The following is a 141230-nucleotide window of genomic DNA, read 5'->3' on the forward strand; positions in this document are numbered from 1 at the left end:
GCCAGTTCCTACCTCCATCTGCTTCTCCTTTATCATGGTGACCTGCTCTTTCTTCCCACCTCCTGTTTGCATCAGGCCATCCTCACCCCAAGAGAAAGGCCTCTGGCTAAACCTTCCTATTCCCCCTTAATTTTTTGCTTTTGGCATTTCCTATAAAGTCCATGGGAGACGGTCTTTGGTTTGGAAGGGTTAGCAGTCTCCCACTAAGGGCTTATCCCAGGCCAACAGCTGTTGGAGCTACTTAGAAGTGCATCCAGTCAGTGGCATCTGGCCACATGGGACATGCCAGTTACTGTCACAGCACCCACCACAGACACCCTGACTGGCCCTAAATCAACATTGGACCAGTTGGATCCCATGTCCCAAAGCCACAGGAAGAGCTTCTCCGCACTATGCAGTTGAATTTTGTGCTGCGGACATGATCAGCCAAAACATGGGCTGAGGCCAGTCAAACTCATTTCATCCAGGGCACAGCTAGCAAGCAGAAGTGCTGGACCCAGGCAGGATTTGAAGAGGACTGAGGTCCTCTGGCCGAGCCATCAGGCAGGGCTGACAGCCAGTTGAGCTTTGCGTGGGGACACTTCAGGTGAACCAAAGTCCCTCCTGGGTTCCAGAGTCTCAGGAAAGGAAAGCTGCTCAGCAGAGATTTGCTCTCTGATGGATTTTGGCTGTGTCACACTGAGCCCAGCTGTGCTCAAGCGAGGGAGCCCTGGCCAGGCACAGCACATAGGACACTGCTGCCAAAACACTACCTTTGCCCAGAGCCCTGCCTGTTCAGCCAGGGCACTCCCTCACCCCAAGGGTGGCTGGGCAGTTTCTGGGTACCTAGAGGAGAAGAAGATGCAGTGGCAGCAATTTATCCCAGGGCCAGTTGTGCCCCCAGCTGTGTTCTATTACAGCAAGACTGATGGTATTTGCACTCATTAAAGCCCCAGGTCCTGGAGCCCCAAGCATTTGAAAAACTAAGATGTTAAGTATGGTGAAAAAAAGCTTGAGAATTTATCTAGTAGAAGATAAAACACCAAAAACTGAAAGGTGAGGGAAACAAGCCCTTTATTTATTCTTAAATTAATTTTTTTAAGAATACTGTTTTTAATTATTAATTATATTGAAACAAAATTTCAATGCTGTGGTGTTTAGCACAGTTTAATGGTTTTGGTGGTCTAATTCAAATAGTGGAGGTGGCGTGCTCCCCCTCCCAGGCTGAGCTGAACTCAGTGTAGAGAGCAGCTGCAGAGGCTGCTGCCGCCTCAGGGGAGCTGAGGGTCTGCCAAGGGGCTCAGTCCCACTGGGACAACACTGCTGAGATGCAGGAGATGCCACCATCCTGCATTTGGCATCTATTTCTGATGGTAGAAAGGGGAAGAATTTTCAGTTGTGTCTTGTAAGTCTCCAACTGTCTCAGGATTCTTGAGCTGGAGTTTTCACATTTCTCAGGTCCGGCAGCAACAGCATTTTGAAATCATGCAACACTTCAGACATTTCTTGACCAATTGAAAAGGAATGACACCATTGGGTTCTCTGGGGTGAGCTGTATTTGTTGCTCCATGACAAATTAAGTAAGAAGATTACAAAAAGTAGGAAAAAAATAATAGTAGGTGGATCTAAAATAAACAGATGCAAGTAATTGTTTTTATTAACTGTTGCAAGAGGCACCCAGGCTGTTCTCCAAGCTCACAGAAGCACCAGCAGCTTTGGAAACATCAGCCTCCTTTGCCAACATCTAATTCCAATTAAATGCAATACTTACTTTCCTGGAAACAAGCCTGTTTTTCAAACCAAAGAAGCTGGAGGCAAAGTCTGAAACAAAACTGTCCCAAACATATTTCAAAGTATTTCATTACAATTCTCAAAAGCTGTTAAAAAGAAGCACTATATAAAGAATTGAGATGCAAAATTGTTTATTATGTTCCTCAAGTTTTGTTATTGTTACTGAAAAAAGCTCTGTACATTAACTAAATGGATGCAGAGAGAAGTAAAAAACATTTTGTGGCCAGAACAGGTACCTCACCCCACTTGACCCACTGGCCAATACGGATCTCTGCTGACCTTTGCACTGAGTACTGTGATGTGTGTTTGACTATTTGTTCATTTCCCAGAATGGCAGGCAGGGCTTGAGGAGAGCAGCAGATAGAGAACCTGCCATCATCTGCAGTAATTACTTCCAGTTTATTAAAAAGAAAAAAACCAAACAAACCACCCCAAAACAAAACAAAAACCCCGCCAAATTTGAATATAATATTTCGAAGTTTAATTTCCAGAGTACAGAGAAAATCTTAACTATCCTAAAATAACTTGTACAAGTTATCACAAAAGTCAGAGAAAAAGTGAAAAATAAGGCCTTTAACACTCCTGCTTCCTTTCACCCCAGTACCAATGCAACAGATGGATTTAAAAAAAGAGGTTAAGAAGTGGGGGTAATAATTCCAAGTCTGGCTCACAGATATCTCAAAAGTTTATTTGTGTCAATGCAAAGTGTCCAAAGAATAGATTTGTTAAAACAAAATGGGCATTAAAAAGATCAAGAAAGAATTTGACATTTCTTCTGTTAAAAGATATATAAAAGGTATGAGATCAAAATAAAAGGAAATTAATCTTATGTAGGCAACATACAGAACTCAAACCTGGAAGGGCTGAAATAGTCTCAGGAATGTCCAGCTTCCAGTGCATTAAGGGAATTTCAATTGTTTTGACCATAGCTTTGCTTTTTGGACCGACTAAATGCATCTTTAATAGTGCCTAAAGTCTGTCAAAACATCCACCAGCACCCCAAGAAGGAGTATGTGCTGCTCACAGTCCTGTACTGGACAAGCCCTGTGCTATTCTGCTTCTTCAGTCAAATGGCTCTAGAAACAAAGCCAAATAAAGGCTGGGGAAATGCTTTCATGAGATCAACTAGCATGCAATGGAAATAAACATGGAATTTTTAGCATTTTGGCTCTGAAAAGGCAAGAAAGGTGCTGGTGTGCCCAGAAGCCTCTTTGTTTATTTTTGTGTTTATCTGTACCAGTCTGAGACTGTGCCATTAAAGACAGTATTGACACACCAACAGATGCCAACAGTGGTGCCACCTCTTTGCTGTAAGATTGATTTTGTAACCTAGCACTGTTCCCCCACGCTGTTCTGCGCAAGGGTGACGCATGCAGAGCAGCCTCCTGTGAGGTCTGCTTGTGCTTTACCAGTGCTGGGAGGGTCCTCACATTTGTAGGTTCTCTGTAAGGTTCATGCAAGGACAGCTCAGTGGATCCTTGTCCACTGCAGTGAACTGTGGGGATGGGACACATCCATCAGACATCAGAGGAAGTGACTTGACCTGAGGAACCCAAGAAAAATCTACTTGGGAGCTGCTTAAACAGGCCCACTGTTGCACTGGAGACATACATTTTCTTTCCTTTTCAGGCCCTCAATGCCCCCTTCAGTATTATTATTATTGTGAATACATGTAAACAAAACTACATTTTGAACTGTAAGAATGAAGAATTTAAAAGACTGCTCAGTGACATGCTTCAAACTTCTTTAGCTGAAACTCTTTGCAAGCTCTGCAAGAGCCCTAAATAACTCTAGCTAACTTACAAGTGGATCTCCTTCACCCAAATCAGTTTGTTTGGCTCTAGTGCAGAAAGACCGACTGGTTTGGAGCCCCTTTTGTGAGGCTGACAGGAAGAGCTTTAGCTGAGGAATTTGTCCAGCCCTGTGATTTTTTCATCTCTGATTTGCTGTGCAGTCTAATGACTGTGCAGCTCTGGGTTAGCCTGTAATTTGTCCCTCTGACAAGCCAGCCTGCCGTGTCAAAGCCGGCAGATGGTGCTCCCAGCCTGGCCTGCAGCTGGGCTGCGGCTCAGCACTCCTGTGGAAGACAATCCCTGGATTTCAGGGGTGCAGGGAAATGCTGCTCTTCTAGACATGGCCATGTCCAGCACAGACAACAGGCTGTGCACAAGATCCAAGCATAAAAATTCTCCTTTTCTCCTTCTTGTTTCTCCAGACCAAGTATCTTGAGGCCTCAGAGTAGGTAAAGTCCAAAGATGAGTCAGACTGGTTGTGCCATGGCAGTGGTGTGGAGCTGCTGGTGGCTGTGCCCACAGCTGGAGGTGACAGCAGTGCCACAGTGCAGCTGCCACCTGTGTGCTGCAGCACACCTCCCACAGCCAGCCACTGTGGTGGCCAATGAGACCCCTACCAACACCTGGCCTTAGCTCAGGGATGTGCAGATACTTCCCAACTCTCAGCAGGAAGGTGGCGGTAAGGCTGTCAGCAGTATGCACAGATATGTGTCCGCACTTTCTCACTGATGTGCCCCTTAACAGGTCCTGGGACAAACCCAGGATCAGGGACCAGCAAATCTGGCTCAGCTCTTTGCCCTACAACAGCAATGGAAACTGCACTGGGGTAAGTCCAGTGAGATCCTTCCTCTTTGTCTACAGCTATCATGACTAACCTTCTGCATTTATCCGGAATGAGTCAGACCTGTAAAATCATGAGACCAGCTTGAAAATAATACACAGTGCAAGCTATTTGTGTCCAAGTCTTTAATGTACTCTTGGGGCTTGTTTCCTCTGGAAATGGCAGAGCTGGGAACATGCTGTTCTCTCGTAAAAAAGGCAAGCTGGGCTCCAGGCAATCGGACTTTCCAATGAACACCTAATGTCAAAAGGCTTGCCAGATTATGGGGGTAGTGACACTGAGCAGGCATATAGGGCCTCTCTGTGTTGAGCCAAACTTGCTGAGTGTGGGTCCAGGCTATTTGCCTGAGAGATCTCACACATTCGGTGTTTGTACATTAAAATACTGGATCCTTTTTGCTCTGTCCTTGGCCAAGGACTCCTCTTGACCTTGCGTGTAATACTTGTTGCTACTCCTCACGTTGGGAGTGGCTGCATTTTAGTGGTGAGCATCAGATCAGCCCATGGGGTGCGGTGGCTCCCAGCAAGCTGTAAGGAAAGCTGAATCATTTCCCCATAAAACCCAGGGTGCAGGATCTGGCTCCAGCTCCAGCATTCCCCAGTGTCATCTGCATTGACTAGGACTATTTCTTTTGTCAGAATAGTCAGCCAGTCCCAATAAATGGTGATGATGATGATGATGATGAGCTTGGAGGCTGAGTCAGGCAGCCAAGATGAAGAAACTGCTCCAAGATGGTCAGGATAAACTGGCATCACAAAATCTATCACCAATCCTTTGCAAATGTCATTGCTGACAGAGCCACTATCAGGCTTTCTGTCACAATCTTAAACACGAAGCACTTTTAATGATGGTTGTTGGAAAAATGTTACAGACAGACTGTTGTTGGACAGCCCTGACCCCTTTTATAAGTGTCCCAAGAAAGAGGCATAAACAAAAAACCAACATTTGTTTGCCTGTTTGGAACAAGCCCCTTGGCTTTCATGCTGCCAGCCTGGACAAGGTTTCACCACTGCTGTGGGCCACCACAAAGAGGTGCTTTATTGAAGCACAACATTCTCTAAAGGAGATGTTTCTTTTCCCAAATAATAATGAACCAGATATTTCAGCTGTAAGTTAAGAGATAGTCTGTGTCCTAATCAAGATTTTCCCTGAGTCCTAAAAAGTGCAGATGCAGAGAATGAGGGAAAGAGAATTGTGGCTAGAAATAATAAACATTTTTTGAGTGCTTGAATCACAAGTAGGAAAGAGAGCTCTGTGCTGTCAGGTGCTGCTGAGGGGAGTCAATACTTGGTGACAAACTTTTGGCTTGTTATGTTCATTTGTCACAACTGACAGCAGTCAAGCCTACTTTGTATAAATCTTTTACCAAGTCATTCTTATCTCATCTCCATCACTGCAGCATCCCAGGACATGGGCTACTGAAACCTCTCAGTATACTTATGAAGTGTCAGCTGTTGACTAGAGGCTGGTAACTGAGGCATGACATAGATAATGACTTGCCCAGACTCAGGTAGCCCAATGATGTCTCATATGGTACATCTGAGCTGAAAACAAACCAGGATATAGCCTGTTAATAGTGAGAAGAGGGAGATGAGGGTGCCTATATAACAAATTGCTTCTCAGAATGAGCAGAAGATGCAAGAACATCCTGGCTTCTGGCCAGAGGTTGCTGTGAGCTGAGACCCCAGTACACTGGGGTGGCATTGCCTCAGGAGTACAAGAAGATCCTGAATAAAATCAGCTTTTCCCAAACACTGGCATTTATATGGGGACCTGTATCTGGTGTCAGAATGAAAATCAACATCAGAGCTTGCACTGGTTTCACATTAACATATGCAAAGTAGGAATGAGCCCTACTTTGTGGAGGACAAAGCCATGAGAAAAGGCAGCAAAAAGCCCCAACCACCACATTAGAAAACACTATTTATATAGTTTCTTTATACAAATGTTCATATTTATCCATCACAGGGTGGTATTTTTTGGAATAATATACTTTTTGTAGCTTTATCCTTACCCATTGCCACTGTGAAAGACTAGCTAACTCCCAGACTCTGTCTTGTCAGATTGCAGTACCTGTTTGGCGACCAACCATTCTTCTCCTCAGTTTAGAGAAATATGGCAACATAATTCAGACTTCGTGCCATCTGGGTGACCGAAGGGGAATCTGTAGGGCAGACACATTGCGCCTGCAGTTCCCTGTCCGACTCCAGGGTGGCGATGCTGCCTCAGCTCTTACTCCGGCTAATAATGCACACTGCGCTCTGTGAAAGGATTTTTTTATTGGCACCCTGGGTGTGCTGAAAGATGATTGCATATGGCAGGAGTCATTCTTACAACCACGATCTGCCTGTTTTTGCTGCATCCCAAGCCTTGCATGTAGCTGCAACAGCCCTTACCTGCCCATTGATTGTAACCAGAGGAAGAACAGAGTGTCCGAAGAAATTACATGTGTCTTGTTCCCGGGATGTTCTTCTTATGAGTATATACAGATGGTGTCAGTAGTTGGTTATGCTAAGAGGAGATAACAGATCCCACCCAGGACACAGGCTCTCCTAATTCCAGCTCAGCCTTTGATCATGGATAAATTATTCCTCTTTCACATGCCTCAATCTCTCTCCCCATTCAAATGTCTGTTTAGACTCTAAGCTTTTGGAGACAGTGCGTGTCTCATGGTGTGGAAATACAGAATGTAGTACTGATACTGTACAGCACCCAGAACAATGGAGACCTTGATCTTGATGGCAGCCTTCACTCATTATCTTAATAAAAGCATCCGAGTCTATATTTGAAACAATTTATCTGAACAATCCTTTGGCCATACTGACTCCAGATCAGACACATGATAAGAAGTGACAGAGGAAAGTGTGTATGTAATGCCATTTAATGTCTTTGAAATGACTGAAGATGTAACTTCTGCAGTCGGAGTGGAGGTGGGTGCCCTCCAAGAGGCAGCCCTGCACCTCAGACACAGTGTATGTGCCATTTCCATTGCCTGCTAGACGCTTTCTGTTGAGTAGGGAAAAGAAATTAACTACAAGTCTTGGATCCCAAAGTGCAATTTTGTCGCAATTGTGGCTCTGCAGGGAGCAGCTCCTTAGAGAGCTGAGTACTACACTGGCACCCGAGAAGCAACTGGTTCCTCCCTTACAAGGGAACATTCTACCCATCTGAGGAGGGGCAAAAACGCAGCTTTGAGGAGACTGAACCCTCCAGTCCTCCAGTCTCTTTTCCATTTTTAAGTCCAGGCTAGAAATACCACAGGAGATAGGAAGCATCAGTTCTTAAGGAAAACTCCCTTTTGACTAAAAAAATTTCACAAAGGACATTTTAATGGAGAGATTTTGAGCGTAAGTAGTGTAAGAACCATTAATAGTGTTTCACCGTCATTAAGAGAGTGAAGTTCCCATCTTGTGTGGCACAAGAGCAGACCCCCAGTGTACCTCAGCTCCAAGAGTATCTCTTCCAACTTTGCTGGGCTGCAAGAATCAGGTCTGTGTGCAGCCTCTACCAGAGAGTTTTTTCATTGGTGTACTACTACCTCTCTTAATCAGTCAGTCACTCAATAGACCTGGTAGTGCTTTCTTAGGCAGTTTGGTGCCTTATATGTCCCCTCCATCCCAGCTCAATAGACACATACCCACACTGTGCAGGATCCTCCTGGCAACAGTAGGCATACCAAAGCAACAGTGAACCTCTGTTCCTCATTAGCCAGCCACTTTCTAATCCAAGCCTTGCTATTTTTATCCAGTTCAGATTTCTTCACTCCGTTATTAGATAAATAATGTGGCAATCTCTCAAATGTCTGGCCAAAGGCAAAGCAGTTTGCAGTCATTTCTGGCCCTACTGCCAGAAATCAAATGGCATTTTGCTTGCTAAGCTGACCCCAGTAACAGGTTCTTCTCTCAGAGGAAGCATCTGGATATCAGGACTCTATCAGCATTTCCACTAAACAAGGGGTCTCTTTCCCCTTCTCTCCCAAAACAACTGCATTAATGATGAAGTAGAGGAGAATTCAGCAGCATCCTGTCATGTCCACCATCTTCCCAAACACCAAAGGAGCAAGTACCTTGTGTGCCTCAAGGGAGGTTGTAGGACCTCCAAAAAATCATTCAGTCCTCTGAGATTTCTTCCCTCAATGTTACAACAGATGGGAAGAGTGTCCAGTGCCCTGTCCTCTTGTGACCTTACCCCAGTGTGCCCTAGATGTGATACCTCTCATTGAAAGCTGAGTGACTCTTCTGGCTTGGACCACCAGCAGACACAGCTGGGGCTTCATCTGAGGCGTGTCAAAGCACACACATTCAAAATGTGCTAAGCCCTATAATAACAGGGAGAAGGTGGCCCCAAATATGTTTGTAGCATCAGCTAAATGCTAATTTGGAGCTGGTTTTCCTCCCACTTTGCTGGGCTATCTTGACAGAACAAAAGCCAGAATTTCTGAGGAACTAGCAATTACTACCAAGTTTCCAAGGGCAAAACTCAGAAAACATCTTAAAAAAAAAGAAAAAAACCACAAAAACCAAAATCAAAAACAACAACAACAACAAAAAAGTCATAAAAATCTCTGGTTTCTGAAAAATAGAATCCCTCCCCTCTGAAAACTCTGCTTCACACTGTCTTTGGTAGGATTTCCAAAATCACCTGTATATAAAAGCCTTGGGCTATGTGTCCTTTATGCAAGGCTAAGATGGTGGATCATTCTCTTATGGTCAGTCAAATATGTTAATAAATTTCTTTCGGGCCTAGTTAGGGCCTTAGCCTGTGCATTTTAGAGTTTGTTCTGAAAGTAGCACAAGCTGGAAACAACTCTGCTGAAAAAAAGTAGACTGACTCCCACTGAACTTCAGTTATGCCCTATCCCTCCTTTCAGGCGAGAGGATTTCTAGGGAAGAGAGGGCAGCTGAGCAGTTGGACTTTCCTATAAAAGGGGACTATGGGGATAGAACTTCTGGAAGACTGGGGGATGTGGGCATGTAGGGTATTGAGGATATGTGCTAGGGAAAGGGTGGGTTGCAGCAAAACTGTAATGCAAGTTTGGAGATTAGGCCTCAGAAACTCTGTGGTTTAGGCCATTGGTTAAGGTTAAAGCAGCTGCTAGAGAAAAGGGGAAACAGATGAATTTGAATACTGCTTATTCTAACTGGTACCATGGAGGGGAAGGGGAGCAAAGCAATGCATGGTCTGCTCTCAGGGAGGGAAGCATACTTAGATGAGTAGAGACCTGCTATTTTAAGTGCCTTTGTGCCCTCTTCCAGGGGCACAGGAAAGCTATGGCTTTTAGGTCTCTGAACGTCTTAATAGTTCGTTGGTAGGCTCTTCCCTATGCCAGAGCAGGTCTGCTGTGGGATCTCTTTGGGCAAGCCAGGAGTATTTCTCAGCTGATGACCTCTCAGATACTGGGGTGGAGGGGCAGAGCTCCAGGAAGTGCCATCAGAGGTCTGGAGACTGAGGCCATCCTTGGGTGAGGTCTGTCACTGACCTGCTGTCTTGGCTGGGTGATGTCATCCTGAGTGAAGGTTGGCGTGCTTGCAGTGCCTGGTCAGGACATTCTACTGAAGTAACCCCTTGTTCCTCACATGTCAGAGAGTGTGGGACTGCATCAAACAGCCATTTGCCTGGCACCACTCTTATCTGAGGGTCACTGTTCTCCAGTTGCTGTGCTCAGCCAAAAATTGCAACTCCCTGGTGCTTGTAGCCAAACAGAAAATCTGGCACTTGTGTTAGTGTGACCATGTCCCTGCGGGGCTTGACAGGAACTGCTCTGAGGGAAAATGAGAGTTTGATTTTCAAACAGTGTCCACTGGGACCCCTACTAGATCTGAACAGATATCTCTGATATCTGAAAAGCAGGTATTAAACTGGAAGGCTACCAGTAGCTATACCCCTGCTCTTTCATCCCTTGGCAAATAAACAGTTTGCAAATCTTTTTATTACTTACTGATGTGAAATTTTTAAAGGTTTTTGGGCCCACAATTGATTTTTTCTTCATTTGCAGAAAAAGATCTTAATCAAGATTGCAGAATCAAATAGGCTGTGGATGGTTCAAACCCAACTGCTCTGCCAAGCCTCTGGCCATATAGGATAGGTCCAGTTATTGCTTTAATGGTTGCAGCAGGATCACAGGCTGCAGCAGGCGTTTGTTGCATAGTGCTAGGTGCAGTGGAATTAGTACTTCTTGTGAAGAAGGAACAGGAAGATATGGAAGAGGTTGCTCAGCTGATCAGTGGCAGAGTGGGAATAAGCTTCAGTTCGTGTTTTATGCATCAGGGAGGAAAAAAAATCACATTTTAAAAATTCTTATTAGACTTTTACAGGGGTAAAGGGGAGTGGGAAATTTCTGCCCTATTGATGGAGAAGCTGATATGCTCACCTTGTTTCATACAGAGCCAGACCAGAGACACTTCTCTGAGGGGAAGGAATTGATGTAACTGGGGTTTAACTTGAGTAGGTGTATAAATTTCCTCATACAGATTCCCTTGCTCTGTAATTAATTTATGTTCTAAAGTGACAGGATTTAATCTTAGTGTTCTTGCTGGCTCCCCTCTGGCATTTCTGGCAATATAGCCTTGGAGAACTCTCACTTGATGCCCTAAGGCTTTCTAAATGCCACAAGAGGTGACTTCTGTTTAGGTTGCTGGCAGCAGCAGTGGGGAAGCTTTAGAGGGCACTGGAGCCATGCCATCAGCTGCCATACTTGCTGGTGCACGGGCAGAGGTGAAGGCATGTTGCATTCTGAAGCTGGGAGGCTTCTGCTAGAAGAGTGGGGATTTGACAATGTTTTGGCACTGGTAGAGAGGATTAGAAATTAGTTCCTGTAGCTCTACAGGTGCTTACACCCCAAAGGCTTTCCTTAAAGTCTGAGGCAGAAGTGGAAGTAACAAAGCTAAGCAAAGTTTTCAGGACTGTCTCAGCAGGACTGATATCACCCATTTCACACAGACAAAAGAGATTAGAGGAAAAAGGAAAGCAAGAATTGAGAACATTGAGTGAATAAAAATTCATTACTAATATCATTAAAGCATAGCTGAGCCAGCTCATTTTCCCTGTTCTTCGATCACACACTATTTGGCTTCTTTCACTTGAGCACTAAACAAATCCAACAGCTGTAGGCAATGTGTAGGCTCAGGAGGTCCCACAGCCTGGAGGGCCTTCTTTTGCCCTCAAAATGAGGTACTGGGCACAAGAGCAAACATTTCATTATCAGCCCATGCAGGCAGGTGACAGTGGGAAGTCAGCTGCTGATTGCAAATGTTTGCTGACCACAACTTGCCAGTTCCAGCTGCCAGCGCCCAGAAAGCTCCCAAAGCCAGAACCTCATCAGTGAGGACAATGGTGGGGGAGGGAAAACACTGGAAAAATCTGTTGCATGTCTTAATAAATCATAATGTTGCTGATATCAGTGTGCTGGTACTGAAGGAGTTACTGGAGGCAATAAGCTCATCAAGCAGGAAGTTTTGCTTCAATGGCTGGGCATGAGCTAGCACTGTGCTCCTGCATGCTTGAAGGTCAGGTGTGCAAGAGGGATTTCAGCGATCAGGCTGAAACAGCCCCAGAAAATCTGAAAGGAGATTTCATCTGTCAAAGCTTTTGTTTCTTTAGTTTAATCACTCTTGTCATGTTTTGGACAGATAGTTTTGAAAATATAACCTAGTGGCAAGAGACTGCATTTGATTCTCAGCTTTGCCATGAATGCTCTGGGCTGCCTCTTGCAAGGAAGCTGTGCCTGTATTTGTTGATGGGGATTTTGCCACTTGGGTTATAAACTTTCTCTGAAGAGGAGCTGCAAGATTGTGTGATCTGCTCAAACCTTTCAGTACTTACATGGAAGGAGTGCTTAACAGAAGGTGAGGTTATTGGTAGTTATTAAAAATAGAGGTCCAGATATAATCTGGCTGTTCTTCTATAGCATCTTCAAAGCATCTGCTGCTGGCTGTGGTTAGTCAAAGGATACCTTTGGTCTGACACAATAAAGCTGGTTTTGGTGCAACAGGTAGTCAAACAACCTCACATTCTTTTTATAGATGGAAAAATCTGACTGTTGCTTAATTGGAGGTACAAACTTCAGAGCCCTGGAGAGATGGGAATGCAGATTACCTGGAGGCAGATTAAAAGGGAGGGTTATTAAGATAAATTGTCAGGGGTCCTCATTTATTTGCAGCAGTGTGAATTCCAACACTTGTTACTTTTCTGCTTTAGAAGTGATGAGTTTGCACAGATTCTCTGGACATCTGTGGAAGCCACAAGGCATGTGGAGATACTTCAGTAAAACAGCAGACTCGAGCAATGCCCATGTTTGCAGAGTGACAAAGTGGCAGAGTTGGGTCTGCCAGTTCATGGTCCCCAGCCATGCATTGAAGCATGAAGGGAAGACAACTTGTGGGTGTTGGAGCAGAAAGCACTTAGCTGACTCTTACGTGGGACCTTCTCCTTTTGAAGAGATTTTGCCCTTACAGACATGCACGTGGTTCCTGTCAAGACCCTCCACAGGGCTGAATTTGACTGAATTTCCTATAGTATATTTCTGGGGGAGGAACATGTTCCCCACAGCCACCAATTCTCTCTGGCAAAGAGTAGCATGTGTTTCACTGGGCTTTCCACATGGTTTGTTTTGTCACAGAAGCTGTCCTGTGCTAGCACTGTCTGTCCTAGCTGGATCTGCAGGTGCCACCATGAAGAGTTATGCTTGCCACGCTCCCTTTAACATGTTTTTCCCAAACATGTAGTATAAGGTCCTATTTTCTTTTATATGGAATACTCTTGGGGGAAAACTCAGATTACAACTGCTATTTCTTAAAATATCTTTTATTCATCAGCTGCTGTTAATAGAATCAAGGTGTTATTAGTGAAGCAGATAGCTATTCACACAACACATCACTCATTCATGTTCACTCGTTAGTGGGAGCAGCCATCAGAAGGCCAATCCCAATGTGAATGCTTGGAAGCAGAAGGTCATCCTGGCTCACCACTGCATTCTGGGCAGGTCTTTAGAAATTCCTTCAGAGGGCACTTTGTTTCACCACCTGCATACATAACTCTGTATTCTTAACCTGCGTAGAGCAGCTGCTGCCCTCCTGGGTGTGATCCAAGTTATACAACCTGTTGCAGGTTCTAATGTGTGCTGGCAGCCTTGCAGAGCATTAAACACTGGCAGTCTAAGTTTATAATTTCTTGCACAAGGATTAGTTATCTCTGAAGCTTATCAGCACCTAGGAAACTTTCACATAATATCTTTTAGCATATATCTGTCTTGACTTTGTCCTGTAATATTTCCTGGTGACTATTTCTCCACCTGAATCTATAGAAGCACACAAACTTGTACAAAGGGGGCTTCTATGATACCAGTGGATTGCATTTAACTGGGGTGGTGGTGGAACATGTATGTCCTCTGCAGAGTATGTGATACTGTGGCCTAAGGTGGTCTCAAATTCATTTAGAATAAGCTGGATGGATACCAGTACTTGAGCACACTGATGCTGTCACCTTCCCATGGATGGAGTTGACATTTACCTGCTCCAACTGGTTTAAGAGCTTGTATGTGACACATAGAAAGACTCTCTGCCACAGCTCCTCTTCGTGTTTTGCAGGCTGGTTGGGGTTCCCCTGGTGTTCCAGCTCTCTCATCCATGGAGCAATGACCTCTTCTGACAGCTGAGTTGTAATGACCAGCCTGGTGAAGAACAGAGCTCCCTGCAGACCCTAGAAGGGTTAGGGAGGAGCAGTGTAATTGCATAACACCCAGTAGATACCAATTTACATCTCTGCCCTGCATGGGAACTTACCAGAGCAGGATGGCCCAAGCTTTCAAACCAGGAGAGAGCTCTGTGGATCCCAGCCATATGGCATGCAGTGCTGGTTACTCATGAATAGGTTTGCTTGGGGCTTTCCTATACGTGTGGTTAATGAGACAGTCTGCTCCTTTAGCAGGTCTCAGTCTGGCTCCTTTTTGAGCAGCACTGGCACACACTGGTGCTTTTGCTAGTGCTCCTGGTTGGCTTTCTGTGGTCTTGCCCAGATGAGTCTTGATCTTCTGCTGCTGAAAGAAAAAACCCTATTCCTGGCTGCACAGCAAGCATCTCCAAAGAATTCTGAGCTGTAGATGGCTTAGAGATGGCCAGCCTGCATGTTTAAAGATGGCCAGCTAGCCTGGAGAAAGGAGTATTACCATCTTGGGTGCCCACGGTGAAGGAAAAGGGTAAGTGCTCTGACATTCTTCCTAAATCCAGCCTTCCCTTTTCCCATCCATGGAGTCTGGCCCTCTGAAGAGGCTCTGGCCATGAAAAGCCAAAGTGGATGGGAATAAGGGTTGGGTTAAAGGAGCACTGAGATAATGAAGTTTGGGGGTTCTTGATCACAATTACATGGGCCCTTCCCTACTGCAGGATCCCTCAGATCTTGTTCCCTGTCTTACCTGGAGGGCTGGCTTTCAGTGCAGCTGCAGCAGACCCAGTGCCTCTGATCTATCAGCAGCCTGATGCTCTGATCCACATCACAGCCAGCAGCAGGGCAGCCAGGATGCATGGGGGAATCTGAGTACTGTAACCAGGGAAACGGGAGAAGTGGGCTTTTTAGGAGGAACCAAAATGGAGAAACATTCTGAGCTAGTAAATTCATTCACCACATAGCCCAGTGAAGAAAACCAAGAGGGTTGTGCTGCTGTGTGTGACAGCTGACTGTGTAGCTATTCCTTGTGATGGGGGAGGTGAAGTTGGCAGGTGTTCAGGTTAGCATACATCCTATGTCTTTCCCTCGCTAGCATTTGCTGTCAGTTTGCAACAACATTCAGAAGTCCCACACACAACTATAAATTTAAAACATGGGGTAGCTTGTGTGTCATATGATAAAAAGTATAAACCAGCAGGAAAGTGTGAAAAGGCCATACTGACATGTCAGTGAAGCAGAGTCACTAGCTGTGGATTTAAGTGCTAAGTGAAGTGCTACAGGTTGTTTCACAAGGCTGAGTTTCTTACCCAGCTTACTACAGAGCTGTCATTTGGGAAATCAGAGCAGCCCTTCTTGACAGACCATGCTCTGCATTGACTTCACTGGGGGTTTGCAGTGCCAAGTGCCTCCGCTTCTTTATTTATTTGTCACTGTCATAGACACCCTGCCAGCCATGGCAACTGAAGCATTTGTTACCAGTCATGCCCTTAACTGGAATTAGCTCCCACCCACTTTTCCCTGCCGGTTCAGTCAAACAGTTCTATGGCAGCCAGGTTATTTCTCAGCCTCTGCTGCTGGTTTCTCTGCAATGGTACTCTTGTAATCGCTATCTTGCAGTAAGAACACTTTTGTATCAGTGTCCCTATCTCCCCCAACAGGAAGGGCTGCCTAACCCTGTCCTCTAAGCCATGTAAAAGCTATTTGCAAGTACACCAGAAAGGAGGCTTTTTCAGTCGTTATAAATCTGAGCTTTTACTGGGAGGTGCCTTATCTATGCCAGCTTGTCTACAGTGTCTCATACTTTACACTGAGGATGAGGGTAATTATCTTTAAGCTAACTCACTTCCTAAGTGAGCACTGTTCTCTTTTACTGCTGCACTGTGGCCTCCTCATGACCAGGAAACAGTTCTTTCTCTGCAGTAGTCTCCTCACAGAATGGAACTGAGTGCATTTAATAAGCTAATGTCCTCTGAAGGGGTTTGTGTTAAAGATGCAATACCTGATCACAGACTGATTTTATAAATATTTACTATTTTATATGCTATTTTATATGCCTGGAGCAGTCTTATGCATTTGAACACTGATAGTGAGCAGCAAGCACATTTATAAGGATATGTGTGGTACCAGCCTTGTGCTAGAGCTGTTGTCATGAGGCCAGGAAAGCTCTCTGCCCTATCTCTTGGGCACCAGAAGAGGCCGGAGGCCATTGGCACTGATACCATACACTGTGCCCAGGCAAACATTTGGGTTGGAAATGTCTGTATGTGCTGGCCACGTGGGAAGGAGGTGTATCTTGAGGGTGCAACTAAAGGGCAAAGAGGCTGAGCTTAGAGCTTTCCTGTGCCCCAGCTTAGTGGCTCTACTGCTGTGTGGCAGAGCAGCACTGGGCAGGAGATGCAGAAGTGTTTCTCCAGCCAAACAGAAATCTATCACAGCACAGCCCATACTGCAGCTCAATGCAAGTAACTCACCAGGGAAGGAAAACTCAGCTAAGAGGTTACTGACAAAGATGTCAGGCAATTAGTGATCCTTGCAGTATGTCCTGTACCTGCTCAGATAGAAGAAGGAGCTAAGAATGTTGATAAGAAATCAAATGTGCATGGCAGAAGCATTTATTATCACTGTGCTGTTCTGTTAGCTCAAGGCATCCAGATAAGGATGAGGGTATAGAACAAGCTAGGAGAGCTGTGCCTCAATCCATCAAATCATTCAAAAGCATTATGTATTTAAATGTGCAATTGGAATTGGAATTTGAGTCTCTTGAGAAAAAAAAAAAAAACTCTACATGCATCTCCTGGGATAAACAGCTTCGCTGTTTCAGTGTCTTTCATTGCACAGGAGTTTTGTTATGGCAAGGGTTTCTTGTAGTAGCAAAGGATGGGATACTGTGCTCTGGTTTTCCTCAAAGACTGAGGGATGGCCTGGGGACCTGCCTTGTGAACTTTGGAGAAACAGGAATGGCTGAACTCTGAGTAAAGCAGGTAAGATGAAAGATTTCTATGACAGCTCTTTGTCCTAAAACATCCCTCACCATGCTCTGGCTTCCCTGTTCTGGATGTGGAACATGAAGACTTTTGTCCACAGAGGAGAGCAGAAAACCTGGGAAGGAGGAAAGCAGAATTTTCCCAGTTCCCGGAGGATTAAGAGACCTGCACATCATTACCTAGGAAGTCAACAGTAGAGTGGGAACCAAATAAATTCACTAGTAGTGATTCAGACTAGAGGCTGGCCCAGCCCATATAAAACTGCATCATCCTTCTGACTGGATAAATTCCACTGAGAGAGCCACCTGCCTGCAGAAAATGTGGTCATCATAGTTGAAACACTGTTTGAAACCAGAAGGAGAAAAAAGATGTTCTGGGCATTTTGAAATTTCCTGGTTTCAATATTTTCAGTTTGCTATTATATGGAATGGACAGAGTCAAATCAAAGACAAAGGAAGGCAAACACTTAAGGCTGAAACTGCCTCATGAGCAATCAACACACCTGAGAGCTTTTTGTCTATTTTAAGATAAATCCAAAAAGTTTTTGTAAATTTTTCCTTCATTTTTTCACCTTCCTGAATCCAAATTAAAGCTAGTTGTGAAACAAAAATTTCCCTTTTTGATGCTTCTCTATTATAACTCTGCCAGCATATGACTCAGCTTAAGTGGCATTGGAGAGACTAGAGACAAAGAAAAAAATCTCATAAATGCAGAAAATAAATACCACACAAATATTAAAACAAAGCTACTGCATTGTTACTTGCAATTCTAGAGATGTCTTTCCTGAAAACTCTCATGTCTGCAGAATCTTCCACAGCATCAATTCCAGTATGTTACGTGGCCATTAGTCTGAAGGACATATTCATTTATGAGTCTGAGATGGCTTTGTTAGTCAGGAGTGGCAAACTCAGTTATGAGCCTCTTTCCCAAAGATGCAGTATTTATTATGTGCCATCAAACATCTTGATAATTTGATGGCTGGCCTCCTTAGAGGCTTGGAGTGCTCAAACAAAGCCTGGGAAGAGACCCAAAAGATCTGGAAGGAATGACACAGAGGAATGGGAGTGCTGCCTCCAAAGCTGGGTGGGATCCTGGGATCCACAGTGATTCCAACCCTCTGTGTCCCCATGCTGTAACAGGAGCTGTCATGAAAGCAGAATTTAGAGCAGGGTAACTACTGCCAACTATTCCTGATCCCACTGTACATGCCCGACATGTCATATTTTCCATCAGTGGCAGCCAGAGAGGCTGTTTAGGAGAGCCTGCAAGCTGTGTGAGGCTGTTCCATGTCTGCTCCACTCAGACCTGTGCCCATGAACCTTTTGTGTGTGTCAGAGGACACATCTTTGCTTTTACCATCTGGTTATGGACCTTGTTTGCTGTGAGTCTCCCTAAAGCATTGGGAAGCTGTTGATGCTCTGGAAATTGGAAACAATTTCCAGAAGTTAATCACCACCAGTAGGTAAAAAACCGAATTATACTTATATGTCAAGTGCATTTCAAATTTCCAGTAATTCTTGGGGCATTTTAAAACTGCTTAGCTACAAACAAGGAAGCTTAGTCATAGGCCAAAGCCACCAAGATGCCTCAGATGACATTTCTCACTCTGAGCACTCAGAGTCCATGCTTAGAGTCGAGGGCTCCCCTCATTAATATCCAGGTGTGGAACTCATTGCACCAAACTCATGATCTAAAAGCCAGGCATCCAAAAACTAATCCGGGTATCCGTATATAGAAGTTACAGATGCACCACCAGCAGATGATTCACCCTTTTCTAAAACAGGTGTCTCAGATTGCTGCTGTGAGTCACTGTGAGCACCACCTCCGTGTCTCCTCTGACTAGAGGATGCTTATTTACCCAAAGTGGATTTCACACATGTTTAAAATTGCTGAAGTTAATTGAAACCTGTCCCCACCATCTTTGCCCTGTGAAAAGAGACACATGATCTCTGAGTCATCTTGAAAGACTTTTGGCTGAAGGGGGATAGTGGACAGGTGAGTGAAGAGCAGCCTGATGTTCTGCACCTGCTTGAGGTGAGAAAAATTCTTCACCTCAGTCACAGTTGTAGTCATTCAAGGCTTTTAAAATAATTATCTTTGTTTTCTAATGATGCACTTACCAGTGACCACCCAAGAATAACGTATCCAAGCATCATTTCTTTGGGATTCAGGATCAGGCCAAATCTATTTTAGCTGATAATACGGAGTAAAATGTGTGATATTTGAATCACCAGTATGTAATTAGGCAACTCAAAAAGACAAGGAAGAAGAGAAATATTATGATTGTGTAAGTCTCTTCCTGTTTCTGAACATTAAAAGTCACATGAAAGGGGTTACCAGAATTATGTTATTAATTTAGAAATTTTTAATTTTATATAACTTTGTAAATGTGACAGAACGTTAGACCTCTCTGTAGATGAAGGAACACATTAAGGATCACGTAATTAGGAAGATTTTGTCAAAATGATAACTTCACTTAGCATATAAGGTGCCTGAAGGTCATAGCTATTTTCAAAAGGGATAAGCATTTTTTTCTGTTTAAGTGATAAAGACCAGAGTTTTGTAAAAAGCTATTTTAGGATAACTGAAAAAAAAAGTAAAACAAACAGTTGTGTTTGTTACAAAGCCAAAGTGGCATGTAAGAGCTGTCGTCACTGTGTTCTCTCTTATGAAATACTATTTGTTCTGCAAAGTGTTGTATCTTTCCATGCAGTTTAAAAAGAAATGCAAGACACAATTTTACAAGGGTTTTTTTCTTTAGTTAAGAATTAATTAATGAAAGTGAGAGAGGATTTGCTTGTTTTCATGTAATGCTAACTTTCAAAATACAGTTACAAAACTACCTGATTATAACACAGTTAACGTTTATATGCATGAAAATCGTACTTTTAAGCCTCTCTTCCAAATCTAAGTATTCTGCTTTATGAGTGATACTTTTGTGTTATTTATGTATATGTACATATAGGTCCGTATTTGAGTGTGACTACATGCGTCCACAGGCATACTGAATTACAATGATTTGCCTCCCGGATTTTTTCTACTGTCTTTTTAAAGCTAAACCCAGAGCTCATTTTTAAACACGACTTGAAGTGCTCGCATTTCCCACGACTCCAGCATCTGGCGCTTTTTTTGAGAAAGTCCGACGAGGGTCAGGGGCGGGGCTGGGAGCTGGGAGCTGGGAACGGGGCCGGGCCGGGCCGGGCCGGGCGGCGGGGCGGGATTGGCCCGGCGCGGTCAGGCGCCGTGGGCTGTTGCACACACGCGGCTCCGGGCCCCGCTGACCGGCAGTAACCCCGGGGAAGCCCAGCCCACTACGGGTGTTCCCCCCGATCCCGATCCCGGCCCTGCACCGTCAGCTGGCCCGGGCTGTGCCCGGCCTCCCCGCCTACGAGGGCGCCTGCCTGCGCCGGGGCCTGCGCCACCCCCTCAGCGCTGCCGCGGCCCCCCGGGACAGGAGCTCCCTCAGGGGCTGCGCTGGGGCGATTGGCCCTTGAGCACATGCCGCTCCATCCATCCCTCTGCTCTGCACGGCTGCTGTGGTGCCATCTCCTCCACGCGCTCTCCTGGGACTTTATTCCCTCTTTCCGAAAGTCCCCACGGGCTTGTGGGGCCCGCATGGAGGGTCGGCAGCAGCTGGTGCTTTCTCGCTGTGGTTGGAGCGCATGGCTCGGAGCAGAGCTGGTACCCATCCTGCTCCTGAGGGCATTGCTGCCTCGTTTGGGCACCCTCCCTGGTCCTGCTCCCAGGGCCCTGGGCTGGACACACTGGGTTCCCCACAGCTGTGTTGACTGCATCCCACCCCTGGGGAGTGAGTAGATTGCAGCTGGAATCTGTTTTCTCCTAAGGATCACGTTGGCATCTTCAGCATGGTGTGTTCAGACCAAAAAGATGCAGCAAACTCTCCCCTGACAGCCTGCAGTCCTCCCTGCTCTCCCCTCCCTTGGGTCTGAACAAGCAGGCACTTGTTTGCCTGCTCTCTCCTACTCAGCAGAGCTGGCTTGTACATTAACTCTTCCTTTCCCTCTCCTCTGGTGGGTGGGAGATTTTCAGAGGAGCAAAGTTAGGGTGCACTGGAATTGCAACCCAAATGTGCAGATTACATAGGAAACCAGGAATGATCATGTGTGAAGTACTTCTAGGCAATGACCTAAAATGCTGAGCTGGCACTGCTGAAGGGCTTGATACTGTAGGAAAACATATTTTGGGCAGGGGATTTAATAACAGTCTTTAACAAAGAGGGAGAGGTTGCGATTGGAGTTGCACTCATGAAACCCAGACAGAGGGATCATTAACTTTATTTTTAGGCTTGGCTGAATAATCAGGAGTTTGAAGACTTGCCTTCTCTGTTTCACTTGGTTTAGGAGGGGCTGTGCTGTCACAGCTGGGATCAAAAGTGCACCAGATTACCAGAAGAAGCACCTCTCTGTCACTTGCAGGGCCATGGTGCTGTGACCAGCTGATGAGCAGGAGCATTTGCTTTGCTTTTTTCTATAGCTCAAAGCAGCCATGTGTCAAATTGGTTGGGCTGGTCACGTACCTCCATGTGGAAGAACACAGCTGCTGGAAGAGCCTCAATCTTCTGTCTTGAGTAATTCCCTTTTCGCCCCCCAGTCCAGTTTGCAGTGCTGGCTCTGGCCTTCCCACCAAAGGGCTTTGCAGCAGCAGTAGCTGCAGCTGGAAACCAAAGCATGGGCCTGTTTTTCCCAGGGATTCAGCATGCCCAGCTGCACGGGTCTGGTGGTGCCAGCAAACATGGGCTGGACCAGGAGTCCCAGTGTGCTGCAGGTGGCAAAGATGCCACAAACAAGGCCATCCCCTCTGCCTGCCTGTACACGGAGCAAGCTGGTGCCACACAGAGATGGCCTTACCACTGTGATCAAAACGCGTTTGGGTGGGGGTGCAGGGAAGCTACTGTCAATAAAGTGCTACTTGGTCGGGGGATTTCCCCCTTTTCCTTTCACTTCCCTCCAGCTGCAGCAGGGGTGGGGATAAGCAGGGACACTCACTGCTGCATGAGGAAAATTCCCCTGCTGAGGCTGATGAACCCGCCCGACGGGCGGCTGCCGGTATTACGTGTTGTGCCGCATGTGTATCCGCCAGCCACAGGGCCCTGGCAAGGGGCCCCGGCTGGAATTAACCTGCAGTAACCCCAGGCACAGGGGCAGCCTCGGCGGGTGTGCCTGCCTGGCCTGCGCTGGAGTATGAAAGCCATTATAATCCACTCATTCATGATGCTTAAAGAGCCAGAGGCGTTTTTCCCCTGGTTCTCCTGGAAGAGAGAAGGGTTTGGAAGCAGTAAGGCACAGCATTCCGGTCCTGATGGAGTATCTCGTGCTTTACCAAGCCCTGCCCACCATGTCATCAGTCAAACAAGTTTTAAAGTAACATTTATCATTTTTATTATGAACAAATAAAATTTCAGATCAGCACAACCAGATGTCTGTTTCCATATTAGTAGAAATTATTTCAAAAAGGTTTTTTTTCCCGTACACAAAACAGAGATACTACTATGCAGAAATCCCTAAGCTGTGAAAAATCGTATCCTACTCACATTTCAACAGTGACAGAGCTTAGACAATGTGCAGATTCAACTTTCCAATCCTTCCCTGAACACTCAACACTTAGACTTCTGCTCTTCACAATACCAGCAGGGCTGGGAACGGTTTTGGAAAACAAACCAGTCCATGCTTCTGCCAGCAGCGGTGTGTGTGGTTCATACTGTTCCTTCCTGTGCTCGGCTGGTCGGCAGCGAGCCTCACCCACACCTCTGGGAGGCAGGGTGTAACACCCCGTTACAGATAGGGAAACTGAGGCACAGAGTGTTTTTAAGTGACTTCGTCCCAAATCACGCAGTGAGCAAGTTGGTAAGCTGGGAGCGGGTCCCAGCTGCTTTAGCCATGAGGTCCCACTGCTGCTTTTTCTGCTTCCACCTTTCACAGACTCATTTAAGCTAAACATACAGACGATGCGTCCAGGACACAAACATGCCACCAAAAATATATATATATTTATAGGTATATATATATATATATATATCTCAAACAAAGTTCTACTTAAAGTGTTGTATCTGTTTCTTAATCTAACAAAAATTCTAACTCAAATACATTCAAAATCACCTGCACCCACAGTTCAATGTAGGCAATTAAATAATTAAGAAACCCCTTGAATGTTCATAACTCAGAAAAAAAAAACCAAAACGGCAAATAGCTGTCAATACTTCTATGTATATTAAAGAAAGATTTAAGGCACCCAGAGATATTTGCCAATCTACCTTTAAAGTGACTGGACAAACACCAGGACTGTTTGGTTACTGCTCCTCAACTTCCACTCTCATTCCAGATTCTGGACCTGAATCAGCACTTGAAATTTGAAAGGAACCCTTGATGTCAAGCCCTGCTTCTCTGCTGAGAGGATGTGAAATACTGCTGCATTTCATAGCACGCATCTCTACTGTAGAGTATGTCACACTACACCTTTAGGACACCAGGAGCAAGGAAATCATTCTCCCCTCTCCCCTCCTCCCCTTTCAAATTACTGGCTGGAGCAAATTCATCCTCTGGGGACTTCCATGAGTTCAGAGGGGTTTACACTAGAGCAAAGTCAGCCCACAATTACAGAGCTAACAGTGTTTCTCTTTTCTTGGAGGGCTTTTTGGCTTTTTTCAAATGGTAGGATACAGCTCTAGCCACAACACCCTTTGCTCCAGCCAGCACCCAGGCAGTCAACAGCATCAGAGCAGTAAGGACGCTGTCTCCTGAAACCAGGAGCTGAAGGACTCTCTTCTCCATTTGTCCTTGTTCCTCTTGGCTGGAGACCACATCACTCCTAATGGCTCAAAAACTCAAAGGGTCCCATTGCTGAGCATAAACAAGGTCATGATGGTGGCAGGGAGGGGAAGGTGAGGAGACAGGCTCATTTTCTGAGTAACAAGCTTGTTCTTGTTAAGGAGAACATCGCAGAGCTATCCTGGCTCCTGGCGAGTTTCACTGCAGCAGGAGGAAGCAAAGCTGCAGACACTCACTCCCGTGAAGCTTCCCTGGCTGCGACGTGGCAGAGCTGAGGTGAGGAAATTGGCATCTGCACTGTCTCTGCCTTCCCTGGCCTGCCTGAATAAGGGAGATGCTGCAAACCCCACTCCAATGTCACTTTGTTCCAGCTACCTCTTGTGCTTTCCTCCAGCTCCGATTGATGCATTGAAGCAACAAAAACAGTACCATTGCTACAACTAATAACAATAATAGTAATAAAAATTAATAATAACTAGGAGAATTAAGGGGGAAAAAGCATGTTCAGCTCAGTGAGAGGCGTGATGCCATAACATCCAGAGTGTAACCAACTGCCTGAACTCAAGCTGGTCTCTGTAACTTGCAGGAAACAACACCCACATGGACTTTTTCCCCAGCGCCCTCCAGCTGCATGCCCACATCGCTCGGTGATGTAACTGCCCTTTCTGCAGGCTCAGCCGCCCTCGCTGCCTGTCTCACTGGCAAAGAGCGTGGCGGCGAGATGGCTCGCCGAGGGGGCTGGGAGGCAAGCTAAGGGACCAACAAGGAGCTCCTTCCCACTCCCTCTGGGCAGCAGGGGATGGCAAACCAACACAGCACACCTTGGGCAAGAAAGCACAGAGGTAGCTCACACTGGTGGCAGTTTCTCACCTAGAGGCCTCAACTTCCTTGAGCCCCCTGTGCCACCTGGCCCCACATTGATGTTTCTCAGGCACTTGTTGAGTGGAGCCCCCAAGAATGAAAATACCTGGTCCTGCAGACACTTTCACTCCTTCCTACACCTGCAGGTGTTCCCTTGTCCTGTCTCTGTGCTCAGCAAAGATGTGGATCTGCCTGCTACCCAGAAGGGACCCTGTTTTTCCAGCACATAAAGCAGCTTAGCTCAGAGGTGGAGCTTTGGTTTACATCCTTCTCCTCCTCTCCATTTAGACAAAGTCCCATTTGCCAGCAAAAATCCCAGTGGTGAACAAAACTCACTATGGGTTGGTCCTCCCCTTGGCAGCCAATGGCACACCCTTCCATCTGTCCTCCTCCTCACTGTGACTCTCCAAAACAGCTGTGGAGCTCACAGTCATGCTCTGCCTTCAGTCCCTCGTGGCACAGAGGGCAGTGCAGGGAGGGAGTGCAAATTAAGGCCACCAGCACTCCCTCTCCAGTGCTCACTGCTGTTACAGCATCCCCCGGCCAGTAGTGGGGATGTGAAAGAGTCTGGGCACTCTTCTCTCCCCAGCCAGAGTGGCTAGGTGGTGAGGAGCAGTGGAGAACACTTTCCAAGAGACATCTTGGAAAGAAACAACTCTTCTTTCTGATGACAAGAGCAAGGGATGGGTCTGCTTTTCCCAGGAAGAGCAGTTGAGCCATGTCATGTCTGTCAGCAGCCCTTGAGAAAAGAGAAGGGACGGTGGCAGAAACTTTGGGGGGAAGGTAGTGGGGAGAGGGTCACTGACTTTGGCTCAACTCTTCATCTGGCTGGTTCAGGCTTCCCTTAGCTAAATAGTACATAGCCGACTGCAATGGGCCTCCCCAGGCCACTTCCTACCAGCTTCTCTTCCAGGTATAGACTGGGAAAATGTAAAGCAGGAGACAGGTTAGAGAGACTGGAGAGGAAAACAGAAAGGGAAAGGAGAGGAGGGAAAGGGTGGCCTTGTGTTACAAGGGCAGAGTCCTAGGTCTTAAATACATCCTGCAAAATGCAGCGTGGGAGGGGGGTGTTAAAACTCATTATCATTATCTTAAGCAAACTGGTAGCATTATTCAGTAGTTAGTTAACAGAACATTAAACTTTTGTCCAGCGTGTTTGGAGGGGGTGGGAAGGGAGAAAAAAGGAGGAAGGAGAGGTGTGGATGTGTGTGTGAAAGGGAGCGGGAACTCAGCCACTCTTGTGACTTCCATCTCCAGTCCGCAATTTCCGAGCCAGGATGACCTCCTTGGAGACCTTCTTGCGATCGCTGGCCAGCCCCAGGAGGCACATGAGGTCAATGAAGGCTGTGGTTAAGTTGAAGCGCCAGCCAAACTCACTGGTGGAGTAGTCATAGGGGAAGGTGTGGTGGTAGTTGTGGAAGCCTTCTCCTGAAAAACACGACCAGGGAGAGGATGTTGCAGAGCTCTAGGTGACAGACCCTTTTATCTTACTCAAAGCACCATATTCTTGTAACGGGCTCTGGATTGAGTCCAGGTTCCTCTCTCCTCTCAGCCCAGTTTCACCCTTCTGCAATCTACCCCATCTCATTTGGGCATCACCCAGCATGCCAGGGCTGAGACGATGACAATCCCAGAGGAGTTTTGGTTCCTCTTGGCTTTAGAGGAAAGTAAGCATATGGCAGGGAACAGTGAAAGGCCCTGGTTCCCCAGCTGCACCAAAAAACCAGAGGATTCCTAATAGTTTTTCCCCTCCCATCACAAGAAATCTTCCAGTATTAATTCAGCTACCAGCTAGACCAGCAGCAAGCCCCCAACAAACCAGGCTAATGAATACTCTCACAACACTGGCAATCCTCATTGTCAAATCCAAAGGACATTTCCAGATGAGGAAAAAAGCAGACACTAAACAGACACTTCTACTAAGCAATCTACACCAGTCAGCCACTATCTGGTCTGGACACTGTCAACACTGGCTTCAGTGCTCACCCCTTCAAAGACACTGCCTTGACTCCTGCTCCTACCCCTGAATCTCTGCAGTTCAAATCCCTCTCTACTAAAATTCCACAAGCATATCCTTTGGTGGTGGAAATCAGTGGAGCTCCACTGAGATACAGTGGTGCAAAACAGATGAGGATTTAGGGAAAACCAATAAGAGCATATGCTGATCCTGGAATGTACTTAACTAGATCTCCAAAATTTCAGTAAAAAATATGAAAGCATCTATCTTGTCTTATCCTCAAGTACCCCCAAAATCACCAGCTGTCCAGAGAACATGTCAAAATGTGAATCTGCTGGTTTTCAAGTTGACAAATCTCAGAGAGATACGCAGTGACGGCAGCACACGTTTTTTAGTCTAGTGAACGTGGCAGAGACCTCTGAACAGGGTAAATAAAATATTGCCATTGAGATAAGAAGGTGCTAAGTGTGGCAGAGTCCTTTCCAGCCTGGAAAGAGTCTGATGGGAGCTGATAACCCCACTGCCCTTATGTACTCACTGGCTAGCACAGGAAACATCCTCAGATGCAAAGGCCGAAAGGTGCAGGGGAAATAGGGACACCTGGACTGATAGAAATTCCTAGAAGCAGTTGCAGCCCCAAGAGGCAGTCCCTGTTCTACAGTCCCCCTGCAGCAAAGACACAGATGTTGGACATACCTATGGCCCCCAGGCTGACCAAGGGGTTCTCCCGCGGGTTGATGTTCTGGTCATACGGCCGGTTGCCAAACATGTGAGCAGCACTGTTCACTAGCCAAGTGCAATTGAGCCCTACGGTGTAGCGCAGGATGGCTGGAATGAAGAAGCTGATGATGATGGACTCATCCCAGAAGTACCAGGGCACTACAGATGGCAGTGTGAAGCACAGCAACACCACTGAAGGCTTGTAGTATCTGGAAAGGAAGGGACCAGGAGGAAGGGGTTCAGTGGCAGAGGCAGGACAGGAAGGACTGATTCAGTCCTCCATTTGAAGGATTCATGCTCAGCTATACAGGGAAAATCAAGTGCAGAAATGCCTCACTCCTGAGCCTTGTATCTTTTGCTCTGGATGTGCAGAAGCCATGCCTGGAGATTCCCAAGTCCTATCATCAGGCAAGAGACTCAGACTAAATCCTGCTCTCCTCATATCTGCACAAAGCAATGCTCCCATCACCATGGGGGTGAGTGAGAGTCCAGACATTCAGACACCCAGAAAAGCTGCTGCTTTTGGCTTCATCTGTCATTTGCTTCTCAGCTGTATTGGTCCCCATAAAGGCAACCCCGTGCTTTCAGAGTCCCACACATGGTCCTTTCTCTGGCTTTGGCCCAGTGCTGCAGCTCCTCCTTGCAGACTTGGCTCTGCCTACAAATACATCCCATCAACAAGTGCAAGCAAGTGGCACAGATGAGCATGTGGGCTCTCTCACACTAGAAGAGTGGGAATAGAGGAAGGTGAACTGCTCTGATGACCCACAAGAAAAGTCAGTCTGGGACTGTACTAGGAACTTCCTGACTTAGGCTGGTTACTATTTGGGTTAAGTCCCACATCCCTGCAGCCTTTGTGATAGGCTTACCTTCTCTGCATCCTAGTATAGCTCCAGATGGGTGAGAGATACCCTACCCAAGAGGCACCAGTGAATGCAGACTGTTCTTCCCAGTTGCTGCACCTCTCACATCTCCATTTTCAACCCTTCTTTCACCATACTGTTTCCAAAAGACTGAGGGAAGAGGGGCACACACATGGCCTAGAAGGTGTACAATCTCCAAGGATGTCTCAGAGGCACCTGTGTGTGGGCTCTGGGCCAGCCAAAGCAGCAGCTGGGCTGTGGGGTGAGCAGGTGTGGAGTGGCTTTGTGGTGGGAATCTCAGCCTGCTGCTGGCAAGATGCTGCAGGGTAGGCAGGCAAGAGAAGGGCGTGGGAGGGCTAGAGGTAGCACTGGATTCTAAACATTTCTCATAGGAGAGGAACAGCTCATTTCTCACAGCTCATCTCACAGCAAAGCCTTGGGCATGCTGAAGAGTCACATTTCTCACATGATGCCCTCAATCCTCTCACATTCCATCAAAGCCATTTGAGTTCCCAGCCCATTTGTCCCTGCCCCATTCCCCATGGCTCCCCACTAAGGCTGACCCCACTACTCACCTGCGCTGGAACATCACCACTTTGTCAGCCTTGATGTCACTGAGGTCCAGCTTCTGTCCCTTCTCGATGACGTCGGGGTGCTTGCGCACAAGCAGCCAGCCAATGTGGGAGAAGAAGAAGCCGCGCATGGCGTTGTGTGGGTCTGCGTCTGTTTCAGAGAACTTGTGATGGACACGGTGGTCCCGGACCCACTCGTAGATGTCATTCTGCAAGTCAGCAGGAGTGAAAACTTAGGGTCAGGGCTGGAGATCTTCCCTCTGAATTACAAAGTGGCCCGAAATGCCTAAATACGTAAATCCTGTTGACCTGAACTTGTATGAGTGGCATTATGTCTCAGTAGGGTTTGGGGTTTCTGACCTTTAAAACAGAGGTTGAGTTTTGGCTGCACCTCTCCAGTTTTTTGGGAAGTGATGCCTCATTGCTGCTGCTCTTTGATTGGCCAACTCTGGGCTGGGGGGGGTTTGCACCACACCCATGGTGCTGCAGGCTCTGATTGGTCAGCCTGTGCCCCACCCCTGCAGCAGCCACTCTCATTGGCTGGCTGGTGCCTCCTCTCCTATGCTCGGCTCCTGTCCCATCCCCATCCCTGTCCCCAACCCCATCCCTGCACAGTGCCAGGTGAGGCTGACCTGCCCCTTCCCTCTACCTGACATTTCCCATAGGTCATCCTGCCTTGCTTGTCCTGGGATTGCCTAATCAGATGTTTAACTTCGGGGGAGCAAGGCTTTTTTCAACATTTTTTTTTTCCATTACAAATCAAAGAGTCTTAAAATTAAGGTCCCTTTTTAGAAGGAGCAAACACACCCTTTCAATGACATTTCTCAAAAATACCTCTCTTCAGCCCCATTACTGTTCAATTTAAGCAGCAAAATCAATACCGTTTGGAAAATGTAAACGCTTTTATCATTTGTATTATGAAATGATTGCTTTGGCTAGTTTTAAGAATAGATTTTCATAAGCCTGTGATCATTTTTTGTATCAAGATTTCAATGAGCTTAAAGCCATGTATTACACCATCCTAGAAAACATGAAATAGAGATCTAACCATGGCTCTATTACCTGTATTACACAAGAGGCTCCTTAATCACCTGCATACCCAGGACTTTTCCTGAAAACACTTTGAAGATAGGGAAATGGCATAACCATCCCTATTTCTTGCCTCGAAAGACTAATGGACTTGTACACACAGGGAGCCTGTAACAGAGACTCAACTCCTCAAGTCCTTTTCAGGTATTGTAACCACTCCTCCTTTACCTGAGATAAAATTATTTACCTGCAGGCCATTCAAGAAGGCAATGATAGACACGGACCAGGCTTAAAGTCTTGCTTGTTTCCTAATAGTGGGAACTGCCGCCTTCCTTCCAGCTAAATATCTCCAAGTATCAGCAGCCCTTGCTGATCATGGCCAGAGCCTGGTCACTCAGTATTCCCCCAGAAGAGGGTGGCCCAGCTGCCTTCCCTATCTAAGTAAGCAGAGAAACTCAACCAGTACCTATGCTGGAAAAGTTCCACCCGTGACCCAAAGTCTCTTTCACATCCCAGACCCTACACAGCACCATGTAACATGAGAAAGCCCAGTCTGAAAGTTGACAGACAACTTGGGCTTGCACATATCGGAAGGTTTTCCCTGTCTTGCTGGAGGCAGGAAGCACAAATTTGGAAAGAGACCATGTAACACGGCTGGATCATGGTATGACTTCATCTACCCCATCATCCTGTCTAGAAACAAAATCAGGAGTCTCAAACCTGAACAATCTGTATCTTGACCCAAACTTTAGCTCATTAACTTTTCTACAGCTCTTATTTTGGGCCCACCTCTAACTGTAATGCTGACTGAAAATCATGACTTTCTGAGAAGAGCAAGCAAAGCCCAGGAGAATGTTTTCTTCCCTGGCATATCCCAGCTACAGGCTATAACCATGAGACCTTCTGTTGTGCTGCAGCTGACAGGTCTTGCAGGTGAAAAAGCCAATTAGATGCAGAATTCATAAATTCTCTGAAATTACAAGTCACAGGTCTCTGAGCAGCCAACACGTGTTTTCTGGAGGACCTAAGATAAGACAGTCAATAAACTTCCATGATCTTAAAAGTTCCTGATCTCCTCTGCTGCCACTAATAGGAATGAGAGAAATTCAACATAAATCTTCTCCTGATCTCACTGAAAGTAACTACTAAAAAAATCCATGGGGAATAGTATCGAATTTTCACTAAAACTTTGGATTAGTTCCTATTGAAGCGGAAATATCTCTCTGTCTCTCATCTTTGTCTAGTCCTATCCCCTACAGCAATAGCTCAGCAAATTCTTTCCCCCTCTGCCCTATAACCCTGTGAAAGATGGTCTTTGTACAGGACTAGCTAATACACAGCAACCCATCCTGCTGCCTTGCTGAGTGCTGGACCACTGGCTGGAATCAGCAGCTTGGTCCCTCCCCTTCCTCATCAAAGACAGCTGTTTGGTACTATCAGAGAAGAAGAAATTCATTGATGTTTTAGAAAGTTTTTCAAAGCTTAAAAAACTTTACGCTGATTTGATTACATTTTAAAAAATCATATCCTCTGGAGAATTACTTAAGAGCACAGCACTGATACTTTTGTGTTCACCTTTTTATAGCAGAAAGTGCTGCATTCTGACACCTTTCTGAGTCCTTCCCACAGACAAGAAACCCTTCAGTACAGTTGGAGGATGGAGTGTTGTTCAAGCTGACTTTCAGCAGCAAGCCTGAGAGGATTTATTTTTCTGTGCCATGCCAATCTGGGTTTTCACTCTGACTTCTACAGATTTGCAGTTTTGTTTGTTTTGGGGACTGTGAAGTACTCTCACAGTAGTTAGGCAATATCCTGAGTTAAGAGCTCTTTGGTAGGTGAAGCAATCACCCAAGGTGCTTAACAGTGCCTGCAGTCACTTGTGCCACTGAAAGGGCCCAACCCTTCTCTCCTTAAAATATCACTGACCTGGGACAACTCTCTGGAAGCCAGTGGAGCGATTTGTAACATGATTAGTCCTAAATATCACTCTTCTGAATGAGAGAAACATCCCCTAAATCTCAACAAGTTCTTGGTCTTTATGAAATAGCAAATTCCACATCCTGTAGAATTCTACAATCCTTGGCTTAGCAGATGTCTTCTCCTTTATCAGCCACACAGCAAAAGGAGAGTGAGGCAACACCAGGAAAACACTTAACACTTCCACACCTCTGTCATGGGACCTGGTGCAAGCACAGGGAGACCACACCTTAAGAGAAAGGTACATTCCTGCTTCAGAGATTTCCTACCCCTGGCTTTGGCCTGTTGTCCTCTCAACACTGGGTTTGTCTCAGAGTCAGCCTCTGTTGGGACAAGGTAAAGACAACGAGACAGACTCCAGCATTGCAGTGTTAGATGGAAAGGGCTGTCTTCTTCCTAACAACAGGTAGTAGATAGAATAGAGGAGCCTCTTCATCAGATTGTCCCCTATCTGGGACAGGGATTCATGGGAGCACTTCCTTCTGAGGAGCAGTGGGACACTGAGGAAATGCTTACCTGGAAGGCCATGGAGTTGGCAATAGTCAGGAAGATGCGCAGGGGCAGCGTGGCTTTGTAGGAGCGATGACTCCAGAGGCGGTGAGATCCAGCTGTGATACCCAGAGCACTCACCACGAAACACAGAAGAGCTACAAAGGAAAAGAAGGTGTTTGAGCAGTTGGAGCAAAGCTTCAGGCAGGGCAACACAAAGGTGGACCTTTCCCCAAATCTGTATAAGCAAGAGAGGAATCCATGGAGAGCAGATTGGGGCAATAAAACTCCATGTGAGATTGGCCAAGCTACCACTGGCCTCCTAGACAATGTGGACAAAGCAATTCAGCTCTTCATCTCTAACAAGGAAGGAGGCTCCCCCTTAGAAGACTCACATGGGCTGGTTCTTCAGCATAGTGCCATCTGTCATAGTGCAGAGTAGTCAAAATTGTATAAACTGGCTGCTTTCATAAAGCACTGTGGTAAAAGCACTGCAGTCCATCAGGGAACAGTTTCTCCCTTTTCTTCCACCCCAAATACTCCAGGCTCTTGCTTTATCATCTCACCAAACCCCAATAAATCTCTTTTGCATTATTTCCACCCTGAGATGGTAGATAATCTTAGCATTCTTGAGTGGGACAACTCAAGCCCAGGGTTAAGGCTTTTCTTCTGCTCCCTTTCTCAGCAGAAACTGGCAAAAAAAAAGATCTAACCTATCCTCCCACTGAAGTCTGGGTTTCACCTTCAGCTCTAGCACTGGTTTTAAAGCTGCCCAGAGGCTACTGTTCCTAGGGTCTTTTTGATCCCTCCCTCTGCTCAAGTCCTGCACCTTTCACAGAAGGAAACCCCAAGGCTAATGATTCATTGCAAGTTGTGCCCATGGCAGAGGCAGATGTTGCTGTGCCCTGTTGAGCTTTGAGGCTGCTTCGTGTGTTCCCTCTTCACACAGGGCAAAAGGAATTCCTTGCCCCTCTGGCATCTAGTAACAAACCACATCCCTCTCCCAATACATCATGAGTTCATATTTGCCCTGGTCTGTGTGCCTGTTTGCCCTCCTGGGAATTCTGGAAATTAACCTCAGCTCCAGCACCTGATGCTAAAACGGAAATGGAGAAAAGATCCCAAGAGTTTCATAGCAGCATTACACTAGGAAAGTAGGGTAAGAAGAAAATTGGTTCTGCAAATTAACTCTTCCTCTAGAAGGAAGAGTCAGGAAGTTTGGTAGAAAGAGAGCATTCAACAGCTGGTTTGCTCTGCAAGCTCAGACACAAAGAGGGAAGGGTGCACATCTGTGAACAGGTCAACTGATCCACCTCTAGTCCTCTGGGGGAAGCAGTGCCTTCTTACCAGTCCCCCAGGGCAAACTTTTTCTGGTATAAATTTGCATATTTCAGCCAATTGTATCAATCATGAAAAGAGTTCCTTATTCCTTCACATAAGTGCATGGATAGGAATTGCTGGTAGTATGCTTGACATTCAGCCGTTCAGTCCAGCCAAATGGCTCTAATCAAGTTTGTCTTGAATCCAGAAAATCAGATACTCTGACAGAAACTTGTCTGGAATTAGAAATCTGAGACCTCTGCCAGGCATGGCCCGATTCTTTAATTCAAAATAATACAGGCTTTATTTCTGCTCATCTCCTGCTTCATCTTTCTTCTGTCACCTCCTTTTTGTTGTTCTACATTCCCAGCGTAATCACTTATCCACTAAAAGCCTGTCTTGGATGTCTTCTGGCCCCTTAAACTTGCATGAACTCTTCTCACTTCCATCCCACTGCACAAGAGTGACCTTCCCTGTCTGCTGATCTGACTGTGATTCCCCATCTTCATCTTCTCCCTTGGTTCCCTGCCTGCTGCTGAACGCAGCACAAGCCTTGGACCAGCACAACTCTGCCTTGTGTCTCCCAGCACCTTGGCAGTCTTTCAGAAGAGCTGAGCATGCAAATACAGCAGGATCCAGCCTTTCCAAGAGACAACAGAGCTGAACAAAGCTCACAAAGCTGTCAAATGCAGACAATTACACAGACAATTCTCAGAATTTGCCTGTGGATACCCCTCTTGGGAAAAGATGACACCAGCAACAATGACATTATCAGCAAGCACAGGGAATCACAAAAGAGATGTGATGGGGACACCAAACCCAGACAACCCAGTATCTGCTTTTGGGTGTCCTGTCCTGGAAGCTTTTGTAAAAAAAATTGGAAAAGCACCCACTGATTTTGGGTGCCCCGGCATAGAACAGACTCAGCCTCTATCCAAAGCCTGTGAACCTCAGCAGCTCATGCTGACTTCTCTTGGACCTGCATCCCAGGTCACTACAATGGCCATAACTCTCTAATTATAATCCTGTGCTGCCTGGCCTCATGCCCGTGTACAGAAGCTGTAGTTTATCTAAGGGGCAGACACTTTCTGTGGCAAAGCAAGTGATTCTCAGTCTATGCATTGATGGCACCAGCCCCACAGAAAGCCAGACCCTACCTTGAGATCCATCAGCCATATCTAAGAGTTTATGTGACAGCGACAGGACATGCACAATGACTGAAATCCTTGTGGAATACAGAAGAATCCAGTACCTTTATGATTCAGAGAGTTCGCCCCCACAAACAGATACAGTGATGATCAATCATTGCATAGTCAGGGAATCAGCATCTCACAGGGAAGAAGAAAAACTCCTCCAAGATCATCCACTAAGAATTTAATTGGAAAGAGAGTAGAGAAGGTGAAATAAAGTAGCACAGATTTTCACACCTGCCCTGTGATGCTGCCCCAAACTGAAGGACTTAGGGACTCCATCAGCTGAGGATTCAAAGTCATTTTCCATCCTGTGCTTTGAACTACACGAGATTCAAAATACTGGCAACTCACAGGTGATATTCCCAGTGACCCATTCAACTGGAATACAAAGAATTATGACCACTGACAGTAATAAGCACTCAATGCTCCAAAAATTAAACAGAAAACATTCTGCATTCAGTCATACCTATGATTCATTAAGCTTTACCTCTTTAGGGCTCAGATTCAGACCCAAGCTATGATGAGAAACCAGGAATGTGCTGAAAGCATTGCCACCTGCAGTGAACACCAAGGATGTTTACATGTAAAGAGGTGCTCCTGATGCAGCATGTGTCCTTGGGCTTTTGCTCTGTGCACGACTGTTCCCTCCTTGCTGCCCAGTCTCTGTTAGCCAGGTGAGTCCTGCTACTCTCAGGAGAAAGATACCAGGGGCAATGAAATTTACAGGCTGCACAAAGGGAAGAGTGTTTAGGAGGAGCAATAGGATCTGCTGTCACTGAAACCTAACTTCCCTGCCACACTCAGAGAAGCACACCACCTGCTACTTTAGCCTGGAGGGAGCACTAAGTGGTAAGGTGTTGCCAGCTATAGTCTTGATGGCAAAGTAAAAAAAAACACTGTAAACACTTTGCTGGTCATATCTCTAGGGGTAGTATTGGCTGAGATTTTCTGACTGTCAGTTGCCTAAATTACCCAGCAAGGTTCACCTTGGTCCAAAGATAATACAGCAACAACAAAAAATGGTATCAACCCATGCTCCTAGAGCCTCTGGCACTGCAGGGATCTGAGGTGTTGACAGAGCACCATGTTGAGAGGAACCATTCTTGTTTACAGACACTGCGTCCAGGCGAACAGGAGCTAGGACAATTACTGACAATTACAAATACTGCTGCATCCAAGGGCTAAAAAGACTACCCACAAATCATGTTTCCAGTGAGGATATGAGCAATTGGAGAAGAAACTGCCCATCACCTTTGCATTCTGCCCTTTAAGATGCAGTCTCTGTGCCATTTAGCAAATGACATAAAATGTGCCCATGATCCTTGAAAAGACTAAGCAAGACTTTGAGAAGTGCAGTGGAAAAGACAATAAATAAAAGGGGACCTGACTAGAAAGCCAGTGCTGAACAGGCTCGGAGAGCTCTTGTGATGGTGAGCTCTCACCTGATCAACAACCCGAGCTCATTCTGGGAGGCTCTGTACCAGAAAGAGATCAGGGGAGACAATGCACACAGCAACGCAGAACAGCAAACAATGATGAAGGCAGGGCTGGGGAGCTTGAGAGACAAAGAGGAATCAGCACACAGAGAAATGAAAACAAAAGAGGACAGTCACCAACATAACTGGTTTCAAAGGGACAGGAACAGCAAGGAGATGGTGGCCTGGATGAAGTAGGTATAAGCAATGGATAAATTACAGAAGGTAGACGAGCCACCAGGCCCCACAGCTGCCTGTTGCAACACAACAGAGAACACCCGAGACCATGCTAATTTTATATCATATGTAAACAATCTAAGGAAGAAATTATCTGAAAAACAAACAAAGAAACAAGCAAAAACTCCAGCAGCTCCAGAACTACCATTGCTAGAGCTGGCCTGCCATGAGCCCATGGTGTACTGCCACGAGCAACCCAAGTCACTGCTGCACTATCCTTGTGTATCCATGGGAACTGTAGTCCTCTCCTTGCTACCAGGTGGTGATGGGAAAAAACACCAAGTCACTGACATGACATGACAGCCACAGATGCCTTGTATATGCCAAATAAAGGTATGAGCTGAGAAAAGGGCAATGCAAGGAGCAAGAAGCCTTGTGCTCAGAAGGTAGACATGTGGAGGATCAGAGTGGACTATACAATGGACTATAAGGGAACTCTGATTTGGCTGTAAGGTGCCACAAACAGTGGTACTTTCCTGGAACAGGAGTGCAGGACAGGGAGCTTGGCGGAGCTACTCCAACTTTGGTAAGGCCAGATAGATCTTCAGCCAGTCCAGAACAGTGCAGGTCCCCCAAACACCATGTCCTTCTCCCACTCCCAGAACATATCACTCCAGAATCCACCATGGAATCTTGCAGTGCCTCATAGTGGCAGGAGAGCAACTGGCACTTCCCATCAGAATTGACTGGGCGAGGAGAGCAGGCAAGATTGACATCAGATAAAAAGCAAAGCAGATTCCTGGGAAGTGCCATGAGATGCCATACAGACATCCTAAAGAGGTGCACAGTTGCAAAGACACTGCCTCAGAGACCATTTTGGAGTAGGGTGGGGTTTAGCAGAATGCAAAACAGCATTAACTTTCTGGATAAAGATGCTCAAGCCCTCGTACGTATCCCAAGGGCACTCAAGGGATAAGGGTTGGATGGATTTGGAAATCATGGAGAATATCAACAGCTTGAAATGAAGTCAGTAAATTCAACTCACTTTTTTTCCTTCTCCTTGCCCCAACATCCTGAGGTTATCTGACTGGAATTGGAGGACCCAGGCTGTCACCTCAGTGAGTGGGAGAAGCCAGCAGTTCTTTGCTTAGCCTCCAGCCCAGGGATGGGACACACAGAACAGGACCAAGAGCCCTGAAATGCTCCTCCAACATCATGCTGAGGCTGCATGTTCTGCCCAGCTCTGACAGGCCAGGGGAAAGTACAGCCTGTCAGGTTTTCACAAGGGAAAGGCCCTGCAAAATCTTCTTTCAGAACATCCCCCTGAAAGGCCATGACTGCACAAGGGAACACATCAAGGCCTCTGCTTTTGCAGATGCTGTAGCCAGGCCCTGGCTGTTGCCTCCAATGAGGAGGCAGACCCCTGCCTGTGAGAAGCTGATAAGGATAAGAGGAAGAGTCAGCCTGGCCATCCAGGAAGCCATCTCCTTCCCGGTTCAGCTGTGACACTTGTTGCACACAGCCATCAGGAAGACAGACTTTGAGAGGGTGACAGACCAGGTGGATCGCCCCAGGGCCCTTCCATAGCCAGCCTGACCAGGAAGCGGGAGCACTACTGAACCCAAAAGCCACCCCAGCAGACCTCAATCTAGACTGTTGCTTTTTGTTTCAGGATGTTCTGTTTCACAGGGAGGCAGGGGCTGGATGCAATCTCTCGACCTCCCTACTGGGAGCCATTTGGTTTCTGGACTCCTCCAGGGGTCCACACAAAGGCTCATGGAAAGCGAAGCTCTCCTGCAGAGTGGGCCCTGGGCCCAGCTGTCTTTCAAGCAGTCAGAGGAGAAGTTTGTTTCCTACCCAGGACAAGATCCCTGAGAAAGCAGAGCTTTCCCTAGCTACCTTCTGCTGGGTTGTGCTTTCCACTGGAATTTGCTGCCTGGAGAGATGCTTATTTATTTTCTGAAAGTCATCAGGCTTAGTTCCGGGATGACAGTGGCTAATCTGTGCTTTTTTAAGAATGATAAAAGACCTGAGCTTCAGACTTAATTCTTGACTTTTATCTTCAGCACAACTGTATTTTGTCTCTTTTCCCTCATATACACATTGAGGCTCTGTGGGATTTACACTTCCCTGGTAAGGACAGGAATGGTTCTCGTGTCTGGGCAGCAGTCTCGTGCCAAGTAGTGCTCTGTACCTTGCCTCCCCAAAAACCTGTTCAGGTTCTCTTGCTAGCATCTTTCTTCCTAACTTTCTGGCACTGTCACAGTACTCTATCAAATAGTTTTTGTTCTTCATGCCAATAGCAGCTACACATTCAGGATATTTCCAGTCCTAACATCTGTGAATCAAGTTTGTTCTTTGAGCAGACAAGCCAAATCCCTGCCAAATCTTTCCCTCTCATGTGTGACCTTACAAGAGACACTAGCAAGTCCTTCCATAGCTTGCTACAAATCTGGCTGAAGAGCTGCTTCTAGAAGCCCCCTGCTTCTTTCTCTCTCATCCCCAAGTCTATGGGCCTGGAGGGAAAAAAAACCCACCCAACAGACTGGGGGGTTGCAGATGCCCAGAAACAGACAGAGGAATGTGCTCACCCCACGCCAGTGTCTGGATCTTTGCAGAGGGTATCAGCGTCAAGGCGAACAGGGCCCCGAGGTGCAGCAGGCTCATGAGGATGATGTTCCTCCAGACGTATCGCAGCGGGGGCTTGGGGCCCTCTTTCTCCCGGTAGGTCTCATCAAAGATATCGTCTACCATGCCCCGGTCTGCTGCCAAGTCCTCATGGTTGAGTAAGTCCTTCTCCGTGACGGCGTTTCCATTACTGGTCACCCGGGAGGTGACTGTGCCACCAGCAGTGGTGCTGGAGGTGGAGGAGAACTCCTTGAAGAGGTAGCAGGGGATATTTTCAAAAAAGGAAAGAAGGGAAAACAAAATAAGAAGTTGGTGGTTATCAATTCAAGAAATAGAAACACATGCATCTAGGCAGGCAGTGTAAAGATTCACAGCCTGTAGTTTCCCTGGAAGGCTCCATTCTTTCAGCTGAGCCCTTGGCACAAAGATCCTGCTCTGGCCACATGGAGTCATGGCCTGAGAGGACGGGGACCTGCTCTTTCTGGAGAGGAGGTGAATGGTAGGTAGGGTGCCAAAAGTAAAAAAAATACTTGAAAGCCAGTCTCTTTTCCACCAGTGCCTTTGGTGAGATCATTTGCAGACTGCAAGGATTTTTATTTACATTCAGTTTGATTAGTGGATGGTTTTAGGTGGGTCTGGGCTTGTGCATAAATGGACAACAAAAAGGAAATCTTATGAATGAATAAAGAGGTGGAAGAGAAATATGGTCTCAAACACAGTTTTATAATAAATCAATGGGCTGCTCCTGAAATCCTACTTATTTGTCACCCCACCTGGGATCACAGGGAAACATCAGGAAGATCCACAGGGGGATTTCTCTGCCTCCTTATCTTGCCCACCTCACCTTCCAAGATGGGATGTGGCAAGACCAACATGCTTGAAGATCAGTGGACAGAAGCAGTCAGGTGAGGTACTTCTAGTTAGAACTGCAGCTACTTATCCTGTGCCTGCTGCTAAGACTCTTATCCCTCTCTCATTTCCCACCCACAGGCAAACTGAGGCAAGGGAAGACAATTCTCTGATCTATGGCCACCAGCATGTAGAGAGGAAGTTTTAAGCAGCAAAGTTGGCTCAGCTTGGCTCCTGGCTCCCTTCTGTAACTGTGACACAACATTCCCTCAGAACATGCTTGTTTGCCCTGGCTGAGTGACAGCCTGCCCCATCAGGCATGCATGACAAAAGGAGCAGGCAGGATTGACCCTAATGAGACAGGTCAGTGAACCCTGAATCACCGATTTCCATCTCCATCCAGACAGCCCGTGCTTGCTGGTACTGTGCCTGCTGGTACTCGCAGCCTTTTGTCAGCCCCAAGTGCCCAACTTGGCCCCACCCGGGGGTGCCAAGCACGTGGGATGCAAGGGTGTGTCCCACACACATCACCCCATCCCCTGCCCCTTGGGACACATCCCTCTGCCACCCAGACTGCTGCCTCCATGGGTGAAGGGGCACTACAGGTCAGCCAGCAGGAACAGGAGGGCTGGGACTGCAGGACGGAGCATGGTCAAGCTGGGAAAGCTCCTTTCCCTATAGAAATCTCTGCTGAATTAGCAGCAGATTCCCACTCAGGTGTTCAGGATTCATAAAAGACCACCATCCTGCCATGGCCTAGTTTCCTGAGGGAGGCATTAAAATCAGGCCAGGCAGCTGACGTGGCCACCCCAACTCCTCCCTTTCCCAAGGGTTGAAACTGGAGGGTTACAGACATGCCTTCCGATGGGGAGGAGCTGGCAAGGCTGACAGATTCCCCACATTTGGGAAGTAAAATGATCTCTACAGAGGAGCGCTTTCAGTTTTTCCTCAGGGAATCAAAAGGTTTGAAAGGAAAAAAACTGGACACAAAGTATCCTGCTGCCTTCACTGCACAAGGCAAGCTGCTGAGCTTGGGACTGGCTCTTCGGCATCCTGGCTATCTCTGCCTGCTTTCCTAGTTAACGTTTTAAGGGTAGGATACTCTCATCTGCTAGAGAATTTAGAGGTAATCCCCACACCAAAAGAATCATGAGAAATGGCTTCTAATCCAGAGATTAGGCAAGGAGAAGTCCTGCCTGTTCCCAAGTGTTAGATATTCTCATCTAGCATTTTGGCAGAAAGGTACAATTTTCTTTCTTGGCTGCAAGACAATCTACCAAAAAGACCCAAGACTTGTCTATGCAGGAAAAATTCCCAGCAGTGATTGGTGGTATAATTAGACAGGTAACACACCCCATATGGACATGCTGCTTTCAGAGTAAGAATGTGGGGTTGGAGTTGCATTTTTCTCCTCCATGATAGCTTATGTCACTGTCAAAGTTACACAGGGGCAGAGGAGGAGGGAAAGCGCAAAGAAAACAGCAGAGAGGAAAAAAAAATCTCTTCTGGAGTTGTAGCCACATGAGGAATTTTACCAGCATACCTATGCTGCTGGAATTACACTGATATAATCAGGCTGGTCAATTCTCACATGTAAACTAACCTTGAACAAAAGGGCTATAAAGCAGCTGTGAAACAGCTCCACAGTTACAAACTTGGTGGGAGGAGCATGGGGGGATGAGGGAGGGAGAGAGGTAGAAACGGGGGAAAGAAAGAGGATTTTTGTCCCCTTATGACCATAGTGGCTCCTACCGAGGAAAATGGGATGGAGATTGATCTGGAGTTTAGGGCTGAGAGATGGAGGAGGCCAGCTAAATAATTTTCATTAGCTTTCCCTCATTTCCGAATGGCTTTGCAGCTCTCATCTGCAGAACAGATGTGTTTCCCCATCTACACTCCCACCTCCCCAGCACTGAACATGCCATAGGTGATCCTGGCACCCAGCCAGCTTCTACAACCAGCTGCAGCTCAAAGGCTCCTGCAGCGGGCACGGTGTATGAGCCCCAGGGCACTGAATCTCGGGTCCGGCATATTTGAATATACCCAGCGTGACCCAGGGACAGGATTCTTTCCAGCTTCCAGGATATGACCCAAAATACATGCCAAAACCATGAAACATGGTTTGAACACACTGCCTTTGACATCTATTTTGGGAGGGGGGAAAAGTAAAGTTGTTTACATCACAGCAAGCCTGGAAGGTCATGGCACCTGCACAAAAGCACCAAGGGAGACCCTGGGTGCTGCTGACAGGAAAAGAGCAGGGGTATGATTTACATCCACTTCTAGGCATTGGCAGAGGGGGGAAGGAGCACAGAGAAGGTGGGAGCACAAACACCAGAATCAAGCGCCTGCCTCCTCCCCTTGGGCAAAGGGTGGCGGCCGTAAGGGTCAAAAATAAAAATTAAAATCTTTAAAAATCCAACAGCTCCACATGTCTTACTGGTGTCAGGTTATTATTCAGACCTTCTTATGCCAAAAATGGGCAGTCTCCCTATTGTATGCTTGCTTGGCTCAAGCAATGCAGTCACAGTCATTCATTTCATCTGGGCAGCCGGCTTTCACCTTGCGTCTGTCCTAGAGACGCTTCCTGCTGCAGTATTTGGTTTTAAAACACTGCGAGTAAAACCCCTTTCTTATCACAAATAAAATTAATTAAGAATTTTTTTTAAATCCCAGTCTGAGTATTATAAAAAAATTTATGACTTCTTGGCACAAAAGATCTTCTTGAATAGCCCTTCATGCTACTCAAGCACCCAGGATGTTTCGATGGGTGTTTTCAAAATAACCCTATATTTTATGCTCAGTCTACCTGAGGGCACAGGATCCAGGAAGATCACCTCAAAGGCGGATGTCTCCGCTTCATCCGCGGGCTCCCCACCAGGTTTGGGCGATATTTAAGTTCCCACTGAGCCCCTTCGCCTCCCCGGCTGCGAAGCGGTGCGGAGAGGACCGGGCACGCACGTGTGAATACGTGTGTGTGTGCACGCACAGACACGCGTGGATGCCCTCACCTTCCTCCCCAGCACAGCAGCAGCGCAGCAGCGGAGATGAAGGAACAAGGGGCGAGGGGAAGACAAAGCACCCGCACCCCGGGGCCCCGCTCACCTCCTCTTGCAGCAAGTGCGCAGGCATGGGGCGGCCTGTGTGTGCTCCTCGGCGCGGTACGCGGGCGCGCAGCTCCCCGGCGCTGGCGAGAGGCTGGCTCCGGTCGGCTCCTCGCTCGGCGAGCTCTGCGGCTGGCGGAGGCGGGTGCGGAGCTATTTAAGGGGGGCTGCTTGCTCGGCTGCTGGCGGGGCTGGACTCTGTGCGCCCCGGCCTCCCGGTGACCCCCTGCCCGCGGCTGGGATGCGCGGGGTCAGCGCGGAGGGCGGCGAATCGCGGCGGGGGCCCGGCTCTCGACGTAGCCGGGGGGAGAGACGGGGCGGAGCGGGCCGGGGGGCGGGAGGGAGGAAGGATGCTGAGGAAGAGGAGGATGACGAGGGCCAGGCTCTCTCATGATGCCTGGCTGCTTCTTTTTTTTTTTTCCTTCCTTTTTTTTTTTCTCCCCTCCCTCCCCCTTGCGAGCTGATTGGTTGCGGGAAATTTGGTGCCACCTCGGCTTGCCGTCGCCATTGGCTGCCCGCAATCTGCTGTTCGCTCCCCGCGGCGCGCACCCTGCGCGCCCCGCTGCGCGCCCTGCTCCGCGCACGGTCCCGCGCCCCGCTCCGCGCCCGCCGGGGCTGCGGCGGTGCCCCGAGAGCTCCTTCCGCCGCCGCGAGGCCGCCCCTCATGGAATGAGGGGCTCCCGAGGGGTGAGGGATGCCGGGAGCCCCGTTCCCCTTCCCCAGGTGGATGTGGGTTGCGGCGAGGGAATAAGGGGGTTCAGCATGAAACATTTGCTCTGTACTGGGAATCTGTCTGGGGCGCAATCTGCACGTGTGCGCGCGTATGGAAATCACACATTCCTGCAGCGAAAAGCAGCCTACAACGTACGTCCCGATAAGCATGTATGTCTGTGTAGATGTCCATCACGATATGCGCAAATAGTTTGGAAACTGTTGGCTGTAACATTCTAAAAAGAATCCTGTCTGTTGTCCCCAGAAAACAGTGCCTTCAGCAGAGGATGGAAGGAAAAAGTAGTAGCTCAGTTTGCCATCAGCTGTTTTCCTTAACAACCTTCCTGCTAGCCAGTAATGCCAGCAATATCCAGCCTTTATCCAAAACCCAAGATCTATCCCAAATTCAAACTCTATCCCACAGAGACCTTCACTATTAAAAGTGAAAACCAGGGCTCTTACAAATCAAACCCTTTCGGTGGCAGAGCCGGAGGCAGCTCTCCTAACTCCACCGTGTGGTCACCGTGCCAGACACCTCAGTGATTTAGCACCAAGGCTTAGGGTACCCTACAGCCATCACCCTGGCCAGGACCTCGTGTAGCTCCTTCCCCCACTCAATAGTGTGTCCCGTGTTCAGTTTCTGTCCCCTGCTGACACATGAGTCATTTTGGGAGTGGAGCAGGGACGTGAAAAGCCAAAAGTGTGCCCATATCCTCTGACATATATCCCGTCTGGAGCTCTCCTGCAGTGATGGAGCTGACCACACGAGGTGCAGATAGACAACCAAGATCTTGCAGAGTCCATCCCTGGGCTGATCCTGCTCAGACATATCAAGACTTTTTCAGTGGCAGCTGTCAAAAGTGAGTTGCATTGTAATCACTGGAAGGGAAAAGTGACAATGAAAAATATCAGTAGCCCATTTGTTCTCCAGATACAGAGGTGTCCAGCAAAGGTGAAAATATGTCCCTGCTTTTTCATTACATGATCATGGACAAAGAGGTGTGTGAGGAGTATGTGTTTAAACTTGATATTAGGATCTTGAGTCATGCCTACCTTTTGAGACACAATATCTAAACTGAGAGCCCAAATCAGATGTTCCTGGATGGTGAAAGCAGACAGGAGTCAGGGAGAGACTTTCAACCGTCTCTTTTAAGACTCTCCATTAAATGTTTGGTTAACAACACTGAGGAGAAATTATGTTTGAATTAAAGATTCTACCTATTTTCTATGTGAGTGCTGAAAGAACTACAAACTGAGCTAAAAACTACCCCAAGGAAACCTGACTCCTGCTATTTCCAAAAGAAAACAAAAAAAAAAAAAAATTTAAAACAAATAAGGTGGTACTTGATGATTTTAAAAAGGTACTCTCCAGCTCATAACACATGGGGAAAATAATCTCAATGTCATGAACCAGGGACAGACCTGGAATTGCTACTGATGGGTGACAGTGAGGCTTTGGGGAATTCAAGGTTTGCAGTTTTGCAGATACTCAGATCCACCAGAGACCTTTCCTTTTCCACAGGTTTCTTTCCTCAGACATGGAGTACAACTATGAGGCATTATACAGGGCAGCTAGACTTTTACCCTCTAAAATTGAGAACACATTTGGCTGCTCCCTCACAACATGAATAAGTTTTCTGCATATTCCCCTGCTCTGTTAGCTTGGGGGGTGGCCATCACAATTTTTTTTTTTTTTTTGCATAGAGGGAAAGATGGATCTTTACCATCATTGAGGCTGTGCTCACCTGGCAGGTTTCAAGTGTTCTGTGCCAAGGACAGTCCTGAGAAATGCCCTGCACAGCTTGGCCAACTTCTCCAGCTGCCATTTTCATCACCTTTGCAACATGTTCATGCTCCTGAATGTGGCCACGAGGTTCAGGCATTGACACCTTGGTGAGGAAGTGGAGAGTCTGCAGTGTAGTTTGCTTTTCGAGTGCTTGGACTGCTGCAGATCTGGCCTTGCTGTTGAAAAGCATTTTGGCCCTATGTGGGCTAGAGGCTTGGCCATGCTGTGCCAGCCAGGCTCCCTCCTGGGGAGAGCTGCTGGCCATGCCAGTGGCCTGCACCCTGCACACCCCCGGCCCCACCACCCAGCCCTGCCCATCTGAGCCCCAGCACTGCTGCTCAAAGGCTTGAGACAAAGGGGGATCACTGGGCAGCCCAGGTGGGAAAACAGACATGTTTATATAAACACAGCAATACAGCTTAAATCAGGGTTTTCCACTCTAGTTTGTATCTCTCCAGACAGGTTTTTCCGTCGTTCCAGGGAGAACTTCCCAGCTGAGCCTTCAGCAGAATTACATTGCTCGTGGTGTACACCAAACTGCTTCACAAAGATTTGGCTTCAGCCGTCGTCCTCAGGAAACTGATTCAATTTTTCTGTATCTGGTGACTGCTGCCCAGGGTCACAGTCTTTCATAAAAGAGCTGATGCAATGCCAGGGCCATGGTGCATGGCAGCAACAAGCAGAGCCGTGTCATGGGCAGCACAGGCCATGAACTTCAGCACCGGATTTCTTTAGAAATACATGGTCTAATGCAAGGCTCTTTCCACCTTCCTAAGATTCCACAGATTCAGGACTCAGCTAAAGCACTGGTGCTCAGCTTTCACACTAGTGAAAATTTCTTGCAGAATTCTTTTTGTCAGAGGGTCTCACAGCTTTTCATTAAGACTGGAGACAATGAGGCACAAACCAGCAGTGAGGTTTACCACAAGACAGTATCAGTGAGCAGACACTTTAAGAGAAAGAACTGTCACATTCCAGTCCTGGGATGCACTAACCACCCTGGTTTTGCTACCACAGTGCCAGAATGCAGATAAAAACTTCAAAACTAAGCTAAGGTTCTTTTACCATGACATATTCCTTCCTAGTCTCCCCTTTAAAAAAATAAATAATAAAAAAAAGCTTTTCCATTTAGCAGTAAGTTTTGCAAGGGGATTTCATCTACTTCATCTGGTGTTGACATCTTGGAAATTTTATTGGATCTCCTCAGTTACCCTCCCCAAAACTGTTGAAAAAGCCATGTACTCAAAAATGCTTGCTGCCAGGGCTTTGCAAGGTTTGTTCAATGTTGTTTATTTATCTTCTTTAACAACATTCCCTGTCTCCCACTTTGTCTTCCATTTCACAGCTGGAAGTTGAAACAAGAAGAGAGGACTCAAGTAATGAGGGAAGAAGCTGAAAACTGGGGAAAGAAATGAACCCTATGCCAAAAACAAAGGCTTGCAAAAATTGATTTTCTGAAGAAGCATGAACCAATTCCAGCTTTAGAGATTTTTCTGGAGATAGGCGAATCATGCTGTGGGTGTGGGTGCTGTGGGTGCTCCATTCAAAGGGCACTGCTGGGGTGGCTTTCCATCCTTTCACCAATGCTTTCTCTCCTCCTTACCCTCATAAAGAATCTGCTCTTCAAAGGTGTTGAGCCCACTCTGCAGATCAGATGAACACTGCCATCATTCACCACTGCTGCCAGCAGTCTCTTAGGTTAATGGTGCCTCTGGTTTTGGCAAGCTGGCTTTTGGGCACAGTTATGTGTTGCAGAGAAATAGGGTAGGGGACCATGGCTTCAGAATGAGTTGGGACAGGACCTGGCTCAGTCTACAAGAGTTCAGAGTTAATGCCTGCTTGAAGGATGATGGCAGCTGCAGGTCTTTGGGGTTTGTGTGTTTCAGGAGTTCAGGTGCCAGGGATCAGATGCCAGCTCGTGGGATCACCACCCTTGTTTGATGTTGTTTTCTCCCCATGCTTTCTTTTGGAAGGTGATGATTCTTTGTTATATTTTCACACACTCTTCCTTGTCCAGGAGAGGTAGCAAATGGCTTTCATAGTTGAAATGGAAAGCTAGGAATTGTTTAGTTGCCTGGCTCCAGACACAGTGACTTGAGGAGGTATCATGGCATTTACCAAAAGTGCTGTTCATGTTTACAAGAACTGGCAGCATCCTGGTCACTTGCTTGCTTTCTATCATGTTCTCCCCACCATACACACACCTTAAAACATCAACTATTGCTCTATAAATTTCCACAAATTCCTGAAGATCCCCTGCTCCATCCTCACTCTTCAAGCATGGCTAAGCTCAGTATGGGTTACCTGGCTCCTCAGGTGGGAGCACCCAGAAGAGTATCAATGGCCAAACCCCCAGTTGCCTTTGGAAAGGCAAGGGCTGGAAGAAGAAGTTGATGCTTACCTGGCCACCCTGCTGATGCTGAGTGGGAAACGTGGGGTTAAAGGGAGTCAATAAAGTAGCTGAAATCAGTCCTGTCTCATTGCCAAGGTTAGAAGGGAATGCAAATGTAACTGGGGTGATGGCCATGGCTTCAGGCTATGGCCAGGATGGCTAAATTCCCTGTCATTGATGAGAGAATAAGCTGTCAAGATAATCTTATCAACATCAAGAATTAGGCTGATAACTGCTGATGACTGGGATAGGGTGCTTATCTCTGCACTTTGCTCCATCCCTTGCAGTCTGACTCGATGCCACACACCCTGCCCACCCTCCTCCCCTCCTGTTACCCCAAACAGGCTTTGCTCCCAGTCCTCGGGCTGCAAGAACCCAGCCGGTATTGTCTAAACAGGGCCATACAATGGGCAGCATTGTTGATACTGGATTTTTGCCCTCATTGAAGATGACCTCACAGCCCACCCCTTGGCCACTTCAGCCAGCCCCTCGGGACTGTGAGGCTGTCTTTTGAACTCGGTAAATAAATTGGGAGAGGAGGGGGAGAAGGGGATGGGGACCAGAGGAACACAGAGGTCTTTGTGTTGCCACCCTCTCTTCAGCACTGGTGCTCTCTGGTGTCCTTCTACCCACATCAGATATGGCAGGCCAGGTGCCAAGGAGCCGCATGCCGAGCGCCCATCCCCGCCCCGCGCTCGCCGGGCAGCGGCACCTCTGCACTGCTGCAGCCTCCCTTCCCCGGGGGGCAGCGTGCTCGGCTCAGCTCGGCCGGCCTGTCTTCTCCCCCAGGCCTTCCGTGCCTTCTTCTGCCCATCTGCAGCCTACATCTCCTGCCCCTCTCTTCAGGCTGGCACCGTCCTCCTCGGAACCCCATCCCGTGGGAGTGCCGAGCGGGGATCTGCAGGAATGCCACCTCCTGGTGGCAGATCTGGCCCGGCTGAGGTGGCGGGGGCAGTGCCGCAGTGTCCCGTGCTCCGCGCTGTCAGCCCGGCTCAGATGCGCCTCACACGTCCGCGACACCCGCTTGCGTCTGCGGGCGGCTCCCCAGCCGTGTGGGGAGAGCGGTGATGCTGCGTGGCTGTGAGCGTGAGCCCTGGGGACACATTGCCACACAGCCAGCACCGGGGGGAATTGCAGCACCGGCAATGGCGAGGGCGCATCCAAGGTCAGTTTGCAGCTGTCTCTTGGGCAGAGCACAGTGTCCCATGCCGCTGTTTATCCTGTTTGTGTGCGTGCTCTGCATCATTGCCATCTACCCTGTCTCCTTGCTGCAACAGCAGCCTGACCTTTTGATAGCTGTCCCAAAATTTAGGAGAACAAAAATAGTTTACCAAAGTTAAAAATAACCTGGAGTCTAAAGATCTGGGAGACATCTCCCTTACATACTTGCTGGCTGAATCTCAGATATTAATTTTTATCCTGGAGAGGTTTCTGATAGACTCCAGTTAGGGGAGGCATACCCTGGCACGGAGACTCTGGTGAGGTTGCCCTGGGAATGCACACAGGCTGCTGGGATAAGAAGCAGGAAGAACAAAGGAGAAACTTGTTGGACACTCAACCCAGTGCTCCCTACTCTAGGCTTATCAATGGCACACAGATGAAAACCTCAAAGATGGGGTGTGTGCCTCTCCCTGTCTGCTCCTTCCAACTTTGTCTACATCCATACCTCAGTTGCTTTTAAAGTGAATGTTTTGTTTCCTCTTGGACACCAGCACTAGAGCAGAGAGCTTTGCACTCCTCCAGAAGCCAGCATTGCTTTTCCTCTTTTCGCTCTCTGCTTTTCCCAGTGAAGACCTACACATTGTCAGCAGCATTTTATTGGTTTGGGGATTTTTTTTTTTTTTTTTTGCCTACGGGGATGGTGCTCCTGTCTTTGTCTACATCCATTTGCAACTGAAAATCCTTCAGGATTTCCCTCTGAGCAGAGTGCCTCCCCACCATGGTGCATAGGCTGCAGCAGTGTGCATGGTGCATGGCTGGCACAGTAAAGGACATTTTGAGTCCTTAAGGAGAAATGTCCTACAAGCTGTTATGTTTCTGCCCAGCAAAAGGTCCTACAAGCTGTTAGGTTTCTGGCCAGGAACATTTTCAGATTTCCTTGCTTGCTCCCTTAGTTGCCTGCCTGGTTTTGCTGCCTTTTCAAGTCTTTAAAGAACTTGTCTACCCTGTCTCCTCTAAAAAATTGAGCTGAAAATACTCTTGCCTTTCCATGTCTACCTCCTCACTTAAAGTAAAGAGCTGCAGACTTCTGGGTTAATGTTAGTTTTGGTGGGTAAAAATGCCCCATATTAACCTGGTGTTTGTGTCTGGAGTGTTAATAGAGAGAAAGTTCTGTTGCAAGTGTAAAAGAAATCCTGAGCAGGTAACACTGAGGGGACCCTGCAGCCTGAGCAGATGACAATCTGCTCTTAGCTACTTCTACTACCTTTTTAAAGCATCCTCATTTGTCTCTAAAATCTTGTGACAGTACTAATGCAGCAGTCTCATCCAAAATGTCAGTCTACAAAGGCTTCTTACAAAGTCAGGTCCTCATGGCACTGGAGAGGTGAGCAAATGATTGATCACCACACACATTCACACATTCACACAGCAAGCATTTGGTGTGTTTTGGAAGGTGTGTGTTTTCCTTTGTCCGAGCTGTATTTGAATGGATCATGTTTGCAGAGGATTCAGATATAAACATCAAGAACAACCAGTATTGAAAATTACTTCAACTTTCTCTAATTGATAATTGATTTTATTCCTGATTCTTTGAGAAAAGAAAGCAAGGCAAGGGTGAAGTAGCAGAATTGTATGGCTTTTGGTGTAGAGTTACATGACATTATCACCACTGTTTTATCCTCCTAATTTTACCTAGATGAAGATGGTTGTGGAGGTTTTGGGAAACTGGGCTAAGAGCCCCCACTTTCAGTCTGAGGGTTGCTGGAACAACTCTGGGATCCATAGGTACTTTGAATTTCCCTGCTGATACACATGAAAAAAGGCAGATCAAACTTCTTCCTCCTGTAGACTGTCCTGGACTAAGAAGAGTAGAAAATATGTTGGAGGTCACCCTGCTTAGATTTCCAATAAGATCTTGGCAAATGGGATACATGGACTGAACGAAATGATAGGATGCAATTCACTAGACAAGTACAAAGCTCTGGTGTGAGGTGGAGAGTCAACTATCCCAGCCTGCACTGGGAAGGTAACTTGGTGAGACAGCAGCTCTGCAGATAAGAGTCTGTGGACAGCAGTGGAGCGTGTGCTCACAATGCTACACCAAAGGCAGGGCCAACTGTAGGTGTACAAACTGGGGCATACTACAGACACAGGGAGGGACTGTCTAGTTCTGCTTGGCACTGGGGACACCCAAGGCCTGAGGGATTTCTTTGTTTGTCCACTGTGCCAGTTTGCTTTTTAAATAGTCTGCTGACTCGGTGGTGTGCCTTGGGAATAACAACTCTGAAAAAGGAATCTTTACTTTGCATGTAAAGATTAGCAACTCTAAGACTTGAAGAGCCTCCCTGAAAAGTAAAAATATTACAGAGGAGAATCCAGACAGAATCCTTTGCTGCCTGATACTCCAGGATCCCAGCTAGCATGAATGCTAACTGGGATCCTGAATGCTGAGATAGAATGAGTCTGGAAAGCACTGGAACACAGACAGGAGCTAACTGGTGTGCAAACACACAATGTTGCCAGAGACTGGTTTGGCCCCAACTCCTTCTTCACCTCCTCTTTCTCAATTACTCAAGTATATCCTTTAAAAAACTAGCTTAATCAGGTGATGGGCTCATCCCTGGATATCAATCACATGCAGCACCTAATCCCAAAACTGATGACAGACTCTTGGTGTTCAAATGGCCACCTAAGCCTTTCCCATCTTGTCTTTTTACCTATAAAATATAAACTTCATGTATTATTTGAAATTACATGATGAGGAATAAGGAAAGAAAAATACGTACTGAGCAGCATGGGACTGTGCAAGTTGAACGGATATAACTGCATTGCAGACAAATGATTTTCATCTAAATAATGATTTGGTTACAGAAAACCAGAGAATCATTTGCAGCTCCTGAGGAATCTGCTTCTCTGGTCTCTAGCCAGGACTTGGCCAGCACCTTTCCCCAGAAGAACAGTGGCGTGAGCTCAGGATGTGGTGAGGTAAAGCTAGAGCAGCTCTTTAGTGTCCAGAGGATTCCTGTCTTGGTTTCCAAAGATTTCAGGATTCCTTCTTTTGCATTTCCTCCCTGGGGCTCACAGCTGCATCTCAGAAGGTGCCAGGCCTTCAGATGCAGGGACCCTGCCCTCCTTCTGGTGCTGCTGGATGTATCACAAACATTTCTTTCACCCCTGGGAACACGGTATCTCCTCTTCAGCACGTGTTAATGCGAGCCTTAGCCATAGACTATGGGAAAAACAACATCAAAATGTCAACTGCTGACACTTGACAGCTGCTAGAGGAGGGGGAGCGGGATACTGCTGCAGCAGGTATCAGAAATGCCTGATGTTTTTCCCTGGATGACCCTGATTGCAGTATCTTTTATTGCTAAAGTTTGCTCCAGGCATGACAGGAACAGGCAGGGTGAGTTTCCCGTCCAGGAGTGAGTTACATGACAGTTAACCAGTGCTGAGGATTTACGTTTGAACTGCTAATCCAGTTTTATACCCCCAGCCCCACCCTTTGGACTTTTCCTAAATTATTCCACATGGGATATTGGCATTGCCTGCCTCTGCCAGAGGCCCTGGAGGTGGAAGTATTCCTAAAGTCAATGTGCAATGATTAAACTGCAAAAAGCCTGGCAGCTTTCAGCAGATGGCTGTGGTATATCCTCCATAGCATGTGTCTGCCACTCCTGCTGTAGCTTGTGCATGATTTGTGCATGATTTGAACTGATCTGTGCATACATAGATCAGTAATCAGCTAGAGAAAGTTTCCCAGGTGGAATAAATTGCACTCCCTTCATCACAAACACCTGCACTGTTCCTCAGGTGGGATTGGTTGATATTGAGTGCTCTGCTGAGCATTAAAGAAGCCTGGCTGCCTTGCTCCTGGCTGTAGGATATTGCTGCTGCTTTGTCCTGGTGAGGACAGGCCGGGTCTTGTTGAGGCTGTGCTGGCTCTGCCCGTGTTGTCCTTGTTAAGCGGGGTGACAGGCAGTAATTGACTGAGTTTGGTATAGGACAAGCCCAGTGTGGTATGGCAGGTGAGTGCTGGTGGGACTGCCATTTCGAGCGCTTGTGACTGCTGGGGAATGCAGTTCCAGGCAGAAAGCCGCCTGAGGAGGGGGCAATGCCGCACGAAGGGCACAAGGCGGGCGCGTCCCGGGGCTGCGCTGCGCTGCCTGCCCCGGGGGAGCTGTGGCACCAGGGCAGCGGGGTCGGTGCGTGCGGGACGGCACTGAACGCTCGGGCCTGGGCAGCGGGCACCGGGCCCTGGAGAGCGAACACCGCGGACACTCGAGGGGCCGCGGGGCGCTGAGGGCAGCCGGGCCGTGAGGGCCGCGGGGTCCGCGGAGCGCTGCCGCCACCTGGCGGCCGGGCCGGGCGGAGCGAGCGGGGCCAGGCCCGGCCCGGCCCGGGTGCTCCCGCGGGGCGGCGGCGGCAGGAGCGGAACGGCGCGCGGGCATCCTCGGAGCATCCCGCCGCGCTCAGCTGAGGAATTTCACCCCAGCTGAGACCTGTCTGAGGTGGCCTGGACTGCCATCGCTGAGAGACTTGAGCACTATCCTCGTGGGATTCCTCCAAAAAGGCAGAAAAGATAAGCTCCCTTGCAGCATCACTGTTTCAAGCAGGGCAGCCCTGTGCCGGTTTGTAGCCGTGTGCTAAGCACTGTCCAGCAAACCCCGGTGGTCACAATAGTGAGTTTTAAGTGCTTTACTGAACTCATAAGCATGCAACTGAGGAGTAGATGAAAAGCACTGAAGTATAAATAATAACTAATGAAACCAAACAATATTTCAGTGCAAGATTTACTGTGAATGAACTGAAAAAAACCACAGGCATTACCTACACTTCAGAGATTAAATGCTTTGAATAGTGCTGGTGCATCTAAAAGTGGAAACACCAGCAAGCATGCAAATTCTGGAGGACGGAAACAATTCCACAGAGACCTTTTTACTAGTCTCCCATTATATGAATTAAGCTATTCCATCAGAAAGCTGGATGTAGTACTGTCATTCTCCATCACACTTGCTTCTGTTAATAAAGCTGATGGCAACGACAATCTCATCTCTCATACCTGATGCATCCTGCTGTTTTTTTTCCCCGATGTGTTAATGCAACATGTATTAATGCAGCATTCTCCAAAAACCAAACATTCAGGAGTCAGCATTCCTTCTTCTCATTGCACTTACTCAACACAAGCTTGCAGCCTGCTGTGTTCTTAGGGATATTATACAGAGACTCTTGCATCTGGCAGATAGCTGGATTGGGGGAGATATCTTTGGTCTGAGTCCTGCTTTGTCTTTGCAGGGACAGTGGCAGGTGTTTGCTTGAGATATGCCATGGACACAGACTGTTTGTGTCCCTCTTCTTGCTGGCTGTGATAAATCTGGGTAACAGGAGCAGCCTGTATCCAGACACCCTGCTACTGACAGCAGCCCAGCTTATGAGAAGTGACTCTTTGAGCCCCTTGATGGAAGTTTCCTGACTTGTGGCAAGTGTGGGTCACCTCTGGGCGTAAACTGTGGGTTGGTTGCCACCCCAGAGTGGGTTTCATTGCACAGGAGGAAATACCTCTTGTTTTGAAGCTGGTCCTCCTGAGGCACTTCTGTTTGTGAGGCGTGGTGCTCAGCTGGGCGTTCATCACTGCCCACGGTGTGTCAAGCACAGACTTTCTCCCAGCAGTGCCAGTTGGCCCAGACAGTTCCTGGGAGCACAGAGCGTGTCTGCTGCACGTGTGCGGGGTAACATGCCCACACATGGCCCTGCACAGCTGCACGGATCGCAGTGAAGTCTCGAGAAAACAACACCCTGCAGAGTGACAGGAAATGTTCTTCGTAATCAAAATTGTATTTAGAGATCAAGAAAATTTAGTTCTGTGTTCTAAAAAGAGGAAAAATCAATAGTATCTTGTAAAGGACCTGATAACTTCATCCTATACCTGCTTCTTTCTGCTCAGGTGGAGTTGCACATGCACAGTCCCTGTGAATTTGCAGCCAGCCAGTGCAGTCCCCACTGAAGGCCACTGCACGGGTACATGAATGTAAAAGAGCTCTCCAATGTGTTGGGAATTATGTAAGTGTTAGTAAATATGTCTTTGTACAGATGTTTATGAAAACTTACTGCAAAGTTGTACATCATGGTAACAAGTTTTTATAGATCAATTTCAACCTGTCCTGAGCTAAAATATCCTTCGCTCTCTCTTCACCTTCTCTTCCTCAGGCAGATTTATCTTGACAGATTGGAGACGTGTAGGGCTGCTTACTGAAACAGTTCTTACATCTTGGTCTGCAGAAAGCACCTTTTGTGCTGGTTTCTCAACAAGTGTCTCGTGAGATGGTCTCTCTAGCCTCTGGACATAACTAGAATAAGAAAAGTATTATTAAAATGTAGATAAAATCCACCTGTTTGATGCAGGAAAAGAGATCAACAGAGAAGACTTCATTTAAATGAAAAATAATGAAAACACATAAACATTAATACACTGTGCTGGGAATTTTTTCAAAATGTCTCATAAACAGTTTACTCAACACCAAGGTACTGTGCTTGGAAGTCTGGCTTTTTATTTCTGATTAGTGCTGTCACCACCACTTTCCCTATTCCTGATGCAATCCATAGAGATAACAACTGTCTCTAGCTCTGTTTATGTTGCCTGTAAGTGGGAACCAAATGCTTGTGTTGATGAGAACCTGCTGAAAATGGATTATTGCCAAGAGAATTAACATAGCACCCTAAGTAAGAAAACAGGAACTTGGATATAGAATTGTTTATGCATGGTTGTGTCTCTTTGTTTGTTTTAGTTGCAGTGAAGAGTGACTATAGAATACTTTGTACTGCTAAACTTGTATACAAGATTTCTCAAGGCATCTGTAAATCTTTAAACCTCAATGATGATGATTAAGCTTCTGGAAGAAATTAAAAATATTGTTCAAAATGTGTGCCAAAACTGATTCTGTTTTAGAGCTGGATGCTTCTGTCCTGGTCCTCTACCAGCTCTATTCAGCACAGAAAGTTGGTCTGTAACTGGTGTCCCAGCATCATCTCTAGCTGGTGAAAACATTCCCACCAGGCAGGGCCACTTCAGCAGAGGCTGGTGAGCTCCTGGACAGCCTGACCTCTTGGGCCTGGTGAGCAGATTTGCCTTCAGTCCCAAGTGACTGCTCTTATTAACTGATAGGACTTTTTTCTAACCATGTCATCTAAACACTTTGTAGTTCTAATTCAGTGTTTGAGAGTGCTTTTTTGGGGGGGGGAATATATGAACTCTTTGGTGCTCTCTTCTCTTTAAACAAAGAAATTAAGTGTGAGATATTGTTTAAAGGTCTGTGTGCTTGGCACACTGACAGAAAAACTTCAGTGGCTGTGGCACTTAAAACCACAGTGGCTGTGGTCTTATTCTAACATGCTGCATCCTGTAGTGATAGTGATTTCTAGTTTCAGAAAGAGCCTTCCCTGGGTATCTCTGAAAGATTTCCTCTAGGCCTGCTGAAAAATGGATTTCAACAAAGGAGGGAAAAAGAAGAATGGAGAAGAGAAATTCTGTTGGCTGGTTTTCACAAGAATGAAAGTTTGGCAAATGAGGTCCAAAGCACTGTAAGGAAAAGAGATGTGAGGTAAGTGCTCACAGATGCTACCAGACCTACATTGTTCCTTAGCCAGGAAATACTGCTGCTCCCCATGGGCTTACATCAAACACCACAGAGGGCACAGCAGACTGGTCTATGAGGTCCTAAAGTCTGGATCATATTCTCTCCCAGCTGACACATCTCCTATCATTCAAGTTTACTGGCTGAAAAGGAGTGTTTTAGACCCACATAAACTGAGTCACCTCATGCTGCCTGTAAAGCATTGCATGTGTTTCCTTAATTATAGAGTGCTCTTGGTTCTGCCTTGTGTTAGGCTCTTCAAAATCAGGTGACACAGACATGACCTGTCTTCTGGGCTAGATGGGTGACTTGGTCTTTCAACACAGGACAACGTCACCCCTTTCACCACCTGCTCTGTGCCCTAGTCTCTGAGAAGGCAGATCTGCCCTGTACCTGGCTCCTGAAGGATGGGGTGGGATGTGCTGTGCAAGAGCTGCTCTGTGAAAAGCCCCCACATTCCCCCAAAGCAGCACTCCACATGTAAGTCATGCCACTTGTGCATGGGCAGGGGTGTCTGCTGTGTGGTCCCAGGAGGGATGGCTGGCTCTGGCAGGTGGCCTCTCACTGAGGCCTCACTCCTTGCATTGCTGCTGCCTGGGAGCTCTGCAAATGCTTCCCATCCCACTGCCTTCATCTGGCAAGGGAGTAATAAAACACAACAGGCCCAATAATACCAAATTCAGTCAAAAGATCCAACCCAGACCTCCAGTGCCTTTCCAGCCACTAAGGGTGCCCTCTTAGTGCCCTGTGGCAAGTTAGGTCTTGTTTCATTGTTGTTCAAGTAGCTGCTTAGTGCCACAATCTTAGGTCACATCTAGGGGACATCTCTGCATTTCCTAGCTGGCTTGGCAACATCAGAGTCCAGAGAAAACATCCTCATCTGGGCCTAGAGGTGTGAGAGTCTTGTTGCTTTCTTGGGTACTGCCAGAAAAATAGTAACCCTCAGTACCCTTGGAGAGGCACCTCTTCTGAATTATATATTCAGACCTGAGGAAGGACCAGGCTCAGGCTACATGTTCTTTTATAGTCTCATCACCAAGACAAGTGTGGTGTCCTGGGGTTGAGCTCTGGGACCCCTCGGGGTACAGTCACAGACCTGCAGGACCTGTGGTGCCTGGGATGACTACTCGCTGGTGGCCAGTGGCAAAGGTGGGTGCAGGCAAGTCCCTGCCACTCTTATTGCCAGTTTTGCCTGTTTTTTATCTTGATGGGGTTTTGGTTTGTTAGGGTTTGGTTTTGGTTTGGGTTTTTTTTTTTTTGTTTGCATTGTTTGTTTGGGGTTTTGCTTGGGTTTTTTTTTTTTTCTTTCTTTGGGTTTTTTGTTTGTTTGTTTGGGGTTTTTAAATTTGTTTTCTTTTGTTTTTGTGGGTTTTTTGGTGGTAATGGTGCTTTTTTTTTTTTTTTTTTTTTTTTTTTTTTTTTTTTTTTTTTTTTTTTTTTTTAATCAGGCTTGCCTCAGGGCTGGCAGGCACTACAGAGCTTGTGGAAATACCGCGAAAGCAGGAGATTCCAGCCCCTGGTTTCCAAAACGACCACTCCAGCTACTCCCGCGTTTCACCCCTGATTTTGCAATCCGCAAGGAAGAGGATGCTGTGCCGCCTGCCCGCCTGGGCGCTGCCGCTCGGGGAGTTTGTGCCCTTTGTCCCTTGGCTGCAGGCGCGGGTCCCGCCGCCCCGAGCGGAGCGGCCCCGGTCTCGCGGGTGCCCCGAACTGACCCGGAGCGCTCCTCGCTCCCCGCTGCCTCCTCTTCTCACGGCGGCATCTGCCTCGGTCATTGCCGCTGTGAAGCAGGGAAGGACTCCTGGACCTGCCGGTGTTCCCAGGGCGACTGGGATAATAGGGCTGACGGTGGTTCCTAACAAGGGGCAGTGCCACCCCTCTGGTCGGTGTCACCAGCTGAGCTGATATAAAAGAAAGAGAGGATGCTTACTGTCTGTTGGGAGCTGCTGGTGTGCCCTCTCCTGGCTGCTGAGGCAGACAAGATGTTTGGCACTAATTATCTCTCTGCTAACTTTTAATTCCAGTCTGGGCAGGCAGTCGTCACAATTCCAGCTAAAAAGTACTTCTGCTGGCAGTGAGTAGTCATGAATATGTCTCACCTAAAGAACAGAGCTGAGAGCCACTTTAAAGTATCAGAGGTACATGAACTGGAGACAGTGGGGAAGAAAGCTTGGGACAATCCTGTTTACAATGGCTCTCCCTCTACCTCCTTGAAAATTCAAACCATCTACAACCCCAAACCTGTCCTGGAGAGTCCCTACGAGAATTTTGAAGAGGTTGGGGATGCGCTGCCCTACCAGGAAGAACAGAGCAAAGCTGTGAATGGGAGGACAAGTCCTTTCCTCAAGTGCTGCTTCTACATCTTCCGAGGCATCCGAGGTAAATCTCTATCTCATTAGAAGGGACTTATTAGCCCTCAGAGCAATGGTGAGGGGAGGAAGAGAAGGGATGCAGATGGCAAAAACCTCATAGTGTCTGTGTAGCCCAGGGACCTGTTCAACATGCAGTAGCATTACTCCAGAGATCATCTTTGGCTGACCTGAAAGGAGTATCCTTGTTCTGTGTGCCTTGCTGTAGCTTCATGGTCTGTCCTGTTACCTTTACCATAAGACTTAGTGGGTCTCATGCTCAAGGTCATGCAGTGAATCTGTTGGCAGGTCTTAGGTGGTCTGAATCCCCAGAAGCCATCACTGTGGTGGTGAAACTATTCTGTCTTTGTGTGCATTTTCTAGATAGAATGGTATTGGCCCCTGTGCTACAGTAGCATAAGAACTTATAGCCCTATCTACCAGAGAAAATCTAGCACTGTCAGGACTGAAATGTAGGGGATTACAGCAATGTGTCAAATAATGTTTTGTTTGAAGATAGCTGAAAGAGGTGCTGTTTTCCAGTTTAAAAGACAAAGGGGAATAAAATATTATGTAGGCTTATTCAGAGGCAAACAAAACCCTGGGGGCAAGATAAGTCTCCTGTCAGAATACAGTCCTGGGTAAGGGCATTATTTGAACAGTTTCTTATAGAAGGCATAAAACCACAATATTTTAAAAACAGGAAAGATAAAGCAAAGAAAAAAATTTCTTGCCAATGTGTCTTTTCTTTTTTCCTCACTTGGAAGGTAAGAACCCCTCTCAGAGCCATACCCTCTAACAGTATGAGTGGGTGAATAACAGTACAGTTTGGTCCTGAATTGCACAGCCCCTCTGTGATCAATGCTTTTGCCATTGCAGTCTAACACTACTATTTCACATGGAATTCAGAGCAGAGGCTTTAGAGATTTCTCCTGGCCAAGGAAGAGTGCTGAGTGGGTTTGGTAGCTAATTACATATTACTCTTAGGCAGTGTATCATTTACCTGGTTTATTCTGAAATGCTTTCTTCTAGGCATTGTTTGAGACTTAAAATGGAAAACCATATCCATACTTTAACATCAAATTTCCATTTGTGAGCTGCCAGAGTTGAATTTGGAGCATACAAATGATGGTAACTGTCAAGATACCACATCATTTTCTTCTTCTGACTGTTGCAGCAGTGTGTCCCGACACTAAGGGTGGTAAATAGGGCTGAAGGAAATACCAAAGCTGGGAATCCAAAGGCCAGTGCAGACAGACCAAAGGTCTCTTTGAGCCTCACAGAAGTGGGGACTTTTTCCTTGAAGGATTTGCTTCCTTCCTTTGCATCTTTACTAGGTGCTCATCATTTTTCATTGCCTCTCCATTGCTGGCTTTTCCCTTTCCATTTAATCACCTTGGTGTCTCACATGGAAAATAGAAGTAGTACATATAAGTTAGTTAAACAATGAGAGTTTAAGAGGTTGGGTTTTTTGCTTAAAAACCATTTCCTGGGATTACATGTCCATAGCTAGAGGCAACAGTTGGATTATTAAGCTTTTTTCTTGTCCTCATCAGTTACTGTGCTGGGTTAGTAGCCAGTAGCTGCTGCACCTGGTGCCAGTGCTCAGGACTGTTCCTCTCTAAGCAGTGTCCAAGCAGCTCTGTGTCCTGGTTCCTGCCTGCCTCCTGCCACCTCTGCTGGTCCATGGCCTGCACATGGCAGACTTGGCTGGGTATCTGGGTGTATGGTGGTTGATGAGGAGTACCCAGCTTCCCACTGCCTTTGGAAGAGGATCTCCAGCTGTACCTGAGACCGTGAGCTAGTCACTCACCTGGGTCACAAGACTGGTGATAATGTAGGTGTTGCCAGTAATTCTTATCAGTTACTTGTTAACTATCAGGAAGGTGAGACATAAATGGATTGCATTCATAGCCTGTTTTCTAGGTTCTGTTATTTTTTCTTTGCTCAGCCACGTGGGTTCTGGCTGGTCATTCAAGGTGCCATAAGGAAGACTGGATACCTTCTAGCCTTGAGTCCTTCTACTCCAAATGTCATGTCCAAAATAGCTGCTTCCCCAAGGGGGTAGGTGGTGCCAAAGGAGACACAGATGGGGACATGCTTCATGTATGAGGTGATAGATCTCCCTGGCATGTTTCCTAAAGACATAGCTGAAAATAAACCTCAGCTGATACAGTATTACAACTAACGCAATCTGGAAGGACTGGAGCAGCCTCATGGTCCTCCAGGTATCATTTTGGGCAAGAGTCTGAACCAAGTTCTCAAGGATATTAGAGTCTCCTTGAATTTGGGTGTTCCTGAGTACACTACTGTTCTAAAAGTAAAGAAAGCCTGTGCATTTGCTCCAAACATATGGATAGTAGGGGTTTCCTGCTTATGGAATAAACCCCAAACAAACCTGTTAAAAGATTGTGGTGTAGTCATATCTAAGGATGAAGGTAGTAATTTAAAAGTGATTTTTGTCCATTGTGAAGATTCCTGTAGATCATATGATACTTTCTCCTCCTCAGGAGTTAGTCCAGATCATCTCCGGGCTGTCATTTCTCTTGCTGGTCTGGATTGTCCAGAACAGGCTCCTGGTTTGCCTGCCCAGATGTGATGGCAGATGCTGCAACATCACTATGGTCACTATGGTAGTTAATGGTGCAGAAAACTGTTTAATCTCTTGAGATGCCAAAGAGCTATCAAAATGACAGGATAAATGCACACAGACCACTAGAACATTTTGCTTACTCCAGACAAAAAAGAAGTTTGTATCTGCCGGAGATGACTTCAAGTGTAGGGCCTTTGATCAGCTTTGATCCTGGTTTGCAGGAAGAAGGTTGTTTCATCCCACTGGGGATAGGAATCAGGGCTGAGCTCTCTAGGAGCTGCAGAAAGCAGCAAGACCATGGCAATTATTGACAAGGCTTTCATCACCAGGCTTTCAATTGAAAGTTCTTATGCCTTTCAACTTCAGGAGCATTCCAGAAATCACAACAGAAAGCCATTACCAAAAGAACAAACAAATACACTAATGGTATTAGGTGGTTCATCAAACACAAAATATCACGGCTTCTTTTAAAGGAAGCATTTCTCTCTTATTGACGACCCTGGTGACATTTAATGAGTTGTGTGAAGAAATAGGATCTTTAGCTGGTGCAATTAGTGTATTGGATTCAGCTAAGCTCCATTGTTAGATGTCCTGAAGATAATTTGGCTCTAAATGTTGTGCTGAAAATACTGAGTTGTGTTATTTGATTGAGTTTTATGACCAATAAGAAAACTGCAAGGGTTTTTAGGTAAGCAAGAGACAAATATTTGGAGCCTAATGGTTCAGTATACAATAAAAGGAGTAATAGTTGTAAAGCTAACACCAGATGCAGTTCTGCAATGAAAGACCTCTCAGAAAGTCAGCTGTTGGCACATGGGTGACTGAGATGAAATATTATGGTTTCAAGAGCATTTGTGACAAAGACTGAACTTCTGCAAAGAGTAAGCTGAAACACAGTCAGGAAAAGATCAGGCTATAATGAACTGAAAACAGAAGAAACATAAAACTAAATAGTGATTTAGTAAAATAAAAATCCAGTATATTTCAGTGTTGGTTAGCTAAAAATCTTTTATGCATGCTGGAATGGTTCTTCTTAAGGGTATTTAGCAAATGTTTTTAGTCAGATTTTGAAATTAAAAGTGACTTGGCCTCAAAAAGCCACTAAACTTCAGCTCCCAACAGTGCTTTTTTGGAACAGGATTACAGTTCCTCACATGGCCGTTGAGAATGGCCATGAAAAATTCTACAGTTCCTTCTTTATACCCAACAGGTCTGTGGGGCACTACGCTGATTGAGAACACAGCTGAAAACAGGGAGCTGTATGTGAAGACCACCCTGCGAGAACTGCTGGTCTATGTTATGTTCTTGGTGGACATCTGTCTCTGTAAGTAGCTGTCATATCTCATAGGCACCATTTCTGTGTGCAGCATGAGGGGAATAATGTGAGATTTTATTACTAGTCTTCCTTGCTCTGCTGTAAATGTTACATTTATTGTATGAGTGCTCACAGGAGCAAGAAGTTGTCATTAACCCTCAGAATTGATGCTGCACAGAGAAGTAAAAGTAGTGACCAGTGCTAACTGATGCTGGTTAGACTTAAGCAGTACTTTCTGATTGGCATAATCAGTTCTAGCCACTGACTCCACAGTCCTAGGAGAATCTGCCCAAGGTCTTTTCTCAGTTTCTCAGCAAATGCTCAACCCCCAGAGAGTAGCCCTAGAAACTTGCTGGTAGCAAAGACAATTCAGAGAGATTTTCCCCTCTGAGACTGGATGGGTGGCTGAGGCGATAAAGCAGATGACAGCTCACCCTGTTGTTATTGAGTGAGTGTAATGTGTCCCTGTAGTGAATGGCAATGCTAATATGGACTTTGTGCCAGTAGGACAATGGCTGTTTGGTTCTGCTAAGGTTCATTCCTTATCACCAGTGAGCACCTGTGGCATGGGACAGTGAGAAGGGTTATATTTCATGGACCCAACAGCACGAGAGATGGACAGACAATACCACCCTAAGTTACTATCATGCTGTGCCAGGGAGACAGTGCTTCAGTCACTCTTCCTAAAAAACCAAGACATGCACACGGACGTATGCGTTGTCGCACACAGATGTACGTGTCGTCACACACTGACTCATCCAGCAGGTGTGGGGGCTTGTGTCTTGAATGTCAGGTGCTTTATTCTCCTGGTGTCCTTTCAAGAGTAGGACATGTTCTTAGTGATCACCATGATGGATGTTTTCCTGAAGGAAGGAGCACTGGAGAGTTGAAACAACATGTTTGTGGAAGTTAGAGCCTGCTCCTCTTGGGGTTTCTTGGTAGATGAAAACTTACCTGGAGCTTTTCACTTGGGAAAATAAGGTGGTCTTTGTGCCCTCATGACTTCACATCAGAAATTCAAAATATAGGTCATGGACTTTGTTCTGAGAAATAAAATTTCCCTCAGAAATTCTGTCTGGGAACAAAAATTGTTATCCAGAATGTTCAGTTGTATCCTCCAATGGTCTTCTCTTACAACTTAACTCTTACATTTGGTCAGTCTGACAATTTAAACTCTGCAACATAGAGCAGATAAGTTTGTAAATCTCTAAGAAAGTAGAAAACCCTAAAATTTATTCTCCTGTGTCTTGTTCAGCTTACCTGTGAAAATATAAGGTACACAGAAAGTGAATATATAAATGCAGTTATATCAGGTGCCAGTATTCAGGTATAAGAAAGGACCCTCCTCTTGTTCTCTTAGTGACATATGGAATGACAAGTTCCAATGCCTATTACTACACCAAAGTGATGTCTGAGCTCTTCCTGCAGACCTCTACAGATGGCCGTGTCTCCTTCCAGTCCATCAGCAGCATGGCTGACTTCTGGGTGGTGAGTACCAATCTGGCCTGCCATGGGAACCCTGAAACTCAGCTGGACTGGGATATTCAGTTCCCTCTGAAGTACTATCTAGTGATTTCAGCAGATGTTTTGCTGCCACAAGCTTTTGCCAGCTACTAGCAATAGTCACAATAACATTTGCATTCAAAATATTAACTGATTTCAAGTATAGTGTATCCCTGAGCACTGAGTCCATAATACTGGCTAAGATTTGTGTGTGCCCAGAAGAGTCCATTTCTCAGTAAAACAGGCAGGATATTAAAAAAATAATTTTGGTGATATTGCACAGATAGGAAGTACTGGCCTAGAGAAGCCAAGGGATTTACTTCAGATTTCCTTGTGACACAAGTGGATTTGAATCCTAGAGTTCAATGTCTTCTAGCTGGTGTCTTAGTAATAGGCCATGTCCATTTTCATGATATTTTGAGAACATCAAAATTAACTTGCCTGTAATTCATGCCTGGGCTTGTCTAATCTATAGATTCTTTAGGAAGAAGCTGGATTAAAATTTGCAGTGACTTTTATCAAAGAGAATGAAGGGGACAAACATCTGGGTTCTAACATATTTCTGTGAAAGAATGGGTGAAAGAATAACAAGAGCCTCAGTGAAGGCCATTGAGGTATTGCAACCACTTATCTCTGACAGCCAGAAGTTATTTGTCAATTAGAGTTGCCTTTTTCTGTCACATTAAAACACTCCAGCCAACAATGGCCCTATTGTTTCACCACCACTGTTTCCAGGACACTGGCACATGCACTTTTCATCATTCGCAACTTGTGCCAAGGCAGTTCCTTGAGACTTGTGCTGACTGAAGTAGAAGAGACAATGAGACTTGTAGGGCTTTTGTCTCTTCATTAGGCACAGAAGGTGCCACAGACACATTACAGGGCTGTGAGAAACCAATGATGACCCTGCTGCCCAGCATCCCTCCTCTACCACGAACCCTGGTCTTTCCTCTCGTTAATGTACACGCAACACAAACTTTGGCTACTCTTCATCTTGGGGACCAGAGAGGGGTGGGTCAGGTCTCACTACCTCAATCCCAGACTAAGAGAATGTGTGAGCTACAAAGGAGTTGTTCTCTGCCTCCTTTGCAGTATGCACAAGGGCCCTTGCTGGACAACCTGTACTGGACCAAGTGGTACAACAACGAGTCCCTGGCGCCGCACAGCACGCAGTCATACATCTATTACGAGAACCTGCTGCTAGGTGTCCCACGCATGAGGCAGCTGAAGGTGAAGAACAACTCCTGTGTGGTCCACGATGACTTCAAGGAGGAAATCTCTGGCTGCTATGATGTATACTCTGAAGACAAGGAGGAAAGGGTTTCCTTTGGGCTCATCAATGGAACGGCGTAAGTACATCTAATCCGAACGAGTCTCTTCTCGTTCAAATAAGAGCTGCTGAGCTGCAGGATGCCAGGGGTGAGTTTCTCACATAAGGCTGGAATTACCCTTGCAGTCAGAGGCAGAAATTCCTTTTTGTCTATCAATAATGTCAAGTGTCTTTTTGGGGGAAGTACAATAGAATGAGTTTTCATGTTGGGAAAGCCATTAAAAAATACAGTGGGAATATAGGAAGAAATTGTTGCCTATTTTTAAGAGAATGAGAATAAATGAAGACCTCTGGGACCAGATCCATTAAATGGCAAGCTGGCATTTAGCTGGCAAGTTACTATTTACTTTCCTCTGGGATTTCAGGAGCCAGAGAAAAGGGAGTGCAATTCTTTCATCTTGACAACCTGTTTCTCTATAATAATGTGAGGTAACTGCAGTTTAATATCTCTGCTCACTTCTCTCTGTGTGAATCTTGATCCATGAATGAGAAACTATTATTCATTAGGAAATACGAGTACAAGAGCATTCTAAGCAGATGGCTGTGTAGGATGTGGTAGAAGGTAAGAGAGTAGATGCTGAGAATAACCTCCATGAAAACAAGACTGATATAGCCAACAAACCTCAGCATTTTGCCTCCATAGTATTGCAAATCATGTTGTGTCACTGCTGGCAAGCACTAAACCAGAAAACTAACCATAATGGTTACCAGTATTACGTAGGGTGAGATCAGGAGTAGGAATTAAGTGCCAATTCTTCAATTCCTTCAATTGAAAACTGCTCTGCCCCTTGAAGATATATTTTTTTTCCAGGGCACAAGGCCATATTCAAGCCTGGGCAGGTGAAGTCTTTCTTTGTGCCTTGTCTGTTGCAGGTGGAGGTACCATTCTGAGGAGGAGCTGGGTGGTTCATCTCACTGGGGAAGACTAACCAGTTACAGTGGGGGAGGATACTACATAGACCTCAAGATGACCAGAGAAGAGAGTGCTGAAGCCCTGCAGGTCTTGAAGGAGAAACTGTGGCTGGATCGGGGAACACGAGTTGTCTTTATTGATTTCTCTGTGTATAATGCAAATATCAATCTGTTCTGTGTTCTGAGGTAAGCTGAGTCCAGATGAAAATTCTTCAGCCTCTTGCATCTTCCTCAGTGCCTCAATTTATTTCTCAAAATACAAATATTTTATTATGGTCCACCAGTGGGGTAGTGACCACCCCTCTACTACTACTGAGTGATGTCAGTAGAATTCGCATGGTTTAGTGAGAAGTCTTGGTCTTCCTGAAATAACCAGTCACACTTCTTGTCACCTTTTACCCTTTCCTATCACAGGCAGTGAAGCAGCAGAGACATGGCTGCACAAACACATACACAATGCTTCCACTCATGGTCTGGTGGATAGTTCATGTTCAATTTGATGCCTCTCAAAATTATCTCTGAGCTTCCATCCCCTAGTTTGAAATTGTTTCCTTGTCCCCTTCAAGGTTAGTGGTTGAGTTTCCAGCCACTGGTGGTGCCATTCCCTCCTGGCAAATCCGGACAGTGAAGCTTATACGATATGTCAGCACATGGGACTTCTTCATTGTTGCCTGTGAAATTGTATTCTGTGTCTTCATCTTCTACTATGTGGTGGAAGAGGCTTTGGAGCTCCGTATCCACAAGTTTAAGTACTTCACCAGCATCTGGAACATTCTGGATGTGGTTGTCATTCTGGTGAGGATCCTTGCTCACTTTTTGGGGGAGGAATGGCAGGGGTGTGTAAGAGCCAAAATAAATGAAGGAAAGTGGAAATTAGTCTAGATAAGACAAGAACTGGCACATTTTGCTCTAATACTAAAATGAACACATGCTCTTCTGTCTGGAAGAACTGCTAGGAGAAAATTCTTACAGATGCCCAAGAGACTGAAGTCAGGGTATCATTCAGCACATCAAGACCATATTTTCATAGCCCACCACTAGACTGCAGCTCTGAAGTGGGATTGCAATGAGTTCTGTGACATTTAATTTCCATGGAAAGCACAGAAACAGCGATTACTGCAGACTACTCCTCTTCCTCTTTGCAGCTCTCCATTGTTGCCATTGGGTTTCACATCTTTCGCACCACAGAGGTGAACAGGCTGCTGGGAGAGCTGCTGGAGCACCCCAACACCTACGCAGACTTTGAATTCCTGGCATTCTGGCAGACCCAGTACAACAATATGAATGCAGTCAACTTATTTTTTGCCTGGATCAAGGTACTGTAAGGGATCTGGGAGGTGCCAGGTCTCCAGTCAGGCCTCTCTTTCTGGATAGCTTGAGGGTTGTCTCTTCCATCCCTCTGAGTAAATGAGTGTAACAGCTATAGAACATTTATAGAACAGAGAATTTTCCTTGAAGTCATATGGTCTGTTTTGCAGTTAATCTGGGCAACTTTTCACCCTTCATTCTGAGGTCAGTTATTCAGAGGTAACCGTCAGGGTTATGAGCTCAGACACTGCGGTGTAAAAGTGGTTTTAGAAAATGCTGAGTACCATGTAACTTTGTCCATCCTATACTATTTTGGTATTCTTGAGGATAATCTGCAAATCATATTTTTTTCCATTATGATCATTCAAGAGCTGGAAATGACTCATCTGTTGACATGGACTTTGCATTCCAACTAAAGCATCTTGGTGTGGCAGAAAGCCACCAAGGGGCTCCTCATCAGCCTTAAGAGATTTGTTTTTCTAGCAGTCCCTGTTTATATTTTCCTTTGACAAAGCGAACAAAGTCATATGTTTATGAACCCAGATAAGGATGGTGGCACACCTGGGATAAATGTCCTGAAGACTAAGCCACCATTCCCTAGCCACCTTTCTCTTCAGTATTTTGGTCCTGTAGTGAACCTCTTGTCTTAGTAAGCATGTGCATGCGTGAGAGGGACTGACCTAGCTGGTGGTTTGGCCTAACTTTGTCCCCATTCCATCCTGCAGATATTCAAGTACATTAGCTTTAACAAAACAATGACCCAGCTCTCCTCCACACTGGCACGTTGTGCCAAGGACATCCTGGGCTTTGCCATCATGTTCTTCATTGTCTTCTTTGCCTACGCCCAGCTGGGTTACCTTCTTTTTGGGACACAAGTGGAAAACTTCAGTACCTTTGTTAAATGCATGTAAGTGTGTAAGCTAGTACTGTGTTTCCATAATTTTATCAAAACAATTTTAGCTGCTTTCCACTCTTCTCCCCAGTTGCAAATCTCAATGACAATCAGACACCTGTTGTATCTCATTGTAATAAAGCCACAATAGTTAATAAGCTGCTCACAGCCTTCTGGTTGTGACTGACATCTTCATGGACAAAAGAATACAATAAGAAAACTGAGGGCTACAGGCAGATTTCTGTTTGTCTGGTGTTTATCAGTAAGGACAAGAGATATGGTGGATATTGGTAAGGATATCTATTTCCATAGAAATCCCACAGATACTGATCAATATATCTGAGATGGAGGTGGGTGCATGAGCACACGTGGAAGGAAAGGAGTGTTGGGGGAGTGAGTTAAAATCCCCTCTCAGACAATCCTGCAGTTCATGGGCCTGCTCAAGTAATGTGTGATGTTAATGGAGGGATCTGCTACAGCAGTGGTTCTCAGCTTGTGTCCCACAGACCTCTGAGCATCCAAGTCCTGCCTTTGAAGGGTCTACAAGAGAAAACAGAGATAAGGAAACTTGGGATCAATACACTTAAACACCCATCATTATAGGGGCTATGAACTACAAAAGTTGAAGAGCACTATCCAGTTCTAACGTCCCTCCAGAGTCTCACAAGCTTTCTTGCAAGAGATGGCTTCATTGAGTCAAATGCCTTTAATCAGGGAAAATTCAGATTGTTTTGCTTTTGACTCCTATTTACACCAAAACACACTTTGGACAGCCTGAATTTGTGTGGAAACCATGTTTTATTTTCCTCTTGCTCTAACCAGATCAGCTTGCTTCACTCCTGAAATGCTATGGATGCATTTAACTTGCCACTCTGGAGTGACTTAGACCCTGCTCTGGTTTGTGCCTGTGCCCATCTGGGCTGCAGGGAGGTTCAGGTTCACCTCAGGACTGTTTGTGTGTGCCTTTGCGTGACCCTGTGCTCTTTCTTTCCCCCAGTTTCACCCAGTTTCGGATCATTCTTGGTGATTTTGACTACAATTCCATTGACAATGCCAACAGGGTGCTTGGGCCTCTTTACTTTGTCACCTATGTGTTCTTTGTTTTCTTTGTGCTTCTGGTAAGCAACAAAGTCCTCCTTGTCCCTGTATTGAAAGCAGTGTTTGAGAGACCCCTCCTGACAATCCCTGGGTTAGGTGAAAATGCTTAGAAAAGAAGTTTCAGTTCCAATAGCTTTGCAGTGCAAATAGACCATAGTAGGTAAAGAGTGTGTTACTACAAGTGGGGATTTGCTTATTTAGGGTGATTAAGGGCCAACATCTCTTAAGGTGAAAACTGAAACTGACTGGCTTCCTAGGCAATGGATGCAGAGGAATGTTCATAATAACCAGGTTACACACTCAGTGTCAGGAGTCCATATGTAACCTAAGATTTTGCAAGAGAAACTACCAAAGGTAGTATTTGAGGTGGGAATAAATGTACTTTCAGCCACTGCTTTAACTGCAAAAACTTTAGAAAACATGGTGTGGCTGAAGTAGGCCTTTTCTTGACCCTCTTTAATTTGCCCAAGAGATATCCCATAGGGAAACAACTCCTTGTTTAACTAAGTCTTGCACATCTGTGTCTGTTTCTTGCTGTTTCAGCTGATGGAGCAGGCAGGATGTCTCATGCATATTCATCTCACTGCTTCCCCTTTTCCTAGAACATGTTCCTGGCCATCATCAATGACACCTACTCAGAAGTCAAGGAGGAGCTTTCGAGCCAGAAGGATGAGCTGCAGCTCTCTGACATCTTGAAGCAGGTGATGAATAGTGAAAGCTGTGCTACTTTCTAGCTAAATCATGAAGCATTTTTTGGAAGCCCCTGACCTAAGTGGAATTTACTAGAGAGAAACAGTGGCTGCCAATCCAGATCCCCCTTCTTTGTGTGCACAAGTCACAATTCCTTTCTGGGATAAATCAAGCTCCCAGACCTTTGGCAATGGGAAGATGAGAATGCAGGTATTGGGTGAATCCTGTTACTTTATGTAGTGTTTCTGAGAGATTTTTCTTCCCAGTATGGTCTCTAGACAAAGCACTTTCAGTCCTTCATAAAATGTACTTTGATTGAAGAAATGGCAAGTCCTGTTGTGCTAAGTTGAGCCTGTTACAGTGACACAATTCTAGCAGGTTAAATCTGTCTTTCCCACAGACAAATTCCAGAAAAGTTCCTGGAAGGTCACAATTCTGCTGTGAGATCAATAGGAATTGTAATTGAGACATTATCTTTAACAGCTGATGTGTTGGGAAATCAGATAAAGGAAGAACTGGGGTGAGAAAAGCAGAGGGTTAGCGTGTTAGTATCACTCTGAAGGTGTGATTCTAGTTTGGAGATGAGGTTTATACTGCAGTGCTTTATTTTTTGCTTGTGGAGAGCTTGAAAACTCCTGCTATTACTTAGCATATGTTCACCTGTATGACACTGCCCACTCTACTCTACTTTTCACTGTTCTGTGTGCATGATTCTGTGTCTGTGGCTTTGGTCACAGAGCTACAACCGGACACTCACGAGGCTGAAGCTGAAGAAAGAGCAGATTTCTGAGGTGCAGAAAGCCCTGCAGAATGGAACAACACAACTGGACTTTGAAGACTTCAAGAACAGCTTGAAGCAGTAAGTGAGTCAGTTTGAGGGATGTCCACTTAGTCCTTTCTCTTAGTAATACAGGTAATTTAAATTTTATGCTTTTCAAGACAAGAAGAGCGATTAGCTCAGATCTGGGCAATTTAAGAATAAAAAAAATTATCTTTCCTCAAATATTTAATTTCCTGTTCTAAATAGGTTTGTATAACTATCTCTTGCCCATTTAGGATGTTTAGGTTTATCAGTGGCAGGAGGAAACAATACACTGATTTCAAAATTCCCACTCTGTTACAGCTTAACCATATAATTCTATGCTTTGAGCTTTCTCTTTCTATTCTTTTGCAGACTGGGCCATGCAGACCATGAGATCACAGCAGCTTTCTCCAGATTTGACAAAGATGGCAACCACATCCTTGATGAAGAGGAGCAACAGCAGATGAAGCATGACCTAGAGGCAAAAAGGGTAAAAAAAATGGGCAAGGAAAAAACAAAATTCTGTTTGGCAGACATCACTGCAAAGTGGCCTCAGGAATCTTTGGGTTTATGGTATGAACTAAGCAGGCAACTAAAATATAGTTCCAACTCCACCTGCATGCAGCTGAGTGTATTTTGCCTGTGAAGCTCGTGTGTCATTGACAGTAAAGCCAGCCACAGAATTAGTATCCATATTTGCAGGAGTTTCTTTGTTTTCCAGGTTGCTCTGAACACAGAGATTGAAAATTTGGGGAAATCCTACGCTGACAACAACCTGGATGAGAATCTGACCTACATGGAAGCAAGGAATAACCACAGCAATAAGGCCACCTGGGTCTCCAAAGAAGAGTTCCAAGTGTATGTTTGTGCTGTCAGTAGTTTAAACACCCAGCAAATGAGGGGTCCAATTTCCTGCTGCTTCCTTCCCTGATGTAACTCTTTACAGTAGTGCTGAGCAGTTTCAGTAAGATCTTGTCCCTTTTATCTTGCACATGTGTAAATAAGCAGGTCAGGAGATAGCTGGGACTGTTCTAGTAATGTAGTTTACTTCTTCCTGTAAAAGACTCAATTAAGGAATTTTGTTTTCTGCCTCTTGATTAACCTCTTCAGCTGTCATCTAGCCACAGGCAACATGCTGGCATGTTTCAGGTCAGAAGGTGGCCCAAAAAACTGGGTAAGGGAAAGCTGGTACCTTTACAGAAGGTCCTGTAGCAATAAATATCCTTGATTTATAGCCTAGTTGGCCTTTATCTTTCAGTTCCAAGAATAACACTTGGCTATTTTCTCCATAGGAGGAGCACAGGATAAACACAGCAGAGTGAATCATTATATCTTCATTCTCCTACTGAGAAACACTGAGCAAACCACATAGGGCCATGTCAAAGGAGAGGCAGGTGCAATATTTAATAATGGAATTATGCTGTGTCTAGATCCATCCTAAAGAGAACCACTGATTACAGATGAAAACACAGTGTAGCAGTAGGTGACATAATCAGTGATCTGGGAGCATTCACTTCTATTTGAGGTCTCTGGGAGATGTCTGCAACAAATCCCTTGACTCATCACAGGAAAAAGCTTACAAATGCTCTCCATGTCTCCCTCAGCCTCCTGCACCGTGTGCTGCAGCTGGAACAGTCCATAAACAGCATTGGCTACAAGATTGATGCAGTGGTGAACAAGCTTGATGTGCCAGAAAGAAAAGAGATGAAGAAGAGGGATCTGTTGGGCAAACCACTGGGTGATGTTAGCAAGGTTGGTAGCCCTCCACCATGCATTTGAACCAGCTTCAGATCAGGTGACTAGCTCTGCTGGGAGAAAAGGCCTGGTATCATCTTTGCTTTTCCAATCTTCATTGACTTCAGATAAAAAGGCTTGGGCAGGGTGTATGATCAATCCTTTTTTGTTTAAGCAAAATCACATAAAGCCTCTTGTTTTCATGTCCCCACGATTAACCCTAACACCTTTAAACACATCTTCTGGCTCCTTTGAGGCCAGCCTCAACTCTATGGGAGTGGGTAAAATTTGCCTGTTGTCAGTTGCTTTCTAGCTGCTCATCTTCAGGCATTAAAATGATCAAACTGTCCTTTCCAGCAAGAGCAGCTCATGGCTGTTGTGGACTGTGATCTTAACATCCTGCCTGTGGATCATTCATCACATGTGTGGTGGAAGATTGGCCAACTGTGTGCTTATAGCATAACACTGTGACTTTTGCCAAAGAGTGCCCATATTGAGTCAACCAGTGTATTTTAGATCTTCAGCTTTAAAGTCAAAGGCAGCAAGGCATGTGGGAGCCATGTCACTACTCCATGGTTTTGTGGCTTCAACAATGAGAATAGCCAAACAGCACAAAGTGACCTAGCAGAGTCAGAAAGAAGTCTCCCTTTTGCAGAGTAGTCTTGCTATCCCTTTGCATCTGAAAGAGTGCTTTGGGAGGTCCTACTCCTTTGAACATGCCCAAAATCTTATGCATGTTTGTTTGCAGATTTGCTGTGCCACAGCATTTCTGTGAAGGTGCTCATAAAGGATGAAAAGGGATGAATCTCTCCTTGTTTGTCTAAAGCTTGAATGTGCATTCCTCAGTGTATTGGATCTTTAATAGGCAGGCTTGTTCTAATTTCTGAGAGAATGTGGGAAGATATTTTAGTATCATGCACACCTTGCCTCTCTCCTACAGTGTTGCTAGACTTCTTGGTAGCTTGCTGACATTGCAGGTCACACTTTCTTCTTGTTCACAGGAGGAAGAAGCCAGTCAGGAAGAGCTGCACCCCCAGAGCCTAGACCAGCTGGGAAAAGAAGGAGAAAGTTGGGGGATGGAACACATACAGAGAAACAACATGAGTGGCAACTCTTCCCAGAATGGGGTCTATCACCTCTTGCCCAAGTCAAGTGTACTGGGGTCTCAGGTGCCCAAGAACTTCTAGCCAGTCTAGAAGAACTTCTAGCCAGTTATAGCAGTGCTCAACAGCCCAGTGCTCCCAGTCTGGCTGCCATGGTACCAAGTCACTGTCAGTTGTTCCCCCACTATTAGGATAATCCAGAGAGCTGGACACAGACACCACTGTTGCCAGGAATTCTTAATGTGAAAAATCAGGGATGCTATTCTCCAGTGTAATGATGTATGACATCACAGAGCTAGAACTTCTGTCCCCCTTCACCTTCTCCCCTGTACCCATATGTCAGGAAGAGGTGAAATTTGGCACCAGATGATGTATTAGGTTTCTGCCTCTGAACAGGCTGGCACAACATTGTCTGTCTAGCCTTCCCCAAAAAGTAGGGAGCCCAGAATTCTGACCGTTTGTGTCCAGATAAGCATATTGCAGTTTGTTCCCAAAACACGCTGGTCTGCAGGAGACAGATATGGCTGTCATGTAAAGAAAGCAGAATGTAGTCACCAGAGTGAAATGGGAAGAAGAAATGTGGTTCTTTCTACCTGGTTACAGCCAGTTTTGTTCCGTTGTAGTTTGTTTCCAGATTACCTTGGTAACCCTCTCTGTACCTTAGGCTCAGGTGTTGAGGAAAGAGGTTACTGGTGCTTAACTGGATAACAATAAGATACAATAAGAGTTGACACCAGTGTAACTGGGAGAAGGTCTGAAATATTCTAAAATGAGAAGCAGTTGGTGGAGTCCTAGGTCTGAGTGCTAGGGAACAAACTTCTAGTTATATGATTTCTAACATAGCTGTTGACATGAAGAAATATGTCATTTATTTTCACACTCCTTAAATTGCACCTTGCAAACTAGCACCCCATTTATGAAGTTTGATGCTTCTTGTTTTTGTGAAGGAAACAAATTTGCAGTTATGAGTGCTGACACGATTTGCATTGAAGAATATTGTGAAAATGAGTGTCAGTTTTTTTACCACATGCAAAATACTTTTTTTCCAAGCATTTTTGTTTGCTGAGGCTTCTCTTTTGCCTTGTAATTGGTGCAGGCTATTGCTGCTATTACAGGGCCATTGTAAATATATTTCAAATACCTTAATGACTGATATTCTGCCACAGTTAACCTCAAATAGGGTCCATAGGCTTAAAGCCAATAGAAATGTGAGCTGTACCAGACCACTGCTAACAGTTCTCATTAGTGCTACACTGTTTAGTGTGCTGTGCAGTGACAGGTTTAGCTGGGATCTTGTGCAGGGGCATCTTGTATTGCCACCTTTTTTAAGATGGATGTTCACTGCATTCTGGGGAAAGCCTCTTTGTCTGAAGGGCCTCAGGATGAGCCCTGTCCTCAGATGGCCCAGGTTTCAGGGCTGCCACAGCCACAAGATAGTCTTGGTAAATTGAAGCAGACTGTCAATCAACTCCAAGGGCCCGGCAGGAGCTGTGAGAATGAGCTTGTTGCCCAGCCCACAGGGAGCTTAGATTTCAAACAGGAGCTGGGGAGGCAGGAACAGCAGGGTCTCATGATTCCCTTCCCATCATCAGCTGGTCCTGCTGTTGGGAACAAGACTGTGAGATATTGCCATGTTTCTTCATTGCCAGTTCCACTGAATTCAGAATTGAGCAAAATGTCTTACCTTTAGCTTTTCTGGCTGAAAACAGAACAATGGTGTTGCTTACGTCCTCCTCCTCTCTGCATTGAAGCTATTATCTTGTTCAGAAGAAAACAGCCTGTCAGGAGTACTTCCTAAAATAGACTTTTTTCCCCCTCCAAATTTTAATTAAACAGAAAATTCATATGCTAAACTGTGATTGAACAGAGGAATTATGTGCTCTATAATGGGCTCAAATAGTGCACACAGCCCTTTCTAGTCAATTCATCAGGTCTTCTGTGATTTGAAAGGCACAGAGGAAGATTCTTATAAATTAATTTGTAAGACCTTGTTTTAGATCCTGACTCAAGAGTAGACTACAAGTATACCAAGGCATAATTGCAAAGCAAGAAAAAAATGGCTGCTCTTTTGAGGTCTCTGAAAGTGTCTGCCTTTTCCATGGACTCAAATTACTGGATGAAATTCTGAGTCTGTATTACTGCACAGATACCAAATGCTTGGGATGCTGATCTTTTAGGAACTAAGTCTGGCACTTTGGGAGAGATCCAAGCAGCAGTTGTCTGCTTCAGGTGGCTGAACCTGTGCTAGTAGCCAGTGTAAGATATGTTGCTGGCTGAGGCTGAGCTTCTTAACCCAGAAATAACTACTGTGAGGGTAACAGGATCCTGAAATCAGGTTCTGCCAAGAAAATGAAAGTAAAACTTACAATCTGTAAAGCTTGGCTTTACAAAGCCTCAGATTTCTCACAAGAGAGAGCGTTGTTTAGCTGCTCTGTTCAACAGAGAAGGTGACTCAGAACCTCCCTTTCTGCATTGCCCAGTGTTTCTTTCTGTTCCCCTTCTAAGCCAAACCCCAAGACCAGCCCCACAGATAACATCCCACTGAGGCAGGGGTGCTGCAGCCACAGCAGCACAGGATAAGAGCCCTGCCTGTCACTAGACGCCAAGATAACCTTCACCCCCTGCTCCTTTCTGCAAGGGACTCCCATAACTATCAGGGAAGGCAGGTAAAGTGCAGAGGTGTGACAGCTGAACTCAGATCCGTGGGACAGTGACCAAGAGCATCAGACAACCAGCTCCCAACACTGAGTCTGTTCTTTAGGGCAGCAGCAGGAGCAAAATGGTAATGTTCACATGCAGTGTTTGTTCATGCCTGAAATTTGGGAAGCCAATTTTCCCCTGCAAAGGAAGGACATGGGAGTCTCCACAGGCCACTGCAGCTGTGAGAGATGTCTGCCTCTCACTCTGCCTGTCTCTGGTAAAGGCAGGAGACTCTAGCCCGGTTTGCCAGAGCTCTCCCCTTCTCTCTGGCAAGGACAGCCTGGCAGCTTCCTCTCCCTTGGACTTGGGGGGCAGCAGTCAGCCTGCCAGGCTGAGGAGCCCTAAATCTGCTCTGGCTGTGATCAGACAACAACTGCAGGCTATAGTGGTCTCCCAGGTCAGCTCTTTTCTCCCTTCCTGGCAGAAAGACCACTTCCCCCTGTGGTGTGATTTTAGTAGTGCTAGTGCTTCTCAGTGTAAAACAATTTCTGTTACTGGCGTGTGCCTGCATTAATCTCATATTTCTTGTACATTTTTATGCCACTGACTGTTCTTTGTGCAACTGTCAATTGTGTTTTCATGCTGGTTGAAAAATAACATCAATACACCAAATGGTAAGTTCATACAGCTTTTCTTTTCAAATACGTGTTGTCAGGCCTCCCATCAGGAGCTGATATTACTTAGATAATACATGTCTGATGGGTAAAGTAAAGTATTTGTTCCTCAAAAAAAAAAAAGGTGTGTGATTGTGTTTTGGTTCAATCTGTAGAGCATAGCTTTCCAAACTGCACTGTGCCAGCTGTGCCTTGAAGTGGTTAAAATCTTGGGGAAGAGGTTTGGAGAAGCATAAAGTCCTTTGATGAGATTCAGCAGTTATCACTGTTATTTATGTTGGGACTAGCAGTGGATGTAGTCTGAGGCCCATTCTGGCAGGTGTGTGTGCTCCTGATCCAGAGCCAAGGGGGAAGGAAAGCGTGTCCGAGCCATGATTTCAAAGCACAAGTGAGGCAGAGAGAGATTCATGGATGTGGGCAGGGAAGGGCATGGCAGTGATGTCCGAGAGGAGGCTCAAGCATTGGCAAAAAGCAGCCCCAACCAGCCGTGGCCATGAGCACGGGAAGCTCCTGGTTGTGTCTCCCCAAGAACATGATGCCAATAGTCCTAACAATGTGCAAGCCTAACTTTTCATGTTTAAAAGGAACACAAAAGAAATCCCCCGACCTCCTACAAATACAGCCAAGCTTATCAGCCTGGTTTGTTTTACCAGTAGATGTCAGTCAGCACTACTCACAACCCTTTGCACCTACAGTCCCTTCTCTTCCATTTTCAATGCACAGAAACAAATCTGTCGTTTGTTTTACTGAAAGAAACTGAGATACAGAAACATTCCGTTCGTGGTGAGAGAGAAGACAGAAGCAGAATCCATGGATTCCAACAGGTAATTTACGATACTAGACCCTCACACTTAGGACTTGTTGCAAGCTTTATCTATCTCAGGCAGGTTATAATTCTCCCTACAACCTGTAAAAAGGATTTGTACAGGTTTTGCTAATTTTTTTCAGTCTTGTGAAAAGCTCTTAGTGAGTGCTATTATTAGCCTGGAGCTGCTGCTCACTGGTCTTTAGCACGGAAGGTTGTTAGCTGGAGGCTGCCCTGCCCCTGTGTGCTTTACAGACACACCCTAGAAGGAGTCCTATGAAGAAAAGAACAACATTGGGGAACAACTATCAGTATTCAGAGTTTATCAGCAATAATGAAAAAGGGAGGGGAGTAGTCAGTAGCTGACGATCTAGCAAATTACGAGCCCAGATGATGCGCCATCCTTTTACTGGTTTCACAAACCCTAATTCCAGGTCTCCAAACATGAAAGCAAGAAGCCTGGGAATGGAGAGCAGTAAAAGTAGCAGGAACTTCAGTGAGTGCCAGGTCCCCATCTCTGGGCTCAGAGGTTAAGGGATGTGATAACGTGAATGTGCTGGGTTTTGGAGAGGCATGGCACAGTTCAGCACCTCTGGCCCTGCTCATGGCCCTTTTTTAGAGATGGCAAATGCCAGGCGCAGCTCATTGCCAGCCAGCCATGCTGCACACATGCCAGGCACTCAGGCAGATGACAGAAGGGTGCCAGCCCCACGGGGTGTGGTGAGATAAAGCCCTGGCTGAAGAGTGCTGAAGGAGCAGTGCAAAAGTTCAGTTGACACAACAGAGGCTGTTCAACCTGGTCTCCAGCCTGAATCAGCCAGCTTTGCTGAGGCGTGCCATAGCAAGTTACCAAGAGAGCCTGTGTGCATGGCAGTAACAGGGCTCTAGAGCACAGGATGTCCCAAACTGCTCTGGATGCTGCTGCTTCCTGGCCACTGTGTCCCCAGAAGATACCAATCGTTACTCTGATGGTACACTCACTTCTAGGTGCCAGAAGGCACAGCAGCCTAAGAAACAGCCACTCAGAGCAAGATGCAAAGTGGGAGCTTGAAGCTGGCTTTGCTTGTGCTGCCTGAGAAGGGACTGGGAAGCTATCCCAAGTGATCATTTCCATTGACTGTGAGTCCCGTGGGGTCTTCTTCTGCAAAAAGCATCAGAAATAATAGTAAAGGGCAAGCTCAGAGAGAAAAACTCCATATCTGTGCACACACACACCTGCAGACCTATTGCTGGAATGTTGCAAACCACCCAGGTTGTTCAGACATGTTTGGAGTTCAGTAATAGAGCAGGCTTTGAAAGCACATACAAAGACTTCTGGAGCAGACAAAAAGGACAGAGCTTCTTCTCAGTTTCCTACACAATTGAGAAGTGTTACAGCAACAAGAGATGGTAGGCTTTCTGAATCCTTTCAGGAATACTGCCTCTTCTGCTTCAAAGAGTTTTATTCTGTTCAGGCCCAGGAGAGGCCATGCCACCAGCAGGCATTCTTTACCATGAAGAGAATAGGATGACCTTATTGTAAAACAGCACAGATTGTACTTGCTTCTGTTCTCTTACCATATACTCATGAGGAGGGAGAGATGTGCTCAAAGGAACTGTTCAGCATTTAGACACGAGGACCTATGTCCAGGGGCTGGGGTCAGGGTCCTTGTCATGACATAGAACAAGGAACATCAGCTAGAGACCTGTCGTGTCTCCTCCATCCTTAGCCTGGTGACCAAGGGTTGTTTATGAATGTGTCTTTTCACATGCTTTAGGAGATGACAGTGATCAATTTCTTACCCTGTCCCTCTTCTGTGAGTCATTAAGATTTACTCATTGCCCCTTGTCTCCCACTCTGAGTGCCTGGAGGAGCTACCCCTACATGTGCTGCTGTCCTGGTGAGAAGCTAAGCTCAATGTTATCAACACTTGCCACTCCTGGTGTTCTACACCCAGGCTCCCATTTACTCTCCATTCACACCTACCTTGGCTTTTCTGTTGTGACTCTACCCGCCCTGCCTCTCCTGATTAATGAGAACTACCTCCAGGCCTAGGACACCTCACCAGCCTTCAGTGGCTCCCGGGTGACCCGGGGCTCCCCCTGCCCCTTTTGAGTGCACTTGTCATCTCCACTTACACAGCCATTTCCAACGTAGGAGAGAAAAATTTAGTCTGGAGAGGAGCAGAGCAACACAGTCAGAAAACCTGAGCTGCCCTGGCTCCAGGCAGTGGCTTTACTGAAAAAGCCAAATATAGAGACGAGTTGGAACATAGTGGAACATAACCAGAGAGGCCAGATGGAAGGTGAGTACAAAGAACTCTGGCATAAGTAGCCTAGGAGTGTTCTGCTTTTTCCTGTGGCATTACTGGGTGAGTTGTGCAACCAAGTGCTTCCTTCTCTTTGTTCTCCTCTTTGTTACTGCCTTCATCTTCAAGACAAAAATCCAAACATTTAGTCTGGCTTTCTGGTTTGGTTTATCTTTGATAACACTTGCTACCTGGTGATTCCCTGTTTTTCTTCCTCAGTTTACTTGTTTACAAATGTGATTTTCCTGCAATCTGCATCAGAGTAGGGGACAACTGAGATTTCTGAGCCTTTACACTTTTTCTTTCACCTACTGTGATGCTCTACCTTGTGTCATGGCACAGTAGTTCTCTGTCAAGGTCACAGAGCACTAGTGAGCCTCTAGGAAGGCACAAAAGAAGGGACAAGTCATGGATAAGACAGAGCTATTTTTTATCTCCAGAATGCAAGCTGTTTGCTATAATGATATCTCACACTCCTACAGTCCCTTGGGGGAAGAATACTCTGCAACTCTGGGTGTACAGCACCTACTGCAAAAAAAACGTCTGAATGTGTTCAGGGCTGCCACAACAAATCCTAATGGCAGCAGCCCAGGCCTTGGGAGTGGATAAAAGTTAAACAGTTTTTAGGGATGTCTCATAGGGCAGCCTGGACTTTGCTCCTGAGGAAGGAGGTGAATTGCCTACGTAACAATGTGTATGTCAACATTCATGTCTAGCAAGAGAACTGACCTCTGCAGAGCTGAGTTGGGACAGATAAAACACACTTTAATCCTGTTAGCCTCTTGCAGGCACTGAGGCCCTCAAAAGGGAAGCAGAAGGATGGAGTGCCCATTCCTGACTCACAAATAGCAAGACAAATTGTACTTGAAGGAGTCCTGCACAGGAGCTTGGGTTGAGTGTGGGAGAAAATTGTACTGGGGATTGTGTGTTATGGCCTCTGTGCTTGGTGCACTTCTTGGTTTGAAGTCCTAGGCCCTGTCCTAAAGGCTTGAGAACACTATAGGGGCAGTCAGAGCTGGTGTCTGTCCCAGACCTGCTTGGCTAGAGAGGACATGGGAGCTTTCTTTCTCCTTAGCAAGCTCCTGAATACATTACTAACAGCAGCAGTAGGAGCTATAAAAATCTCAGCATATTTATGATGTCATCTTTTTTACCCCTGAAGAACTGTCATACTGGTTTAGATGTACTAGGTGCTTTATCTATGACGTCCTTGGCTGATTACTTGCTTCACCAGATAATACTTAACTGTGTTGGTCCTATATTTTAATTACTCATTATTTCTGTCAGAATGAAGCCCATGATATCTCAGTGTAGTGTCATTAGTTAAATACTGATTTCCTTTACTCTTAGATTTGCTTGAACCTTTCCTTATCTTTAACCAATTAAGGATTTAGTGCTACTATGAATTCAGATAATGAAGTAAATGATTAACAAAACTTGACAGAGTCAGACTTCTACATAATCTTGCAAGTCTTGCAGAAGTCAACTTCCCCAAGGCAAGCAACACTTTAACCAAGTAACGGAGACTAGTCAGAACTAGCTTTGACATGATGAGCAACAGGGTGGAAGAAAGCATAATGAGTTTTTTTGTGCCTAGAGTGCTAAATTTGTAGATGCATCAGATTCAGTACATGTGTACACATCTGTACAGGGTGTGTCTTTTGGAGTGGTTTACTGGAGCTTCTGGAAAAGAAGAGCCCAGAAAGTTTCACTGAAGCACCATGTCTAATATTGCTATCTTCTGCATTGATCTCAGAGCTGCTTTTATACAGTGAGCATTGGGATCTGCTTCTTGATTCACTCATTAGAGAAGGCAATAGTACTAATCTTCATACATCTCCTCCTGGACATATTCCTTATACACTCTCTTGCTGGTTCAAGTCCCTGAAATATTCTATGAGCTTTATGAAATTCAGCATTAGGTAGGATTAAAAAATACCCGGGATCCTCAGGTCAATGAGAGCAGCATGCTAAAGAAAGCAGTGGAGAAGCAGCAGGACTCCTCGAAGCCTCACTTTCTGCTAGATCAGAAATGCCAGGATGCATCCTTCATGCCCAGGATGATATCATGGTCCCTCCTGCTCTGCAACCCTGTAGTGGCAGCCAAATCAGAGGCTCAAGGCAGCAGGAGTTCAGGACAAAAAGCAAAGATCTCAAACCTGTGCTAAAACCTGCAGGAGATCTGAAACATGACCCAGGCTGTTCTTTCCTTGCTATAACAACATGTCAGTTCAAAGGCTGCAGCATTATTTGTTTAATGTCACTCAGTAGATGCACCAGGGCATTGGAGCTTGGTGGCTTGGTGCTTTCTAGGGCTTTACACTGGGCTTATGCTTTTGGTGTCTTTCTGTGAAGACCACATCCTTTAATCTGCATAAAGCCTGACAGTTTACAGGGCAAATGCCCCTCTCAGTGGATGAGGAGCACAAAGCTTTGCTGGCATACCTACCAGCCTGCAGAGTGGTGAGCAAGAGAAAAGCACAGTAACATCAGGCTGTCATCAGGCTGCTTGTGAGTATTTGTCTTCAATAACTACAGCCCTGGCCACTGTTTTCTATCCCTGTACTGGCAGATACCTCCCTCAGCAACACTATGAGTTAGATTGACTGGACCAGTAACATGGTACAGTTGGAAAATATTCCTGATTGGGGTGGGAGATGAAATAGGCTGTCCTTGAGAAAAGCCAGAGCCTCCAGCAAGATTTAGTTCCTCCCAATATCTGGGGTCTCTGCTTATTTCTTTGTCATTGGGATGAGTTTAGGCACAAGGGACAGAGAAGTGGATTTTCCATTCCATGAAGTGCTGGAGGAGCAGTATTATTTCCCAAAATGACCAGCATGAAGGCACCTACCACCTTTGTCTGAGGAGCAGATGTGCAACTGAAGGTGTCAAAAATAACCTGAAGTTTTTAATTGTGCTCCTCGAGTGAGCTGTTCTCCTGCACCACTGTGCAGGCACTATGTGGAGTAGCAAGTTCATGACTCAGAAAATACTCACCTTTGTTCCCAAGCACACAGGCTCTGTTTGCCTCACTGTTCCAGGCATGTGACAAGAGAAGATTGCCTCCACAGCTTGTTGAGGGGTAGTGAGTATTTGGGATTGAAATATTTTTGGAGACAGAGATGTGCATGTTTGGTGAAACACTAGGGCAAAAGTCTTCAATGTAGGCAGATTTTCCCCAAAAGGGGAAGTTAAATCATATTGGAAACATGAACTCAAGTCCACTCAAGACCCATAGAGTGACTGAAGATAGCATTCATCAAGCCTAAGGCAAAACCTGCTCTTCTGAGAGATCTCTAGGGCTATTTCAATACCCCCATAAACCCACCTGCTGACTCCTGTCAGCCCTGCAGAGCAATGCAGCTTCATAGGATGTGGGTGTTTTCTGCCTAATGCATCAATGGCACTGAGTTTATCCCCATACCCTAGGAGGTATGGTGAGGAAAATGGAGAGGTGAGCCTTTGGAGTTTCCATTATTATTGTAGATTGGATAGACAGAGGTCTGTTTTACCCTAGCTGAGCCTTAAATTGATCTAGCAAAAAGTGTAGTTAGGAAAAAAAGCAATGCTGTACAGAGCTGCAGAAGGCAATCAAACTGGAGGCAATATGACTCGACAGCTTTGCCATAAATTGTATTTGTAAACCATAAAATTGGGCTTTCCTGCATTCACAGTGTCAAGGAACCTGGGGAGACAGAGTTTATTTGCAAAGACAATAGCGCTTGAGAATGGGAAGACAAGAAGACTTGACCACAAACTGAAGGAAATCCGGTATTCCTGATTTCACACGTTCCCCTAGCTGGGAACACATGGCAGCACGGAGAGGCAACCTGATGGACAACGGGTTGTCAGGCTGTCCTGACGCCCTCCGGGCCCACCAAGGCGCACCGTGCCACGGCAGGGGTGAGGTCCGAGTGGGAGTGTCACCCTGGGGAGGGCTGCTAGGGCGGCCAATGGCCCCGGCTGACCCGGCGGGACTGGCCCCATGCCCCGGGGGTGATGACCTTTCCAGGAGGCGGGAGGGCAGGAGGGAGAGTGGCCGCTGCCTCCGCTCCCGGTCTGTCCCTCCCGTGCCGGGGTGCGCAGGGGCCGCGTGCATTTCACGGGGCTCCTCGTGTCCGCCGCCCGCTCGGGGGTTCCCAGGGGCGAACATCGCGGCTGTTCCCGCTGCTCTCTCCGCCCCGGGAAGGCGGGCTGACGGCGCCGGCAGCCCGCGGCACCCCGGCTCACGGGGGCTGCTCCGCGCCGCCGCCCCGGGCCCAGCGCTGCCGGCGAGGGCAGCGCTCCCACAGCGCGGCCCTCACGCAGCCGGGCTCGGCCCCGCGCGGCGCCGGCACCGCCCCGGGGGTCGCGCCGCCCGCGGAGCGGGGCTCCATCACCGCCGCCTTCGCCCGCGACCGGCGGGGCTTGCGTGCCACGGCCGGCACTCCCCGCCGCCGCTTTATGTAACCCGCCGCTCGGACCCGCTTATAAAACGCCGCCAAGGCAGAGCCGCCGCCACTCCGAGCTCCGCGGCAGCCGCGAGGTAACGGCGCGGGCCGGGTCGGGGCCAGGGCCGGGGCCGGGGCGGGGGCGGCCGAGCGGCGCTGCGCTCCTGGCGGGGCCGGGGCTGGAGCTACGCTGCGGGCGGGCGCGGGCTGCGGGAGGAGAGCGGAGCGCAGCCGGCCGGGTCGGGTCCGGGCTCCGGTTTAGTGGCGAAACCGGCCCGCGGGACGTGGGTGGGAGACACAGGGCGGGCGCTGCCGTGAGGTGCTGCTGCAGCCCGAGCCTACCTGTAGCCTCTGCTAGGCTTTTCTCGTCCTCGTGCCCTCCGTGCTTCCAGTACTAATCGGTAGCTTTACAGAACCCTGCATAAAAGTGTGTACGGTGAACTAAACCGCAGAACCTAGCCAGGACAGATACAAGAAAAATGTTCGAAAGTCTAATAAGGTCTTTGTCCCTAGTGTCACTATCATCCTATTGGGTTTTTTTTTCTCATCATTTGTTGTGCAACCTTTCAAGTGTATTAGCCATCTCTTGCTGATGTAACCAGCATATCCTGTGCTCTTTCCCAGGGGTGACTAGCCTTAGAGTTCAGTATAGGTTCAAACTAAACAACCCTTCCTTTGCCCCTGATTTTTATTTTACTTATACAGGAGAAAATTTATGCAACTTGTTGAGCTTTCAGAGATAGGAAGAGGTAGAGAGGAAAGGACAATTTCCATTTCTTTAAACCTGGCCTTTGTGGCTCTAGTTTCCTAGGGTGGCCATCTCTCTATCCCTGAGAAATCTACTACTGCTGTAGTGGTGGTTTTACTAGTTATCACCCTCTCAGTCCTGTGAGGAAGGAAGTGAAGATGGTGGGAAAGGGGTGGTTTGTGGGATACTTCTACCTTCACACAAAATTTGAGGAACTAGCAGCGGGTGTGTTTGTGGACAGGTCTTTCTCCTAGCTCTTTTAACCTGATGAGCACCTTGGCTTTCTGCAGCATCACAGTAATTTTTAGCATGTGTAATTGTTATTTTAATCACATTGATATCCCTGAAACAGACTTGTGCAGCAAACAAGATGCATGTAACTGGCCTTCATTTTTGTAAACACAAACATTTTTGTTGCTGTGGTTCTTTGTATGGATTCATTAATAGGCTTTCTCTGCTATCTTTGTTGGTGGAGGGGTAAGCATGTTATGACTGAAGAAGGTGAGCTTGAGTCTCTACAAGTGGTCACAGCTTCCTTTAGTAATACTGACTGTGTTGCCAAAGATGGTGACCATCATAGGTAGGCTTGGTTTTGCCTCATTAGATGCCCTTTGAGCAAGCATTATTTACTTCAAGAACAGACTTCTTGTCCTTAAAGGTTAGTTCTAAATCTGTAGGTTTCTGTGCCTTTGGGGACTGACTACTGGATGTCTTCCGGTGCGGATGCCCATCCTTTTGGAAACTTGGCATGTGTACCGATTGCTGTGGTGTCATGAACTTGCTCTTCCAAGGCACTTTCTGGAGAAATCTTTGTTCACATATCTTCTTCCCTGCATGTTTACGTGTTCTTTGCCTCAGCAGATGGGAACTGCTCAAAACAGCAGTGACCTCCGTGCAGTGGAGCTTGGCCTGTGTAACAAGAGCATGATGTCGGACACGAGGTTCGATCACAGCGTTGTTTCTGTTGGAGAAGAGGAAGGAGTGGGCAATTTCCAACGTTCTGTTCCAACACAAGAGTCCCTCCGATCTCCTCGTGGCTCCGTTGTGAGTTTCCATAACATCCAGTACTCCGTTAAGCAGTCCAGTGGATTCCTTTGTAAACGGAAAATCGTGGAAAAGAAGATCCTTCACAATGTTAAGTAAGTGTTTGCTTAAATGGGTAGGAGGGTAGGAATTAATCTGCTGCTGTGAACCAGTGACCTCGTGTCACCTTCCAGATCCAGCTGTGCTGGTACAGAAATGACTGCCCTCCTGCCAGTCAGCAGTTCTTGCAAGCACTTTGATTTGCTTTTAGGCAAAATAGCTGGGATATAGCTGAAACAGTTTCAGTTATTGATCAGAGCAAATTAGGACCAAAATTGTGTGAGCTCTTCTGCCAGAAGATCTGAGGGTTCTGTTAACTATGGTTCAAGGTGCAGTCAGAGGAAATGAGCAACAGAGAGCAGTTGTTGCTTCTTTTCAAGACCCTGCTGAGCAGGGAAGACAATTTTTGTCTTATGTAGATTGCTTTTTATGTCCAGTTCTCATTCTGTTCTGACTGGCAGTCTGGGACAGAAAGGAAGAATGCTTATCGATTTCAGATTTAAGAAGTTTTTAATCTCTGAGGTTTTTCTTTCAATAGCATTTTGTTCACATCTCACATCTACTAAAATCTGCATATGTGTAGTCCTTGTAAATGTCCTTATTTGTTAACAACTCTTTCCTTCTTCCAGTGGCATTATGAAACCAGGCTTGAATGCTATCCTGGGGCCAACAGGGAGTGGGAAATCTTCGTGAGTACCTTCTGCTCCTTTAAATAGATAGTCTGCTGTTCAAAGTATTTTTGGGATTCTGAGGGTTAGGGGAGATGTGAGGTATCTGCACACTTAGACCTTTGCATGCCTTTGAGAGATCTGGTGATGCAGCTTGACCTCCTGCCCCTCTGTCAGCCTTGCTGAAGTTCTTGCACCATGACTGTGTCACATGCTTCATCTGCTCCAGTTGGTGCTCCATATTACTGCAGTCATCCTTGGTGGTGGCCTGAGTTAAGGAGAACTGGGGTGTTTGGAGCTCAGATGTAGGCTCTGTCCGACTGTGGGGATGGGGCACAAGCTCCCCTGGGGCGTGGAAGATGTCACCCCCTCTGAACTCTCTGCAGCAAGATTTCCTTGAAGCTGCTAGGCCAGACCCTACTGACAACTGACAGTAGTATGGTGTAATGCAGTCTGTGGGATGCTCTGGATCCTTACCTCAGCTTGGCTGTGGCCTGCTGGTGGGGGTGCCCACATTCTTGAGTTGTTTGGATGAAGGCACAGAGAAATGCCATGTAGATTGTTTCCATCGAGTGCTAATGCTGTTTTCTCTCCTGTGGTAACAGAGCTCTTTTGTCACTCTCTGACTTTAAGAGTGTCAGACACTTGGAAATATGGCCAGGATTCACAAAGGCCTGTCTTTGTGGTGACCATTGATCTTCTTTTCTAAGGAGACTGCTGGTTAATCAGGATGCTTTCAAGAGCAGCACTTCATCAGGGCAGTTTACTTATCAGGCAGACAGGCTGGCCTCTGCACTGGCAGTAAGGAGAATCCAGTGATACGTTAAAAAAATTACTTTCTAGAACTAATCTTAACTCTGTCTTTACACCCATATGGATTAATTTCCTTGAGATAAGAGGAGTTAGTTCAGTGCTCCCCTGGCTGGAGAGCAGCCTGCAGCGACTCAGCAGGGTGCTTTTGTCTCTGTGCATTTGAGGTTATCTGTAAATACACAGACCAAGTTTATGTCTGTAGGAGGTTGACTGTTGTGAATTGTGAGCGTCTGTACACTGCCATACTGCTGTGGCACACCGTGTGCTGGAAAATCCTGGATGGACACCAGACTTTGTGTACAAAGAGCTAAAGCATGCAGAGTAGGGGAAGCCCCTTCCTGTGCCCTCTGGTTTGCAGCACACTGTGAGCAGGCTGTAACTCAGTCCTGGCTGGTGGTACTTAACCAGTCAAGGGTAAAAGCAGCAGTTATTGCAAAACCTAATGCCTGGTGTTTGTCTGAAGTCTCCTAGATGTGCTGGCTGCCAGAAAGGACCCAGCAGGTCTGTCTGGAGAAGTGCTTATAGATGGCATCCCACAACCTCCAAATTTCAAGTGCATCTCAGGATATGTTGTGCAGGTGAGTAACTGCCTTACTGGGGGCCTGGGAGATCTTGGGATGGAAGACCACATAAGATGAGGAAGCATCAACGACTAGTTTAGGTAATTTTCAGTGATTCCTACAGAGCTTAATTTGATAACTCAGCTGTTACAGTTTTTAGTTTTAATCTGGGATATGGAAGACAATAAGATCAAACTCTTACTCCAGCCTAGTCAAGAACAGAGGTGTGTCTTTCCCCTAGCCACATGGATGCCCAAATTGCTGGGTTACTGTGACTTGGCCTTTGGGCTCGGCCCTGAAGTGCTAGCAAAGATTTTAAAAAAAAGGAGAAATAAACCATGACACCCAAAATCTCTTGTTGTTAAACTCAGAAGCCGTTCTAGCTGGCAGAAGTAGCTTCAAACTATCAGACAATAATTCTAGGAAATAAATAGATCCCTGCTGTTCTTCCTCTGATTCTAGCTGGCTGTGACAGAGGTCCATTCCACTCGGAGACAGGAAAAGCCAGCTGAATCTACGGAAGTGGGTGGAGGCCTGGACCAATAATAGACCCTCAAAGCCCTGGGGAGCTTGGGGAGAAGGGGATTCTTGGCAGTCGTATGAGAAGCCAAATCTGGAAACCATCCAGGGTTTTGACTTCAGGCAGATGTGACACAGGCAGCTGAAAGCTGCCAGCTGGGGGGCTCTGCAGGATCCATGGGATGAGACTGGTGCTAAATCTTGAGCCTGTAGGTCAGAGATCCCCAAATCCTCAGTGGCTGGTGAAAAACCTGTAAGTTTCTCACAAGTGGTGCCAGTTTGAGACCTTTGTCTCTCAAATGTCCAGAGCAACCAAACATAACTTTAAAATGATAAGCAACTTGGTCAAATGTTAAATGGTCTCTCCCCCTTCCTACCCCATGCAGTACTCCCTGGATCAGTAAAGACGGGTCAAAAACTATGAACAACATTTAAGTCCTAAATACATAATTATAGGATCGTTTTTATGCAGAGAAGCATATAGGCATGCTAAGTCATATGTTATCCCTATAAAACTGCTGGTGGTCTCTCCATTCATGCTGAGAGTGAAGGTGTCATGCCACTGTTGGTTATGTTTGGTATTAAGCTTAAATTCACAGTTCAGTTTCCAGTGTAGTGACTCAGCAGTTCTATTGGTGGATCTGAGAGTGGAGAATGGGAGGCTGGGGTCAGAGACTGCAGGGTTGTGGGAAGGGAGGTTTGAAATGCTTAAACCATCTTTGGCAGCAAAGCAGCACATTCTTGTCTTCCTCTGTTAACTCCAGTGCCAAACATGGTTGACTGGTATATCATGTGTGCTAGTGATGCACTACATCTGATGTGGGCAGAGTCCCAAAGCAGGCAAGAATCTGCTGCCCTGGAGCTTAGGGAATGTCTTCCAAAGATGGCTGATGTAAAAGGCATCTTTCTTAGCAGATACCCAGTGTTGCAGCCCTTTTCTCATCATATTATAGGATACAGAATTGGTGCAAATACCAAAGTGGGGGTGATGGAGACGCATGGAGCTCTGAATGGACCTGATGACAAATCTCTTATTTGGCTCATGGTTGTTGCAGGTTGCTGTAGGATGCCCATGTCTGTCAGCTGGATAGATTTGATTCTCCCTTAAAGTGCATGTGGCTGTTAAAGCTTTTGTAGCCCTTAGAAGAAAGGTTTAGGTCCAAGAGTTGTACATAGCTGAGGCATGGCAGGAGTGTCTTGGTGCAATTTCTTCTCTGAGAAACTGCTGCCAGTGAGGAGCTGGGGAAAGCTCCTTGTTGGCAGCTGAACTCAGCAGGTGCTCTGGACCACAACGAGGTATGGCTTGTACCTGGAAACAGAGCTGACCAGGGTGGTTCCCTGAGCGTCTCTACCTTGAACACTGAGCGCTAGCAGTGTCCTTGGGCTCCAACTGGACTGACAGAAGTTTCACTCTACAAAATCACTACCTGCTCTGCCTCACTTTGGCTAGTAAGAAAAATGCACATGCAGTACACAGCAGCACTGTCTGCACTTGAACTTCTCAGCCTGAAAGGAGGCTGAGGGGGTACTGGGTTTAAGCTGTGGAGCCTGCAGAGCTACAGTCTCCCTTTGACTGCTACTGAACGACTTTGAATTTCATGTCATGTAAAATTTGAAGGAGTTGTCCTTCAGTCTGGGTTCCACTGTGGTACGCGAACAACTTATGCAGTAACTGCTGCTAAGGGACTCCTGTGCCCACTCAGCAGCTGAGGAGTCTTTCCAACTGTCCATTTGTACTTTCAGGATGATGTTGTTATGGGCACGATGACGGTGAGGGAGAACCTGCAATTCTCTGCTGCACTGCGACTCCCCAGCTCCATCAGCATTAAAGAGAAGGAAGAGCGAGTCACCCAGATAATCAATGAGCTGGGATTAAGCAAAGTGGCTGATGCTAAGGTGAGGAGCAAGAATACCTTTCTCAGAAATCCTACTACCTCTGGAAATTGAACTACTTGTCTCTGGGCAGCATGGTGTGTGTAGTGCAGTTACAGAAAGCCAAACAGGAACCTGACTAAACCATATTGCATGCAAGAAATCAGTCTCCAGCTCAGGAGGGAGCTTGGAGAGAGATATTTGTATTTGCTACTAAAAGGGGAAGATTTTGGACCATGTCCAGAATGTTGTATAAATTCAGAAGGGAAAGAGTCGCTTAGTCATTGCATCTTGGAAAGTTGTTCAGTCACTTCCTGGCTTTGTGGAACTAGACAAGAAAATTGTTTTCTCATTTCTGAAAGCTCTGAGGGATGAAAAACTGGTCTTCGATGGAAAAGTTCTGTGTAGAGCTTGTATTAACAGGCAAGCTACCAAAAAAAGGCATCCCCACACACCAATGCCCTCCTCTGAATGCTGTGGCCCCACTCTGTCTCTTGTCAGTGTCATCCTTGTTCCCTGAAGTCATAAGGCACCTGGTACCTCTGAAAATCAGGCTTAGCATACTGCTACACAGTCCCTCACACTGGGTCAAACTCACCTGCTCTTGGTCCTAGAGTTCATTAAAGGGACTGAGAGTGGAAATGGCTGCTGGATGTGGAAAGCCCACAAGTCCAGAGCATGTACTGACTGGGTCTTGTTGCAAATATCTGATTTCTTCTGCATGCAGGTTGGAACTGAATTGATCCGGGGAGTGTCTGGAGGGGAACGGAAAAGAACCAACATTGGGATGGAGCTCATCACAGAGCCACCAGTCCTTTTTCTGGATGAACCAACAACTGGCCTTGATGCCAGCACAGCCAATGCAGTCCTCATCCTTCTGAAGAAGTAAGAGTCAGTGCTTCAGTGTGTTGCAATTTGGTTGTCAAATCATTAGTAAAAAAAGGAATGTTCTTATGACTGAGTAGTTCTAGGCCTCCTTTAAAAAACAAAAACATAAAAACTAGACAAATGTATTCAGAAGTAGTGGTAAATTATTTGTTTGGGTCTCTTCCAAAGCCTTTTTAAGCTTATGGGAATCTTTCCACAGCATGCATTGGATTGGAGCCCAAAAAGCAGATGTAGCTTGGACAGCTTCCCTTTGCCACAACAAAGAGTGGACTGGGAGGTCAAACCTTGTAATCATAATTTCTTGGCCTTCCATCTGAGTCTATTACCCAACAACAGTCTTGAACTCAGATAAAACTTCACCTGCAAATTTACCCTAAGTGTTCTGTGTTTTGGAGATGAGGTGTCTTCTGACAATTAGAATAAAGTTACATGCAAGGAGGATGAAAGAGGGTCATTTAATGAGAATGGCTTTCTAATCCTGCTCCTGGGTTTGTGGCAAGTTGTCTGATTTTGCTTGTGGGCATTGCTTTGGTCTGGGATTTGTGGATATAGGTCTTTGATCATCAAGGGTCCTTGTTGGGCATCAGTGCTAAAGCACTTGAAAGAGCATCTGATAAAATTCAAGGAAAACTTGGTTTAAATTTTCTTTAGAGTAAATCTTCAGCAGAAGAGCTAAGAGAAATGTCATCTGGCCAGACTTCCACAGCCTGATAAGTACCACCTGGTATTGCCATTGAGCACAGTAGGACTGTTGCAGTTAGGTGGACATCTGGTATAAAAAACACATAAGGAGGGTTTATACACAGCTGTGGCCTCAAGCTTTGCTAGCTACAGACAACATCATACTTTGGCTACCTGGGCTGCAGTGATGGTCTCCTGTAATGATGGGTGCTGTCTTGCAGGCAGCATCTGATACCGTGACAGAGAAGGGAGGGAAGGTTTTTCTGGGTCAGAGCCCTGAGAAGTTGCCAAGTATTTGTCTTGGATTTTGATACTTGGGGTTTGCCTTCCTGAAACTCAAAGTGTGGTGTACTTAAGAGATGTTTTGTTTCTATGTCAGGCTCTCAAGAAGAGGGAGAACCATCATATTTTCCATCCATCAGCCCCGCTACTCCATATTCAAGCTGTTTGACAGTCTGACATTACTGGCTTCAGGAAAGGTGCTGTACCACGGTCCTGCGAAAAACGCCCTGGACTACTTCAGTTCTATTGGTAAGTCTTCCATGCCAAGAGCAAAAGCAACTGGCTCATGAGTTAAATCTGTGTGTAGATTCTTGCCCTAGCATGGGATAATAGGCCCATGCTTTTCTATCACTGGGATGTTAGAAACTGTACACAGACAGTTCTAAGGAGTGTTATGTTAGAACAGGAAAAAGACACAATGAGAAACCTAAAAATTTTCAGACAAGAGACCATGGCTCTCTCTTGCCTTTGTTTTGCCTTGCATGAGGACAAAAATCAAGAATCACTAGATAATGCTTGTAGTTTTACCAGGCCTCGGTGGCAGATCCAGTGGTTTTTGAACCACAGCCTGCAGATTAGTAGCAATGTGTACAGATTGATCCAAAAATATGCTCTAGACTGAATGCAGGTGGGCAACTAAGAGGACAGAATTTGGGTGTGTCTTAAGATGGGTTAATAGTTGCACTGCTGAGTGGCTGCCCTCTGTTCAAGTAAGCAGAGTGAGGGTGTCTGACTGTAATGAACAGAGAATGTAGAGTAGACTTCCAATCTTTAGATGCAACCATGGACTCATTAGATTGTAAGCTTTCCCTGGCTTTAATGGGAGGGCTTTAACCAATGTCAGTACTTCTCCTCCTTGTAGCCCACTTCCTTTCTCTCAGGGAAGATGTAGAAGTGTCTTTGGGTTTGTTTGTTTTTAATTTCTTCTTTGTCCCATACTTAGAACTGTATTGTAAGAAGCTGCTCTTGGACAGCCCTTCCTCATCCTTGTGACCAGGGAAACACCAACAAGAGTTGAGCCTCTGGAGGAAATATCTGAGGCTGTAGAGCAGACATCCAGGAACCTCTGCTGAGGACCTGTGTGTCTTTCAGAGTGGAATGTGGTTGAACAGCAATGGCAAGGAGGCAAGAGTTGTCCATACTGAGTTGTGGTAGAAGCAAGTTAAGAGATTCCTCCTCACCTGAAATCAGTGAATAAGCAGCTTAGAAGCTTTTTAGATACCCTGGATTCACCATCTCCGAAATCCTGTCCTCTGTCTACTGCTGTAAAGTTACACTTATGAAAAGCAGTGAAGCTTTCTGGTAACGGGGTTATAGAAAAGTGATATAGTATTAGACCTGGCCTTCTGAGGTGTGCCCTGTGCAATGCAAACACGTTGCATGTGTGGTTTTGGTTTGTTTTGGTTTTGTTTTTAAAGGATATCAATGTGAACCCTTCAATAATCCAGCTGACTTCTTCCTTGATGTCATAAATGGTGATTCAACTGCTGTGACAGCCAGCAAGGATGATCATGGACCTGTGGACACAGGAAAAGGTAAATTGCAAAGGAGAAATTCACTGCTGGCTAGTGTAGAAGGGAAATTGTATGTGGTGATGGCAAGTTTTTACTCTCTGGGTTTCCTTGAGTCTAAGGGCATTTCTTTATCTTTTCATTGTTCCTACTAATAGATATACTTTGTTTTGGCTTCTTTAAAGAGATCAGAAAACTTCTTAAATGGATTTTTTTCACTTCAGTAGTATAGGAGAGCAATGACAAATACCAAAATTTTAAAAAAGCCTGTGAGGGAAAGACTGGAAAAACTAAAACTGCCTAGTCTCAAGAGGCAGCTGACAAGCTTTCAGTCACATAAGAGGCTGCTGCAGAGAAGACTAGGTAGATGGCTAAGGAGTGTTGGATGTACAGGAGAGTGAAACATATTGGAACTTTTAGGGAAGAAATTCTCTACCAGTATAATGAGTGAAATGTTTGGAAATACTTGTTGGGGATCATGTTGCACATCGTTAACTGAAGGACTAGAAGGGAACAGATCTTGTAAAGCAGTTACACAACAGTTCACACCACTGAAGTGATGTGAATCGGAGCAAACATTGATTTTTTCCAAATTCAATGAAACAAAAGTCTTCTGGTGCCATGTTACAAGAATATGACCATTTTGTGCCAGTAAGAATGGGCAGATTAGCTAGATTCAGTTAAAAATGTAGGACAAACCTCTCACTCAAGCTAGCCTCCTAAACTCAGGCCTAAGGCCTGAACGACTCAAATTCTCTGGGCATTTCTGCCTTTTTCTTCAGCCTCCAGAATTGCTGAGGTTATTGATGGGCCATATCTGAAGGTCAGGTTCATGGGGAATCACAAGCCATGTATTCTTTTTCTCACTCAGAAGTGAGCAGTGAAAATGGAGTGACAGAAGACAACGTGGATAGCAGTGTGGTAGACGTGCTGCACCAGAAGTATCTCAGCTCGAGCCTGTATCAGAGCACAAAGGAAGCACTGGGGAAAGTGGAGCTTGGACGGGGAAGCAAGCGGAGACCAACCAAGCAGGAGCATGAGATCACCTATGCAAATGGATTCTTCACTCAGCTCTATTGGGTGTCCAAGCGCTCCCTGAAAAATCTCATCAGGAACCCACAGGCCTCCATTGCACAAGTAGGTAACAATTGCTCAAAGTCTCAAACTCTTGCTGCTCTCAGTCTCGTAATCTGTAGTGTGTAGGGCAGAACATGTTTTCAAAGGCAGTTAGGGAAACAGAAAAGTCCTGTGCCACTGCCATGTAAATAGAGTGAGATGCTCAGCTACCTTTGTGGCCTTTGGAAAAAATCTCCAGTTTAGTTTAGCATAAGAATACTGCACTGAAGATTGGGGTGGGGGGGGAAGGTGCTTCATTCTCTGAGTCACATAGGGATCTTCTAGGGTGATACTAATTTTATGCCTCACTTTAAAACTTAAACTTCGTTACTCTATAAGCATGTTTCTACTAAACTCTCCTAGCCAAAGAATGAAGTAGAAAAGTGAAAAGGATAAAATCTGAAAAACTGTCATAAGAATTTTAATTGGGCGTGTCACAGGTATACATTACCTCACAACAGCAAGGCTTTAGGCAGGTGTGAATCTTAAGCCCTACATATGACTTAATAATGTTAGTTCCTGATTTTTTACTTATCTGAAGGATTTCATTTTACCTTTCTTCTTTCCACTTCCAGATTGCAGTGACTGTAATTCTAGCCTTGGTTGTGGGTGCTATCTTTTTTGGTGTAAAACTGGACCGAAGCGGCATTCAGAATCGGTAAGATGAAAAAGCTTTGCTCATTTTTCTATCTGTAGCAAACAGGTTTGAGGCACAGGGAAGGAAGGCCTTGGAATCCTCTTGAAATACAAAGGAGGGTTGGGTTCCCAAGTCTCGGTGCACTGCAGCATGGAATTGCCAGGGGTCCTAAAGGGGACACAGTTCTGCCAGGCTTGCACATAAGTACAAAGGGGATGTAAAAGGGAGGATAAGGATACAGTTAAGATTTACAGTAGCGATTAAATACCTCCATTCTATGGACAGAGAAAAGCACTGACTCTATGGAATGGTGTCTGAGGCTGCCACTGTTTGATCTGGTTGTTCCCTCACTTTTCCACTGTTCTGTTTTGCCTTCTAGGGTTGGATCCTTGTTTTTTGTCACTACAAACCAGTGTTTTTCCAGTGTCTCTGCAATTGAGCTATTCATCAGAGACAAGAAACTATTTGTGTAAGTAGTAAGGCACTTGGACTGTCTCATACCCTGGAATGAGATGGGGCAGTATCTTACACACTGAACAAAATTATTATCACCAAAGACTTGGTTGCTCCCTTGCAACATCAGATTGTAATAGTAATGCTAAGTGAGTCTGTAGAGCAGGGAGCTGAAATGTAAGAGCTGGGGGAAGGAGGAAATGCTTTTTCTTGCTTCCTGTGTGACAGCTTACTGTTTTTCCTACCCACTTTTGGTAACAGCTGGTTTTGAGGTCTGCGTGTGAATCCTGCAGACTGTGAATCCTTCCTGCCCCCTTTCTCACAGGGGCTGACGCACAGTCTTGCAATGGTCCTAAAGTGGCAAGACTGTGCAAAAATGAAGGAAGAGTTTCTCCAGGAACTTTGCAATGGATGCTCAGATAAAGGAGGCCACTGTCTGGCTTACAAGAGATCATTAATAATCAAGCACATCTGTGTTTAGAGGGATGTGCTTGATTATTACATTGTTGTTAAAAGTAATTAATATATAATTAAATACAGTTATTTACTTATAGTATTATTCATGCATAATATCTTTATAGTTATATATATATATTTGTATATGTTTTTGTATGTGTGTATACATATATAAATGCACGGGTAGGTATGTATACCTACAGTATACACACATGTATGTATACATATATATTGAAAGTGTAGTTTGGAGGTGCCTCCAGCTCATGCAATAGAGGAGCAACAGACAGATCCTATGCAGTAAAACAGAAACGGGAGATTTATGCCTGGAATGTCCATGTCCACCCACAGGCTGCTCAGAGCAGCTTGATATTGTCCCTAACAGCTGCTCAGGAGTGAAATTCCCCCACACTGCCATTTCTTGCTAGTCTGCCATGCTTGCCAGTGTAGTTTACCAGCTGTGTCAATGGAGATTTAGGCACATCACCTGTTAAAGCATCTTTTCATGAGCTCCATTAAGCAACAAAACAATCATAATGCTCTGTACTGGAGGTGAGTTGGTGTCCCAAAGGTGTTTTCCCATTGTTGGGTATCATTCCTTCTTCCCTGGAAGCAGCTGTATGAGTTAGCAGTGGATGAGGTGTTCCTCCAGTTTATAGAAGTCTAATGCTTCCCTGTGCTCTTGTATTAAGGATCTTTTCCTTTGAAAAGAGTCTTAGGAGTTTTTTTATGATATTTTACTTAGCAGTCACACAGTGTTTCATTCACGTTCCTTGGTGTGCTGTTTGACTGTCTGAGAGACAGATCAGCCCTTGCTTCATAGAGTGTCAGTGATAGCACAGAGAATATAAGCAATTTGCATAGAGAGGAGTCAGTGGTAGAAAAAGCAGAAAAAAATCAGGATAAATCAAACACACACTCTGAGCCTGCTTCCTAGAGAACCTCTAAACCTGTACAACTCCCCTCCTTCCTGTCCTCGCAGCCATCAGTACACCAGTGGATATTACCGTGTGTCTGCCTACTTCCTGGCCTTGATGATAGGAGATCTGCTGCCCATGAGAACTACTCCAGCCATCATATTCTCATGCATCAGTTACTGGATGATTGGTAAAGAATTGATGCTTTCATTGAACCTGTTGTCTTCCAACACATTTCTGACTTAGCCAGATTCCTGTATCTATAACATACTGCTGCTTGAACTTTCAACTGATTTAAGGGCTTGGCATCATAACTTTGGAGGACTCTGGGGCAGGGGCAGAGACACCAGCAATCTAACACAGGGACCTTCCTGACAACGTCTTTTGGTAATGCTCTTTGGGCCTCTGAAGCATGCAAAGTTCCTGCCAACTCCACACTTGGTCTTTCTTCCTGATTTGCCTGTCTTGTATAGGAATCCAAGGGTACCACTCTGGAATTCATGTGGTTGTTTACTGGACTCTCACCTTTCTGCTTTTTGACAGGATACCAAGCTGTTGCAGGGCGGTTCTTCTTTTTCATGCTGACCCTGATACTGGTGTCCTACACTGCCACAGCCATGTCCCTGGCTATCAGTGCTGGGATGGATGTGGTGGCTGTGGCCAATCTGCTCATCACCATTTGTTTTGTCCTGATGCTTGTAAGTATACTAGGGGGTGTGTGCTCCTTTCGTGGAGGGGAGGGAAGAGGTGAGACCAGCTAAGAGGACTGAGTTGAGCTTATCCTAGGCAGGCTAAAATATCCATAATCCAATGGCATGTCAGCTCCATGCTTGTGATTTTATTGTCACTGTGGTAGTCAAAGATATACTTCTGCCAGCTTGTAGTCTAAGGGTTGGGTGCAATTCAGTAGCTGTGATGCCACCAGAGCTTTCCAACAGTGTGCCCCAAACACGTGTTGCTTTTTTTTAAATTAAATTGTCCTTACAAAGATTGATTTTAAAAAATCTTGCATTTCCAATATTAGAAATCTAACTGATCAACTAGATAATTTATATGGAAAAAGCCTTGAAATAAACTTTAGATCTGTTGATTTTTCATTATTTTTTGCTGCCCAAGTGTTACAAAAGTCACAAACCCTCTCTTCTTTTGTAATTCAATATTACCTTGGGGTTCAAGAAATTACTTCAATACTCTTCCCTGAGGATTTTTTTAAGGAAGAGAACAAGAGAGAGAGAAAGAAATTTTGACCACTTGGAGATGAGAGCTGTGAGTTCTTTTTGAAAAAGGTGATGTTGATGATGAAACGTCTTGACTGTGAAACCTACCAAGTTAATATTTCTTGCTAGATGATTCCTGGTCACTGTCTGTGTACATACTCTGAGCCACAGTACCTCCCTTATTCTTTGATTTGCAATTTAAGCTGCTTTTGCAATAAGACAAGTGCACTGCTTTAACTGCTCACTGTGGATGAGAAGTGTGCATGTGTAGTGAAGGGGAAGGTGTACATTGAGTTAGGTCACAGTGTATAAGAAGTGACACATGCATGTCCTGAAAGTCAGTGGGGTAAGCACACGATCACTTGTGATGAAGCAAAGGCTGTAGTATTGTGTTTACCTATGAAGACCACTTGTGATAAGAAGTAAAAGCAAATATTTTTCCAGATGAGAGAAAGCATGGATAAAAGATGTAGGACAGAGGATAAAAGATGTAAGACTGAAATAATAACAGCTCATAAGGCTCCCCATTTTTCTCCTTTTTGATTCTCCACTTTCTCATCTCTCCAGTCTCTCATCTCTTTCTTATTTCTCCTCTCTTCTTTACCCTCTGCCTAGCTCTACCATAGGATAGTCCTCCTGGGTGAGAAGTTGTGATCATGCTTCTTAGCTCACATGTGGGTGTAGAAAACCTTTCTGACCTCTTTGCAACCAGTTCAGCTGGAGTACTCGGGTGTGCTGTCGGGCCAGTGGCATGGGAGTGCTGCAAGGCTCCAGCTCGTGTCTGTGGGTGCAGGGATGACAGCACTAGCAGGTCCATCAATCCCAGTGAACCTCTGCTGGGAGCTGCAGCATCTGTGCAGAAATAGTATTATTTGTAATAAACAGTTTGTGACTCATCAGTCTCCTGTGTTCTATTTCAGATCTTTTCTGGCCTCTTAGTGAACCTCCCTTCAGTAATGGGCTGGCTGAACTGGCTCAAGTACTTCAGCATCCCCCGATATGGCCTCACTGTGAGTAGAAAGTAGCATTGGTCTCCTTTGAGTAATGTAGCCACACTGCTGCTTCCTTGAAAGGTTTTGAGTATAAAGTTTGAAATTCTCTTAACAGCCAGATTTGGTTTGTTTCATTGCATGAACATGGTAAAAAAAAAAAACAAAAACCAGCCAGCCTCAAAAAGGAAGCAAAATTTAGAACTCTGTGTGAGAGCTGGAAGTCTCAGGGCCTGAACAAACATTTTGTGCTAAAGAATTAATGCAGCTTGGACAGCTGCAGAGCAAGCTGTCCAGTCAGGCGCTAATTCCTAACCTGAGTAGTTGATCCCTGTGGTTTAGAATAAAATCAAATATTGTCCAGCCTCTCCAGACACTACTGTATGGGTGGCCAGCTGGGGCCAGTGACTTTCCAACTGGTTAAGGGGATTTACGATAGTGCACAAGTGTGTCAGTCTTCAGAGTGGCTTCCTCTGAAATGAAATTTGACTTTTCTGAATAGTAAGGAGCTGGGGTACCAAAAATCTAAGGGTGCAGCTGCTTGAAACACAGAAAATAGAGCAGGTCACAGGTGGAGTTGTTTCCATCTCCTTGTTTGCATCCTTGCCAAGCCTCTTTGGAAGGAATAATGTCCTACTTCAGGTAACAATGACTGAAATGAATGCTGGAGCTGGTGCAGGGTGGGAGATGTGTGAGACCTCATTACTTGGGTATCACTGAGATGGTTTATCAGTGCTACTCAATGTAGAAGAGTCCTCTGAGATAGCAGTGAGTGCAGAATGCCAGTGCTGAGGAACCTTTCACCTCTTGCTTTGGCTGACTTTGCCATGCCTTCAGTGTGGTGATGCAGGGGTATCTGCATGCAGCCACATGATTTTCTGGATCAGCAGATTGACCCAGGTGAGTGTGGATGAACAGAAACTTGTAGCTGGCAAGACAGAAACCCGTGGCTGAGTAACTTTGAAGCCAAGGCCTGGGACACTGAACCACCCTGCATGTAGAACTTGGAGCAGTTGCTAAGAAAAGCAGTGTCTAAGAGCTTGAAAATAAAAAGGAACGTGAACATATGATTCCTAGAATGGTGGTATGTGTATTCTAATAATCAAGTTCCTTGGATTATTAGAAGATTATTATTATTAAAACTGAAGTGTTTCAGTTTTAACAGCCCAAACCATGAACTATGCAAACATCTTGTATCTTCCTCTTTCCCTAGGCCCTTCAGGTAAATGAGTACAGAGATCTCTACTTCTGTGGTGAGAAGAATCCAAATACTACAGTGTCAGTGGGATACACAGGCAGTTGTCCCCCCAATATTACAGAAGAAATGTAAGTAACTCATGATGGTTCTGGGCCTGAATAGTGATTACTTGAAGGGAAGTCTGACTGTGTCAAATTTTTATACTATTTTCGGAATAACAACTTACAAGCCAGTCTCAACAACATGTCCCAAAGTAATGTATTTTAGGATTATACAGTAAAACTCCACAATTACCCAAGAGCGAAGTAGGGATGAAACTTTACTTGTAAAAATAGACAGATTAGCTGAATTAAGTTTTGTATTTGATAACCTAGCCCTGATTGATCAGTTTTCCTAAATAAATCCAGAGTCACTTAACAATGGAAATGGCAGTGTGTGGACAGCTAGAGAGTTGCTGGAAAGCAGTAGACCTGTGATCAGAAACATGCCTCTCCCACAGAACTTTTAAATATTAACCTCCCTGCAGATCCAGAGCAAAGGTATCTCTCTCACAGTGCTTCATTTTGCCCCATTTGAAATGCTCTTGGCTATTGATATCTTAAGCTGTAGCAGTGCAGCTATTTTGTGATTTGTACTAGAAAAATGGCAAGCTGAATATTTTGCAGGGAGCAGTGCTGGAGTACTGTTTCCATGGCTTTTGGACTTCCAGTGATTGTTGAGGGGAAGCTAATTCTTCTGTACTTACCATGGTTTAAGATGGTTCTGAGGTTTCCTCATAAATTGCCAGTTATCTATAAAGAACAATTAGGTTGCTACTAGAAAATTATGAGAGCTAGAGATCTAGATTTGTCCCTTGAGTTTTATTTGGTGATGTATTGTCTATTTCCATCACCTGTTCTGCAGAGTTGGGGGTGGAAGGATCTTTGAGAAACAATAATAATTACCTGAAGATGTGTGCAACATAGTAATATGAACTTCTGCCCCGTGCTTTTCTGCAGGTGTTCTGGTGAAGCATACCTGTGCAGCCAGGGAATTGCCCCTACCAGCTGGGCAATGTGGGAAAACATAGTGGCTCTCTTCTGCATGACTGTCATCTTCCTTATCATTGCCTATGCAAAACTCCGGTTCATGAGGAAGTTCACATAAACTCCTGTGTTGCCTTGCCCTGCAGCTTCTCAGGTGTTAAAACTGCAAAGCTTGTTAGGGCCTACTGGAGATTGCCAAAATGTTTCAGCTGACTTTACTGGACTTCAGATGGGAGGCCTATTCCCCTGTTTCTGGACCATGATCTCCACAGGACTGTGGGTTTTAAGAACAAATGCATTAATGTACATTGCGTAAGTGATTTTTCCTAAGAAAATACAATTCTCATAATTCCTTAGGTACATATCAAACTTTATATTGTAAACCATTATTACTATGTGGCCAGCTTATACACAAAATATTCCATTGGACATGTGAGCTTCTCCATCACAAAAGGTGGAAGGTGATGGTGGCATTTGTACAATGATATATTGTCCCTTGTTAGTGCTTGTCACATCTGAGGAGAGACAGACCATTCACAATGTGTTGGAGATGCATTTGAGTTTGAAGTCAGTAGAGACCAAGCACTCATTACCAGAAAAAAAACAGTTGTACTTGTAGTAGCTTCTCAGTGGAAGCTACTTCCAGAAACAGCTTTAGCTTAATTAAAAACTAAATAGCAGTGGTGTTAGACATCTCACCTAAGAAGAGAAATATGTACTGTTGTACTGCAGGAAAAGAAAAACCAAAAAACCTCCCCTCACCCCCATAAACAGCAAGAAATATATTTACTACTTAAAGGATGAGAGGGAATGCCCTTTTTCTTTATTACTTTCTAAATAAAAATTTGTATACTTACTACTGGCAGAATTTTTAACAACAGACTCAGTTCTTAGCTGCACTATCTGTATATAGTGCTACTTACACTATGGACTGGAGAACACCTATGTAGCTACGGCTGTGGCAACTACAGCAACGTGTACCACAGTCCCCACAGTATTGCCAAGTATTGGCTATCGTGCCGATACTTGGCTCCTGGCCATCTCATCAGCAGCAGAAGAGATGCTTTTAAATCGCATGAAGACCTGCAGATGTAAGTGGATCAGCTTAGCCAAAGGAAAACATCCTCAAACACAGGACTGGAGAGTTTGCCTGTGAGGGTCGGGCTGGCCACAGCCCCTGGACAGGGCTACGGTGTGAGAGTCCTGCCGGTGCTCCTGCAATGACGCTCCGGTTGCGGTGGGAAGGGGGAAATGAGCGCACTGACAGCGCAGCGCATCGAGCACAGACCGGGCGGTCTCGGTTCGGCTTCACTGCCTGTAACGCCTGGAGCAAAGTAACCTCGTACACCTTTTACACCTCGGCATTCGTCTCTTTCCCGCAGCCGTCCCCGCAGTGCCGGCCCCCCGCACACCTGCTGTGGCCGCCCCTCAGGGGCGGGGGCTCCGGGCGCTCCTCCTTGCGCCGGGCGCGGGGCGGGCCCGGGCCTGGCGCGGCCCGGAGGAGGCGGCTCCGGCCGTGGGAGCGGCTGTGTGCCCATGGCGGCCGCGGCGGAGGGGCCGCCCGAGGCCGGCGCGCAGCCTGCCAAGCGTAAGGGACCGGGGCCGGGGTGCAGGACGGGGGCCGGGGTCGCGGTGCGGGGTTGGGCCCGGCCCGGGGAGGGCGCGGCGCGGGCAGGAGCTCCTGGCGAGCCCGCGGCCTGGCGTGTGCCGGCCGGGCCGGGCCGTACGCCTCCTGCCGCTGCTGCCCCGGGGACCGGCCGAGTCCTGGCCCTGCCACCGCTTCTGTCGGAGGGAGCCGCGGGCCTCGGGCAGCCTTCGTGTGCGAGCCGGCAAACGCTGCCGACGGGGGAAGGAGCGGCCTGCCGGGCTGGGGGAGAGGTGCCGGACTGCTCCGGGAAGGGGCCGAACAAGGGCAGATTGTGGCAGAAACGGGTTTGAGAAGAAAGCGGCGATTGCCGCTTTCCGCAGGTGGGGATCTGTTGTAGCCCATATGAAGCGGATTGGGGCAGCGGTGCTTCTTTTCCGAGTCGGTGACTAGAAATAAACAGCAGCGCCGTGCACTCAGCCACTCAGAAGTTCTGCCCAAACTGCTTTGCTGTCTAGGCACGAGGGGGACTAATGCTTGTCAGTGCTGTCAGACTGGGTGCCTCTCTCTTGAATGCTCCCTAAAGTATTATTTGGAAATAATGATGGTGCTACTTCGAAGAAGCTGCCGTGGTTTGTTACTCTTTAACAGTGTAACGTGTAAAGAAGGCAATTTACATGAAAAGCAGCTGTAGGCAGCTTAAGGCGGGGGGGAAATGGAACCATGTAATCTTTCTGTTGTGCTTCCGGACTTGCTATAGTTTGTCTTAACCCTGTCTTAACCCTGTAATGTCTTTCCCTGAGTAGAGGATCCTGCTATTGAAACTGCAGAGGAAGCCAAGGAGCCAGCAGAAGCAGATATCAATGAACTCTGCAAAGACATGTTCAGCAAAATGGCCACTTACCTGACAGGTGAACTGACAGGTAAGGCACTGCAATACTGACCTGCCAGTTCTTTTTTTTCCACTTTGTTTGAAAGAAATCTCTTGGATAGCTTGTCTAAACTGTAACTATTTAGATTGGATCTGGTAAGACTGGCAGTCCAAATTTGGCACATTGCTAGGCTGCTAAGAACACTAAGATTGGTTATAATAATTCAATGAAGTCCCAGAATATTACAGATATTTTTCAGAACAATTCAGTGTGATATTAGCAGCTTAAAAATATTTCTTTTTAATCTCAAAGAAGTTTGTACATGGAAAGTCAATCTAACAAAAGCATCTAGGTTAAAACAGAGTAGGAGGGAGGCACTACAGAGAGTGGAGTCATTTTTTTCTTGAGAGCAAGGATCATATGTTTTCCAACATTTATGCTTTAGAATAAACTTCTGTGCAAAATTAACTGGAGCAAAGTAAACTGTTCACCAAGTTAATGCATGTCCTAGGCTCTAATTTTGAAAGCACTCCTGATTTGCAGACTGGAAGAATATATGGTACAAATTACTAGTCTGGATTTGTGCTATCAGTTTTATAAACTTAAGTGTCAAACTGACAGAGTTAAGAATAGAAATATGAGGACTTAGTAAATTTTTTTCAAAAAAATTCAGAAGTAAATTCATCAGTTGATTTTTGGAATTCACAAAATGTCATCTTTTTGTAGAGTGTATACTAATAACCTGTATTGCCATCTAAACTGTTGTGCTTTATTTGGCTGTTGGATTGAAATCTCTTGTCCTCTTGAAGAGTCTGTGCACAATTCAAACCACATCACCTTTAATTAAAATATACTTTATATTTTTTAAGCCACCAGTGAAGACTACAAACTCTTGGAAAACATGAATAAGCTGACTAGCTTGAAGTACTTAGAAATGAAAGATATTGCTATAAACATCAGTAGAAATCTGAAGGATTTAAACCAAAAATGTAAGTACACCAAATAAGGTAGGGGTGTCATAAATGGCACACTTGTTTGGGAAATAAAACATCTTAGAGTCAGAAGGTTCATACTCCATTAGTGTTGAAGGAAATAAAACTCACTGATATAGATGTGCTGCTATGCAATGCCAGTCTTGTATATTTCTTAACAGCTTTAGACTCTGTAGACTACTGTAAGAGAAAATACATCTGAATTTGTGTCCTGGTTTACCCCAGACTCTGGATCTGATAGGTATAACACTTCTTTTAATTCATGTTCTCTTGTTATTTGTGTTAGAGACTAGACAGTACACTTAAACATTTAATATTTTCCTGGAACATGGCTGTCAAGGGTCACCACTTAATTTTGGGCTGGAGAGGGCACCTTTTGAAGTGTCCTATCTGAAGAATGTAATAAGAAATTCTTGTGTTTCGAGTGTGAACTGTTTCTTGGAAGTGCATTACTGAGAACTGACAGATAAAATTTTCATGCTTTTTTAAGATGCTGATCTTCAGCCATATCTGGAACAGATAGACCTAATTGAGGAACAGGTTGCAGCTCTGGAGCAGGCAGCTTATAAACTGGATGCATATTCCAAAAAACTTGGTAACTATCATCCTCCACTGTTAAGACCTAGAAGCATAGTGCCTTGCAAGAGGATTTAAAAAGAATGAAAGAAAGTAAACTCTGTTTTGTTTAACAGATCTGACGTGCAGAGTTGCCTGTGCTGCTTTTGAGCACAAACATTGTCTATGAAGTGATAAGCATTGGGAAAAGATTCATGTCACGAGTTATGTTACGGTGGACTAGTACAGGTGTTGTTAAACTACTGCTTATTAGTGAGGCTTGGTTTTTCTTTATGGTAGGCACTGACTTATAATTTAAAGTCTGATGTTTAACCTTGCAAATTAAGGGGTTCATAATGTTCCACCAGCAACCCAAGCCCTCTTGGCTTAAATTAATATTATTGTCTGACTTAAGCACTGGGTTCTTAAAAAATTATTGTACAATTTTATCTGCCTAAATGCATTAGGAAAAAAGGATCCTGAATGATACAGTAAATTAGCTTACAGGTTGCAAAGCTTTTACCTACCAAGTACTAAATTACTTTTTTTCCTTCTGCAGAAGCCAAGTACAAAAAACTGGAGAAACGATGAAATTACCGTAGTCTGTAAGCTGGAGTTGGGCAGTGAATCCGACTGATCTCTGGTTTTGCACAGCAGCAAATTCTGTATGTTGACAAGGATTTGGTTTACAACTGACATGGAGACTGGGACTTTTTCCAGCTATTGGTAGGCTGTGTTCAGGCTTAAGGCTGAATAATATTTTCCTCTTCTCAAGGGGTACTGTTGCCTCAGTTCTGCAGTGAAAAGTAGAAGCCTGTCTTTAACTCATGCCAGTATTGGCTATATGTGTGTAAGTCCTGTTCTCCACATGAAATACTTGGTCTAGGGAAAGTCTTCCATAATCTGTAAAGACATTTTCCCTTAGTAGCAGCTGGACCTAAACTTCAGTTTTTCCTTCATTGGGTTCTGTGTTGGGAAGATACCTGGAACTTTGGACTTAATGGGTGGGGTATTGAAAACACTTCATTTTGGTGTCCCCTTTTATCTGTTTGAAACAGAGAGACAAATTTACAATAAACTTGCTGTATATATTTCTCTGGAATCTCAACTTCTGTTGGAAAGATTACACAAGCTGTTTTTTTTATTTTTTAAAGGGGTCTGTTAATAAAGACAAACTCCTTCAAGCTACTAGGGATGATAGAAGAGAACATGTTTTAAACGTCTGCATCAAGTATTCCTGCCATTATATTCTTTGACTGTCTGGACCTCTGGTGAAGTTTCAAGACATAATACTTTTATTACATGATCAGTTGACTTAGCAGACCCTTTCTCTACTTCACCAGTGAATTTTGATCCTAGTAGTTTTTGGTGTGGCATGCCTACCACAAAAATCTACTTCTCTGCTAGGTTAACAACATTCCAAATTGCTGATTTGGCAGAGTCCTTTGTACTGAACAGTTATTTGTCCTACTCCAAGGATATTTTTTTTGTACCTGCTGACCTTAAGTAATTCAGGCTGGCTTTTGAGTGAGTTGTAGTTGAAGACAGTGCAAGTGCTGTATGTAAGAAGGAAGTGGTTCAAACTTTAGAGTGTTTACAAGTCAGGTGCTAGTGTGATAAAGATCATGCTGTCAGGCTGTGTACAGCCATTGTTTAGTCAGGATGGACACTCTTCCCTAGTGCTCTTTTTGAAGAGTGAAGCAGATGACTTTTGAGTGCCTTCACCATCACTTTGAAAATCCTGGGTTTGATATAGAAATAGCATTTCTGTGCTCATGGTGTTACCTGGCAGGACTGCAGGGGAACACAGGGAGGCACCATTCCAGCAGGGAAAACCACAGATCCCACAGGAAAGGCACAGGATGGACCATGGGCTGTTCCTCTTGAAAAAGTTGCTTTTCTGTGTGTACAAAATACAGTGCCATTTTAAAACTACAAGGATGAAAACCTCCAGGGGGTCTGAAGATGGAAATCCTTCTAGCCATACACTGTCACCAAGTGCTCAATGTTTTCAGGTAAGAAAGGTAAGAAATAGTTCCTTCACAAACTCTTTGAGTATTCCACCTCCAGAAAGCAAAAATGAGAGAAGGGCTTGTCCCACAATAGACTTTATTTTTGAGAGGAAATTTTAGAGATGGACTTCCTGGCTGGCTGGAAGACTGTGAGAGTGGCATCCTAGTTAGGCTAAGAGCTGACAGCTATGTTCCCAGTTGTGTCTCTGAGTAACTGTTACCCTCCCTGCCTGAGGGACCTCTGGTACAATCCACTGATAGAATCCAGATCATGACAAGGGTGGCAGGTCCTTGGATAGTAGCACCATGGAAGAGACACAGGTGTGTGTGAACAGCATTGTACTGGGGAAATGTATAGGCAGTCTAAAAGCAAAGCCACAACTTGGTTACTGCTCAGCTACTGAAGAATCCCTGAGAAATTTCAGAGGAGATAAATCTCAGAGTTCTTTGCAGCATTTTCTGGTGGAAAATAGAGTAAGAAAATAGTGGGTTCTTAAAAGGAGGAACAGGAGGAAAACAGAAAAGGGAGGGCTGATGGATGAGAGTCCAGGGGCAAAGTGAGTCATCAAAATGGTCTGCAAACCACTTTGGAGCTGAAGCAGTTCTTGATGGCTTGGACTGCAACTGCAAACCAGGGAATGAAAATCAGCCTAGCAAATAACAGCTCTTTTAGAAGAAGCAGAAGAGTTCAGTTCCAGAGATTTTTTTTTTTCAGCATCTGAAGACAGTTCTGCCCAGCTGCTCTAACAGGTTATGCTGAAGTCATTCAAGTTTCAGAGCAGTACTTTGTGGAGATATCCACAGTGTTCAGAATCAGGGCACATGGCTTTAGCCCTCTAATCCCAAAGCCCACTTCATACCATGGTGGAGTCTCCAGGCACTAAATCTGTTTTGCTGATCTGCATTGTCTGCCTCCTTGACTTCTCAGCATGAAGAAAGATAACTGGAATAAGTAAGCTGCTCCCTCATTTGCTTTGGCTATTTTTGTCATGGCACAGCTAAAGAGGAAGTACAGTGCTTTCTTCTTTTTATCTGGTGAGGGAATTTATTTCTGTGATTCTGTGGCTTTTTGTCTTTGTAATATCATGCTAGTAATGCATAGTATATCTAGCTTATTAATCTTTGAAAGGAAGCAAGTTCTGTCTGTTTCACATAAACAGTTAATGGCATTGTGGTAATTTTACAGTTCTGTCTTTTCCCACATAATATAGATTGAGCTCTCTCTCTTCACTGTAATCACTATACATTGATGGGAATGTGATCAAGGCAGGAAATGCCAGCCATTGATCTGTGCATATATGCTTAGCAAGTCATATAAACTCTATTAATTATTTTTTTTTTCCTTATTGTAACATTGCTGTAGTGATCTTTATGTACTTCATAAAATATTGGGAAGATGCAAGCTGGCATTCATCTAGGAAAAGGTACTGGGGGGGATCCTGGTATGATTTAATTTGTCCTTTTCTCCCCAATGAACAGCTCTGTAACCACAGTTGGGGTTCTGATGGGTCCCATAGGGTCAGTGCAGCTTTATTCCAAATTGGGAATGGATGTTTATAGATCATTAACCAGCTCATTCTTCAAGCCACAGTACATTTCATATGAGTGAAATGAAGCAGTCAGATGTGTACAGGACTTGAAAGAGATTTTGGAGCATAAGCTTTGTGGACACTGGTTTTTTCACTAAAAGATGTTCTGGAATATCAGAAAAACAACAATTCAGTATACTACTTCTTTATTTTGCAGTATAAATTGTAATTTCACAAACCCTCATTGTAATCACAGAGGATAACCCATCTGCCCAGTCATTGACAAGCTCTATCCCCACTACAGTAGACAGTAAGTTTTCGGGAAAGAAGTCTATATTATTTACCACAAAATACCCTTATGTTTGTCTTTACAAATAGATTACAAAGAAACTGAAAGTACAGAGAGAGGTACTTCAAACAGAGTTTGTAAAAACCCTGGAGTACAAGCATCTATTCCTGGTGGAACCTGTCAGGTGGTAGGGGCAGCAGCAGCAGGGCTCTCAGAGAACTCGTGCAGGCAGCCTGGCATGTCAGGAGCCGACAGCAACCACAGCTGGGTGAGGTAGATGCAGAGGAGAATCTGTAATTTTGCACAGGGTAGTGTGTCCTTCCCTGTGTGATTGCCTACTCTGTTAAGAGCTGGCTGTGGTGATTATAAAAGCACCATACAATTTTCTTTTCTAAGCACTCTTCTCTCCATAAATGGTCTGAGTGTTTCATTCTCAACAGACTGGGGAATGACTGTCATTCAGCCAGAGCACTCCTGAATTTGGGAGCTGGAAACTCCTCACTTGGCTAACGTGGAACAAAAGAGACCTCATAGTCATGGGGCAAGTTTGCCAGACTGGTGACTACTGGGGTGATGTCAATGTCTTTGTGATCCACAACAGGCTTCAAAGTGAAGTTCTGCAGGATAGATGTTAAAAATATGAATATCTCCATCCGGGCCAGACCTTCTCCTGCACAGATGCGTTTTCCTGCAATCAAAAAAAAAAAAACCAAAAAAAGAAAGAGGTCACAGTGGTGTATTTTGCTGATAACTGATTTTAGCCACAGTTCCATGAAAACTGAGACATCTCAGACTGCACAGGCAGCACTGCAGTATTTTGGGGAAGCATGAATGAAACTAGGAACTAAAGGTCTAGATCAACAAGAGTGCTCAGTGAGTGAAGGCAGTTTGAAGGCTTTGGTTGCTCAAGTGCTGCTGCTGTTTGATGGTTTGAGAGACAAGTTGTGTGGTTGAGTCCCACATCTTAAACATCTTGTAGAAGGCATTGGAGGAGTTCTTGTGTTTGCTAAAAAAGGAAGTCAGCTGGAACTGTAGTACAGGGGTTAGAGCTTCCCAGAAGTGACTCTAGCAGATGTCAGCTGACATTGTTGTACAGATAATGGTGATGGAGCCATGAAATCTTCAGAGAGATTTCAGGACAGGATGGTCTGGGATCTGAAATAGCAAGAGGTCTTACCTGTAGAAAATGGCATGAAGTAGTCACTCTTTTTAAAGGTACCATTTGCATTCAAGAAATGTCCTGGGTCAAATTTTTCTGGATTTGGAAATTCCTTGCTATCATGTAGGACAGAACTCAGCATAGGGAATATCAGAGTGTCCTGAATTAACAAAAACAAAAGGTACAATGGAGATATGTTAAAGCAAGGAGGCCCTAAGAAGTTCCCAGAGCTAAACAAAAGGGTAGTCAAAGTTTAACCACTTTTAAATGAACATTTAATGCACAAAAATATATGCCATTGGTATGGCAAAGATGTTTTTTAGGGAATTTTCATAAAGAGTCTGTTTAGAGTATTTAATATTGTGTCCAAATAAATTACACCTTACAGTGATGTGAAAAAAAACCCCAGAAATATCTCCCTCTTCACACAGAGGATGCAAAAGTATTTTCTTATTTTTTTCTAATACAAGGGCTTGGACTCAGCAACTTCCAGAATCCCCTTACAAAAAAAAATTAAATTGAGTATCACATTTCAATGCTTTTGAAAATAAATACAAAGAACAAAACTCAATTGTTGTTTTCAAGAGATTATGACCTTTCTCAGATACAGTGTAACAGACCTTGGGGATAAAATAGTCTCTGAACTTGGTGTCTCTGATTACAGCATGTGGGACATTAATAGGAAGGAAGTCAATGTATCTCTGGATTTCGTGGATCACAGCATCTGTAAAGGGCATCTGGCTCCGATCCGACATGCGAGGGCTTCGCTCTCGGCCAATCACGGAATCAATCTCCTTTTGCATTTTCTCTGTTGAGAAATAAGTAAATGTTGAATGAACAAATCCCCCATCTGTTTGCCTGAACCTCTCCTTATATACAACAAAATATGCTTTTAGCATGCAAGGAATATATGATTATACTCAGTACTAACATCTGCTTCTTGTGAAGACAACTAAGACTTACACACATCTCCACACTGCTAAAACCTACTTCCTTATTCAGGGGAGTATTGCCACATGTGGTAGTGACAGGAATTGTCCAAACTGATCCCACAACCTATTAAAATTTTTTAAACTATTTATTTTCATTACCTACTATTTCCGGGTATTTATGAAGAATCAGAATTGCAAATCTCAGTGTGATGCTTGTGGTCCCTGTTCCTGCAAGGAACAAGTCGAGTGTGGTTCTGCTCAAGGTCTCAATGGTAAATTTTGAGTCAGCATTCCCTTTCTCCTGCAGGAAGATTTGGCAGAAGGTTTTGAATGACAAACCCAAGAAGTATGCTTAAAAAGAAAAATTCTGTACCCATAATGTAGGTTTATCTTTAGAAAGAACATCTAGTGTTCTTTAAAAAATACACTTACTCTCCAGAACACCAGCATTTATATAGGTTTACTAAATAATATTATGATATGGAAGGAGCATTGAATTATATTAACCAGATTGGTCTTCAGCTTTCATCACTTTGGCTCACGCTGTTAATTTTGTGTTTAAAAATCCTTGATAAAAAATGGAGAGGATAAAATGAAGTCAATGTGTCATGAAGAGCAAGTTTCTCTCTGTATTTGCAAAAATCCAGTGTCCCATCACAAGTAAAAAGAAAAGATCTGATTCAAGTAGTGATTTCCATGTAATCTAATACATCTCTACTCTTACAGTACCTGTTCCATTTTATTAAGAAAAGCATCAATAAAATCTCGAGGACAAGTGGGATCCAGGGTTTTCTGATGTTCCATTACAATATCTGTTGTAAATTTATCAACTTTTTCAAAATTTTTTATCAGTCGTTGATGAGGTCCAGGTAGATAATCCATGACAGTTGGGAAAAAATTATATAACTGTAAAAATAAAGGGATGAAAAAGCACATTCTGATTAATGTGAATAAACTAAAATGTTCCCCTGATTGTAACTATGAAAATGGGGCAGTTAAACTGTTTTGGAACAGTAGGTCTTTCTTACTCAGGATTTTATGGCCATTTACTTTATGGTTTGGCTACATTCAGGGATTTGAATATTATAATAACTAACAAATATATTAAATAAAACCAGACACACCTGTGTTTGTATAGTGGTTTGGAGCTTGTTGTTTTCCTCTATCCAATCAATTAAACTTAGAAATCTCTTGTCCTCATAGTCAAACCGATCCCCAAAGACGATGGAGCAGATGATGTTGGAAACAGCATGGATTAGGAAACCACCGGGGTTCAGAGGTTTCTCTGCAACAGGCATCAAAAAAAGGTATCTTGCTTTCAGTATTTGATGGATCAACCCCTCCTCTGACCCTACAAAGTAGTTTCACATTCTCTGGAGATCCAGAATTTGGCACTCCTTTGAAAGGACAGTGAAGGGCCTACCAACTTATTCTTGAAGTGAACTAATATAGTGGTTTATCTCTTCTGTCTTGTTCTCGGCAGAACACTGGTCTGAGTGCCTTTGTTGCTCTTCAGCTAGCACATGCCTGTCTGTCTTACAGACTGTTTATTAGAAACAGTCTAACATTCCCACAAAATCCCAATGAAACCATGGAGACTTTGCCTGAACCATTTCTTTAGGTTATTGCACTCTCCTTATTAACTTTATTAGTGTAACCTCGGTTACATAACCCTCCCCTTGGCGTTCAAATGCCCGTGATCAAAGTCTAGTTTTGATAGCAGAGCTGCATGACTCCTGTGCAGAGAATTATGGTGTAAGCAAAAAGCAAGATTAGACCAAAGAAAGAAAGGAAAGCTAATTGCAGACAGTGATAGGGTGCATCTCAAGGGTTCAAGATGAGAAACAATAACATGAAAAGGTATAAAATCCTGAAAGAAAACCACAGAGTGAGAAAATGTCAACTTGGTAGCAGACTATTCCACGGAGCAATAGCACCAGTTCTCTGTTTGACTGGTGACTCCATGGCCATTGAAGACTCAGTGGATATTTCAGAGGTGGTGAGTATATTGATGCTGAATGTAGAAGACACTAGTTATAGCTATTTATTAATTGCATTAAGGATAAATAATGGATTTATGCTTTTTGCTTGTATATATCTTGCTTCTAAAACCTTTTAATACACAGTAAAAGATGATGCAACAAGGTGAGCCAGAGTTAGAGGCTTGCATAAGGGCATAAGAAATATAGTATTACTGTGATAGTCAAAAGATAAAAGCAATGCAGGTGAGAGTGTTTTCTCTGTTTTATGAAACAAATGCTTATCTGAGAAGCCAGATTGAATTGTCTAGTGGCTCATATAAAACAGTGATGCTTAATCATTCTTTTAGATCTGTCTGCTTTTCCCCCTTGCAGAATAGGCACACATTGAGGGCTGACAATGAAAAGGGTGGCTGGTACTGTGCCACCCTCAGGGGACACATTTAGAAGTAACACTGACTTACATAGTACTAGAAAACACATTTACAGATTGGAAGCAAGTGGGTAACCTTATACCCTGCCCTCAGAAGCAGCTTATATACCTGTTCCCATTGGACAGTCTCATCAATACTGGGATCTATTGTCTTGTGTTCAGATGGACCCAACCCCAAATATCTGCAAATGAGTTCTCTGGTCACCTACTTCTTCAAGATCTGTTTACACAGAGTTGCAGGAGACAGGGTGAAGAAGAGTATACTTGATTACCTGACAGCATCCAGCACTGTCTCCATGGCTGAATTCCATCAGAGCCTTGGCTCTGTGGCAAAGCCATTCCTTTTGCCCCTTCCTGTCTTGTTCCTCATGCACAATAGGTTAAAAGGTGCTTTCCAAGCCTCTCTCTCCTACTTTTATCCTCCATACTGTCACAGTACCTTTGACTGATAATTTTGCCTACTGATAATTTTACCTACAGAAGCAGGGAGCAGAAACAGCAGCCATACACCCACTCCTTGGGTCATAGATTTTGTGAAGCAGCCCTACACCCCTCATTGTCTAATTGCAGATATGCAGTGTCTCAACAGGCACAAAGTCCTTATCATACCATGTGTATTCTTGAGCCTCTCCAACAGAAAATGAGCTTCCTCCTGGATTCGCTCCTCAATGCCCTTTTTCCCCATCCCAAAATCCCGCAGGGTGGTGAGTGCAAATCGTCTCAGCTGCTTCCAGGTCTCCCCATTGCTGGTCACAATGCCTGACACAGGGAGGAAAAACAGACCTTCATGATGAAACAGGGTTTTTTTCCCTTTAATGGGAGCAACACAGTAAGTACTCAGCATGCAAAGACACCTCTCTGTGGAGTTACACTGCAATTGCTATCTGCCCCAAACCATAACTTCTCTGCAATTCTGAAGGTGACAAATTTGATCCATCTGTCACAGCCCTTGAATAAAACTGACTTTATTCCCAGGATAAGAAAAACTATGTTACCAAGTAAGTAAGAAGTAACACTGAATTGGTCTTGGACACAAGGCCTTTGCACTGACAGAACCACTCAAATGTTCTGCTGTGCACCTGCAATAGAGCATATCATTATTGACAATACCAATGGTACTGCCCTGTATATATAACATCATGGAATATGTGCTCTAAATGCCATACCAGGGACTGACCTGGTGAATAATCTCATGACCTGATCTGGACTGTGACCCTTACTTGGTCAGCCCATATTATCTTGTTGTGCTGTGGACTTTCCTTTTGCTGATTTCTTAGCTGTGTCTATATTCAGAATATTTTCAGAAATGAGAGAATGAATGTAAGACCTTAGAGGCACATTTAATGTACAAAATTTTAGCCAGAGCTTGGAGCACACTGGAAATAAAAAGGCACTCAGTGAAGCCATCCTGGGACTTTAAATAGTTCTCCAGGGGACGTTTGCTCAAGAGTTCAAGTAATGAGCTGAGTTTTTTGCCTTTAATTGCTGATTTGTCTGCATGAAAGTAGTAAATTAAATCTACCATGCCCTGCTGCACTGCCCTCTCAGCTGTGGTGGAGCTCTTTCTGAAGCTCTGAAAGCATCTGTTTTGCATGCTGGCATTACCAAGAACATACCTGTGCCTTGGAAGAGTTTTTTAATCAGTGGTAGAGAGCCTCTTCCACTGAAGTCATCTCCTTGATCAACCAGAGCTTCTTTTACCACATCATAGCCATACAGCACCACAACCTTTTGTGGGCCCAAATGTACCGTGAAGACAGGACCATACTTCTCACTGAGCTGCAGGAAAGGTGAGCACAAAGAGCAACATCACAACACCAATGATAATCTTGTGACATTTGTAGCAAAGAGGTCTGAGAGGTGATGTGTCATTGTCCCAACACTGTTGAGACATGACATTGATTAACAACAGTGCAGTGATCTTTCAATTATGAGTTACAGGTGAGGGACGAGGGAAACATACAAGAAATAAGGAATATGAATGGAAATGGCAAGTGTCCAGTCCAAATCTGAGAAAAGAAAATAGCCCTTCACAGGGCTGGCAAAACATTTTAGAATACCTTTGTGCAGGGCATAGTGGATAGCAATTTACATGAGCTCTAAAATCAGTTACATAAACAACATGGAAGCAAATGCCTGAAGGATTTTTGACCACAAACAGTGAAACTGCCTCTCAAAGGGGTATTTTTGCCAGTCAAAGGAGGGAATGGACAGCACAATTCACCTCCAAACATTTTTACTTCAATTTTTGCACTTGCTACTTCCACTCCCAGGAGATCCTACATATCTGCTAGGGAGCAGAGGCAGCAAAATGGAGCAGGGCTCTCCCCCCAAAAATGGCCAGGCTGTGTTGCCAGTGTGGTGAGGAATTAAGCACAGGAAGATCATACTGGAACAGCATCAATGCCTTGATTGCAAATCCACTGCAAATTGTAGTACTGTGGTACAAATTGTGAGGTCAGCACATAACTCATTTCACTATGGTCATTGCCAATATATAGACTGACTTATAATATATATATATATATATATACACCTGTAATATATAGGCTTAAAAATACAATAGATTACTGTGATTATATATAGACTTAATAAGCATGTGTATCTGGGAAACCTTTTGTTTCTGTTTAACATTTGCTCAATGCAAATTAAACTTGTGAATTTAGCTGAGAACAGTGGGATTGGACTTTGTTTTATATGCCATGAAGAAAACATAGGAAAGAATAAGACAGTTCCTTACCTCTTTCAAGCTTTGAGGCAAATTCCATGGGTTTATCTGGAGCAGATTTCCAACAATGGGGAATGCAGTGGGACCAGGAGGCTCCTTCCCTTTTTGAGATCTGCTTCTCCATGTGGCAAAGAGAAGGCACGAGATGCAAACCAGCAACAAAATAGTGGTCACTCCCAGGGCCTCCATGGTGGGCTGAGGAAGTCAAGCGTCAGAAAAGCCCAGTGCTGGACCTGTAAATCCATGCTTATTTATATGCTGTGGTACCAAATCATGTGGTTGAAATTAGCCAATAGTGCCTTACCATTCCTGTTGAGATATGAGTTTACTTATTAATCTGCTAATGATAAGAATGAATGTTATTAAAGCTGACTGTGTTAGTTATGTAATTGTCCTAAAGCAATGGTAATTAAGACCTGGCAAAGCCCTGGTAGGGAAACAAGTAAACAAGGGATGAGAACATGTAGAGAGCAGAAGATGGTAAAAACTGTAGCTTAAGAAGGGGAATAGAAGTATTAGTGGAATAAAAAAAAAAGAAATAGCTTTCATAGCTTTCATTACCTTAGGAAGTCTCTGTGTAATAAGAAAGAGGCATGACATTACTCTTAGAGTAATCCTGAATGAGAATCTGCAGAGGAAGATTGGTTATCTCTGTTTATCTCTGATCTATGAAGCTGGTGGACAATGCAGTGGAAAATGCTGGCAAAAGAAATGAAGCGTGTCGAACACTTACAGAATATTCTGAGTTGGAAGGGACCAACAAGGATCATCTAGTCCAACTCTGAAGTGAAGGGCCCCTACAGGGATCAAACACACAACCTTGACATTATTAACTCCATCTCTATCAGTTCAGCGAGGCTCCGTATGAGTTCTCTGTAGCAAAATCTGTCTGAACAGTTCTGTTTGAAACAGCTGTCTCTCTTTTATTCTCCCTCCTCCCCCTCCCACCCTCCCCTCTGTTTTTGAGAAGCTTTATGTGCCACAGCCCCAGACCCCAGGCAGGGGATGCTCCCTGGGTAGGACTTGCCCCACAGGAGAGCCCTCACCTATCCCCCCACAGGCTCTGGTCACACTCTGACCACTCTCCTGCTCTTTGCTTCAGACACCTGGGTCTCTGTACAGCACCAACTGACAATGGATGAGCCTTAAATTGGTGTCAGTGTCCTCTGGCAGTGCCTGTTTCTCCTTACACACCAGGGAGGGAGCTCATCCAGATTTTCAGACAACTAATGTCAGATTAGGGGTATCTCACCCAAACAACCATGTCAGGGACCATTTCAGTCAGAGAAATAGGTTCTTCCACCTGCCAAGACATTTCCCACCCCATTCCATCATTTGACACGTAGCCAAAATGATACTGACCCTTAGATGCTGTGATGCTGGAAGGATATGTTAAAATGTATATAATCTTATATATCCTATACGTAAAAATACATATCCTATACATAAGAATATATATGTATCTTAATCTCTTCTTTGTCTCCCTGATATAATGGAAAACAATTTGTCTTCCTGCATGAACTTGTTGGCTTAGAACTTGAGTCCACATTTGTTCAATTTGTTTTTGAGTGTTCCTGTGCACAAAAATGGCCAGACATACTGTAAACACCACACTTTGTTCTCTACTGAGTTGTCAGAATGGGGTTTAAGGATGGGTAGGTTTTATCTTTAGCCCAGTTAGCTGAGTACTAGCAGATTCTGCAATAGTGAGGAAAGAAACATATCCAGCCTAAATTTAGATATTAAAAAGGTGGATGTACAAATGAGCTGACAGTCACACCTGTTAGTGGGGAAATACTGATACTTCCAGAGAATAGGACATCTCACTTTTCTTATGAGCTTGTTTTTGTGAAATGAACCAGTCACTGAAGAAGTTTGTTTTTCCTCACTACAAAGGAAGGCTCTGGAGGCATACAGATTTGCATGTCTGTCTGCTAAGGATCTGTTTTGAGGCAGATGATTCTAATTCCCTGACCATTTCTCCTGGTCTTAATGGGGTTTTTTATCAGCAACAAATTCTACAAATTCTTGTGCAATGGGCATTACTTTGAATATTGCATACCAGGGTATTTAAAACCAGAAGTGGGCAGATGAGTGAAATTGAAAGGAACCTTCTAGGCTTTGGAGGGGTGATTATATTGCCGAAAACAGTCAGTTTTATTGTCATGAAGGAAAAACTCCTGTTGTTTGCTTTTTCTTTTCCTTTGCTTTTGTAGATAAAGTGCCTTGCATTCCTCTATTGGCAGCCCTGAGAGTGAGCAACTGCTGTGAAGCCTAATGCACTGGAAAAGCAGAGCTTTGCTTGCAGCATCATCCCACATGCGGACGTGGCTTTTTTATTATTTATCTAATTACTCACATAATCTCCAAAGGGTTTCAAAATGGTGTTGGGAATAAAGCCAGAGCTGCTTGGAGGGATCCATGAGTTTAACCGGGAAGAGATTTAACTGCCAAAGGTCTTGGGTCACCTCTGATGACAGAAAGACAGGGATTATTTGAGTGTGAAAGGCTATTTGAGTATGAAGGGTTTATCTGGGTCTGAAAGACCCATCCTCATATAGTTCACATTCAGAGGAAGCACCCTAAGAGACTCTGTTTCCTTCCAAGCTTTCTTCCCAGTGTGGTAGAAAAGCAGATGCTGGGGCCTCTGGTCTTGTTACAAATTGGCACCATTCTCTGGCTCCACCTGTGAATTCAAGCTCAAATTGACAGGGTGGGATGCTGCTGTATGAACCAGTGTTTCAAATTCCAGGCCTTCCTTAGAATGCCTTCTGGAAGCTGCTGCTTTTCTGGCCTGCCTAGTGGCATGCATGGGCCAGCTCCTAGGACTCCATCCTGTGTTTACACGTAGCCTTTCATCTGGGACCTGCACTTAATCAGCTTCTGTTGTCCTCCAGATTAGGTCTGTGAGAAAACAGACACCTTTTTCTCCCCAGAACAGCCCCTTCGGGTGTATTCCCAGCCTGCTCAGGCATACTGGACCTGGCTCCCTCACAGCAGCCAGCATGGTGCCACAGTTCAGATTTGTGACCGTGGAGAGGACACAGCAGTGCTTTAGCTGCTGCTGAACAATGCTTGCACTGCACTGAGGCTCTCCTGGTTGCTCCCTCTGTTCCCAGCCCAAGTAACAGGCTGGGGGATAGCAAGGGATTGGGAGTGGACACTGCTTGGACAACAACCCAAACTGCCCTAAGAAATAATCCATGTCTAACCTCACACTCAGCAATGAAAACTGGGGAATTGCCTGTCCAGTGCAGCCATTGTTCAGAGACTGAGTGATCATGAGCCTTTTGGTGGTGAGTGTTTGCATCACTTGTTGTTGTTGTTGGAAACAGCACAAATCAAAAACACGGCCCCATACCAGATACTATGGAGAAAATTAACTCTACCCATCCAAAACCAGGACGGCAAGCTGGCAGAGTAGTCTGTGGAAATCATCTTGCCTGTTCTGCTGCAAATAGCAACATCTTAGCTACTAAACTTTTACTGTTTTCAGACAGGACTTTCCTTAGTGCCATGTAGAAAATCCAATATCTACCTCTGCCTTATTTCTGGCAGTAATTTGACAAAGAATCTGCCATGGTCAGCAAGTATTAAGGTTCAGTGATATCTTCAGTATTCAACAATTTATAACACCCATATTTGTAAGATGCTACACGTTGTACTACAGATAAGATACAAACCACATAGTTTGTTTTCAGATCACAGAAATTACATTTGACCAGCTAGAGAAAAAAATTTGGTTAAATATTTATGTATGAACTCACTAGACCCAAAACATAACTCAGTTGAAAAAGGATGAAGTCAATGAAGTTCACTGCAATGGAGTCAGTGAAGTTCACTGCAATGAAGTCAATGAAGTTCACTGCAATGAAGTCAATGAAGTTCATTGCAATGAAGTCCTTTGCAATACATGGCAAACTGCTTTTCAGTAATCAGAAGCGCAAGGAAATGAAGCTCGTAACAGCCTTTCCACTGGACCTGTACTGTGATTCCACCAACAGTAAGTCTCTATGTGGCTGCTATACCCTATCATCTCTCAGTAAGGTGCTTAGTTCCAGACTGTGATCAGCATAAAGAAAGAACAGGCACTTCCCCAAGTCAGGAGAAAAAGACTCAGGAAATGGGAAAAGTCAGTCAGGTGCTATACACGATAAAAAGAGGCACAGAAGTGAAGGCTGCCAGTTTCAAAGAGGGTGTCTGAGCTTGGCAGATTTCCTGAGAGTGCTGCACTCAGCTACCTGCATGAACAGCTGAGCTCCTGCTGACCAGCTGCAGAACCACTGTGGCGTACAGCAGCTCATGCAAAAGGTCTGGGAGACATTGAAGCAAAGGGGCAGCATTGTCACTGTCCCCAGATGTAACACAATCATCATAGGGCACGGTGCCCACTATGCCTTTCCAAAGGTTGGCCAGGAATCGGCAGCACAAACAAGGCCTGAGCACAGAGCTGCCCAAACTCTAGCTAGGGCCTTAACTAGAGACATTCTGCAACTTTAGAAAATTACTTATCATCATCACAAAAAATCAGGCAAGCACATAGTTTGCTGGTAGTCTGTATGCTCTGAAAACTGTGCATATCATAAAGAAAAACGGTAACAGAAAATCTCACCAAATAATTTAAAATTCAAGAAGAATTCAGTAATCATCAAGTAACAAAACCTTTGTTAACATTCCATGATATCAAATAACTACAGTCATAAGGGAAACAGATGATAAATCAGGCATTTAAAACACAAAAAAGCAGTAACTGGTGCTGACACCAAGTGATAAAATGTATGCTTTCATCATGCCTTTCAGTTCTGCCAGAGACAAATGCACAGAGGTAGCAGAGTGGCTTGAGAACATGAAAGAGGAAATGAAAGAAACACAACAACCCCAAGAAGTGATCCCAAAAAGGGCCCCTGTAAAAACTCTCCTGCTTCAGGTGTCATCCCTGACTCCCTCAAGTGTGAAAGTGGCTGTTCCCCCCTCCCAACCACTGCCTTCTTCTACACATATCACCTCCTCTGGAAATGGTGATGACTAATGCATGCTCTTTCATATACATGAAAGATGCCCCCTGTCTTTTTTCATTTTTTGGAATAGTGAAAAAGGAACACATTAACTATGATTTATTTTCCCACTTAAGAGCTGTGAAGTATATGATATTTCAATGAAAAATTGTCAGGAAAAAAAATCTTCCTTCTTTCTCTGTGACTTTCAGATAAAATTATTAATTGAAGTAAATATCCCAGTAGGGCTATGGCAAAAGATGCAGAGTGATCCACATGTGGTACTGTACAAAACATTCTCTTAGTATTCAACAGCTCAGATGACACAGCTGCTAAAAGCAAAACAAATATTGCACAGCTTATCTACTATTTCACAAGGACTTGGCACAAAGGATATTTGATTTATCATTGCAAATAAGTTGGTTAAATGTTTCTTAATGAACTCAGTTAATCCAGGCATTACCTGGGAGGTTCCAACATCAGACTTTGTAACTAGATTTCACTGAAAATTAACTTTCATGACCTCTTTCAGTGTTCTCTTACCTTTTTCATTGCACCTTTCATGTAAGGTACATTGACTCATTAGAAAAGAGCCATTAAGGATGGATTATTATTTTTACTTGATCCAGGTGTAACTACCTACCTGGGGTAGATCATGTGATGGCAAAGGCCTGCCTAAAAATCATCAGTTCAAGCCTTAGAAGTAGGTCCTGAACTTTGAATGTCTCACAGATTGTGTACAAAATCATTCTGCTATGGAGTTAGACAATGAATATTCCTTTTCTGAGGTTTCCATGCCTGCTTTCAGAGATAAGATGATTGACCTTTCTCTCCCTGCTTTGCTCTGACCATTCTTTTAGCAAGGGTTCTGCACAAACATAGACTTTATAAAATGAGCAAATTTAAACTTGATGTTTCCTATAATCTCTTGTTTCTGCCATCACACACACTAATGTTGCCATCAAAAGAAGCACAAAGAGAGTGGCAGATTTCATTTGCAAAATTCTGGAGATGCAGGTAGAGACAGAGATGAGGGACTGACTGGTTGGTGACATGATGTGCCTGAGAGCTCTCCTGCAGTCACAGAGCTGTGGTAGCCCCAAGGGCCCCACACTGGTACCTCATGGCCACATTGCTGCTGTGGGACTGCCTTTACCACCACGGGGCTCTCCTTGTACCACCTGGCTCCAGGAACTGCTGCTCTGGTGTCTCTGCTGTGGCTGAGAAAGGAAGAGAGTCTTTTGTGTGGCTGCAGCTGGATGAAGTGCTGGGACAACTTCAGCAAATGTCATCAACATGCTTTATGATCTCAGATAATGGAACCTGTTGACTATTCATCAAGAAAAAATGCTATACCCACCCAAGGCATGGGAATGGAGTTTACACAAAATGACTGAGTGTTTCTATACTGATAGCCACTGAGTGAGGGACACAGTCAATAGCAGTCAGTCATGTAAAGCCATGACTATGTGATTAAAACTAGAAAAATCACTGTACCAGGGGAATGTCACACATGCCCAGGTAAAAACATAAGCTCCTGGAAAATCTGAATCTGAGCTCAGTGCTGATTCCAGAGGAAAGCAGACCAGCAGGGATCACTAGGGACAGATGCCCAAATTGCTGAGATGTAAAGAAATGGGACCTTAGTGCTCCCAGAAGTAAAACTCTATCAAAGAGTAAAATCCTATCTCCATGCTTACACATACTCTCTTAGAAATCCCACAGTCAAATGTCAGAGCACTCTGCTTACCAGGTGGTAAATATTAACAGTGTTGGCAAAGAACAAGAAATGTTTCTAACAAATACTACTGCAGTCAAGCAGCAGCAGAGGGCACCAGTGACAAGAACATCTGACTGCTTCAGAGTCCAGAGCCAGGGCAGTCCCCACAACCCCACAGGGCCCCTTGGAGGCTCCAGCAGTTCTCCAGAACTCTCCTTTGCATCTCTGCAGGGCTGCTTCACTGCTGGTGTTTCAGCTTCTCTTGCTGCTCGGCTTTGGGCAGCGCTTCAGTTTCATTCATCTCTCATGATCCTTGTCCTAACTCCTCCCTGTGTGATCCTCACCTATGCCATGACCATTCCCACTCCAAGCTTGTGCTCTGAGTCCCCTCACCATCCTTCCCTCCTTGCTTCAGGTGCCCTGCCCCAGATGGAAGGGGTCACACCGCAGGTACCTGTCTCTGGCTGCCCCACACCCTGTGGTGCTTCCCCAGGGATGTGCCTGGCCCATGACTACCCCTCCAGGAATCCCAGCACTCCTTCCCATCCTCCACAAGGACCCCCACCTGGAATTTGACAGGTCATGGCCACTGTGACTCTCCTTTCATAAATCTGTCATAAAACACTCTAGAAAATTCTGATCTCATCATTTAGCTATGAAGAGAGAATTTCCTTTCCTCAGCCTTCCCAATGACCTCCCAGAACACAGCAAACCAGCTAAACACAGTCACAAAGCTGCTTCCAAACCAAACCAAACCAAACCAAACCAAACCAAACCAAACCAAACCAAACCAAACCAAACTAAACCAAACCACCTTCCACCTGAAACCAGCTGGGTTCCAGGACTGCAAGAGAACGGCAGTGACAACCCACAGTATTAAGGCATGAAGTTTGGATCAGGGTTCACATCATATTTGTGTCAGGTATTTCTCTCTGGTTTTCTTCACTGGCTCACATCCAGACCCTTGGAAGTCAAAACTCTCCCACAGCTGCATCACATCTGCCCTCTGTCACCTCCCCTCCAGGTCTGAATGCACAGCTGTCCCTGGCAGCGCTCCATGCATGGGAGGTCAGGCCACAGGCACTGCATGCCTGGGACACAGAGAGCTGGCAAAGCTCTCACAGATCCTCCTGCTGTCCTCAAAGCACAGGGAAGCAGTGCATGATTTCTTTTACTGCCCGTGTGTTCTCATGTTCTCAGTCTGTGAAGGGCATCCTGGTCATGTGGCTCAATCTGGTTGACACCAACTCACACAAGCAGTTAGGAGTTATTTTCAGAGCCTGAAAATCAACACTGTTAGTGCAAGATGCTGTCATATTTATGAAGAAAAGGGCAGAATTTGAATCTTACCTTTTAGGGCAATACAGAGTCAAGCTTCTCCTTCAAAAACCTTGGTGAAAGCCAGGCAACTTTAAAGGAAGAACTGGAGAATTGCACTCTTTGCATTGAAAAAAAGTTGCATTTACTGGTTCTATGAATTGAATTAGCTATGTGAATGACTGAAGAGTAAAAAGAGTAAAAGAAAAGTATGGTGATTTAACTTTGCATCAGGAACAAACAAGTGACATTTTCTAGCTTTAAGTGGCCCAAGATTTTGAAAGCAAAAACACATCCAAAATATATTCTGAAATGTTATTGGTCTAAGAAGATTTGGTGTGAAAATACCATTCATTACTTGTACCATGCATATTACTAACAGGAAACCTGGTTTTACATACACTTTTTTTCCCAGTGAATTTAGTCATAGTGAAAACACTTATCGTAGAAAGCCTAGAGACAGATAAACTTTGGCAAATCAAACAAGACCAAAAGCAACAAATAAAAACATAAAGTATCACAGAAAAACTGCAGATATATAACTGCACCCACTAAATTTTTTCCAATTGTTCAAGGATTTTTCCTTATTCTGCTGACTCCTCTAAACTGTTAAAATGTGCATTTATAAATGATAAAACCATAAACTAATGCAGTTTGACACGACCATCTCTACAGAACAATGAATTTTTGCCTGTTAGACTGCCAGCATAATCCTTCAAGATTCAGCCAGACTGAGTTCAAAAATGATAAATCAACCACCAGTCCTCCTTATTTGAATTTTTCTCTCTTTAGCTGATGGTTCTTGACATGATTTTGACTGCAACATTTAAGTGATTCTATTGATAAAGCAGATAAAGATTTAAAAGAGATAAAGTGATATGAAACCAAACCAAAGCACTGTCTCACTCAACAGTGAAGCTTTCATGCTTCACTGGCAGTATGTTGTGTGTATCACTTTTCTTGAAGTTGCCTGAAGAAACAGCCAGGCAAACATACCAGTAACCCTAACTCTCTTCATATATGTACAAGCTGTATGCTGACATATGGACATAGGTGTCCAAAAAGTTGTTCCTAATTTATCCCTCATTGCTTTTTATCAGTCTTCAGATTTTTAAATAAAGTGTGTTTAACTGTCTACCAGTGCCAAGTCACACATGGCTCTTGCAAAAGTCTCCCCAGTAACTTGTTCAGAGCAATATCTCACAAAAGAACAAGCTCCTTCCTCCTCTCTATGGTGCTCCCATTTCCAGCACAGCATGTGCCAAAGGTAAAGGAAATGTGAACAGGGAAGTTCAGCCCATGCAGTGAGGTTGCACTGCATGTTTCTGAAAGCAGCTGAAGCCTTCAGACAACAACCTGCTTGTGACGCCTTTCATTCTTGTTTTCATATATTTTTATTATTATTGTATTTATATATTATTCAAGAAGCAACTGGATAACATTGTCATGCATGTGGTGTGTTTCACAGGGCTGTTCCATGCAGGGCCAGGACTTGGACTCAGTGAGCCTTGTGGGATCCTAACAACTCAGGGTACTCTATAATACTATGATTCACATAATTTCTGAGGTCTTTCAGGAATTGATTTCACAAGATGTCAGTGTTTATGAAGTCTTGAATTCTTAGTGTTGACCCATCACATGTGGTCAGTCCCACTGGGTCTCCTTGGGCAGTTTTCCACACACTGGGTCAGATGCTGAAGCACAGATTCCCCTTTCATGATTGGTAACACCTGTTCTGGGAGATTTTTTACATAAACAGAGCCAAGAACCTTTATCCAGAACTCATCCAAACTGTGGGTGAGCTGCTAGCTTATTCCCAAACTTTGTAGATTTCCACCTGTATAACTCCCAAAAACTTTATGGAAAGGTATTTTGTCATTAGCTGCTTTGATCAATTCGTACATCTCAATGTGATCCATTACTTCAGCAAAGCCTCAGACCTTTCTCTGGATCACCCAAATGCATCTCAAATCTTCTCTGTCCCTGCTCTCTTTAGACCCTCTGCTTCCAATAAATGGATTTTGCAAAGTCTCCTGCATCCTTACTACATCTGTTGATTTCCTTTTGAGACACAAGTACTGTTGAGAAAGTTTTCTTTCCAGAAACATTTCTCATGCATGATTTAAGAGAACTATTAATATCTTTTCTGTCAAGATGGCCCTGTAAAACAAAGGGAGAAGAAACATAACTAAATCTTGGCTAGGCTTATTGATTATTTCTACTCACTTCCATCTATCCAGACAGAAGTACCAGTACCCCCACTTTTAAATCATGTAGCGCTCATTAGCCTTTGAGATATAATGATGCCACAAAAATGATGTTCCAGTAGCACAGCTCCTGGGAAGGAGAAGGCTTCCAGATGGCCTTCTACTCCCCAAACAAGAAAAGCCTGCTGTGAAATGCTGCTGCTGAAACAGCTTGAATATACTGATACAAACCAGGCTAAAGTAGGATTCCAGTGGTGTAAATCCATTGCTTTTAGGTTAAAATGTAAAAAACCCATTTTTCTTCATGCCAAAATTGCATCTGATTTTATGCAGCCCATTATGAAGCCCTGTTAATGAGTATGTTTATGTTGGGTCAAATGCAGTGGCCAAGTGGAAATCAGGCAACACTTAGATACTTCCACAAACACAGCAGGGTAGGGAGTCTGCCTCTGACCTGTTGTTTCCACAGGGCCAGGCAAACCAGATCTACTTGTTTCAGGCCTGACCAAACACAGATCTTCTACCATTTGAAGCTCAGCGGTGACCAGGCAAGCACCAGACAAAGCCAGACTGTTCAAAGCTTTACCCAAACACTTTGTGATACCTGATCATCAGCATATCAGGCTGGTTTTGTCACCATGCATGTCTGCTTATCAGTAAACATGTCAGTAAACATGTCATCAGACAGATTATCCTACAATTATTAGGATAGTGGTTAATGCTGGTTATTGATGGCTGCTGAAGATTGATGGCTGCTAACCATTAGTAGATATGAGTGGCAGCAGACAGTGCCACAGATCACTGCTCTCAAGACCATGCAAAAAAAATTTTTATAAAGTTGGCAGATCTGAAAAGTTACCAATCAGCTTTGACAATGACCCCTATAATATTTTCATCACAGATGAGTGAGAACTGGCTTATTATGTCCTGTAGCTTGTCTAGATCTTACCCTAGAACCAGAAAGAAAATAAAGGTTGGAGTCTTTATTTGACACTGTCTGAGGGCAGAAATAGAGCTCCCCTTGCTGTCATGACTGCAGTATCTTCGAGACAAATGGTATGGCTCAACTTATTGGTGAAATGAAACAAAACATCCATCTGAGAGCAGCAGGCTGTAACCAAAGCGCATTGCATATAAAGTATCTACAGCCATTTAAATGAGATGAGAACCATCCAGTGCTTTAGCTCCCCCAGAGACAGAGGCTCTTACACTGCTGTACTCCCTGCACAGAGACAAAAGGGCTCAGAGGCTCCCAAGTCTGCAGGAAGGCCAGCACACCCCTTGCCTATGGGGATTTCTCCTCAAGGGATCCTGAAAAGGCAGCAAGGGGAGAGGGAGGTTGACAGCTGTTAGATTGCACATGACATTAGTGACTTCATGCATGTGAGGGAGGTGCTCAGACATGGTACTGGACAGTGAAGGAAGAGCTCTACAAATAAGCACCAAGCTGGGAAAGAAATGGTTCTCCAGTGTCCTGTATTAAAGCATGTTCCCAGTTTAATTCCCACTGCTGACACAGACTGTGGTAACTGCACTGAGTTCAAGACTTTCCTCTGCTGTATCTTGCACAGCTCCACAGAATGGGCTGGCCAGGCTCCCCAGATACCTCTGCTGTGTTCTGCTCTATGCAGGTAGCCAAAAGCCTGAATTAAAATCAGAGCAAACCCTGATTAAGTTAGATACAAGTTAAATATTTCTAGCATTGGATGATAGAACTCTCCATGGCAGGGGGTTAGAACTGGATGATCTTCAAGGTCTCTTCCAACTCAAACTGCTCTATGATTCTACAGTAACTCAGCTATGTAATTAGAGATTGAGCCTAATCACCAAGTACTGGACTTTAAACACTGCAAATCTAAAGTTAAAAGGCTGCTGGATATACAGTATGCTGAATTTGAAGTTCGACAGGGATCTACTGAAGTCCAGGTTCCCACTCAACTCTTAGATGGAAACATTTGAACAACTCAATATTTCTTTTACTCCCTGAAGGTATTGTCCGCTGGTTGCAAATGTGCAAATAGGAAATTTCTTCAGTAATACAGACAATTTGCTGTGTGGTTTGTGACAAAAATCTACAGAAAAACTGCAGATACCTAGCTGCAAGCACGAGGAAATGCAGCCTATGAAATAATGACTGAAATAGACATTTAATCATCATTGTAATCTGCCCACACACTGTGCACACAGTGGTAACAGATAAGAGGTTTAAAGTAAGTCTTACAGCAAAAGACCCAGGAAATTATTCAGTTTATCAAAAGAAAGGGGAAGCATGCAGTAGGGAACATGGTCAGAGAAGGATTTGCAGTCACACAAGGCTGCTGCAAGAAGCGTGCCATCTGTTGCAAGATGTGAAGCTAGAATGCACACTGAACTAGAAACACAGCATTTATCTTTCACAGCATGAGGGATGCACCAGTGAGACAAGTGTCTCAAGCACCAGGGTGAACCATGTTTTGGTACATGGTGAGTGGATATGTTCACAGATGATTCCTAGATCAAGCACCCCTGCATTAAATTTGGAAAGGGGAATACTTCAGAGAAATCCAAATGCCTGTGCTATGATGAGATCAGTCTAAGCAATCAAACCCCCATCTTCTGGCCATAAAAACCCATGACTCAGTTAACCTCTAAGTGTACCAGCCACATCAGATTGTGCAATATTTATGCCTTTTTATAGTATAAATAAAGCAAACTATGCCCTGCTGATACTATCTCAGTGTGTGCGATTTCTTCCAGGATACCATGTCACTATTACTGTAGCAGGAAAGGACAGCTGCTGGTTGAAGCCTGCTAGTTAGAAATACATCTCTGGGGGTTATTTTATGTTCTGCTCAACACACAACAACAGAGCAAGTAATTCTGAGCAACCAAGCCTGAACTTGTTGTTCCCTCTCTAGAAGGATGAAACAATCATGCTTCAGATACACAGCTTTCTCACAGTCTCTCTGTAAAGGAAGAACCTCAAATCAGAGTTGATCTACTGAATTTAATTGCTCTTGTTCCTTTTCCCCACATGTAAAATGGGGATTGATGGGAAAAGGGTAGCTTACTTCATATGAGATGACTAAGAAATATGAGGGCTTTGTTTTCGAGGCAGTGAGATTCACATTATTGCAAGGTTTGTCTGGGAGATGGGAAAGGGACAATCCTACAAAAAGTAGTTTATAGAGTTAAATTCACCCTGAAAAAAGAGGAAAGCACATTCAGGTATGCTGGCAGGACTTCCTGGAACTAGTTCAATCTTTCAGCCAGTTGAGAATCACTGCAGCTGATTTTCAGCACGGGGACTGAGTTGAAGGGCCAGGCTACATTCCCTTGGATTGGCAGTAGCAGCAGCCACCCTGCCAAGCCACGAGCTACTGACTGTCAAACCTGGAAGAGTTGGGGCCAGGCACATCCAACTCCAATGTCTGACACACTCCAGACAGAGCTGATACTTTCATTTCCACGTAGGAGGGCACCTGCAGGTGGGTGCTGTACCCTAGTGCCATGACTTTAGGAGACAGCTCTAAGACGTGGGGAAGGAACCCATGGCCTGTGCACAGGAAGGTGACTTTCTGAGAGATGGAGACAAGCTGAAAATGGAGCTGAGAGTGGGACAGCAACATGTACAGCCAGGCCCCCTGGAAGAGTAAGCACTTTACTATTTGCAGGTATCTGCTTCTTTCCTGTGTCAGTAATAGTTTTAAACTGTTTACCTCTTTCCACAGCCTTTCCTGCCATTGAATCAGATGCTAATGCCAGTTTTCAAAGCTGTGCATTTAATTCCCCAAACCTCCCCTCAACGGTACTTGTGTCCCAGGTCCACAGGCTACAGCAGAGTGCACAAGTGAGAGAGAACATCCACCAGTCTCCTTCCATATTTTGTTTTCTAAAAAATACTTGACTATGCAAATCATTATCAAATGAAAGCTGAAGCCAGAGGACATTCTCTGTACTTAGTAAGAAGACAAAATTTGGAGCTAGCACGCTGGATATATTGCATCAGCTTGTTGCATTTAAGTTGCACTTTTCTGTTTTCGAGGCAGGGAGCTCACAAGGTGTCTCTGATTCCTTGGTCCTATTCCTTGTGGCTTTACTCTGCTTCTACACTCATCAATTCTCATGGGCTGCAGTGAGAAGGTGATGCATAAATCATAAGTGTACTACTCAATAATAGAAAATGGTTTTACCTTCCACATTTTTCTTGAAGTCTTTGGTTGAGGGGGAAAAAACAGGAATCAGTCTGCTGTAAAGGATCTAAAATCAGTTTTCACACCTGTTTCATATGAAAGGGTGTATATTTTAGTAGTACTATTTTCCAAATTACACATGAATGATAGAAATAACTGTATTTCTCAATTACATAAAAATAACTGAATTTCTCAATTACATAAGCTTCATTTCTCTACACAGCACATTCTGTTTATTCCTACAAGGTTTTCAAGACATATAGCATTAGATGCTGAATTAGGAAATAGAAGTTGGATGTTCAGTTTTGTTAAATTAGCACAAGGAACTTTCTTATCTATTGAGCAAACACACTGCATGCTGGCAGATCAAGTACAAGGAACAAATTCTCAGAAAAATAACCCCAAATTCTAATCAGCAAAACCACAACTTAAATTTCACAAACCACAATTTTGGGTTTTTTTCAGTGGCTTTCTCAACTTTTACCAGAGCCCAAGTGTTTGAACATAAACACCTCTACACAAAACAGACAAAACTCAGTGGTTTATAACTAAGATGGAACATGCCAGTTATGCTTAATTGGCCAAATCTTAAGATTCCTCTTAGAAGCTGTCAGTTGAGTCTTCTCCACAAATTTTTCCATTATGCAAAGTAGCCTCTTCATTCCCCACAAAACAGAAGAATCTGTCCACAAACCCCACAGCCTCAGCAATGAAACAAACTGAGCATAGGTCTGTACTTGCCAGCACTCCCTTAAGTAGAACATTTGTCCCTACATGTGAATAACATCAAACTCTGCTGGCAGAGGCTAAAACAAACCCTCCTAGTTTCATGTAGAAAATACTTAGGTTTAGGAGAATTTTCATCTCCTTTGAGATGTCATCTCACATGAACTCGGTAAGAAAGCAATAAAACCCCATCAGCTATGTAAAAAAAATTCCTGCTTCTACTTTCATCCTGATTAGGATATTCATGATGGTAGTGAAAATACTTCACATTAATCAGATTCAAAACAATACATAAACTTTAAATGTTATATTTTTTTATGTCACCAGTGTCACCTATTAAAAACAGGAAGGATTTTAAAATGTGACTTGCTTATTGTTCATGATCCTATTTCCACTGAGTAAGTGAATCTGTGATTACATTGTTTTGACAAGGAGAGGGAAAGATAACAAGTCTATTGATTCTAAGATTAGTTTAAAAATCCTGGAAAAATAAATTTGTAACAAATCTGACCTAGAGGGTTGTCAGTTAGATTTTGTTTACAAGATTGGTCATAACCAAATTTATTTTGAAAGTTCAAACAGACTTAAGCAAGCTCTGATGGAGAGGGTGGGTTTCTTACCCATTTCTGAAAAGCTAATTGAAGAAGCATATAACAGAAAAACATCATTAGCTTTACAGGCCTTCAAACTCTCCTGGCTATGTGCTCAGACAGCAACACTGTTGGGAATACGATCTGGGGAGAGGTAATAGTAAGGGAGCTTCTTGTTCTTGTTGCGCTCGGTGATGGTGCTGACAATCTCATCCAGATTCTTGCGGAATTTTGCCATAGCCTCTTTCACTGGCTTCTCCACGAAGTGTTCATCTGGGTACATGCCCAGAAACAGCTGATTGAAAAACACCAAGAAACCAGGCTTTGAGAAAGCAAAGGCAATTAGTTTTCAGCATTATGCCATTTGGCAGGACACCACCCAGAGCCTCTCCTCACAAATGCTTCTATTAAAATAGTATTATCAATATTTAAACTAGCCTACACCTTCCCTCTATTGCTGGCTGCTTCTTTCCATCCCTGCATCATTCTGTGGTGTGGTTTAGGTGTCTACATGGCACTCCTTGGCCTGAAGAGACCTCATCCACTGAAAACCATGCACTTTTATTCAGGCGGTAGTCAGTCCGATGAGCCTCCTAAGCCAGATCTCTGTATAGCCACCCAAACATTTATGCTGCTAGAAAAAAGGATAGCATTAGAGGGGAATTCCCAGCCAGAGGCTGAAAAGGAAAATGACTACTTCATTCAGTGAAAGTGGAAGATTCTGTTGACTTCAAACTGTCCTTCAGAGTTCATACGACAGCTGCTTTAGTCAGCTTGGACTCTGAGGGTGCTCTGAAAAGTGCACAGCCAAGATGCACAGTGGCATTGCTTTGGGAACTATTTCCCATAGTACAAGCTTCTCTGCTAGTACTGTGTTCTTCTTACAGAGAAACTGAATTTAAAGTACCCACTGTCCATCATCTTCTATTTAAGGATTTCAAAACACATTCTCCAGAGCCCTTGTGTGAAACAACCAGGTACCTACAACCTCATTTTACATGACGGAAATGGCTACAGACCTGTAGCCATGCATGGCTTTACATGCCTGCAAAGCCTTCTGTAGGCTTGTTTTGTTTTCCCTCCTCACCTGCCAGGCACAAGCCACAGCTGTAGTGCACATGGCACTGGAGCAGATTTTCCAAAGGAACAGGACATGGGGGACACAGCACTGCTGTACCTACTTCCCCAGCACTGCAGCCTTATGCCTCTGCAGCCCTCTGCCTCCCACACCAGCATCCTTCTTAAGCAATGCCATGCTCAAGCTTAACAACTTTGATTATAGCTGAGACAGCCTCAGAGTAAAAATACAACTTCTTTCTCTGGTTTTGCACCTGGCTGGTTTGCACCTGGCAGAACTCAGGCAAACCCACAGCACTGATACATCTCCACAGAAAGGTGAAAATGGCCAAGTCAAGCACAGGGCAGCAGAACAGTCTCATGAGTCTGTGCAGTCTCGCCGTCGCCCTCATGGTCTCACATCTCCAGCACCTAGAGCAGGGGGGTTGACTTACTTCTTTGTCCTGGAATTGGCTCAAGGCCCAGACAGCTCCAAGATGCCAACAGGAACGTCCCCTGTCTGGCAGACTCTCCACAATCTGCTCGATGGTGACGGTGCCCTTCTCTGTAGGGGGAGGGCAGCGCATTGTCGGTGGGGCGTTGGGAATCCACGAGCACCAGTCGTACTGCACAGAGAGCAGGAGAGCACAGTGAGAACCTGCAGGGGCCGGTGCTTAGCAACACACCAAAGAAAAGCAGGAGTTTGCCAACAGGGACTTTGCTTCTGTAATAGGAGCCCCTCAGAAAGAGACAATACTAATGACAGAAAAGTTCTATAGAGGGACTGGAGGTGACAAGGAAGTCCCTACTGCTTTGCCCAGGAACTCACAAGAGAGAGAGTTGGGTAATCTAAATGGGAGAATTTATTCTGCTAACCACAGGCATGTGCCTCACAGCCCAAATTCAGCAGACTGGCTAAGGCCTTAAATATTTTATTAAACAAAGTTCCCTTCTGATAACCTCAGGCGATCACCTTTACTCTAGCTTCTCTTTTATGCTAAATTTCCAAGAACATGCCCACAGTGAATGCCCATGTGCTCAGATACTAACAGAGATAAAGCATGCTGGTTCATCAAGAAATATGGACTATGACACACAGATATGGCCATGGTGAGCAGCAGACTGGGAACTCATAGTCACTGCTGGCCTGGTTCAGTGCAGTGAGATGCTGCTGTCTCATTTTGGCTCAGATATGACCCTGAGTTTTGCCACCATCTAAGATGCTGCAGTTACCAGAACCCTTTCTATCCCAAACACTTTTTCATTACCTTCTCTGCCCTTGCTCTGCCTGAGGGGAAGTGCACAGCCACCTCCTCCTCCCCTCAGCCCTCTCTGCCTTTTCCTTCCATGCCTGAAGATGCTTTTACTGATGGGCTGCATATCCTCTGTAGCCAAATTAAGAGATGGTTTCTTGGTGGTACTTGAACAGACAGGATTTTCTGAGGGGGGCACTGGGAGTTGTCTCAATGAGTTCTAAAGATAAGTTAGAAGGGAACAGTTGCAGAGGTCCCTGATTATGGACATGCCACAGCAGTAATGTGAGTTCATTGGACACCAGGTTCCAGACTTCTCCAGAGCTCCTGAGCTGCAGGGGTGGACAGGAGGGTCAGCATAAAAAGTGATGTAGGGTATTTGGGAATAACCACCATAAGAAAGATGGTCTCTCTGCTTATCTCTGAGATGATATCTCCGAGATCACCTATGCCTGAAGTGAGAACATGCAAAAAAAAAAAAAAAAAAGCTCATAAAATCATAGAATATCTCAAGTTGGAAGGGACCTATAAGGATCATCTAGTCCAGCTCCCTGATCCTTGCAGAACTACCTACAACTAAACCATCAGAGTAAGGGCATCGTTCAAATGCTCCTTGAACTCTTGCAGGCTTGGAACTGTGACCACTTCCCTGGGGAGCCTGCTCCAATGACTGGCCACCACTCAGTGAAAAAGCTCTGTGACTGACAAAGTGATTTGCTTCTGGCTGTTAAATCTGCTTTCCAAAATGTTGTGATGTTGAAAGAAACAGCATTTGAAAGGCGGTGGTTACTACAGATTCAGGGCAGATATATGTCAGTCAAGGCAGGCAGGGATAACACAGGTTATCAGTATGTGACACAACAAACATCATAGAGGAAGCTCAAAGTTGCCACTTGGTTTGTAAACTCAAGAAATGAGCAGCAATGCCATTTAAATGCTTTAAAAATTATTCCTGTAATAAAATCAACAAAACTAAAATATATGAGTTAGAACCCCTAATCTGATCTTTGGTAGGACTTGAAATGCCTTTCTCAGCTTCCAAATTACTTCAGTTTCCACAGACTTCACAGGGATTTGTAGATGGCTCTGCAGTTATTTTGACCAGAAAAAAAAGCAATGAAATTCTGTACACCTACTAAAAAATGCTTTTCAGACCCTGCCCTGGTAGATGTACCTCCCAGCCCAGGAAGAAGAACAGTGCTGCCACAGGTTCCTACCTGACCAAAATTCACAGCTGCGTGTTGAGCAGATGTAGTGAACATGATCACTGTGAGATATTCTGCCAGCGTCTCTCGTGTCCTGATCATCTTAGGGAACCCTAAATGAGGGAGAAGAAAAGCTTGACCCAGCAATGAAGTAACCCTGCCACCCAGCAGTGATGAGAACCCACGGGTCAGGGGGCCATGCAGCAGTGTCTGCAGAGCAGGGCAGGCTGTGGCTGGTGCTGTGTGGTCCCACAGGAGCTCCTCACCTCTCTGTGCCTTGGCTGTGCAGCTGTAAAAACAGCCTTGCTTCATTCAGGCCTCTGAGGCATCACCACTGTTTGCAAAGTAGGTGGTGTTCCATAAGGGAAAGAAAAAGTGTAATTATGCCTTTAAAAACCAGTGTTCCTGTCCTACCTACCCCGCAGCAAGGAACTCCCAGAGTCCCCAGGGCAGGGACCTCAGGTGCTCCACTTTTCTTCAGTCTGCAGTGCGAGCAGGGAAGGTTCATGCCAAGGAGGGAGCGACCATGTGCTTGTATTTATAAAGGTCTGAGGTTCAGCAATCAAGTGAATTGGAAGAAAGAGTGCAGGGAGAGTTGATTTGCTGAAATGGGAAATGAGGAAATGAGAACTTCTGAAAAACAAACAGAATGAGGAACAGAAATAGTTGCATTAAGCTGTCTTTGAAGGAGAATAATCAGAGTTATATAAAGAAAAAACAGAATAGTCAGGGGCTAGGGAAATAGTTTGCAAGCGAAGTAACCCCAGCCCTGTATCAGTCCTGCCTTCACTAAATCACAGGCCTGTGCTGTACCCCTGTCCCAGCCCAACGTGACCACTGGTCCCAGTATGCAAGCTGCCCCTGCCCAGGCTGCCTGTGCCAGCTACTTCATATCTCCACCACCAACCTAATGCAGAACTCAGCCTGCAAGAGGGAAGGCGTAGCTCTGGCCAGCCACTGAGCCCAAAGAGGAGAGGATGCACCATCCCCTCCTGTGTCCTGCTATTCCAAGTGCACTGTGCCCATCTTTAAAGGAGTTTGGCATTCTCCCAGTCACAGCAGCCCTCCCAGGGAAAAAACAGGAGCCACAGTCTCCCTCATTTAGCCCCTTCCCATTCTTTAGAGATCCTGCCAAATCTCCATTCTCTATGATACAACCCTTGGAGCAGCAGCAGTGCAGAAAGAGATGCTGCAAGCCTAGTTTCCCATCTGTAGTGGCAGTCCTCCCACCAGTGCTGCTTGTAGCATCCCACCCCAGCTGGAGCCCTGGAAGCTCAGGACTTCTCTCATATGCTTCTCTCATGCTTAGGTCAAGCATGAAGTCCTTACCAGGAGGAACAACACTTCTAAGCTTTTGCTAAGAGACAGATAGACAAACAAAAATGAACCTTTGCCTGTCCAGGCAGACAGAACCCAGAAGCCTTTTATCCACCAGAACATAATGACTGGAAACATCACACCTTTGCCTAGACATCTGGCACTCCAATGTGCATGAAACACCAGAGCCATCTGCCCTAGGTCACTGGCCAACAGATGTTAACAGATTTAAATCAGACAGGACAATAGGAAGAATCCCCAGCCACCCCTATAAATTCCTGAAAATCTGCTTGGAAAAAATGTGTGTGGAAGAGAAAAGCAACATGTTTAGGGAACAACAGGAGAGTATTTAAATCAGGTAGGCAAATTGAGCCATCTTATGGATGAGAGCTCCCATGGCCAAGTAATGGGTTGCAAGAAAAGAGAGGCAGTGAGAAGAGACAGAGCAAAGGAAAATATTTCATGGAAATTATGAGTATCTGTTCTTGAAGAGAGTAGAATAGTTCAATGATGACACCAATGCTGAGCAAATGTGAAATGCAGCAATATACCCCTGGGAGGTTATTACATGTTCTTATTTGGTGTGAGGTTTGGAGGAGAGGATTCAAGGGGCCCTGCTCCTCCTCGATGTCCATCAGTCTGCCTGGTGGCTGTGGCACACACAGACACTGCCCCCAATGCCTAAAGCATGAGCAGACAAAATCAAAGGCCCTGTCCCCTGTGTAGAGAGATTACACAAGCTGCTCAAACTCACTATGAGAATCTGTGCCAAAGGAAGGAGCTGTCTCCTGAGAGCTGGCCTGAGCCAGGGTCTCACAACAAAACCCAGCTCCTTCAGCCCAAGAAGAGAGCAGGTCTCTGACTTGTGCTGTGCCCTCAGCACTGCTGCCAGCAGGGACTGCACAAGCTGCACAGCCAGCTGGGCCATCCCACCTTACCTGAGGCTTTCACACCCCTCATTCCATAGACATAAATGTCTTTGACAAAGGCCTGCAGCTCCACATCCTCACACACCACCTCGTCGCTCTCATAGTAGATGTGAATTACATCCTCTGCAAAACTGCGGACAGGAACAAACAAACAAAATGAAAGGAGAATGCAAGTCTGCCATTCCAGAAGATGTTCTTCTGACCTTGCAGATGCTAAACAGAAAAGGGCAAGAGAAGGTCTCAAAACCCTCCTATCTCCTTCCCACAAGCAGTGGCAATTAACAGAGGCAACTTAGACTCATTTAGGACTGCAGCATCACTTCTTCCCCCAACAACAAGATCCTGGACCACACTGCAACCCCTGAAAAATCCTGTGCACTTTATTCTCTTATTTGAGGCTTTGCTCCTGCACAGACCTCTGTCATCACATCTACATCCTTTCCTCACTCCATGCAGAATCCCTCTTGCATATCCACATGGCTCCCGCACTGGGCAGTGGGGTTCCCACACTGTGATACCAGTACCATTCCCTGTGTGTGGGACACTCCAAAGCTGCTCCTGAATGCCAATAGCTGACCCCTCCCATTGGATATCCTTGTTGTGAAATACTTAAGTGGCTCTGGAAACTTTTCCTGGGAAGAAGAGGTCTAGAGCTATTTCCTATGCCCACTGTTCACAGCAGACACCTTCCTGTTCAGTTCCTCTTCTCAAGATGCCTCTTCCTAGGAAAACTTCCCAGGTTAGCTCACCTCTGAAAGACAGACTCTTAAAACACTCAGTTAACACAAGTAGTTTTGAAAGTAGTGAAAATAGGAAATCCTGATTTCCTTAAGAACTGCAGTTCCTGACTGAATGACTGGTTAATGGAGCTGTGCTGAGATGTTCTGTTAGCTCTGCAGGTACCCTGCTAAATCTCTTGCTAAATATTTTGACAGCAACACACAAGATGAAACACTTGACTGTAGAAGCTGACTGAAGAATTGTTACCCAACAGAGATTTATCCCTTAATAAAATAGAAATTTATACATTTTATACATTTATTGCAATTTGGAGACTTTTGCAAATCTGTCAATGTGGTTCCTATCAGCCAATCAAGACCTGTCATTTGAGGCAGACAAATAACTGAATAAACACCAAAAGTTTAAGTAATTTTAGCTTCCAGAGGAAATGCAAAGGAAACAAAAGCTTTGCAACATGCAGAGAGAAAGCTGTTCTCCACGAGTTCTGTCTCCATGCATTTGGCACTGGTGCCAGGTGATACAGGAAGGGGATCCTCCTCTCACAAAATGGCAGTATTTCAGACCCCCTTCCATACAAACAGAAGTTAGTACATGAAGTGTAGGTGAGACCTTTTGGGCTGAAATGTCTTTGGGTTGGTGTATCTATCTGCAGCTAGATCAGAAACAGGAAGAGGACTAGAGGACTTTGCAAATTTGCTATGTGAGACTCATGGTTTCTGTGGGAACAACCTTATCAGCTTCCTTAGGCCTAGGCCTTCTACAACACGTGAAGTAATGCTGGGGATAGAAATTATTTAATCAGAAAAGTGAAGACTGATATCCCTGCAGAGTGTAGGAGATTCCTGGTGAGCAGACACTGCATGGCCATGGGTTCATGGGTCAGGAGCTCACACACTCAGAAGGGCACTGCCCACTCCATGTATAAACCCAATGATTCACAGCTCCCAGCCAAGCTCGAGGCCAGCAACATCACCCTCCAGCAAGGTCAACACCCACAAACACTCAAACTGAATTGAGCTGACTAAGTATTACCTGGTATTTGAAAGGCATATCTCAATCCACAAAGAAAACACAGAAAAGAGTAGGAGAACAAAAAAAAAAAAAAAAAAAAAAAA

The 141230-nt window shown here is 45.1% G+C and overlaps 6 protein-coding genes across 11 annotated transcripts in view; 3 read left to right on the forward strand and 3 right to left on the reverse strand.

Annotated features, from left to right (window-relative positions):
- Positions 1–22422: 22422 nt before the first annotated feature.
- On the reverse strand, positions 22423–43361 carry SCD (stearoyl-CoA desaturase). Its single transcript, XM_058029514.1, has 6 exons — positions 43049–43361; positions 39058–39343; positions 32329–32459; positions 28810–29015; positions 27348–27580; positions 22423–26122 (listed from the first exon to the last, which is right to left on the reverse strand). Exons 1-6 carry the CDS (start codon positions 43073–43075, stop codon positions 25923–25925), a joined length of 1083 nt encoding a protein of 360 aa, XP_057885497.1. The 5' UTR covers positions 43076–43361; the 3' UTR covers positions 22423–25922.
- Positions 43362–58812: 15451 nt separating this feature from the next.
- PKD2L1 (polycystin 2 like 1, transient receptor potential cation channel) lies at positions 58813–74440 on the forward strand. The gene is made up of 15 exons (XM_058029354.1): positions 58813–59107; positions 62880–62993; positions 64345–64472; positions 65580–65836; positions 66691–66915; positions 67296–67524; positions 67875–68045; positions 68763–68944; positions 69927–70047; positions 70630–70728; positions 71455–71576; positions 71892–72009; positions 72241–72377; positions 73124–73271; positions 74255–74440. Exons 1-15 carry the CDS (start codon positions 58813–58815, stop codon positions 74438–74440), a joined length of 2532 nt encoding a protein of 843 aa, XP_057885337.1.
- A 10753-nt stretch (positions 74441–85193) lies between these two features.
- On the forward strand, positions 85194–103680 carry LOC131086116 (broad substrate specificity ATP-binding cassette transporter ABCG2-like). 3 transcript variants are annotated; one of them, XM_058028906.1, is made up of 16 exons: positions 85194–85288; positions 86800–87080; positions 87654–87713; positions 88969–89083; positions 91328–91480; positions 92184–92341; positions 93405–93556; positions 94726–94842; positions 95690–95955; positions 96510–96592; positions 96951–97040; positions 98460–98584; positions 98938–99092; positions 100532–100621; positions 101814–101926; positions 102797–103680. In XM_058028906.1, exons 2-16 carry the CDS (start codon positions 86803–86805, stop codon positions 102942–102944), a joined length of 2103 nt encoding a protein of 700 aa, XP_057884889.1. In that variant the 5' UTR covers positions 85194–85288; positions 86800–86802; the 3' UTR covers positions 102945–103680. The 3 variants fall into 3 exon arrangements, with proteins under 3 accessions (XP_057884889.1, XP_057884887.1, XP_057884890.1); XM_058028904.1 differs by having other exon boundaries at positions 86803–87080; XM_058028907.1 differs by lacking the exons at positions 98460–98584; positions 102797–103680 and having other exon boundaries at positions 86803–87080; positions 101814–101918.
- A 639-nt stretch (positions 103681–104319) lies between these two features.
- Positions 104320–107925, forward strand: BLOC1S2 (biogenesis of lysosomal organelles complex 1 subunit 2). The gene is made up of 5 exons (XM_058028822.1): positions 104320–104411; positions 105215–105331; positions 106150–106269; positions 106763–106867; positions 107387–107925. Exons 1-5 carry the CDS (start codon positions 104360–104362, stop codon positions 107416–107418), a joined length of 426 nt encoding a protein of 141 aa, XP_057884805.1. The 5' UTR covers positions 104320–104359; the 3' UTR covers positions 107419–107925.
- A 2632-nt stretch (positions 107926–110557) lies between these two features.
- LOC131086074 (cytochrome P450 2H1-like) lies at positions 110558–118077 on the reverse strand. Its single transcript, XM_058028823.1, has 9 exons — positions 117901–118077; positions 116777–116939; positions 115770–115919; positions 113873–114033; positions 113478–113654; positions 112908–113049; positions 112437–112624; positions 111835–111976; positions 110558–111345 (listed from the first exon to the last, which is right to left on the reverse strand). The coding sequence occupies exons 1-9, from the start codon at positions 118075–118077 to the stop codon at positions 111164–111166; spliced, it is 1482 nt and encodes a 493-aa protein (XP_057884806.1). The 3' UTR covers positions 110558–111163.
- A 14310-nt stretch (positions 118078–132387) lies between these two features.
- The window catches only part of ALOX5 (arachidonate 5-lipoxygenase), a 25713-nt gene continuing 16870 nt past the window's right edge, over positions 132388–141230 (reverse strand). For 3 of the 4 annotated variants that reach the window (XM_058029225.1, XM_058029224.1, XM_058029223.1), the window contains exons 11-14: positions 139384–139505; positions 137141–137241; positions 135126–135296; positions 132388–133909 (exon numbers count right to left, since the gene is read on the reverse strand). In XM_058029225.1, coding sequence (XP_057885208.1) covers positions 133730–133909; positions 135126–135296; positions 137141–137241; positions 139384–139505 — 574 coding nt within the window. In that variant the 3' untranslated portion in view covers positions 132388–133729. The remainder of the gene's footprint in view (positions 133910–135125; positions 135297–137140; positions 137242–139383; positions 139506–141230) is intronic. The other variant, XM_058029226.1, reaches the window with a different exon arrangement.

This window comes from Melospiza georgiana, chromosome 8 (genome assembly GCF_028018845.1).
Source record: "Melospiza georgiana isolate bMelGeo1 chromosome 8, bMelGeo1.pri, whole genome shotgun sequence".
Classification (NCBI taxonomy): Eukaryota; Metazoa; Chordata; class Aves; order Passeriformes; family Passerellidae; genus Melospiza; species Melospiza georgiana.

What these genes read in the sequence shown, in the direction of transcription:
- SCD (XM_058029514.1), bottom strand. Translation starts at nt 43,075, where the DNA reads ATGCCTGCGCACTTGCTGCAAGAGGAG. An exon ending in CGCACTTGCTGCAAGAGGAG is followed by an intron (nt 39,344 to 43,048) that starts GTGAGCGGGGCC and finishes TACCTCTTCAAG; the next exon opens with GAGTTCTCCTCCACCTCCAG. An exon ending in GTGGTGATGTTCCAGCGCAG is followed by an intron (nt 27,581 to 28,809) that starts GTGAGTAGTGGG and finishes CTTCCTTTCCAG; the next exon opens with ATACTACAAGCCTTCAGTGG.
- PKD2L1 (XM_058029354.1), top strand. Translation starts at nt 58,813, where the DNA reads ATGAATATGTCTCACCTAAAGAACAGAGCTGAGAGCCACTTTAAAGTA. An exon ending in TTCAAGAACAGCTTGAAGCA is followed by an intron (nt 71,577 to 71,891) that starts GTAAGTGAGTCA and finishes ATTCTTTTGCAG; the next exon opens with ACTGGGCCATGCAGACCATG. An exon ending in CACTGGGTGATGTTAGCAAG is followed by an intron (nt 73,272 to 74,254) that starts GTTGGTAGCCCT and finishes TCTTGTTCACAG; the next exon opens with GAGGAAGAAGCCAGTCAGGA.
- LOC131086116 (XM_058028906.1), top strand. Translation starts at nt 86,803, where the DNA reads ATGGGAACTGCTCAAAACAGCAGTGACCTCCGTGCAGTGGAGCTTGGC. An exon ending in CACAGGCCTCCATTGCACAA is followed by an intron (nt 95,956 to 96,509) that starts GTAGGTAACAAT and finishes TTCCACTTCCAG; the next exon opens with ATTGCAGTGACTGTAATTCT. An exon ending in AGAGACAAGAAACTATTTGT is followed by an intron (nt 97,041 to 98,459) that starts GTAAGTAGTAAG and finishes CTGTCCTCGCAG; the next exon opens with CCATCAGTACACCAGTGGAT.
- BLOC1S2 (XM_058028822.1), top strand. Translation starts at nt 104,360, where the DNA reads ATGGCGGCCGCGGCGGAGGGGCCGCCCGAGGCCGGCGCGCAGCCTGCC. An exon ending in CGGCGCGCAGCCTGCCAAGC is followed by an intron (nt 104,412 to 105,214) that starts GTAAGGGACCGG and finishes TTCCCTGAGTAG; the next exon opens with AGGATCCTGCTATTGAAACT. An exon ending in TGCATATTCCAAAAAACTTG is followed by an intron (nt 106,868 to 107,386) that starts GTAACTATCATC and finishes TTCCTTCTGCAG; the next exon opens with AAGCCAAGTACAAAAAACTG.
- LOC131086074 (XM_058028823.1), bottom strand. Translation starts at nt 118,077, where the DNA reads ATGGAGGCCCTGGGAGTGACCACTATTTTGTTGCTGGTTTGCATCTCG. An exon ending in TTCTTAATAAAATGGAACAG is followed by an intron (nt 113,050 to 113,477) that starts GTACTGTAAGAG and finishes ATCTTCCTGCAG; the next exon opens with GAGAAAGGGAATGCTGACTC. An exon ending in TAAATACCCGGAAATAGTAG is followed by an intron (nt 112,625 to 112,907) that starts GTAATGAAAATA and finishes ATTTCTCAACAG; the next exon opens with AGAAAATGCAAAAGGAGATT.